The 110,616-nt window shown below is 52.0% G+C and overlaps 3 protein-coding genes, 1 long non-coding RNA gene and 1 pseudogene across 5 annotated transcripts; 1 reads left to right on the top strand and 4 right to left on the bottom strand.

The window, feature by feature from the left end:
* Positions 1 to 6,545: 6,545 nt before the first annotated feature.
* On the bottom strand, positions 6,546 to 60,382 carry LOC308640730 (NF-kappa-B inhibitor-interacting Ras-like protein 2; annotated as a pseudogene). The gene is made up of 3 exons: positions 60,275 to 60,382; positions 54,966 to 55,039; positions 6,546 to 7,067 (listed from the first exon to the last, which is right to left on the bottom strand). The product of its transcript is annotated as an NF-kappa-B inhibitor-interacting Ras-like protein 2 (transcript).
* A 3,703-nt stretch (positions 60,383 to 64,085) lies between these two features.
* LOC308653367 lies at positions 64,086 to 65,939 on the bottom strand. Its single transcript, XR_014023039.1, has 3 exons — positions 65,817 to 65,939; positions 65,037 to 65,072; positions 64,086 to 64,198 (listed from the first exon to the last, which is right to left on the bottom strand). It is a non-coding gene; the product is annotated as an uncharacterized lncRNA (long non-coding RNA).
* Positions 65,940 to 66,066: 127 nt separating this feature from the next.
* On the bottom strand, positions 66,067 to 71,217 carry LOC308653357 (ICOS ligand-like). Its single transcript, XM_081301953.1, is given in 6 exon segments — positions 66,067 to 66,685; positions 67,955 to 68,168; positions 68,172 to 68,239; positions 69,070 to 69,420; positions 70,163 to 70,203; positions 71,082 to 71,217. Coding segments are annotated over 6 exon segments (729 nt in total). The 5' UTR covers positions 71,093 to 71,217; the 3' UTR covers positions 66,067 to 66,641.
* Positions 71,159 to 90,601, bottom strand: LOC308640794 (DNA (cytosine-5)-methyltransferase 3-like; the record flags this gene model as incomplete). The annotated part of the gene is made up of 14 exons (XM_081278664.1): positions 71,159 to 71,455; positions 75,170 to 75,302; positions 75,666 to 75,860; positions 77,593 to 77,678; positions 82,716 to 82,855; positions 83,365 to 83,440; positions 84,689 to 84,777; positions 85,805 to 85,892; positions 88,183 to 88,354; positions 88,899 to 89,011; positions 89,084 to 89,163; positions 89,714 to 89,758; positions 90,028 to 90,111; positions 90,505 to 90,601. 14 exons carry the CDS (start codon positions 90,599 to 90,601, stop codon positions 71,159 to 71,161), a joined length of 1,695 nt encoding a protein of 564 aa, XP_081134790.1.
* Positions 90,602 to 97,405: 6,804 nt separating this feature from the next.
* Positions 97,406 to 107,513, top strand: LOC308653509 (autoimmune regulator-like; the record flags this gene model as incomplete). Its single annotated transcript, XM_081302072.1, has 14 exons — positions 97,406 to 97,555; positions 97,876 to 98,050; positions 98,293 to 98,448; positions 98,809 to 98,880; positions 99,597 to 99,710; positions 100,824 to 100,972; positions 101,183 to 101,263; positions 102,214 to 102,329; positions 103,305 to 103,404; positions 103,993 to 104,178; positions 104,809 to 104,930; positions 105,047 to 105,158; positions 106,336 to 106,404; positions 107,375 to 107,513. 14 exons carry the CDS (start codon positions 97,406 to 97,408, stop codon positions 107,450 to 107,452), a joined length of 1,680 nt encoding a protein of 559 aa, XP_081158198.1. The 3' UTR covers positions 107,453 to 107,513.
* Positions 107,514 to 110,616: the final 3,103 nt, after the last annotated feature.

Raw genomic sequence — 110,616 nt, forward strand, 5'->3', positions numbered from 1 at the left:
ACTCCTTCTCTGACATTTCACCTACTGTGCTATCTATGGATTCTATTGTTGTAGTATCTTGGTTTGTTTGGGGCACTTTCCTCCCTTGATTTTTCATGATATGTATGAGTTTTCTTCTCGTGCAGTGTAGATCTGAGGTATTACAGCTTCTGCTCTATTGTCTTATAGTGTCCCTAGAGGTTACCAATACCTCACTTTTAATGGAGAGATCAATATTACAGCATTCAATGTACCCAATGTGAAGTCATATATCCATTAGCTTCTATTTTTACATTTACAGTTTTGTCACTATAATAAGAAATGATGAGTTGGGTTATCTTCTACCTTATAGTCAATAGGTTTGCATAATGGTTTACAGTTTCTAATGGTATAAGGGGGGTTGGGGGTTGGCTGAGATGTTTATGGGGTAGGATGTGAGAATATGGATGTATTAGATTATATGACAAGTGAGAGGGTAATCATAAGAAGTTGGCTATTAGTAGGAGAAACAAGAGATAGGCAGCCTCATGCAAGATTCCCTGTTACCTCAGCAACAGGATAACTGTTAGCACCCCAAACAGAGAAACCTCTGGTGGAGCCAGGCCCACAGGGACCTTGGTGATGTCTTACCAGATCCTTATTGTTGTCCCTTGGTAGAAGCGGCAATATCCCAGTTTCATGGTGGTGGCAGCCTCAAGCCTATATGTACCTTGATGTTGGGCTGTGGAGCCACGCTTTGGTGAATAAGGAACCCCAGCACAGGGTGGCTCACCATGTATCTCTGGGCATCAGGCAGGCCTCTCCTCCAGATGTCCAGGCCACAGTGTCATGGGTGGACCTCTCCTCTGGGACTCCAGGCCACGGTTCCTTTTTGACTCTGTTCTGCTATTTTGCAGTTTTATCTAGTTCTTAGTCTTGACTTTCTCTTTTGTGTCAAGCCTCCTATTGCCTTCTGAATGATGTTTGCTCCTTTTGGGTCACTTAGCTCCCCCTTGACAAAATTACACACTTTGGGCTTTCCACTGTTGAGCCTAGGTGGAGAAGAATACCTTGTTCTCATCTATTAATAACCCAGCCTCTGCTTTAGTTCACTGGCCCAGTAAGTCTCACAGAGAATAGGAGATCTACCAGGCAGGGTAGATCTCTGAGTGCAGAGAGAGGAAGGGGAAGGACAAGTAGGGCTTTAGGTACAGGAAATGCTCTGAAAATTTTACTGAAGGGAATTGGCTTTATTTCTCCTGTGTGCCAGACTCCTAATATGCCTAGTAACTGATTAAAGACAGAGCCAGGTTCTGAATTTGCTCATTAGTACTCTTTGCACTCTACAACATAGAATCTTAACTTCAATCTCCATGGATGTGGTTGAGTGGTAGAGCACTTGCCTACATGCTTGAGACCCTGAGGAATCTCAACTTCAAGCACTGTTGCTCTCAATCACACTTGTACTTGAACAAGAAAATGGTCTTCCTTCAGAGACTGGTGGGTAAATAATGAGGACCTGCAGCTGACTTCCTTGTGCCCTTAAAAGCCCAATAAGCAGAACAATTATATAGGGGGAGGGATCAGTGAACTAGGTCAGGGAGGCTGAAAGACAAGGTATATTTATTGTAGGAATTTTTGGATACTCCTGTTTTAAATGGCTCGAGTTTGTGATGGGCAACCAAGTGACAGACTATCAAAGAAGCCTTAGTGAGAGATCAAGTTTAGACATGTAGTAGTTACCTACACAGAGGGTACAGTTAAAACTATGAGAATGATAAACTGGCAGAATGGAGTATGGGTGTAGGGAATGGAAGGGTAAAGAGATGGAGGAAAGAGACCTACCAGAAGTCCTCTTAATTAATTAAATCATAGAATTTTAGATCAGGACAGGACATTAGAGATCATATAGTCTAACCACTTTAATTTTATAGATGAATAAACTTCAGCCCAAAGGAGTTAGAAGATTTTTCTAGAGTCTTACTGGTTAATAACTGACTTTATATGGGAATTCTAGTCTCCTTCCTGCAAGTCAAGGACTAGTGTTAGTCAGCTATTCATCACTGTAGCAAAATACCTGAGATAACTTGAAAAGAGGAAAGGTTTTGGCTCACAGTTTCATAGATTATGGTAAGTTGGCTATGTTTTTGGAACTGGAGCAAGTCAGAACATTATATTGGGCAGCAGGTGATAGAATGAGACAGCTTACCTCAGGGCATCTAAGAAGAGAGAGAAAGAGAAAGAGGAAGGGTCCAGAATCCAATACCTTCTCCATGAGCATGTGCTCAATGATCTAACTTCTTCCCACTGGGCTCCTCCCCCTAAAGATTCCACTACTTCCCAATAGAGTCACAGGCTGGAGACCAAGTCATTAACACATGGGTCTTGGGGGACATTCCAGATCCAAGCTATAGAGGGACTCAAAGACCTGAGTGTAAGCTAATCTCTTTGATCTCCTTTCAGCTAAATTGTCAAGGCACATCTATTGTAGGAGTTTTTAGATACTTCTGTTTTAAATGGCTTGAGTTTGTGATGGGCAACCAAGTAACATGGACTATCACAGAGCCTTAGTGAGAGATCAAGTTTAGACATGTAGTAGTTACCTATACAGAGTATATTTTACAAATATACTTTTGTAAAATGCTTTTATTTTATCCAAATTCCACTTTTGTGGGGGGAGGGGTACTGGGGATTGAACTCAGGAATGTTCTATTACTTAGTTACTCCCCCAGGTCTCTTTTATTTTTTAAAATTTGAGACAGGGTTTTACTAAGTTATGAAGCTGAACTCAAACATGGAATCCTCTTGTCTCAGCCTCTTGAGCTGCTGTACTTATAGCCGTGTGCCATTATACTCATCTCAAATTCGACTTCTCAAATTATATTTAACTAATAAAAGAAATTGAAAATAAATGTAGTAAGCCAAATAAAACCAGAAACCCCGGGGGGAAATAATTTCCCACCATTGAATCATAATATAAAACAATTCAGTCTTTGAAACTATAAAGACATCAATGTACCATTTTCTCAAGAAAAGATGCATTTGTGGGCTGGGGATGTGGCTCAAGCAGTAGCGCGCTCGCCTGGCATGCATGCGGCCCAGGTTCGATCCTCAGCACCACATACAAATAAAGATGTTGTGTCCACCGAAAACTAAAAACTAAATATTAAAATTCTCTCTCTCTCTCTCTCTCTCTCTCTCTCTTAAAAAAAAAGAAAACAAAGAAAAGATGCATTTGTGTAATTTCAGCTTATTTTATTTTTCCAATCCATTAAGAACCTTTTTTTATATTCACTCATTATGGTTTGAATGTGAGGTGTCCCCCAAAAGCTCACGTGTGACACAATGCAAGAAGGTTCAGAGGAGAAATTATTGGTTTTGAGAGTCTTGACCCAATCAGTGGATTAATCTCCTGAGAGGGATTTATTGTGGTTATTAAAGTGTTTGGGGCTGGCTTTGGGGTATATATTTGTATCCAGTGAGTGGAGTCTTTCTCTCTCTGCTTCCTGATCACCGTGGGAACTGCTTCCCTCTGCCACACTTTGCCATGATGTTTCGCCTCATGTCAAGCCCCAAGGAATGGAGGCAGCCTTCTACCTTCTAAGACCTCTGAAACTGTGAGTCCTAAATAAACCTTGTCTCCTGTACAATTGTGCGGGTTTAGTTCTTTAGTCATAGGAGTGAAAAAATCTGACTAAAACAACCTCTGAGTTTTACAGGTGTCAGTCTAAAACACCCAAAACTGTTATTTGTATCTATATTAAAACTTGCTAGACTATATTTGATGGTCTCCAAGCCATCCTGCATCTCTTTCCACTGGATTATATGTGCACACATCTGAGTGACACTAAATGAGAACAACTTTAAAATTTAAAGTGAAAGTCTTGAAAAACTAACCAAAAATACTATATTTTTATTATAACTCCCAAAACAGTAAATTTGACCCATATTTATGGTTTTAGATTTCTATGCATATTTGATTATTTTAAAACAATATAAAATTGAGATTTCATTAAATACAAGAGAGAGACAAATCATAAACAACGAGTAAAACCATTCTAAATCTCAAATTGTTTCACTGAGTGAAGAATTAAAGGGTACTTTACGATGATGACTACACTGTATTGGTTATCTTCAAATTTAAAACAACTCTGGGTATATGGAATCAGGACGTGAAACAGTAGGTGAACTGATAATAGTTCACATGATATTAATTGCCCCACAAGGTATCAAGAATTAATAATTAGGTATTGGGAACTTTTTTTTAAAATTGTGGTTTAAAAAAAAAACCACACAGGAGCCAGGCACAGTGGCACACATCTGTAGTACCAATGGCTCTGGAGGCTGAGGCAGGAGGATCACAAGTTCAAAGCCAGCCTCAGCAAAAGTGAGGCACTGAGCAACTCAGTGAGACTCTGTCTCTAAATATAATACAAAAAGGACTGGGATGTGGCTCAGCGGTTAAGTGCCCCTGAGTTCATTATTTTTATTATAACTTCCAATCCCCAGTACCAAAACCAAAAATAACAACAAAAAAAAAAAAAAAAAAAGAAAGAAAGAAAACATAGGGCTGGGACTGTAGCTCAGAGGTAGAGTACTTGCCTCACATGTGTGAGGAACTGGGTTTTATTCTCAGCACCACATGTAAATAAATAAATGAAGGTCCTTTGACAACTAAAAAATATTTTAGAAAAACACATAACTTAGAAATTTTGTTTGTTTGTTTAAATACTGGGAAATGAACTCCGGGGCACTCTACCACTAAGCTACATCCCCAGTCTTTTTTATTTTTTATTTTGTCTCAGTCTTATGAGTAGCTGGGGATTATAGGTGTGTGCCACTGTGCCCAACTATAGAATAAAATTTATAATCTCAGCCATTTTAAAACACACGGTTTGGTATTGTCAAGTATATTCTTACGGTTTCTAAGCAGACTCCAGAACTTATTCATATTATAAAACTGAAACTCTGTAATCAATAAATAACAACTCCCTTCAGCCTCTGGCAACTCCCATCCTTTTTTTTTTTTTTTAATACCAGGGATTGAAATCGGGGGCTCTCGACACTGAGCCACATCTCCAGCCCTATTTTGTCTTTTTTTATAATAGAAATTATGGTTTTATTGTGTCCAACATATCAATAAATGAACTTTGAGCCTGACCCTGTAGATGCCCTCTCCTTGCCCAACCCTAGACACCTGCCCCTACTTACCTCTCCCATTCTGGAGAGAAGGGGCGTGTACTGGATGTCACCTGGCTAGCGTCTCACCTGTTAGGTGTGCATACCAGAAGCATGAAGAGGGCACTGGAAGGTTGGAGGTTTTAAGCTCACTTGATAGCACATCTGCGTGAGTAGCTACCCTACCCAGCCCCAGCAGAAGGCCTGGGGGCTCCTAGGAAGCTGCTAGTGATTTGCCTGGTTCTGTTCAGACATCTGAGGTAAGAAGGGCTAGAGAAGCACCTTGTTCGGCCTTCACCATGGCAGCAAGCATATAAATATAGGTGATATAAATAGTCCAGCTACTAGCAGAAAATATCTAGAGGAAGGGATGAAGACCAGCCCTAAAAGGGCAGGTGGGTAGATTGGGCACTGAGTGGCCACTCTGGCAACTGAGAGTGGAGAGTGTACTCCTGCCCCCTGGTGGTTAGAGGAAGAGATGTGTCCAGCCTCCAGGGCTGGCAGGCATAGCACCTTGAAGAGGGAGAAGCAAGGGGGCCAGTCACAGGTGGCTCAAGCCTCTGGCCTTAGAAAGTCATCCAACTGGAAAGGATGTAGATTATCTAAGCAACTCCTGTCAACTTCCAGATGAGAAAACCAACACCTAGAGGGGAATGACGTTGCTGGGTCATAGCTTGCTGCTTAGCCCAGTCATCTCTCCATTCATCCTCAACCAAAGTGGCCCATCTGCTCTCCAAACAGGAAGAGGAAGTGAAACAATTGGGAGCAGGGGAAGAATTCATACAGAAAATGATACTCCTAGGTGACTAGCCTCTTCCAGCCAAGGATAGGCCGGGAAAAAGGTTAGGTGAGGGATGGAGCTTCTCCTAATGCTAACACATGTAAGCACATGTACACCATGCATATAATACCTGGATACCCATTCTCAAAGTCCAGAATAGTGCCTTGAGAGAGAGAGAGAGAGAGAGAGAGAGAGAGAGAAAGTGTGTGTATGTGTGTGTGTGTGTGTGTGTGTGTTACCTGCAGGAAACTCAGGAATTTGGGACCCTATAATAGGACCCAAATCCTAAACTGGACACTTTTAGTATGATAGCTCTATTTCCTGTCTAGGGCAAATAGAAGGGATGCTGATCCACACTCAAGGCAACAAACAGCAGAGAAAAATCTGACATAAATTGGAAGGTAAGGAGGGGAGAGTATGGGAAGAGGGCACTAATCAAAATTATCTGCATTTTTTCAGAGTTCAGAGAGAGAAGTGGCATGGGCCTGAGATAGCCTAGATGCCTAGGCTATTGGGGTGCTCCCCCTGCTAACTGGGAAGAACAGATGGCCTACATACTGGCCTTGCACTTAGCTTATCCACTAGAGTTCCAGAAGGGTTGGGAGGGTGAAGAAGGAATGGTAACTCTTCAGCCATCCAAGGAGCCACTGCCCTTGTTCTTGCGGCTGAGAGGGAAGGCAGACTTGCTCTGGGGCTGGGTCATTTTGCTGGCCAGGTAGACAAAGGGCTTCAGGAGGGAGCCGCGGTCAGCCACTGATACCTCCCACAGCTTCACCTTCTCTGACTTGGCCCAATGCTGAGCCACATCTGGGTCTACACGCCACTGTTCCTGTAGGTCACACTTATTGCCCAGGACCACCATGGTGACCACCTTCTTATCCTTAGATTTGTCAATCTCCTTCTTGAGTAGCTCCACACATTGAAAGGACCCTCGGCTATCTGTGCTGTAGACCAGGAGGTAGCCATCCGTGCAGGAGAAGCAGTGCCGGGGCAGCTCAGCCCCATCTCGAAGCCTCCGGGTGTCCTAGAAACACACCTGTTCCCGCACTCCCTGATCTGTCTCAATAGAGCCTACTAGATATCTTCCTGGGTTTCAATCATCTCAGAACCTCCTAGGGCTCCCACAGAACCCCTACCCAACCCCTCCCAGCTGGCAGAAAACAGGGCAGCCGCAGCACCGCCCCCTATTTTGTCTTTTATTTAGAGACAGGGTGTCACCAGTTGCTTAGTGCCTCACTAAATTGCTGAGGCTCACTTTGAACTCACTATCCTATGTTTCAGCCTCTGAGACAGTGGGATTACAGGTGTGTGCCACTATGCTCAGCTTCGCAGCCCTCGTTGCACTTTGTATCTCTATGAATTTGACTATTTGGGATACCTCATACAAATGGGATTATAGATTGTATTTGTTTTTCTGTGACTGGCTTAATTCATATAAGAATGAGTGAATAAGAATACATGAATCAGAATACATATTATGCAATGTGAATATATATTATATAGAATGAAGAATATATACTATATAACATATATGTATGTATGTGTGTGTGTGTGTGTATATAGGCTCAGGCTGCTACAGAAAGCTTAGTGTAGTGGTGCTTGTCTATAGTCCTAGTTTCTTAGGAGGCCTCTCTGCAGGCTGAGTGGGAGGATCACTTGACCCAGAAATTTAAGACCAATATAGGCAACATAGAGAGACCCTGTCTCAAAACACCACCAACAAAAATTATCATAGACTGGTATGTTAAACAAGAGATTTATTTCTCAGTTTGGGAGGCTGAAATTTAGAGATCCGATTAGCTGTGATTGGGTTCTTCAGTAAGTCCTCTACCTGGTTAGCAGAAGATTGATTCTTAGGCCTGGCACAGTGATGCACACCTGTAATCCCATGGGCTCAGGAGGCTGAGGCAGAAGGATCATGAGTTCAAAGCCAGCCTCAGCAACTTAGTGAGTCTGTAAGCAACTCAGCAAGGCCCTGTCTCTAAATAAAATACAAAAAAGGGCTGGAGATGTGCCTCAGTGAGTAAGCCCCTCTGGGTTCAATCCCCAGTAACAAAGCAAAACAAAAGGTTAATTCTTTGTTATATCAACAAATGGCAGAGAGAGAGAGAGAGAGAGAGAGAGAGAGAGAGAGAGAGAGAGAGAGAAAACAGGCTCTCATACCTCTCTTCTTATAAGAGTTCCAATCCTATTCATAACCTAATTACCTCCAAAGGCACAATACAATACAATTACCAATACAACGGTATTGGAGTATTTCAACCATATAGGATTTCAACATATGAATTTGAGGGAGGGACACACAAATATTCAGTCCATAGCACATGTATGTATTTTACACATATACATTCAGGACTCCTCCTTTTATTTTTTTCCTCTTTATTTTCATAGTCATCTATTACAAGCCAAAGGGGAGGGATGCTCTTTTAATGCATTTTACATATTTTTCTTGATTGCTGGGGAATATGCTGGGATGAAAGCCGAGCATTTGTAATGTAGCCTACTCCTGATGTGACCCACAGAGATTGCACCTTTAAAATCCTAGCCTTGTGAATTGGCAGGCTACCATCAGAAAATGCAAGAAATGAACCTTGAGTAAAAATGGACTGAAAGGCTGAAATAAAGATGTTCCATTAAGTATAAAAATGTGCTGTTGTAAGTTCTGTGACAATCAAGTAAAACCATGAGATCAACCCATTGGACGGTACATGCAAGACACTGAATTTGAGGGTTGATGCTTTGTCAATGGAAAGGCGGTGAAAGATGATAGGAGTAGACTGGTTTATCCTAGGTGCCTGAAGTCAGAGTCAACACAGCCAATGTTTCTCTGAGTTGTGCGGTAGGAGTGGAGGGGAGTGCACTATCTCTAATAGTGGAATTTATTTACAGAGTGGAGCAGCAATCTTATCCTTGAGTCTTTTTTTTTTTTTTATTGGTTGTTCACAACATTACAAAGCTCTTGACATAACATACTTCATACATTGGACTGAAGTGGGTTATGAACCCCCAATTTTACCCCAAATGCAGATTGCAGAGTCACATCGGTATCCTTGAGTCTTATATGGGCTAGCAGACGTCACTGTGGGTGAGGGTGGGATTCCCAGGATGTTTTCCATCAATCAGGAGGACTGAAAGAGCTGGCCACAGATAGTTATTCATCTTCCCATTTCCTCGTTGCACTGTGTGCTACCTGATGGTCAGGGCACTGTCTTATTCAGCTTTGCACTTCCTCATGCCAGCTCCACTGCCTAGCACACAGTCAGTACTCAGTGAATACTACATGCGGAGTACTACTTGGTGGAGTACTACACAGTAATCAGTGAATAAAACACTCATTCCCTGAGGAGCCTCTTGATTCCCATAGGTCATGAAGTCTTCATCACAAAAAAGGACTGTTCTTTGAAGATCTGCAAGGTGGGTAGGGGCATCTGCGCTACCCCCCAAGATCTTTGCAGCCCATCCATCATTCATCACTTTATTTTACTTGCCCTTTTAATTTCACAAGGATGACCAAACTTGACCGACTTTCCACCATGGCTTATACCATGTGGCTCAGCACATTCACAGACACCTAATGAGGAAACCTGGCTCAACCACAGCTTTGTAGCTGCCCTCAGCCAGCCCCCACAAGTGGTTCCTACCTCTAGCTAATCTCAGCATTTAAGTCCTGCTATGATTTGAATTGGTATCCCCCAGAGGTGTTTATGTACAAGCTTGGTCCCCAGGGTTAGTGGTATTAGGTACTGTGGACCTTTAAGAGGTAGGGACTAGTAGGGGTTTCTTAGGCTGCTGGGAGAATGCTCTCAAAAGGGATTGTGGGGCCATGGTCTCTCTGTCTCCTCTCTCTCTCTCTCTCTCTCTCTCTCTCTCTCTCTCTCTCCATATAACTGCTTTCCCTAACACTCATTCCCACAGTGATTGCTGCCCTTAATACAGGCCCAAACCATGGAGCTGCCTTGTCTTTGTCTTGAACTTTCAGAACCAAGAGCCACAATAAATCCTCTTTACTTCACGAGTAGCTTGTATCGGGTATTTCATTATAGTGTTGCAAATCTGACTGATACAGGCTCCCGTCTTTGTTTCCTGAGGACATAATGACTTTTAACAAATGATTTATAGGACATACAAATGTCCTATAGATCATTTGGTAAAAGTTCAAGACAAAAGAGCTAGGGCTGTAGCTCTGTTGCAGAGAGCTTGACTATCACGTGTGAGCACTGGGTCCGATCCCTAGCACCACATAAAAATAAACAAATAAAATAAAGGCATGCTGTCCATCTACAACTACAAAAATAAATTTTTTAAAAGTCCTATAGTTGGTCCAGGACTTGAGAAATCTAAGAGATTAAACTTATTTAAGGATAACATGTCAGTGATGAGCAGGTACTTATAAGTAAAACCTATACACAGTTTATTAAACACCTCTTTCATTTGCACACACAGATTACTTGCTGTAACAAAAAGATTTTAAAACAAGACCAGCCTGTAATCTCAGCAATTCAAAAGGCAGAAGCAGAGGCAGAGGCAGGAGGATTGCTAGTTCAAATCCAGCCTTAGCAATTTGGTGAGGCCCTAAATAACTCAGCAAGACCCTGTCTCAAAATAAAATCTAACAAGGGGTAGAGATGTTGCTCAGTGGTTAAACAACCCTGGGTTCAACCCCTTGTACCAACAACAAAAATTAAAACAACAACGGGGTTAGGGATGTGACTCAAGCAGTAGCACGCCTGCCTGGCATGTGCGCGCGCGGCGCTGGGTTTGATCCTCAGCACCACATAAAATAAAATAAAGATGTTGAAAAAAAAATCAAAAACAACAACAACAATAATAACAATAAATACCCAGAGACCAAAATAACTTAGAAGTTCTTTTTTATTGTAATTGTTCAGATAAGGTGCTTCAGGCTTGTGGGACACCTCTGCCATCCTTTGCTTGGTGAAACGTTGGGTGCTAAAGTTTCTCACTAAAGACCTGGAGGAAGGAGAGATAGGGGAAGAACTCACACAGTCATTTTCAAGGATGTTATATGCATCACTTCCAATCACAATGCAATGCAAGACTTAATCACAGAGTCACAGGGAACTGAAGGCAAGTCTCAGGCTACACAGCCATGCTAAATTGTGCTCCTGGCCCTAATCATGCCTTGCCTCCTCCTCCTTCATCAAAACAGCCCTGGACCCAGTGTAACATATTACATAATATCTATTTGGACTTTTCCCCCAAAATAACATTCTCTTTGCCTTTGCACCTGCTATTCTCTCTTCTGGAAAACTCTTCCTCCCCTTCCTGCTCATCCCTGAAGGTGGGGAATCTCCTAAAGTAGTAAACCTAAAAGATTTGGAGCCAGCAAGGTGCAGGGTGCTGCTTGGACCCTAGACAGCAGTGCAGCCCTTTATCAGCTGCCCATGCCACTGCCTTGGGAGCCAACCTGCCCTTCGACATCTACCCGTCACCAAGCCTGAAGGGGTCCAGGGCTCTTGTACCAAAGACCTCTCAAATCCAGCCTGGCTTCTCTCAGTCTCCCTGTCACTGTTGGAGTTTTCAAAAGGGATGTGTTTTTGACTGAAAGGGGCTCCAGGACAACAGGTGTGAGCTGGGCCAGTTCTAGGCAAACCAGATGACCCAGGATCTGTGGCTACCTCATCTCTTTATATTAATTGTGGATGGACACAATACCTTTATCTTATTTATTTATTTTTACACAGTGCTGAAGATCAAACTCAGTGCCTCACATGCGCTAGGCAAGTGCTCTACCACTGAGCCACCATGCTAGCCCCTATCCTCATCCCTTGCCTACCTCAAGTCTCCTCACTTCTCGCCTAGTGAATAACAAGTACTTCCTGTCTGGTCTTCCTGATTCCAGCCTTGACCTTTCCATCCCATTTTCCATATGACAGCTCAAGGGATCTGTTTAACACATATTCATAGCACTCCCTGTTCATACTTTTCAGGGTCTTATAATCATCTTAAACTTTCAATGACATTATTGTTATGATGTCTTAAATAGTTGGTTACTTCTGCTGTGTGTCCATTCCTGCTGTTTGCTATGTTTGGATAAATCTTCTCCAAAGTTCCATGGGCTAAAAACCTGGTTGCAAGGCTGTGACTCCAATGGGAGATGGGGGAACCTTAAAGAGGTGGGGCCTACAGGAGGAAGTTAGGTCCCTGGTGTATGTCCCTGAAGGGGAGATTGGGACACCAATCCCTTTCCCTCTTTCTCTTTGCCTCCCAACCACCGTGAGGTAAGTAGTTTTTTCTACCTTGTGCTTCCACCAAAAACAGTGGACAAGTCTATCAAGGTTTAAATGTTAAAAAAAAAACAACAACAACAAAATTGTTCCCTCTTTTTAAGTTGGTTTACCTCAGGAATTTGTTATAGTAATGGAAAGCTCCTAATACACTGCTTATAACAATATTCCTGAGACTGGGTGATGTATAAAGAATAGAAATTTATTCCTCACAGCTTTAGAATCTGTCCAATATCTAAGTGCCTGCGGGTTCCATGTCTGGTGAGGGCTGCTCTCAGCTTCTAAAATGATGCCTTGTTGTTGTCTCCTTTGGAGGGAAAGAAGGCTGCATCCTCATATGGTGGAAGGTGGAAGGGCAAGTGTACTGAATGCTGTGTGAAGCCTCTTTTAAAAGGGCTTTCATAGGGAGGCCCCCTGAAAGAAAACTCACTTCTTTTTTTGGTACCAGATTGAACTCAGAGGCACTTAACCACTGAGCCACACTCCCAACCTTTTTTTTTTTTTTTTTATTTTGAGAAAGGGTCTTGCTAAGTTGATGAGGCTGGCTTTGAACTTGCAATCCTTCTGCCTCAGTCTCCCGAGCTGCTGAGATTACAGGTGTGCACTGCACCCAGCCTGGAAAAAGTCACCTCTTAAAGGCAACATCTTTTAATACCATCACACTGGCTGTTAATTTTCAGTACCTGACTTATAGGAAACACATTTAAACCAGAACAACATTTTAGCTTAGATTATGTAATGTTCTTGCTGAATCAATAATTCTTGGGTTTTGATATAGCAGGGTTTTATAATTGCTTCATATGTTACAAATTTCATTGTAACCTACATATTTAGATGTAGGTTTATCTAATTAATAAACCAGGGATCCAGGTGTGGTGGCACAGACCTGCAAACCCAACTACTCCTTTAGGAGGCTGAGGCAGGAGGATCACAAGTTTGAGATTAGCCTCAGCAATTTAGCAAGACCCCACCTCAAAATGAAAAATAGAAAGGGCTGGAGATGTAGTGCAGTGGTAGAGCACCCCTGGCTTTAATCCCAGAACCACTTAAAAAAGGTAGGGGATGTTTTAGCCAGCCTACATCATGGCAGAAGAGCATGGCAGAGGGAAATGGCTCATGATGATCAGAAAGCAGAGACTCCACTCTCCAGGTATAAAATATATACCCCATAGCCACGGCTCCAATGAACCACTTCTTCCAGCCACATCCCACCTGCCTCCAGTTTCCACTCAGTTAATCCCACCACTCAGTTATTCCCACCAGGGATTAATTCTCTGATTAGGGTAAGGTTATTATCCAATTATTTCTCCTCCAAAACTTCTTGCATTGTCTCACATGTGAGTTTTGGGGGACACCACATCTAAACCATAATAGGGGGTTTGGGGATGTAGCTCAGTGGTAGAATGCTTGCCTAGCATGCTCAAGGCCCTGGGTTTTATCCTTCACACCAAAATAAATAAATAAATAAATAAAATGAATAAATAAACTAGGGAAGTTTTTTTAAATAGAAATTCATAACCTGAATATACAAAGAATTTGAAAAACTCAACACCAAAAAAACCTGTTTAATAAATGAGCAATTAAACTAAATAGACACTTTTCAAAAGAACAAATATCCAAAAATTATGTGAAAAAATGTTTAACATCTTTAACCATCAGGGTTTTATAGTCAGCTATTTTGCTGCTGTGACCAAAAGTCTTGACAAAAACAATTTTAAGGAGTAAAAGTTTATGTGGAGGCTCACAGTTTCAGAGGTCTCAGTCTATAGATGGCCAACTTCATTCCAGGTCAGAGGGGCAAAATATATATCCCAATGGCACACTTCCAGGGACCTATGTCCTTCAGCCATACCCTACTTACCTACAGTTACCACCAAGTTAATCCCTATCAGAGAGTTAAAAACTGATCAGGTTAAACCTTTTATAACAAACACAATCATTTCTTCTTTAAACTTTATTGCATTGTCTCACACACAAGTCTTAGGTTCTTGCTAAATTGCTGAGGCTGGCTTTGAACTTGCAATCTTCCTGCCTCAGCCTCCCAAGTTGCTGAATTACAGATGTGTGCCACCACACCCAGCACACATGAGCTTCTGGGGGACACCTAATATCTAAACTATGGTACAAGGAAATGCAGATTAAAAACTACACTGAGATTCTACCTCACTCCCATCAGAATGGCAATCATCAAGAATACAAATAACAATAATGTTGATGAGGATGTGGAAGGGGAAGGAACCCTTATACACTGTTGGTGGCCTTGTAAATTAGTACAATCATATGGAATTTTGTATACAAATTTCTCAAAAAATTAAAAATGGAATTATCATATGATCCTGTTACACAACTTCTGAGTTTTAATCCAAAAAATTAAAGACAACATACTGTAGAGATACATGCATCCCCATGTTTCAGCACAATTCAGGATGCAACCAGCCAAGGTATCTGTCAACAGATAAGTGGATAAAGAATATGTGATATGTCTGCCCAATGGAGTTTCATTCAGTTATAAAGAAGATGAAATTATGTCATTTGTAGGAAAATGGATGCAACTAAAGGGGATCATGTTAATCGAAATAAGCCAAACTTAGAAGGTTAGGGGTTGTATGTTTTCTCTCATATGCAGAAGCTAGAGAGAACAAAGGAGAGAAATGAATCTCAAGAAAGTAGAAGAGACTGTTTGTTAGGGTGGAGGAAGGGAATTGGGAGAGGGAAGAGGAGAAGGCAAGGGGAGAAACTGGGGAGTGAAACGGACCAGATTATGTTATGTGCATGTATGAACATGCCACAGTGAAGCCCACTATTCTGTATAATTAATATGTACCAATAAAATAGATGATATAAATATAATATTTGCAAATAAATATAAATATAATCCTCTAAGGGGCCCCAAAGACCTTTAAACTGAGATAAAAATTGGTTAATACTGCTTTTTAGATTTTTTAAAAAAATATTTATTTTTTAGTTATAGGTGGACACAATATCTTCATTTTATATTTATGTGGTGCTGAGGATTGAACCCAGTGCCTCACCCATGCTAGGCAAGCACTCTACCTCTGAGCTACAACCCTAGCCCCTGCTTTTTAGATTCTTGTAATGGCTCCTGCTCATTTATTCTACCCCAACTCTCCTTTCCAGACAGTCCCCCAAATATTCCATCCTTGGTTCTTTGCACATATATTTACTCTGCCTGAAAACTAGCCTCACACTCTTCACCCCCCACTCTTCATCTTCCACATTTCAATGTATCACACCACAGGAAACTGCTCCTGGAACTCCCTTCCCCTACTGTGTTCCTCAGCTTTTCTTCTCTGTGACCGAAACACCTAACAACAACTGAGAGAAGGAATCGTTTATTTTGGCTCATGGTTTCAGAGGCCAACTCCATTGCTCTGGGCTTAAGGTGAGGCAGAACATCACAGCAGAAGGGAATGGCTGAGAAAAGCTGCTCAGCTCATGGCGGACAGGAAGCTGGAAAGAGAGAAGGAGCCAGAGATACAAAATATAATCCCCAAAGTTACCCCCAGTGACCCATCTCCTCCAGCTACATCCTGTCTGCCTACCACCACTCCTGCTCAGTACAGTAATCCTTTCAAAGGGATCAATGGATTAATCCAATGATTAGGTTACAGCTCTTATAACCTAATCATCTCACCTCTGCATATTCCTGGATTAACACAAGAACTTTTGGGGATGCCTCATATCCAAACCCTAACACCCACCCAACACCTTGAACTTCCCCTGTCATGGCACTTTTCAGCAGATAGTAATGTCTTGAAAGTCTGAAAGCTCTGTGAAGGGAAAGCCTAAGGCCCATATATATCTTACTGATTGTTCTATTCCTAGCCCTTAGAAGACTAAGCTCAGTTCATAGGGACTTTGATCAACTGTCCATGTTTTCTGAGTCCTTCTCGTCCCTGTTGTGAGGCTTCTCTCTCAGCCATATCCACACACATTTTCTTGAACCTGGGCCCTTTCACCAGTTCTCCCTATGATTTGCTAGGTTGCAGGACTGCACCAAGTTGTCTTCAGGGCTTACACTCAGGAGTCTTACTTCAAGCCATGGCTACTGTACAACTCTGGTGTCCTACAGAGCTCAGGGATCCTCAGAGGGGCTCTTGATTTCCTTGAGCTATGGAACACTGATAACACCAACTGCTGGTGAGGACCTGGAGCAACAGGAACTCTTGTTCATTGTTGGTGGCAATGCAAAATGGCACAGCCATTTTGGAAGACAGTTTGGTGTTTTCTTATAAATTTAAACACTCTTACTAGATGACCCAGCAATCATGCTCCTTGGTATTTACCCAAAGGAATTGAGAACATGTCCACATAAAAACCTACAAAAGTATATTTATAACAGCTTTATTCAAAACTTGGAAGCAACGTAGATGTTCTTCAAATATTCTTTATTTATGGATAAAAATTGGATCCCTTACAATGAAATTTTTAAAAAAAATTTGTAGTTATAGATGGACAGCATGCCTTTATTTTGTTTATTTTTATGTGGCACTCTGATGGGGGAGGTTGACAGTCCGGGAGGTTGTGGCTGTGTGGGCCAGGGAGTATGTGAGAACTCGGTGTATCTTCTGTACAATGTTGCTATGAGCCTAAAAATGCTCCAAAAAATATAGTCTGTTATTTTTAAAAAAGCCTAGCTCTATGGTTCCTGAATCTGACTCCTTGAAGTTCTTTATCCTGTCCCCAGTGACCTCAAACATTTTAGGTAGAACAGTGTGTTCTTATATCATCAAAAAAAAAAAAAAAAAACCACAAATCCTGAGTCAATTGTTTATGGAATAAACGTTGGGAGTTAGGAAGTCAGACTTGGTTTTTGTCACTCAAAAAGTGCTTTCTCCCAAAGCTTCCCTTTGCCTTGAGACTGAAAATCTAGCTAATTCAGTTTTAACTCAAGCTGTGTCCCCTCTGTGAGGGCATGTCTCATGGGCCAGATTTTATGGTGGAAGGGACGTAGGATAAAAAGGAACTAATGAGAATGTGTTTTATATCAGAATATCATCCTTGCAGGGTGTGGTGGCACATGCTTGTAATCTCAGCTGCCTGGGAGGCTGAGGCAGGAGGATGTTGACTTCAAAGCCAGCCTTAGCAAAGTCAGTGAGACCCTGTCTCTAAATAAAATACAATTAGGGCTGTGGCTGTGGCTCAGTGGTCACATGCCCCTGAGTTCAATCCCAGTACCAAAAAAAAAAAAAAAAGAAAAGGAAAAAAAATCATTCTTATACATGTACAATCACAGAACAAACGTACAGACACTCTTTAAAATAACATGGGGTTGTATGCACAGTGATTCCATCTCTAAGAATTATTCCTACAGATACATTTACAAAGCAAGGTAAAAATAAATGTACACAGATCTTTTACAACACTTTTTAATAATAGGGAAAACCTAAATATCCATCAATAGAAACTGGTTAAAAAATGTTGCATCTGTAAAATGAAATTTTGTACTGTTGTTAAAAAGAACAAAGCAGTTTATGAAAGCTGACATGCAAAATTGTCCCTGATGTAGCATTAAAATTAACAGGTAAACATTTGCATATGACCAGAAAATGTCTATAAGAATGCATGAGAAAGAGGTAGCTGAGCAGTATCAATAGGAATGGAGAGAGAAGAGGGCATAAATTTTATTTTATTCTCTTCTATATTATTTGACTTGGGGTCAGGTACTGGGGATTGAACTCAGGGGCACTCAACCCCTGAGCCACATCCCCAGCTATTTTGTATTTTATTTAGAGACAGGGTCTCACTGAGTTGCTTGAGCCTTGCTATTGCTGAGGCAGCCTTTGAACTTGAGATCTTCCCTCCTCAGACTCCCAAGCCACTGGGATTATAGGTGTGCACCACCACACCTAAACTTATTTTTGTTGTTGTTGTTTTGTCTTTTTTTTTTTTTTTGAAATTTTTATTGATACTTTTTAGTTTTCTATAACATTAGGATACATTTTGACATAATCACCAAAGCATGGAATATAATTTGTTCTAATTCAGTCCCTAGCACTTCCCCACTCTTACTCTAGTGATCTTTCTGCAATTTATTTATACTGTTTTAAATAAATTTAGAATTGCATTTATAGCCAAGCATAGTGGCATGTGCCTCTGGACCCAGCACTGGGGCGGTTAACCTAGGAAGATCACTTGAGCCCAGGAGTTGGAGGCCAGCCTGAGCAACATAGTAAGATCCCATTAAAAAAAAAATTAAGTTGCTTTTACCACTTGCAACACATTGAGGACATCTCTATATATGAGAGTATGATATTTTAATGGTATTTTATCCCAGGGACATACCAAAACTATTAACCTAACCTCCATGCCCTGATTTGAATGTCCTCTCCATAACTCAGTTTGAAATTTAATTGCTTTTGCAAGTGTTGAGAGGTAAGACCTTTAAGAGCCGGTTAGGTCATGAAGGTTCTGCCCTCATGAATGGACTAATACCATTATCAGGGGAATGAGTTAGCTATGGTGGGAGTGGCTTCCTGATTAAAAAGGATGAATTGGGCCTGATTTTTCTTCCTTGATCTTGCACACTCAGGCTTGCCCTCAGCCATATTATGATGCAGCATCTTCATCTTTGCACCTTAGCAGATGCTTGGTGCAAAGCACTTGGAGTTAGCCTCCACAACTGTGAAACAAATCTCTTCTCTTTATAATTTATCCAACCTGTGGTATTCCATTATAACAGCAGAAAATAAACTTATGATGTTTCCTTTTAAGCTGAAAATAGACTGTCTCTGAGTTTTTAAAATTTTAGACAAACTGGGTAAGTGTTCTTTCACATAATCTTCGCATACTGAAATCCTGGTTTTTAAAAAGTTTTTGCCATAGAAATTTTAAAATATTTGCAAAAGTAGAGAGACTAGTATAGTGACCCTCCAGGCATCTCATCCAGTTTCAACAATGACCACATGGGGGCATATCTGGGTTCTCTTCTACCTCACCTATGTTCCCCATTCCAGATCTGGAAGCTGCAAGTCCAAGATCCAAGTGTCAAAGTATTTGTTGCTTCTGAAGCTGGGAGGGGAATCTGTCCCAGTCTCCCCAGCTTTTGGAGATTTGCTGGAACTCTTTGGTCTTCCTTGGCAGTGCAGACATGTTGCTCAGATCTCTGCTTTTATCTTCAAGTGTCATTCTCCTTGTGAATCCACGTGTCCAAATCCCCTTTTTATGAAGACACCATTTAAATCGGATTAGGGCCCACAACAATGATTTCATTTTCTCTTGATTGCCTCTGTAAAAACCCTATTTCCAAATGAGGCCACGATCTGAGGATATTGTAGGTTAGACTTCCAAACCTACCTGTTTTGGGAGAACATGGCTGAAATGATGGGTTTCTAAAATTTAAATGTCAGAAGTATGAGAAATTTTAAGCCATGCATAAGGGAAAGACACATTTCATAAAAGCATAAGCTCTTCAATAAACTACATTTTCTCTGTGTGTGTGTGTGTATGTGGTGCTGGTACTGAACTCAGAGCCTCATGCATACTAGAAAAGTGCTCTATTATAAGCCCATAAGTTTCCTTAAGATTATTGCTTTCCCTCATCTTTTTTTTTCTTCTTTTTTTTTTAAATACCAGGGATTGAACTCAGGGGCACTTGATCACTGACCCACATCCCCAGCCCTATTTTGTATTTTATTTAGAGACAGGGTCTCACTGAGTTGCTTAGTGCCTCACTTTTGCTGAGGCTGGCTTTGAACTCAAGCTCTTCCTGCCTCCGCCTCCTGAGCCACTGGAATTACAGACATGTGCCACTGTGCCTGGCTGCTTTCATTAATCTTAAGGTTATCTGAGAAGATTTGGTTCACAAATTCAGGACACCATGCCAGTAGAATTTATCCTTCTGGGTGTGATGGTTTAGATGTGTGGTATGGAACAATGTAAGAACATTTGGAGATGAAATGATTGGTTTAAGACAGTCTTAACCCAATCAGTGAATTAATCTCCTGATGGGGATTTTCTTGAGAGGTTACTGAAGGCAGGTAGGGTATGCCTGGAGGAGGTGGGTCACTGGGGGATGTGGTAAGGGGTATCTGGCAAGTGAGGTCTCTCTCTCTCTCTGCTTCCTGATCATAATGTGAGCGCTTCCTTCTGCCACAGTCTTCTGCCATGATGTTCAAACTCAGGAATGGAGCTGGCCTTCTATGGACTGAGACCTCTGAAACCATGAGCCTCCATATAAACATTTCCTTCTCTAAAATTGTTCTTATCAAGTCTTTTAGTTATAGCAGTGAAAAAGCTGACTAAAATATCCGGAGGTGTTTTCTATTCTCTTTCATTATCCTCCACTAAGTTTCCTGGCCCAAGTGGAGCCCCAGCATGTCACCTCCCAGAAGGGGTGACACTTCTGCCATAGGCACATCTAGATGTCCAAGAAATCTTCCACAGCCACCACCTCATCCTTGCACTGCAGCACAGAAAGACTTCCTATGTAAGATCTCCTTGACCTCAATGCCTTTGAAGTGTTTTTGTTTTTGTTGTTAAAGCTTATTTTTGCATCCTGTTGTAAACAAAATGCAGCTTCCCTCTGCCCCTCTGTGCAGAATGGAAGGAATGATTACTTGTTTTGTTTTGTCAGAAAGCCTAAAAGATTTCTGGAGACTAAGCAGTCATTGACTTGGCCTAGTGACTTCCACACCATTCTTTCCCCATCTTTTCACCCTTGTTTTATCCTGAGGTAATTCCAGTACTTAGGTTTCCCCACTGTGAGAGAAAAGTGGAGTTCCTGTTCTCCTCCTCTCCAGCCTCATTGGCCATTCACACCCCAGGATGGTTCCACATTGCTTGCCAAATGGGGCACAATGCCATCTGGAATGTCAAACTCTCTCCCCAGAATCTTTGATCCTAATCTGTAGGCAAATCCTGTCCAGGAGGTGGGATGCGACACAAAATATGTAGAAGAGGGAGAAAAGCTAAAATTACGTGCTGGTAAGCTGTGCAAAATAAGCAAGCTAGGTTTTGATGAGAGAGGATGGGGAGGAGTTGTAAGTGGGGAAATATGTGGTGCCTGCATTCACCAGAAGGTTTGGGCTGTGGTGGTACCTGAACTTGACCTTCCCTACTCTCTTGGTTGTAGTGGTTTTGCAACCAGAGATCCTTGACTTTTTAGAAAAGTCCTTTGTCAAATGTTTTCCTTGTTTTCTCACTAATAAAACTCAGTTTTTTTTACAGCAGTCTCTTTAGCCCCCTGAATTATTGCATGTAATGTTCAAAAAACCTGATGTAGTAAATATTGCTATTTTCACCATGTTTTTCAGGTGCAGTGACAGTGACTCACTGAGGTCCTCAAGGAGAGCAGGATGCAGCCCGCAGAGCCTTTTTCAAGGTGCTTGGTGCTGAGGACCCTTCCATGGATTTTCTCTTTGTATCCTCACACTTCACAAGATGCCTTGGAATCTTTTCAAGAGACAAGAAAAGAGGCTCATTAACATGCCCAAGATCACACAACTCTGATTCAAATACAGTCCTAAGGAAGACTCTTTCTAATACACTAGGTGGCCCTGTCTAGCAGGTGGTCAAGGAGATCCTGCCAAGGTAGAGTTGCCCAACTGAAGGTGGCATTAGGTACTTGTTAGAATCCAAGGTTGTTTCTAAGATTCTTTTTTTCCCTTTAAAAGATGATTACATTTTCAAAAAATATACAGTAGTCCCCATTACTCATGGGAAATTCATTCCAAGACCCCCGGTGAATGTCTGAAAATATGGACAATAATACACTCTCTATATATTATGTTTTCTCCTATATATACATACCTATGATGAAGTTTAATTTATAAATTAGGCAGTAAGAGATTAACAACAACAATAATAAAATAGGACATTTATAAAAATATTATTAAATAGAACAATACTACTATAGTTGATCTGATAACTGAGATTGATAGTGACTATCAGGAGGGTAGTGTATACAGTACAGTGTGAATACCCTAAACCAAGGGATAATTTATGCTGCAACAAAAGTTATGTGAAAACTAGAATGGCAATATGTAAATCAATGGAAGTGTAACAGATGTGATACAGCAATCTGTATACGGGGTAAAAATGGGAGTTCATAACCCACTTGAATCAAACTGTGAAATATGATATATTAAGAACTATGTAATGTTTTGAACGACCAACAATAAAAATAAAAAAAAAGTTATGTGAAAGTGGTTTCTCTGTTTATTTTTTAAAAAATTATGGAACAAGGGATTTAATCCACTAAGCCACAACCCCACCCACCCATCCCCCCTCCCTTTATTTTATTTTATTTTATTTTTTGGAGAGAGGTTCTCATAAAGTTGTTTAGACTCTCTCTAAGTTGTTGAGGCTGGTCTTGAATTTTTGGTCCTCCTGTTTCAGCCTCCTTAGTTGCTGGGATTACAAGCATGTACCACCAAACGTGGCTGTTTATTTTTGAAATTTTTCATTTAATATTTTTGGACAATGGTTGACTGTAGATATCTGAAACTTTGGAAAAAGAAACGGATTGATAGCAGGAGAACTACTATACTTAATATTATATACATAAAAACTATATACACACTCTCAGATATCTACACTAAAATTGTCAATACATGCACATTAACATTATCCATTTATTAACACATCCATCCTACAAAGATATTTAGTTATGAGTGCAGATATGCCTTTGAATGAAATCAACTAATCCAAATACCAGTACTTGAATTAGTTATTTTCTTAAAATTTTTTTAATTAAAATTGCACACATTAGTTGTACAAAATTCAGGGGAAAAGTTTAAATTATCCATAATCCTATCTGACAGTGATAACCTGGTTGTCACATAAAGTGGTTTTCTTTCATTTCACATCTATATCTATCTATCTATATCTATATAGATATAGATAGATAGATATGAAATTTGTTCTGCAAATGTGAAATGACATGATGTTTGATAATTTTTCAAAAAAAAATTTCAGTACACAAAAAAATGTACAATCTGGTAATTTCCTATTTATGTAATATATTGCAAACATCTTAACATGTCTTTAACTCTTCTTTCAGAGCATGATGTTTCATAAGTCTGTAGTATTCTACTTTGTAAGTGTAACACCTCTCTGAGATTCTTGAATTGCCTATGGTCAAACAATTTTCTGATGTGAATTTCAATTCATAAGTAGGCCCCTTATTTGAAAGTCATACACATTCTTCCACACCAATATATCAAAACCTTGTAAGCCACAGGACTACCTGTATCAGGATCACCTAGGGCTCTTAATATAACTTGCAGATTCTTGGATTTCCACTTCAGTCTTACTGAATATAAATATCAGGGTCTGGGGTCCAGAAATCTTCATTTTAAATAAGCCCCTATGGAAAATTCCTGTGAGAATTAAAGTTTGAGAATCACCAGACTTTTATCACTTTAATGTATGCATTCCTCTTTAGGGTGTCATTATCTGAAATGATGGAGGTGGTAACTCTGCTTGCTTTCATGTTCCTTAGTGACACCTAGATTGTACTGTCTCTGTCTAATGGGAGGGTGTGGAGAGAGATGCCAAGCTGTATCATCCACTCATGAGTACCCTTGGGCAAGCCACTCTTAGACTGAAGAGCCTTAATTTTCTCATTGCAAAACCATGATAATTAAAATAATTGTTTCAAAAGGTTGCTAGAAAGACTGCCCAAGATAATGTCTATGAAAATCTCTGCAAACCAAAGCCCACTCTAAAATATTATTATTATATCCACAGTCAGCTCTTTTCCCTCTCAATCACAAGGTCCATTACTTCTAGGTTAATGATGTCCAATATGTTAGTCACTAGCCAAACAAACATATGATATTTGAACACTTAAAATGTGACTAGTCTGGATTTTATGGCAAATATACTATATGTTAAAATATATAACAAATTTTGAAAACTTGGTACAAAAATCAGAGAGTAAAGCATCTCATTAATAAATTTTGTAATATTGATTACACATTGAAATAATAATTTGGGCTAATAAAATATATTATTAAAATTATTTTCACCTTTTTTCCCTTTTTAAAAGAGGCTGACTGGAAATTTTTAAATTGAGTATGTGATATGCATTATATTTCTGCTGGATAGTGCTATTCTAAAAATCTTTCTGAAAAAAGACTTTGCATCAACATTTACAAGTTAAAAAGATGAATATATTCACTTTCTGGGGAAATTGATCCAAGCATGAGACATGTTGTAATTATATGGGAAGTTTATCTAAATTTATGACACCCATGACTATTGGACATCCATAGAATTATGGACAACACTCTTCCTAAGAACAAGTAGGAGATGCCAAAGGACATCAGACTCCATTAAGCTATTTTAAAAAGATCATTGTTATGGCTTGGATGTCAGGTGTCTGTCAAAAGCTCATGTGTGAGACAATGTGAGATTTAGAGGTGAAATGATTGGGTTATGAGAACCTTAACCAAGTCAGCAAATTAATCCCCTGATGGGATTAATTGAGTGCTAACTGAAGGCAGGTAAAGTGTGGCTGGAGGAGGTGGGTCATTGGGGGTATGCTTTGGAGGTATGTATTTTGTATCTGGCGAACGGAGTCTAGAGAAATATTTATGGCAGAAATGGATTCCCATTGGTGAAATTAAAGATATTCAAGTATGGACTGGTAAAAACAATCAGACATTTTCCCCACTTGCAAGAGCAAGGTGAGGAATTCAGAAGCCTGCTGCCTATACTCTAGGTTCTGTCTTGAGGTTTGAGGGCTATTTATCCAGGTACCAGTCTTTGCTGAAATGTTGTGTTTGCCACAGAAGATTATTCTGAGACAGGTCCACATGCTTCCTCAGAGAGATGGAACTTCTTTGAGTCTACAGAATAGGTTGAATCAACCATGCTTGCTTTGCTAATAAATGTCCGTCTAAGGGGTAGAGATGTACCGTAGTGGTAGAAAGAATGCTTAGCATGTGCTAAGGTCATGGGTTCAATCACCAGCACCACAAAAAAAAAAAAAAAAAAAAAAAAAAAAACGAAAACTCTAATAGATCTCTCTGTGTGTCTGAATTTGGTTGAAGATTCACTTTCATTATAAACTGGTAATGAGATATGGGAAAGCAGCCAACCCTAATCACTTAAAAAAATTGGGAGAGCTAACTTTACTTACCAAAATGAACCCAGCAGTTGTGTGTGATCAAGCTGGTGGAAGTCAGTTATAATGGCAGGAAGACAGATTATTTCACATCCACACATTTTTGGAAAATTAGTGTGGTTATTGTACCAGAAATTCTTTGTTCATTGTTACTACTTAAAAATTCCTTCTCAAGCATTCATTGAAAAAATGCACAGCATTTGGACTTTCTTTGATTTCTAGTTAAAATTCATAATAGCCTACTAAGGATATACTGAAAAAGTTAGCTAGATGACTCTTTTCCCCTCAATTTTTGAAAAATATTTACTGATTAATTCAGACAGATCATTTCATGTGGAAGGAAATCTAGTGATTTGACATAGTCACTCTTAACATTTAATTCTACATTAAATCTTTTATCAGGCTGCCTCTTCAGGTACGTGATACTAGTCTAGGGATTCTCAACCTTAAGTGGGTAGCATTCAAGTAAGTTTGTGAACTTAGATGGCAAAAAAAAAAAAAAATGTTTTTATGCTTTCTAGCTTCTAACTGAAATCAAGCATTTCCTATCCTTTCATTATGAATGCAGGCAGCACATCCCAGTGATATTGCAGTATCTGTGACTTTATCTCCCATGGAAATCAGATATTCTCATTCTGCGTCACAATTGCTGCAGTTATTCCGGAAAGACTACCATGGTCATCTCTACTGCAACACTAAGGAAGTGTTACCATCTTTTTTTTTTTTAATATTTTCAGTTGTAGATGGACACAATACCTTTACCATTATTTATTTGTATGTGGTGCTGAGGATCAAAACCAGTGCTTCACACATCCTAGGCAAGTGCTCTACCAATGAGCTACAACCCCAGTCCTGCCATCCAATCTTAATACATGAATAAAAAAAAAATACATGTTACTATATAACCAGATTTTTAGAATATTTGATTATGATATTTCAGCAAAATTGATTTCCTTTTTAATTCCATGTGTTTCATATCATGAATTAGAAAATATTCTGAGACAGGTCCACATGCTTCTTCAGACTGTCAGCAGGGTTCATGGCTCAGAAAAGATTTCAAATCCCTCCTTGGCCTGTCTAAGAGATGCTCCATTGAGATTTATTTCAGGAGCACAGAAGGATTGGAAATACCTCTTGGGCTTTGCCAGCCAGACTTTGACGATTATTCTAAATTCGAAGGAGCTAGAGGGAGGAGGTTGGCAAAGTGCAGGATGATGGAAAACCACACTTGCTCAAGAAGTCAGACCAGAAGAGGAGGCATCTGCCACTGTCCTTTTCTGTCAATTCCTTTGATGTTCCACTGAGCCTCCCATCTGGGCCTGGTGACTTACTAATATTTCATTGTTATGGTGATACCCTTTGCTATTAAAATAATAATCTCCAAATTCCTTGCTTTTGGTGTTAGTCTCAGTATTTTCCATGGCATCCAAACAAAAGCAGATTTATTGCAAATATATTGCATAGTTTTCAGTGAAGCTCAACCTTGGCCCATTGTACAGAAATTCATGATAAATTGTTCTTGGTTTACCGGCTGTAAAACCCAACTGGGGCCATTCTAAGTTCAAGATAAACACAGTCTGTTTAATTTAAAAATAATATTAAAAGTAAAAAAGAAAAGGAGGGAGGGAAGGAGGGAGGGAGGGAGGAAGGAAGGAAGGAAGGAAGGAAGGAAGGAAGGAAGAAAAAGATAAAAATCCATTAACTTTATTAAAGGCATTTTAAAGGTGCTTGCTGACTGCTACCCTCTGGTTATTTTTTTTTCTTTTAAATTGTGGTAAGAATGTTTAACATGAGCTAGTATCTTCTTAACAGATTTTTAATTTTTGATGCTGGGGATTGAACCTAGGTACTGCAAATGTTAGGCAAGGGAGTGCTTTACCACTGAGCTAGACCCCCAGCCCTTAACAAAATTTTAAGTGTATGATACAGTATTGTTAACTACAGGCACAATGTTGCATAACAGATTTCTAGAATTGATTCATATTGTCAAACTAAAACTTTACACTTTTTGAACAGCAGTCCCTCCCTTCATTTTCCCTTTCCCCTCAGGTCTTGGTAACCACCACTCTACACTGCTTCTTTTCATTTAACTGTCCTAGATACTCATATAAGTGGAATTATGCAATAGTTGACCTTTTGTGACTGGCTTGACTCACTTGGTATAAGGTTCTCCGGTTTTATTTGTAAATAACAGGATTTCCTTCTTTTTTTGGGGGGGTGGGTGGGGGGAGGTGGGGGGGTGGGTTGAACTCAGGAATGCTTTGCTACTGAGCTACATCCCAGCTCTTTTTATTTATTTGTTCTAATTAGTTATACTTTTTTTTTTTTTTTTGAGTCAAGGTCTTGCTAAGCAATTGAGGCTGGCCTCAAACTTTATAATCTTCCTGCGTCAGCTCCCAAGTCACTGGGATTAGAGGTGTGCAACACCACACCTGGCAGGACTTTTTTTTTTTAAAGACTGATTATTGCATTGTATGAATAATCCACACTTTTCCTATTGGTTCTTCGAGGGACATTTAAGTTGTTTCCTCATATTGCCCATTGTAATAGTGCAGTGATAAAATAAGAGTCCAAATATTTTTTCAGCATCCTGATTTTAGTTCTTTAGGATAAATACCCAGAGTGGGGTTGCTGGATCATATAGTATTCCCATTTTTAATCTTTTGAGCTACCTCCATACTGTTTTCCCATAGTCACTACTTCATTTTATATTCCCATCAACAGTGTAGAAGTGTTTTAATTTCTCAACATACTTGTCAATACTTACTTTTTTTTTTTAAGTAGCCATACTAACAGATGTGAGGTGGTCTTATTGTGGTTTTGATTTGAATTTCTCTGATGACTTGTGGAGCAGAGCACATCTTCATATATCTTTTGGCCATTTGTATTTCATCTTTGGAGAAATGTCCATTCAGAATATTTGCTCATTTAGAAATTGGATTTTTTAAAACTATTGAGTTATATATTTTTCTTAAATATTTTAGGTATTATTAGATATATAGTTTGCAAAATTTTTCTCTTTTTCTCTGTTAACTCTTCATTCTGTTTATTATCTCCTTTGCTGCCAGAAATTTCATTTTGATGTAGATTCTCTTGGTTATTTTTGCTCTTATTGCCTGTGCTTTTGGAATTATATTCAAGAAATCAATGTCAAGATCAATGTCATGAAGATTTCTCCCCTATGTTTTCTTCCAGACGTTTTATAGTTTTGGGTATTACATTTAAGTATTGAATCCATTTTGAGTTGAATTTTTGTGTATGTAATAAGGGTCCAATTTCATTGTCCTGCAAGTTTTCCCAGAACCATTTCTTAAAAAGATGAATCTTTTTCCATTGTGCATTCTTGGTACCCTTCTCAAAGTGCAATTGATCATACATGGGTACATGTGTTGATAGACTTTGTATTCTGTTCTATTGGTCTATGTCTCTCATTATGGAAGCACTATAATGGTCATATGCTTTGATATATTTTGAAATTGGGTACTGTGATGCCTCCAGATTTATTCTTTCCTAAGATTGTTTTACCTATTTAGAATCCTTTGTGATAACAAATAAATCTTAGGATTGCTTTTTTTTTCAAAATTTTGTGAAAAATGTTATTGGGATTTTGATAGGGATTGCGTTGAATCTGTAGATTGTTTGGGTAACATGAACATTTTAGAGGTACAGACACTTTAACAGTATTAAATCTACTAAATCTGGAACATGAGATGTCTTTCCATCCATTTGTGTCTTATTTAATTTCCTTCATTAATGTTTCATAGTTTCCAATAAACAAGTCTTTCACCTCCTTAGTTTATTCCTAAGTATTTTACTCTTTAATGCTATTGTAAATGGAATTGTTTTCTTAATTTCTCATTATTAGTGAATAGAAACCCAACTGAATTTTGTATGTCAATTTTGTATTTTGCAACTTTACAGAATTTATTTGTTCTAACTGATTTTTTTAGGTGGGTGTGGAAAGTCTGGAGTTTTGGACATCATGTCATGTGCAAACAGAGATAATTTTACTTCTTCTCTTCCAATGTGGATGCCTTTTATTCCTTCTTGTCTGATTGCTCTGGCTAGAACTTCCAGTACTATATGGGATAGAAGTGTCAAGAATGAGCATCTTGTCTTGTTCCTGAACTTGAAGGCAAAGATTGCAATTTTCACCACTGAGTATGATGTTCACTGTGTGTTTTTCATATATGACATTTATTATGTTGAATTAATTGACTTTCTTCCCAGTTGGTGACATTTTTTGTAGTGAAAGGATATAAATTTTGTCAAATGCTTTTTCTTCGTCTATGGAAATGATATATGATTTTTACTCTTTATTCTCTTATTGTGGCATATCACATTGATTTTTTTTTTTGTGGTGCTAATGATTAATTATTTTTATGTGCTAAAACACCCTTGTATCCCTGAGATAAATCCTACCTGATCACAGTGAATGATCCTTTTAATGTGTTGATGAGTTCAGTTTGCTTGTATTTTGTTGAGAATTTTTGCATATGTATTTATTGAAGATATTGGCTTCCAGTTTTCTTTGTTCCTTTTTTTTTTTTTTTTTTGCAGTGTTGTTGTCTGACTTTGTAGCAGTTGTCTGACTTTGTAGCAGGGTAATAATGCTGGCCTTCCTCTTCAATTTTTTAGAAGAGTTTGAGTATTGTTCTTAGTTCTCCTTTAAATGTTTGATAGAATTCACCAGTGAGGCCATCTGGTCCTGAACTTTCTTTTTTTTTTAATATCTTTATTATATTTACTTATTTTATGTGCTGAGGATCGAACCCAGTACCTCACGTGTGTGAGGCAAGTGCTCTGCCACTGAGCCACAACCCCAGCCCCCTGAACTTTCTCTTTTAGGGGATTTTGGTTACTGATTTGACCTCCTTACTAGTTGAAGGTTTATTTGGATATTTTATTTCTTTCTCATTTTATCTCAGTAGATTGTATGTTTTTAGGAGTTTCTGTTTTTTTCTTTTAAGTTATCCAATTTGTTGCATAAAATGTCTACAATTAGTCACTTAATAATCTTTTAAATTTCACTGGTATCAGTTGTAACACCTCTTTTTCCATTATTGATTTTATTTGAGTCTTTTTTAGTCTAGCTAAAGATTTGTTAATTTTGTTTCAAAAAGCCAACTCTTAGCCCTGTTAATTTTTTTTCTATTGTTTCTGTATTTTTCTATTTCCTTTATTTCTGCTCTAATCTTTATTTCCTTCTAATTTTGCATTTAGTTTGTTCTCTTTCTACAGTTCTTCTTTTTTAATGTAGGCATTTATCACTATAAACTTTCTTTTTAATATTGCTGTTGGTATAACCCATAAGTTTTGTTTTGCTTTTTGGAGGGACTGGTTCTTTCTTTCTTTCTTTTTTTAAGCATATTTTAAAAGGCTTCTCCAAGGAGGGAGAAGGGGGCCATAGCTGGTATCCCAAGGAGTGAGGGTGTTTTGGCTTTTTATTTGTCCTAGGCTTCCTTTGTTCTCAGCTCTCTTCCCCTAATCTCTCTCCTTCCTGGGTACTGACTAGACCCAGGAGATGCTCAGTGGGATGGCAAAAAAAGTGAGAAGCAGATGGATGGGGGAGGGGCTGGATGGAGCAGCCCAGGACACTTTAATTAACACCTTTTACAACTCCCTGTAGGGAAGAACAATTCCTGGAACAGGTTACCTTAGCAACTGGTTGGAGCAGGGACTGGTTCTCCACCAGACACTTGTCAATATCAGTATCAAAACAGTTGCACTATTGGTTTCTCTTTCTCTCAACTGGCCCCAAAGAGACCTCAACAAAGGAGAGTACATTTTAAGCCAATAAGCTGTAGGATGTATACCTAACAGACCTCACCTAGAATTTCTCTGTTTGGGATTGGATTGGGAAAGAAACTTTGAAAGATTTGCACACTGCCAGTCCAGACTGGAGGACTCTCAAAGCCAGATGAGGTACTCCAACCTCAAAGATGCAAAGTTTCAATAATATGACATTTTAAAAGTTTTATACATAAGCTGTTCAAGATTCTCCAGCACTGACTGATACAAAGCAAAATGAGATGGCTCAGAAAAGGGTGATGAGTTTCATTTAGCTAAATCAGTGGCAAAAACATAATTTTCTTTCTTTCTTTTTTTTTTCTTCAAGGAGGCAGGAAAGCAATTAAGATGTCATCTCAAGATTAAGGGGTCCCAGGGGGGGTTGGGGTTGTGGCTCAGCGGTCGAGTGCTCACCTAGCACGTGCAGGGCATTGGGTTTGATGCTCAGTATCACATAAAAATAAAATAAAGGTATTGTGTCCAACTACAACTAAAAACCAAAATTAAAAAAAAAAAAGATTAAGTGGCCTGTGATCCATTCTATGAACACTTGGGAAGCTGATAGAGATGGGAGAAAAATTTGGCCTCAGGGCTAAGGATATGGCTCAATGGTAGGCCATTTGGTGAACTTGCTGGAGGCCCTGGGTTCAATCCCCAGTACCACAAAAACAAAAAGTTTCAGAAGTCTCACCATGTTAATTTGGTCATTTCTAATGGGGGAAAAAAAAAAGGATAAAGTTGTCTAAAAATACCTTAAAGTTAAAAACAAAACAAAACCTGAATAGCAAGGTTTTTGTTTTTTCGGTAACTCCTCTTGGAATCACCTTCCTGGTTTGGCTGGTACTTTGCACAGAGCGTGAGGTTTGCCATAGTAGAGTCTTTTCCTGCGCTTTGGCTCTCATTAAGCCAGGCCCATTCCTCTTTTCCTCCTCTACTTAGAGGGCAAAGGATTCAGCTGGAAAGTTACCTTCCAAAAGTGAGAAAGGAATTAGATTTCTGCTTCAGAGCTATGAAATTATTTGGAGTGTTTTACAAATGGTTACTGTAACAATAACAACAACAACAAAAAAAGTAATTACAAACCTGTCCATCACAACATGCTTTTAGACACTTTGCCTTGTGCTCACATTCCCTTAAATGCTGTTCCCAAAGGTGCTCAGCCTCTAGCTCAGCTGGAATCTCTGGGAAGAAGCACAGATAGTTTGGTAAAAAAGACAAGGGAGTTGGGTAGAGAGGTTTTGAAAGGAGAAAGCAGCCTTCCGGTTAAAGATCAGCCCTCTGTTTCAAGTTCAGCTTCGGGCTGGCTGGCCTCATGGGGAGTCAGGGCAGAGGGAGGAGCAGCAGCTGCGCTGGACTGGGGAGCTCTACATCTCTTTTAGGTCAAGTAGACTCTGGTCCAGCATCCTTTGTGTACAGAGGTGCTCCTCTTTGGTGCATTTCAGCTTATAGAAGTCATGTGATGCTGCAGTCTGGCTGGGCACAAATCATGAGCCATTTGAAGATTCAAGCAGGAACGAACTTTATTTTTAGAACCCACATTGCACGTCGCCCATGCGAACTCTCCAGGAACTCCAGGAGAGCTCAAAAATAGTGGGCACCCAAGGCAGCAGGAACTGCTCCTTCTGGCAAAATGCCAGGTACCATCTTGACCTGACCATGGCTCTCAACATCTCCCCCCCTTTTGTTTAATTAAATAACAAGTATGTGGCTTAGGGACTGTGCCTGTCTTAGGTTGTCCAATACTACATATGGTCCTTACCAGTCATCGGATGAGCTGACCTCAAGGTGTCAGCCTCCTGTCTTAGGTTGGTACCATTGCAATTGGATCTTACCCATCACTGACTACCGGCCCAGCATTTAGCCACACTTGTGGATAGTGGTTTTTACACAAACACCATGAACAACCTGCTACAAGCAGAAAGGGGATGATACAAAATGCCAGGACACCAAGCCAATTGACGGCCCCTTTTGGAAAAACTGTACCACCGATGACATCATCAGCAAAGATACCCTGGCACTACTACTATTCACTGCACCAACAGATAGTTCACAATGCATACAAGTAACACAGAGTCCAGGCAAGTTCTGCAAGCAGTTCAAAGCAGAGGAATCCATTAATATGTCCTTTTCCTCCCAAAGTAAATCGACTCCTTGATTGAGCATCACTTGTTGAGTTACATTATTCATTGATGCATCAGTTTATACAGTTTGTTGTGATAGCTATCGCAGAAGCTGTAGTTTGGTTTTATCTTTGTCTTCACCGGCACTGGGATGAAGATAGGAATTCTGGCAGTGATGGCTAAAAAAAAATTATGTAACATTCCAGAAGGCACAAAAAAAAGCAATTTTCTAAACAATTTAGTATCCTGAATAGAATTAGATATAATGAAAAGGAAAGGTGAAAGTAAACAAACAGATCTGTTGACCTCCTTTTTTGTTCACATTTTAAAACAATCCTCAACAGCTGTTTACCCAATTTAAATTAAACCATTTAAATCACATGAATAATAAAAAAAATTTGGATCCATTTTTTCATGAGCACTCCTCATATATGATATATGGACATACGCACATACAGACATACAACACAAAACACAAGTGTGCACACATAACACAATACATACAACACATAACATAATAGTAAAGGCCTTGTAGCTTTTTACAGGTGAAATCCCCATTCCAATGCTCAAGAACTCCACAGTCAAAAAATAAAACTGATCAGAAAAACATTAACTTAGGTCTGTATGAGCTCAAAAAACAAAATAAAACTTCATGATGTGGGAAAGGGCAATAGTAAAATAGATATTGAAAAAAGCATCCTGGTTACCACCTGGGTTTGACTCTTCTTTGGATATCCCATCCTTTTTTTCTGTAACTTGCATATGGGTTTGAAGGTATTCCCACAAACAAGCCTCAAGATTTCTTACATTTGAAATAGGCCTTAATGGTGTTCATTATTCATTAGCCCCCAGGTGTGGGAGAATCACTGTTGCAGATGTAAAAATAGCCAAACTGGAATTCTGGATATCAGCTGTTATGGATTTGAGCCAAATCATCTTCTTTTTGGTCTGTAGAAATCACTTTAGTTAGTCTCTCTGGAATCCAAATCGGCTGCTGTTCTCCCTGTGGAAACACACAAAGAGACCCCCGACTCCAGACAATCACTGGGTCAGGACCTTTCCATTGTCCAGTTAGAATATCCTTCCAAAGTACCTTGGGCTTATGCACATTTTTGGGACACATATGCCTTTCCGCAGCACTAAGTCCTGATGAATCCAAATTTTAAAAGTTTAGAGTAAAAAGGGTTATTTTAAGTTTATCTTTGGGGGATATATACCCCTTCCCAATTCCTTCTTTTTGCTTTAATAAGTACATTTTAATAGTTTGATGAGCTCTTTCAACTATGCCTTGTCCCTGTAGATTGTATGGGATTCCTGTTATATGAGTAATGCCAAATGATGAGCAGAATTGTTTAAAAGAGGTAGAAGTATAACCAGGACCATTATCTGTTTTTAACTGTTTTGGAATGCCCACAGTGGCAAAATTTTGTGAACAATGAGCTATAACATCTTTAGTTTTTTCTCCGGCATGAAGGGAGCCCATCAAAAATCCAGAAGAAGTATCAACTGTAACATGCAAATATTTTAATTTTCCAAATTCTGGAAAGTGTGTGACGTCCATCTGCCAAATATGGTTAGGTATCAATCCTCCAGGATTGACTCCAAGATTAACTTGTGGAAAAAAGGTCACACAATTTTGACATTGTTTTATTATTTGTTTTTATTATTTGTCCTTAGTTATTTTAAAATGCTTTTTTAAAGTATTTGCATTGACATGGAAGGATTTATGAAAATTTGTAGTTCCTTCTTGCATAGAAAAAAATATGTATGTCATGTGTACTTTTATCTGCTACATCATTGCCCAAACTAAGGGCTTCAGGCAATCCTGTATGTGCCCTGATATGTCCTATAAAGAATGGATCTTTTCTGTCCCAGATTAGAGTTTGTATAGTAGAAAACAAAGAGAAAACAGTAGAGGAAGGGGAAATCCTACCAGCATCTTCAAGGGATACTATAGAATTAACTATATGCTGACTATTGGAAAATAAATAAAATACAGAATCTTTAAACATCACAAAAGCTTGTAATACTGCATTAAGCTCTACCTTTTGAGCTGATTGTTTGGGTACTAAAAATGTAAAAGTTTGATCAGGGGTAACTACTGCTGCTGTACCATTATTTGACCCATCAGAGAATATATTTGGAGCATTCATGATAGGTGTTTTTCTTGTCATTTTTGGAAAAACTACAGGATGCGAAGACCAAAAAGACAAGAAAGGATTAGATGGTAAGTGGTTATCAATTGAAACATTAGATTTGCGCATGATTATTGCCCAAGTATTTAACTCATTAGCTAACTCGTTAATTTGATCCATAGTATATGGAGTAATAATTTTATTGGGAGAAATTCCAAACACTCCCTTTGCTGCTTTTATTCCTTTGAGTATTAATTGTCCCACAGCCTCAGGATACCTAATAAGAATAGTGTTAGGAGAATAAGATAAATGTATCCATAATAATGGACCTTCTTGCCAAAATACTCCTGTAGGAATATTTTTTGTTGGTAGTACAATAAATAATAAAGGCAAACTAATATCAATTCTATCGAAATGCATATTTTCCATGTATGTTTCAATGATTTTTAATGTCTTTCTTGCTTCAGGCATTAACATGCTGGGTGAATTTGGATCTCATGGACCTTTTAGGATATCAAATAAAGGTCCTAACTCTCCTGTTGGTATGCCTAGATAAGGCCTTATCCAATTTATGTCTCCTAAGAACTTTTGAAAGTCGTTAAGTGATTTGAGTTGATCTACTCGTATTTGAATTTTTGGTGGATGGACCATGGTCAAGGATAATAGAACTCCTAAATAATTAATTGGAAAATTTTTTTTTTTTATTTTTTTTTTTACTTTATTTAGAGACAGGATATCACTGAGTTTCTTAGCACCTCGCTTAATTGGAAAATTTAATTGTACTTTATCTATTGCTATCTCTAGATTATAATTTTTTAATAAATTTGTAATTGTGGCATGACATTCTAGCAATGTGTTTTTATCTTTGTGTGCCAATAATACATCGTCCATATAGTGAAATATTTGTAGTTCAGGATTTTTATTTCTTTTTTTTTTTTTAAAGAGAGAGTGAGAGAGAGGGGGACAGAGAGAGAGAGAATTTTAATATTTATTTATTTTTTCTTAGTTCTCGGCGGACACAACATCTTTGTTTTTGTATGTGGTGCTGAGGATCGAACCCGGGCCGCACACACGCTAGGCGAGTGCGCTACCGCTTGAGCCACATCCCCAGCCCAGGATTTTTATTTCTAAGGGTTGGATTGCTTTGTTAACATAAATTTGACACATAGTTGGGCTGTTAGCCATTCCATGAGGAAGTACTTTCCATTCATATCTCTGATTGGGACCTTCATGATTCAGCGCAGGTATAGTAAATGCAAAACGTGGACTATCCTCAGGAATTGGAATTGAAAAAAAAACAATCTTTAATATCTATAACTAAAACATGCCAGGTTTTTGGCAAAGCATACAATTGGGGAATCCCTGATTGAGCAGGTCTCATAATAACCATCTCATTATTAATGGCTCTTAAATCTTGCAATAATCTCCATTTACCAGATTTCTTTTTGATGACAAAAATGGGAGTATTATGGGGAGATACTGAAGGTTGTATATGTCCCTCTGCTAATTATTGTTTGACCAGGTCATGGGCTGCTTGTATCTTTTCTTTAGTCAGGTGCCACTGAGGAACCCATATTGGCCTTTCTGATTTCCAAGTAATTTTTATTGTCTCAGTGATCCCTCCTGAAAACCCAATCCATGTATATCTGTTTTTTGATCTATTTATATTGGTGCCACTATACCTTGTCCTTGTTCTCCTAATCCTTTTTCTTTCTTAAAACCTTGTCTAGCCATAATAGTGGGTGCATTTGAATTGATGTTATTTGTTAATGTTAATCCTAATTGATCTAGAACATCTCGTCCCCATAAATTTATAGGAAGATGATCCAATACATATGGTTGTATAGTTCCTTCACATCCTTCAGGATCCTTCCAATCTAATACCATTGCACTTCTATGGGGATTAGTCGCCACTCCTAGGCCTCGAAGCGTTTGAGTGGCTTGTTGTAACGGCCAATGTTTTGGCCATTCTTGACGAGAGATGATGCTAAGGTCTGCACCTGTATCAAGTAGCCCATTAAATTCATGTCCTTGAATATTTAGTATTAGCATTGGGCGAGAATCTAAATTTAAAGAAAGCACAGCCCAATCTACACCTGTGGAGCCGAATCCCCTGGAACCTCTTTCTATAATATGACTGGAAAATTTATCATGTAGGCTGGGTATTATTAGTAACTGTGCTATTCTATCTCCTGGTGAAATTACTGATATACCCCCTGGAGAACTGGCTATAATTTTTATTTCACCTTCATAATCAGGATCAATTACCCCAGGACTTATCATAAGTTCTTTTAGAGTAGAAGAGCTGCGTCCCAATAATAAGCCTACTGTTCCTTGGGGAAGAGGCCCTTTTACCCCTGTGGGAATGATTTGAACTCCCATCTCTGGGGTTAGTACTGCTCTGGCGGAGGCACAGATATCCAACCCTGCGCTCCCTCTGGTTTGTCTAGTGAGGGATCTAATGGATAATGTGTCCTGGGCACCACCCTGATGGTGTTGCTGGGTTCCTCCATGGTGTTGCTGGGTTCCTCCAGTGCCCCGTATATTTGTGGTTGTGGACCCCAGAGCATGGGGCCCCCCTGTCCGTTTTTTGGCAATGGAGCCTGATACCTTTCTCCACGATATCATGGAAAAACACCTGGTCCTTGTCCATTTTTTGATAACGGAGTACCCTCTATAGTGGTTTGAGAACGGCATTCATTAGCCCAATGTCTCCCTCTATGGCATCGTGGGCAAATACCCCTTTGATACCTAGTTTTGTTAAACCCTCCTCCTATGGGGCAACTCTTTTTAAAATGTCCTGTTTGTTCACAATTGTAGCATGTTTTTGGCCTGGCACCTAAAGCCTGTTGTACTGCAGCTGCCAAGACTTGACCTTGTTCATTAATGTCTCTACATAATTTAATATATGTGTTTAAATCTCCATGTTTCCATGGTCTAATGGCCTCCCTACACCATCTATTGGCTTGTTCGTAGGCTAGTTGCTTTATTAATGGCATCGTTTGTTCTATATCCCCAAAGATTCTGTTAGCTGTTTGTATAAGCCTGTCTACAAATTCAGCATAAGGTTCATTAGCTCCTTGTATTACCTTAGATAATTGACCTTGTAAATCTTCATGTCCTTGAAAAGTCTTCCATGCCCTAACCGCATCTGGAGCAATTTGTGAATATATGGCAGGATCATATCCAATTTGTTGCTGCTGACCCTCATAAGGTCCCTTTCCTAACAACATATCTAGATTTCTCTGAGGTTATCCGGCCGCTGCTTTTCACCTAGCTGTCTCCATGCAAAATCCCTCAGTGGCAACCTTCCATAACAAATATTGCCCTCCATTCAGCACATCTTTGCACATACTAGCCCAATCTGCTGGCGTCATGTTCAAGTTGGTAATGGATTCGACCATACTTACAGTGAAGGGTGCTTGAGGACAATAGGTTGTTACAGCCTCTTTCAGCTGCTTCACAGTTTTGAAATCCAAAGCATGGTGAATTCGCTGCCCTCCTGCCGCCTCAAATACAGGGCATGATAATCTTTGAGGTCCTGCCTCAGGATCCCATCTATCAACTAGGGGGGTTGAGGGTCACTCAGCATATGTTGTCTCCGTAGGCGGAGCTGTTGGTTGGACACCCACGCCCCCCGGTGATAGAAAGGGGTTAGTAGCAACCTCCCGCTGTAATTTCTCCCCTGATAGCCCTTCCTCCTCTAAACTTTTTTCCTTTGTCTAACTCGAGAGACTTCCTCTTTTACTTGATGTAAGATGTCCTCTCCCTGACTAATCAAACAAGATTGTACCAATGTCCATAATGGTAATGTGCCAACTGGCAGAGTTCCTGGGCTTCCTTTCTATCTTTTTTAAATCTTCACCATGATGTTTCCATTGTGATATATTTAACAACTCCTCTTTAATGAACCATGGGCTACACCTTTGTATCGTCTTAACGTATGCCCTAACTGTTCTTGATATTACTGAGATGCCTCCTTTCTCTAGCAATTTACTTAATGCCCTTTTGGTTTGGTTCTTATTAATTTTTAATTCCATATTTCTGTGACGATGATACCCCTCACTAAGATAATGCAAAAGAAAACCGAGACAAAATGGAACAAAAATTTCATTCTATCAGCCTTTCTATCCTCCTGAAATGTCCATCCGTCCTTTCTCCCTATCTGTTCCCCAGACACAAATAGTTTTTCCTCACCTGTGAGTGGTTTTTCTTCCATCCCACCCATCTCCAGGGACAGGCTTCTTAAACAAAAGCGAAACAAAACGAAAGAAGAATCTTTATTTTTTATTTTTTATTTTTAAAGAGAGAGAAAGAGAGAGAGAGAGAGAGAGAGAGAGAGAGAGAGAGAGAGAGAATTTTTTTTTAATATTTACTTTTTAGTTTTCGGCAGACACAACATCTTTGTTTGTATGTGGTGCTGAGGATCGAACCCGGGCCGCATGCATGCCAGGCAAGCGCACCACCGCTTGAGCCACATCCCCAGCCCTCAATTATTGCATTCTTGAGCTCTGAGATTTTTTGTTTATTCTGTTTTATTAGTATCTGTGTTTAAATTCTCACTTTGTCCATACACTGTTTCCACAACCTCATTCAAACTACTTTATGATGACTATTTTGAATTTTATGTCAGGTAAATGATATAATTCCATTTCATTAGGATTGGCTTCTGGAATTTTATCTTGTTCTTTTGTTTGGGACATATTCTCTGTTTCTTCATTTTACTTGACTTTTTCTGTTGCTCTGTGTATCCCAGCCACTTCTCCCAGTCTTTGGAAAGTAGCCCAATACAGAAGAAGACCCTCATCAATTAGAGCAGTCAAATATTCTGAGGGCCTCTCAAACTTTTGTGCTGAATCCGAACTACAAACTACCTCCTCCTCCTCCTCCTCCTTCTTCTTTTTCTTCTTCTTTTTGATGGGGGGTGGGGTGCTGGGAATTGAACTCAGGGCCTTATGCAGGTGGAGCAAACACCCTACCAACTGAGCTATATCCCCAGCCCCACCATCTTCTTCATGTAGAGTATCCTGGATCCCATTAATGTTTTTAGACAGGTGAAACAGAAAAGCCAGTGCCTCAGCCTACACAAATGTTAGGAAGTTGAACATGCAGTTCAATTCCTTCCTTTCCCTGGGAGAATCCTTGAGTTGGGCTTTCCTTCAGATTACATGAGACTGTGCTGAGACCAGGGCTTATAACAAGAGAGTATGTTGAATTTTCCTACCAAATTGGTTGGCTGGTTTGGGCCTTGCCTTGGGTGTAGAAGCCTCTAGTGGTTTCTGGATTTCCAAAGAAGGCAATCTGCCTATTTATTACTCTTGAATTGCTGTGTCCATTGGGGTGGGGAGTATTCAGGTCTGTCTATTCCATTATCTTGCTGATATCACCTGATTAATTTTAATGTAGTGTTTTGTAAAAAACAGAGTTAGATTTGGACTTGAAACCTGGTTTTACCACTCCCCCCGCCCCCCAGACCCACGGAACCTTCTCGGCTTCTGGGAGGAGGCCCTAGCACTGGCATTTTTAAAAACTCAAAATCAGAGGTAATAGCCTCTGGTAATAAAGAAGTAATAGCCATTTGCTATTAACGATTAGATATAAAAGATCCCTCTCAAGTGGCTTTCCATTCATTAACATTTTTTTTTTTTTTGGAGGGGTGGGTACTGGGGATTGAACTCAGGGACACAGCCACTGAGCCACATCCCCAGCCCTATTTTGTATTTTATTTAGAGACAGGGTCTCACTGAGTTGCTCAGAGCCTGCTTTTGCTGAGGCTGGCTTTGAACCAATGGGATCACAGGAGTGTGCCACCGCGCGTGGCTCATTAACCATTTCTGCCACCTCATTTCCCTGAATGAAACAAGGGAGAAGGTGAGGAGAATTGTGTCGTAGGTGTGTTACTTTTCATCTATCTAATAAAATATCTGATATAATTAACTTATAAAGAGAAAAGGTATATTGTGAATCACAGTGGTGGAGTTTCCCATCCAGAGCTGGGTGAACCCATTTCTTTGGGCTGCTGGTGGGCGTGCTGGCTGGCAGTAATGGGGAGCATATGACAGAGCAAAACCTCTCACCTCATGAATCAGGAAGAAGAAAGAGGAAGAAGTGGCATCCCACAGTCCCCTTCAGGGGCATCCTCCCAATGACCTGAGGACCTCCCACTAGACCCCACCTCCTAAAGGTTCAGCTACCTTCAAGGATGCTACCTGGAGGACTAAACCTTCAGCTTATGAACCTTTGGGGGACATTCAACCTCAACCTATAGCACCAGGCTTCAGGACACAGAGATAGCTGCAGGTGTTTCCAGGATCCCCCAGTTCCTGCAGCCTAAACTCCCAGGGTCCACCTCCATCCCATTTCCCTTCTCATGCCCTTTTCCAATTTTTCAAAATGAGAATTTATTGTTTTTTGCCTGATCACAAAGGTGAAATTTGCTCATGAAAGTTATAAAGATAAGCCAAAAAAAAAAAAAAAAAGCAGTTACCATTTTTAAAACATTCCTTTTGTATTTAAGAACTCAAGCCCTCTGAGCTCTTTCTGTTGTCTGACTGCCATCTGCCTATACGTCTAGACTGGATGGTTCTAGTTCAGACCACCCTGGGTAACCTTTAGCCTTATGTTCACCGATATTTATAGAGGTGGGAAGTTTTGTTTTGTTTTGGTTTGGGCCAAATTCATTTCTCACACTGCACCTTGCTTTGCTCTTATTCATATTTCATTTTGGTAGGAACCAAATTTACTTCAGCAACATGAATGAAGGGCCTCCATACATACAAGGTGAGTGGCACTGTTGACTCGAATACCTTCAGCTGTTGTCAGGAAAGAATCCAATCGGCTAAGATGCTTTTTATAATATGCTTCCTTACAAAAGGAAGAGTAAAAAAATGGCAATGATCATGAATACTAGAGGAATTTTAAAACACTGTCCATGAGCTGGGGATGTAGCTCAGTGGTAGAGCGCTTGCCTAGCACAGGGGAGTCACTGGGTCCGATCCTCCGTACTACATAAAAATCAATAAGTAAAACAAAGGAAATGTGTTCATCTACAACTAAAAAAAAATAAAACAAAACAAACAAGCAAACAAACTGTCCAGATACCCCTACTCAGGAGTGATCTGACTTCCCTTCTTGTGATATGGGCTGTGCTTGGGCTCCAAAATTTCAACTCCCCACATTCTCCATAAGTAAAAGTTATTTGAACCAATAAAATTTAGCCTTAAAATATTTGACCACTCTAGATATTTGATATTTGCTTAAATGACCCCAAAGGGATCCTCACTTCAAACTCTTTTGATATTGAGCATCTTCTTCCTAACACCTATGTCAGCCAAACTGTGAAAACTGGAGTTCTCATGGCAAATGGAGCAAGTTACTCTGGGTGCCAGGAGCACTGCAGGGTGCTTTTCCTTATAAAACATTTCTTCCCTCTGTTGTCCCCACCCCTCTCCCACTCTTGACCTTGAAGAGGATGAAAGATGCTTGGAGACGGTCCCTGCTCCGTCTCAGTTTCCTCCTCTTCAGAAGGAACATTGTCAGAGGGCCGACATGCCTATTAAAAGGAAATGTTCGTAAAGTCTTTAACACCACAATGGGAATGTAGCAGACAGAATAATAGGTAATTGTTATCATCATTATTTATTCCTCCTCCCCCTCCTACTCATCATCACCACCATCATCCTCACCTCACCCCTGCCGACTACTTCTGCCTAGGTGTGGTGGTTTGCTGATGCCCATTTTAGATTTATTTCTCCCTAGAGAAAGATAAGTGTGAGACTTTTCATCCCTATAATTTTACTGTGTCCTCTGGTATCACTAAGTAACATCAACTACTAATAGGATCTCCTTTAATCAACCCAGACATGTCATTAGTGAAGACTTAAATGAGCTTGTGAAGGACAGGCACCATGGGCTGAAGCTGAAGAAATTCCTTTAAACTGGGGTCTTTAGATGTCTCTTAAGAGAGCCACCAGAAGACTTGTTTAAAATGAACTGTCTTTAAGGAGCAACAGAGAACCTGGAACATCTTCTCATTTTCGAAAGGAAAAAAGGTTAAAAGGATTTGGGAGCCAACACAAAGATGCATGCACTCATCAAAGGGGCAATAGGAGGTGAGAAATGACACTGGATTGAAGCACACCAGGATAGGTTTAAATCCATGTCCTTAAGTGATACCAAACCAAACAAACAAAAAAAAAAATCATGGGTTACTTTTATAAAATTTATATAGAAAATAGTTATTATTTTGAAAACTAGTAAAATAAAGGGAATTGATAGATTATTTTCCCTCTCCTATTAGAATGGAACCTCAAGGTGACCTGATAGTTGTCACCAGGAGGGTTCTTTGTGTAAGAATTCTAGCTGATAAGTGAAGATGGAGTGCTAGAGTACAACCACCTTCCACCTATAACAAGGTAAAGGGTTAGGTATGGAGCATCAACATTTTCTGACATATCCCAAGGAGTGTGTTAATCAGCTTTCTGTCACTCTAACAAATAACTGAGATAATCAACTTAGAGAGGAAAAAGGGCTTGTTTTAGTGCACAGTTTTAGAGGTTCCAGTCCACAATCAGTTGGCCCTGATGTTTTTAGATCTGCGGAGAGTCAGAACATCATGGTGGAGATTGCATGATGGCCCCAAAGCACTTACCTTATGGCTGGGAAGTGGACAGGAGAGGGGAAGAAATGGGATGCCATAGTCCCCATGGAGGGCATGCCACCAATGACCAACACACTTCCCACTAGACCCCACCTCTGAAAGGTTCCACCACAACCAGTGCCAGGTGTCTCCCAATGGAAGCACACCTCTTCCATCTAGCCAACCAATCTAGGGGCTGGGGATGTAGCTCGGTGATAGAGGACATGCTCAGCATGCATGAGGCCCTGGGTTTGATCCCCAGAACCACATACAGACACACAAATGAAATCTGAATCTGATAAACAGGTCAGCCCAACCACCAACAAACAGAATATAAAGGAGATACGGAAAATGCTAAACAGCACTTTAGGAATGCAAGCCACAAAATCTAGACTGGAAAGCTCTAGAGGACACACAGTCTGGTTTCTTAGGAAATTGTAAGGAGAGAAAAAAGGAAAGCAAAAGGCAAAACTATAGCTTACAAGGGACTGAGGCATATTTATGAATTGCAATGTATGGACTTCATTATGACCCTTACAGCTTGTGTGCAAAAACAATTCAAAGAGCCTTCAAAACAATACTTTTAAAAAGGCAATTAGAAATTTGAACCATGATGCTATTTGGTGATATTAAAGAATTACCATTCATTTCTTTAGGTGTGATAATCATGATGAGTTACCCTTTTCACTTAATTGACAGAATTCACATATAATAGAATTTTAAAATGTATAGTTTCATAGTTTGGGGTATATTCAAAAGTGTGCAACAATCACCAAAGTATTTTAAACACCTTAAACAAACACCCCCTATGCCCATCAGTTATTATTACCCAAACTCTCATTCCCTTCATCCTCTGACAACCACCAATCTATTTTAAGTCTCTATGGATTGCCTATTCTGGAAATTTCATAGGAATAGAATCATATAATATGTGGTCTTTAGTGTCTCAATTCTTTTACTTCACATGCTTTCAAGGTTCATCCACACTGTAGCTTATATCAGTACTCCACTCCTTGTTTCCAGCTGAATAATATTCCATTAAGTGGATATACCACTTTTGGTTTATCCATTCATTACTTGATGGGCATTTGAGTTGTTTCTATTTTTTAGCTAATATGAATATTTGTATACAAATTTTGGTACAAACACCTTCACTTTTCTTGGGTTTAATTGCTGGGAGTATAATTGCTGGGTCAGGGTGACTTTTATGTTTTACTTTTTGAGGAACTGTTTAACTATTTTCACAATGAATGTACCATTTTACATTCTCAACAACAACATATGAGGGTTCCAGTTTCTCCACACCTGAGTCAACAATTGTTATTGTGCTTTTTGTTTTATTTATATATTTTTATAGTCATCTCAGCGAGTGGAAGGGGCATCTCATTATGGTTTTAATTTGCATTTCTCTAAGGACCATGATGCTGAAACTTTTCGCATGTGCTTGTTGGCTATCAATATATTCATGTTTTTGGAGACACATTTATTCAAATCCTGTAATTGTTGAGTTGTAAGATTTCTCATGTATTCTGGATATTAACCCTTATTAGATATATAATTTACATGTTTTCCATTATGTGAAGTGTCTTTTCACTTTTTTGATACTGTCCTTTGAGGTATAAAAGTTTTAAATTTTATGAAGACCAATATTTTTATTGTCCCTTGTGCTTTTTTCAACATATCAAAAAAACATTACCTAGTCTAAAGTGGCAAAGATTTGTCCCTTGTTTTCTCCTAAAAGTTTTACATTTTTAGCTCTTACATTTAGGTCTTTGATCTATTTTGAGTTAATTTTCAAATATGATATGAGATAGGAGTCTAACGTCATTCTTTTTCTTATGACTATATAGTTGTGCCAGTACCATTTGTTCAAAGGACTAGTTTTTCTCCATCAAATGATCTGGGCACCCTCATAGAAAATCAATTGACTATAGATATATGAGTTTATTTATTGACTCTTAATTCAATTATATTTATTATAATCTTGTGCCTATATCTTACGCCAGTAATTTTGATAACTGTAGTTTTATAGTAGGTTTTGAAATTGAGAATTCAATTTTTTTCCTTCAAGATGTTTTTAACTATTCTATCCATATAAATTTTATGGTCAGTTCATTCATCTCTTAAAAGAAAAAGATATTTGGAATTTTAATTCAATTGTATTGAATCTGTAAGTCAACTTTAAGTTTATTTTCATTGTAACACTATTAAATTGTCCAATTCATGAACACAGATATAGTCCCAGTAATTTAGGTCTACTTTAGTTTTTTTCAATGTTTTGTAGTTTTCAGTGTACAAGTCTTGTACTGTTTGCTTAAATTTATTCTTAAGTATTTTTTCCTTTTAAATATTATTATAAGTAGATTTTTACTAATTTGAAAGATCAGGTCTAATATTTTTGTATGTGTTAGTTTGTGTGTATATGTTTTAGATGCAAGATCATGTCATCTGCAAATAAATTTAATTTTACTTCTTCCATTCACATCTGAATGACTTCTATTGTTTTTTTAAGTGTCCTTATTTCTCAGAGAGAAATGCTGAAAGATTTACAGAAAAAAAAAAATGATGTCTAGGATTTGCTTCGGAACAATGGGGTGAGGGAGTCAGGAAAGAGGCGTACGTGAAACAAGATATGCCATGAGTTAATTGTTAAGGCTAGAGATGAGTATGTGGGGGCTCATTATACCAATCTATTTTTATGAACGTTTACATTTTTTCCATTAAAGGATGGAGCTGGAGGAACTTAACTTTTAGCAAAATAAGTCACACTCAAAAACATATCGTGGTTTCTCTATGTGGAAGCAAGAGGGGGGAAAACGGGGGTGGGGAGTAAGAAGGCAATGAAAGCAGAAAGGAGACCATTAGAGAAGAGAGAGGGGATGGACTGAGGAAGGGAGGAGGGAAGGGTGGAGGAGATATTGAGGAGAGAAATTGATCCAATAATGTTTTTTTGGGTTTTGTTTTGGGTGTTTTGTTTGGTACTGGAGATTTTAACCCAGGGGTGCTTTACCACTGGACTACATCTCCAGCACTTTTTATTTTTTATTTTGAGACAGGGTCTCACTAAGTTGCTTAGAGTCTTGCTAAATACCTGGGGCTGTCCTTCAATTTGTGATCCTCCTATCTCAGCCTCTTGAGCCGCTGGAATTACAGGCATGTGCCACTGTACCCAGTGATCAAATTATGTTTTGGGTTTTTTTGGTACCAAGGATTAAACTCAGAAGCACTCCATCACTGAGCCACATCCCCAGCCCTATTTTGCATTTTTATGGTCTCATTGAGTTGCTTTGAGCCACAATTTTGCAGAGGCTGGCTTTGAACTCTCCACCTTCCTGCTCTGGAGCCTCTGGGATTACAGGTGTGTGCCACCGAGCCTGGCCCAAATTATGTTTTTATGTATGTATGAATAATCCATAATGAAATTCATCATTCTGTATGATTAATATGAACCAATTAAGAAAAGAAGAAGTAAAAAAAAATCATTAAAAATAAAATGAGGGGCTGGGATTGTGGCTCAGTGGTGGAGCGCTCGCCTAGCACAGGCGGGACCAGGTTCCATCCTCAGCACCACATAAAAATAAAGGCATTGTGTTGTGTCCATCTACACCTAAAAAAAAAAAAAGAAACTTAAAAAATAAAATAAAATGAACATGTCTGAAGCCATCACAGATTTGGGACTCAGAATCTCTGGGACAAATGATTAAGGTGTCTTTTTTTTTTTTTGACTATGAGTTAATTGTTTGCCATGAGTTAATTGTTAAGGCTGGAGATTATTCCTGCAGATATTAATGTTGGAGGACTTCTTTCCCCACCTGTGGATTAAAAAAGAACAGAGCTTTTCTGAGCTTCTCTGATCCCAGCCGGGACCCATTCCAGGTTTTTTCTTGGTGCTTTGGCAAACCCAGGCCTGTATTCAGGATGCAGTGATGAAGGATGCCCCTTCACCTTCACAAAAACCTGTGATTTAGCAGGGTGTTATTGTATATTTTGGTTGCTTGGAAATGTTAAATTTCTTGAATTTACCACTCAAATAGACTGCACTCAAATAGACAGGAAAAAAAAAAAAAAAAAGGCAGTGGAGCCAAGCAAAAATGGTTGAATCCAAGTTGAAGGGTTCGCTGTCTTCAAATTAAATATCAGTTAACTATGCAGTCACACTAACCAATTATTTTGTTTCTGCCAAATAGCAGTTCAACAGAAGCAGGTAGTAGTTTTTAGAATATAAGAAAAAAATGGTTTTTTTTTTTTGTTTTGTTTTTTTACTTTCTAGATTTTGGGGGTGAAATTGTAGGTCTGTGAGCCAAATCCGGGGATGCCATTTTAAAATCACGATTCCGGCAGTGAACCTGTGTTTAAACCACGCAGGATCCACCACCCCGCATCCTCCAGCCCACCCCCAGTGCTGCCCCCTGGCGGGATGCCCGTGTTCCTCGTTTGTGTTTTCTTGGCTGCAGCCCCCATTTGAACCTCAGGTTCCAGCTGAGCCCTGAATTTCTGTGTGATACCCTCTGAGCACTTAAGCCTTTGTTGGTGTGCCACTTTGAGCTTCTTGTTGTTAGGTTGCTCTATAAAAAGCATCTGTCATTATTTCTCTTTTATGTGGGGCTCCCCCATCAATCCATTCTGTTCATTCTCTTCACAATCCCTCAACACAGAAGAATTCAATAGATGCTATTGGCTGGCATCCAGTCCTATCCAATCTTATTAAAGAGAACACTTACAGAAACAAAGTATTATACTATTATGGGATTCTGGGCACTGCAAAGAAGATAGTAACTTTGCATCCAACAGGCAAATAGAACTTCCACCCAAATGGCTGTTTTGGGCAATCCATGCATTGCCCAAATTTATGTTTAGCACTTATCAGTGGAGCAATGAACACAAATTTAAGTATGAAATTCATTTTCAACTGAGCAGACAAATGCTTGTTTTTCAGACAAATAAAAGCCTGCACATCCATGTTTTTTCAGTTGTGCCTTTCTGTAGAACTCGCCTACTACATGACTTCATTGGGCGAGTGCTGGCCAGGTGGACATCCCGTGCCGAGGGGAGGGATTGCTTCTGTTTGCTTCGCTGGGAGCCATGGACACAGGGCTTGACCCCTCAGCCACGGTCAAGAGTGCAGACTTGGAATGTGCTTCTCTGGAAAATAAGCCCCAGCGTTCCCAGCGTCTGGGGCTCCTGCCTGCCTTGCAGATGTTGGGGAAGAAGGAACATACATGGGTGTCCTGAAAATCCCTGGGTTAGAGGTCCCAGTCCACTACAGCCCAGGCCCGAGAGAATGCCCAGCCCCTGGGGCCATGGCCGACCCCAGCCAGACTCTGCTGAGCCCTGAGACCACCTGAGACCACATGAGTGCCCAGCAGAGGGCAGGGGCTCCAGCCTGGGCCACGGGGTTTGGGCCAGTGTCAAGACACTGCCCACTGCCCATTGAGGAGGTGCTGCAGGCCCCAGGGCTGCACCGAAGGAGGATGGACTTAAGGACGGGTGGAGAGGAGGCTTGTGGGGCCACCAAGAGGGGCCACACTCCAACCCAGACCTCCAGGCACGTGCACACGCTTGGTCACACACAGCAACTGAGTCAACCACGAGGCCTCACGCCCAGGAGCACAGAGCGACTGTGTGCGCAGAGCAGGACACATCAGCAATGAGGAAATCAGCCCTGTGGTCAGCCTGCCCAGTCGCAGCCCAGGGGCGGGCTGGAAACACCCCTCCGCCCTCTGTCTGCCAGGCTGATCTGACAGCGCCACGTGCCTGGCCCGCACAGCTCCGCTGCCCGACGCCCACACTGCACCCTCTCAGAGCGGGCTTCCTCTCTCAGGGAGGTCAGCCTGGCCTCGCTTTCACCTGTCCTGAGATTCCTTTCCGAGATGACGTCAAGGACCCTTATGGCCTGAGCTGACCCTTGCCCCTGGGACACAGCTGCTCCTCAACAGCACAGCAGAGGGCTGGGCCCTGCTGCAGAGTGGCCAGGAGGTGGGCACCGGCTGCCCAGCACCACAGGACAGAGGGTACCCAGTGGGGGAGGGCCAGCCCAGTGTACCTGCCCACATCTGCGGGATCCAGCTGCTGCCCTTCCTCTGATGCCATCCTTCTCCATAGGTGACTCCCCCACCACATCACGCCTCCCCGGCCTCCCTCCTGCCCCACCAGGCTGCCCCCACCCCTGCCCTCTACAAACCTGGGGTTGCCCCGGAGCCCGCACCCTGTGGACCTCTGTAAAGTGGGCGGCTCGATGCCATCCATCAGATCCGGGAGGCCTGCCCTGTGCCGGGCTCTGCACCCCCCACACCCTTGACCCACTGTCCCCAAGGACAGAGTCGTGGGTCTTCGATGAAGGTGCACGGTGGGGTGGGGGAGGGGCCCCCATCATGGGCACGTCGTGGACAGTGGCGGCTGCAGAGGATACAGGTGCACAGGACAGGTCCTGGCAGTGCAGCACACCACGCCACGGCGGCCACCGAGCAGGAGGGCGTGGTGGGCAGCGGGGACCCCAACGTGAGCAGGCACCCCATCCCTGAGGGGCCATTGCTCCAGGTACGCTCGTGCCTTTTCCTTCTCCCTCGACCTCGCCAACCTCTGACGGATTTCCCCCCAAACACGTGCCATCCTTTTCTCTGTGTGCGACAGTCATGACTTGATCCCTTCACAGGTCACCTTTGAGCATGAGTGACTTGGGACTGCAAAAGCCCCTGGGTATGAGGCGGCCCCTTGGAGCAGATCTGCGCCCTACCCAGTCCTACTTACTCATGATTTCAGAAAGTAGCAAGTCAGAGTGCTCACAGAGGAACAGGCTCAGGTCCCACAAGGCGCGTCAGCGTTAAGCCAAAAGGGAACTGGCCCTGTGAGCAGGCTGGTTCTGGTCTGGGGGCCCCGGATGTGCGGCCTGTGGAGGAGACACACACGGGTGAGCTCAGGAAACAGCCGGCACCGGAAGGCCACTGCAGATGGGGGTCAGTCCGAGTCCCTCCAGGATGTGGCTGTGGGTTTACCCTGCGCCATGGCTGCCCCCCGTTTCCCCCACTGGCTGTAGTCCTGGGCAGTGGCCAGCCGAGGCTCTGCCCCCTGTAGCGGTCATCCCCAGCCCCCCGCCTTGTGCCAGCTGGCACATCCTCACGCCCACAGCCAGCCCCCACCCCTTCCCACCAGCAACAGCAACAACAGCAGTCACCATTCTAGGTTCCAAGTGACAGGCGGGGCTTGGGGGGCCCTGCAGGCCTGCAGAAGCCTCAGCCTCAGCGCCCGGGGTTGTGCCCTTTCCTCTCGAGGTCGCCTGTCCCAGGCTGTCCAACTGACTGCCTCGGTCATCCTTACAGCTGCAGGCCTGGTGTCCTGAAGCCGATGAGCAGTTGCTCACCCTGACCCCTGCCTCCTGAAGCCCCACCGAGCATCCTGGTCAGAAAGGGACTGGCCACCCAAATATCTAGCAGTTGCTGCTCTGAGCCCAGCACCCCTGAGCCTGCAGGGGGTGGCCTAAAACAGTGTGCGGGTGGCTGGCCAAGCACCTGTGCTGTGGCTGCTGTTTCCCCCTGAGCCGGCCACACACCTGCCCGCTCCGCTCTTCTGGGGGCATCTCCACAGTGGGGCTCCTTCACCCCCAGGAAAGGATGAGGCAGATGGGGCTCTCTGAGCAGGGAGCTGTGGCTGGGGAGGTGTCACTCCTCCTGTCCTGGGTCAGGCTTAGGCTTGGGAGGCAACGGTAGCCAGGCCACAGGTAGAACAGCCACCACCTGCAGCCCGGGGACAGAGGGCTCAGGCACAGAGTGCATCCAGGGACACAGAGGCATGGCTCAGACCAGGGCTTCTCACTGCGGTGACTGAATTCCAGAGGATACTTGGCAAACTCCAGAGAACTTCACGTTGTCACTCTAGTCCGGCGGCAGTGGGGACGCTGTTCACACCTGCGTGCACTTGTCCTCTGTGCCCCTCTTCCATCCCTGCTCCGTCTCCTGCCCTCCTGTCCTGGCAGGCACAGGTTTGCTCCTGGAGTTTAAGGACGGACCCCAGAGGACACAGTGCTAGTGACCACATCAAGGGTGCACGCCCAGCTCAGCGCCACACCTGCTAGCCCTGAGGACCTGAAGGGTGTCAGGCTGGTGACTCATGGGGCTCCCTGCTGACTGGACCTCCTGCAGAGGCCCGGAGTCCTGACACCAAGCCTCAGGCCTGGAAGGGCTGGGGCCTCAGGTCAGGTTTGCTGGAGACAAGGGCTTCAAGGGGCCTGAAGCCCTGGGAGCTGGGTGGGTGCCTGAGAGGAGGGGCCACCAAGGCTGGTGAATGGACACTGAGAAGGGCCAGAACAGGGCCTCTCAGAGAGCCAGAGAGGGAGAAGGGAGGGGCCAGGGGGGAGCAGTGGGCATGGACCAGTTGCATGACCTTGACAGACTGGCCTTGTCCTGCCGAGAATGATCCTGGTGGGTTTGGGATGGGCCCACCAGCTGGACTGAGGAAGGGAGGGATGAGGGCCCACCTGGGGCAGCTGACCTGAGGCTGGAGCAGGCAGGTGACGAGGACCTCATCTTGATGAGGTGGCAGCAGAGGACTAGGAATGAGGAAGGCAGCCGGGATCCTCAAGATGGGGTGGCTAGTGGAGGCCGGCTGTGGAGGAGGCCCAGCCGTGGGAGGCCGGGGCGTACGGAAGCCCTCCTGCACACCCGGGCTTCCCAGGACGGACAGGCTCTGGCAGGTCGTCTGGAGTTGTGTCCGACCACTCAGGAGTCAGGAGATCGGGGAAGAAGGTTCCCCATCCTGTTCCACCTGCAGGGTCAGCCACCCACTCACCTCCAGGGGAAATGGGCATGACTCAGAGCCCAGGCCTCTGCCCACAGCCTGCAGCTGACAGCTCTCAGACGGCTAAGAATGGAGCCCTTGGCTTGCCCACTGGCTGGGAGTAGTGGTCACTTCAGGAGAGGGTCCTGCCCCCAGGCTGCTCCTCAGGACAGCAGGGCTCCGCTTGCCTGGCACCCTGTCCCTTGGCCAACACCCTTCCAGGATACACCCTTGGTGCCCGTGTGGCCTGGGAAGTGGGACCTGTGCAGACAAGTCCGCGGGTGGGGCGAGGCCTGCAGGAGCCAGGGCCTGGCAGCCCACGGCAGCCTCCTCACCCGGAGAAAGAGTGTCTCCAGGTGCACCCCCCACCCACAGGAAGTAGAGGACAGGAAGGAGCATTCCTTGGTAATGGGCACCTCCATCAATTCAGGGAGGTTGAGATTTCTTCCTTCCGCTCGTTTACTTATTTGCTTTGGTCGGTGCTTTGCAGATGTGCATGAGGGTGGGCGTCTACACATGCACAGCCAGGTCTTGTCACGGTCCTCTGCATCTCCTCCCCTCCCCTGCCCTCCACCTCCCTCTGTCCCCATGATCTCCCCTCTACAGTGCCACTCTGCCCACTCTCCCCTTCCCTGGTCAGCCTTCTGCCTGGCCTTGACTCTCCGGGTCTGGCTTATCTCACTCAGCATGACCTTCTCCAGCTCTGTCCATCACCGGCCACAGACCTTAGGAGGAGCCCCTGTCCCCATCTGGGGCATGGTGGATGGGCCCATGTTCCTGCCTGCCATGGGAGACTTCGCCCTGGCTGCCCTCCCACCCTCCTCCACGGGCCTGCCCTGCTCTGGGGAGGAACATTCTGGTGTCTCATCAGCCCCGGGGCCACCTCTTCTGGTGACGACGTCTGACATGCCATGTCCATCTCTCTTGCAGGCGAGGAGTGTGGATGCTGCCTTCACTGTGTTCCCGACCCCAGACGGGGCGTGTGAGTGAACGAGTAGTGAATGAAGGAGGGATGCGGGGGACCAGCGCGCAGCCCACCAGCTGTCTGTCCTCTTCCAGAGCCTGGTCCCCAACAGCACCTGGTGTGACTGACTGCTGCCTGGCTCGACCCGCCCCCGCCGCCTGCTCGGCATTCTGAGTGAGGGGTGAGCGCTGCATGATGAATGGCTGCAGAGCAAGGGGCACTGGCCAACGAGGGGCAGCCAGGTGCCAAGGCAAGATAATCAGAGAAGGGAGCTGTGCCTGGTCCTGGGCCCATGTGACCAATGTGGGGGCCCCGGATGACAGTGTTGACAATAGACACCATTAACAAAGTGTTTTAATCAACCAGACGAAATTCTCTTTGTTAAAAGGAGCCATGTGATCCAAGCCACAAGATTTACATGTCCAGAGCTGAGGGCTGCTAGGCTCTGGCAGTTCCCCCAGGGGACTGCACAAGGCCAGGGAGCTCTTGGAGGCTGGCTGATGCGGCACAGCTTTGGGGAGCATTTGGAAAACAGTCACTCAACAGCCACTAACACAGAGACTGCCAGGCGCAGTGGTGCACGCCTGTTACCCAGTGGCCTGGGAGTTGGGCCAGCTTCAGCAACTCAGTGAGCCCCTGATCAAATTAGTGAGACCCTGTCTCCAAATTAAAAACAAATAAGGGCTGGGGATGTGGCTTAGTAGTAAAGCACCCTGGGTTCAATCCCCAGTACCAAAAAAAAAAAAATAATAATAATCCCACAGATGTGGACACCTCCCTCGCAGACCTTGCCCATAAGCCACGGCCCTGTGGAAAGTTTGCTGTTCACGGAAAATGCCCTCAGCCGCCTTGTGCTGGGGACTCTGGACAGACAGTGTTCCATGAGGCAGGACTTACTGCAGGTGACCTGGAGAGGTCCAGGGCTCAGAGTGGGGCCTCAAGGCCAGGGTGCAGCCTGCGCTGGACCCTGCTCTCCAAAACCCAACCTAACACTGCACCCTGCTTGCAGGGTCTGCGGGTCTGCCAGCTGCTGTGGGCCCCTCCCCAGGGTCCTGTACTGCATTTGTGAGCTGCCAGCTGTTTCAGGAACACACGGTGTGACTGCTTGGGCTCTGGGCAGGGCAGGACAAGGTGACACGGGGAGAGCACACCTGGTTTGTAGCAGGCACAGGTGCAGGCGCAGGCTGAGCATGGCAGGACTCCGGCCTCGCTGGTCTCACACTCTCACCGAGCTCTGGTCTGACCAGATTCGGTTCCTGCTTTGGGTCACAAACGGGTCAGGTGAACTCACTTCTGGTCAGTAAATTCCGGGGTGGGCCTACGCTCGTCGTGGGAAGTGGCCCACATGGTCATGTTGTTCTGGGTCTGCCAGGAGTGGGCACAGCGTACAATTCCAATGCCCGGCTCGCACTCGGGACCTTCAGTATTGTGCAGGGGTGAAACTTTGCTAAGCCCCCAGGTTGTCCTGAAATGACCCCAGTGTGTCCTGGCAATTTCTCCTGCTCAGAGCAGGCGGCACCTGGAGCCAGGCCGAGCAGCAGGTGGACCTAGCAGGGAGAGGCCAGGTGTGGATCCCTCAGAAAGGACTGATCCCACTGTGCCCTGGTGCCACACCTCTGTGCCTCCCAGCCTGCAGAACAGGACCCGCCACCATGCCATGCAAACCAAATGCCCACGTTGGCGTGTGGCTGAAGATCTGGAGGCTCGGTGGAGGAGGCTGGGGCATCCACAGGGACACAGCGGTCAGACTGCGTGGGGAGGAGGGGCCGCCTGCCGCACGGCTGCCCTGGCAGGCCTGGGCACAGTTCTCGAAGGTCCTTCTTACCTGAATAGCTCCGTCTCTTGTGAGAAGGGAGATCATGGTGGGTCTGTGGACATCAGGGGGCCGTCGTGGGGCTGCAGGCTTTTCTGAATTTGATACAAACAATTAAAAAGCCAGTCTGACTGACTCAGCCACATCCTGTGACGGGCCGTGGTCTCCTCTAAACATTAACCCACTGGGCAGCTCTGCCTGGGCCCTGGCTGGCGGCCTGCTTGCTAATGCACACGGTCTGTAGGTGACCCTACGGACAGGCTGACCCACCGACCCGCCCTGGGAAGTGGTGTCTCCCCCACACCCCAGAATGTGGCTGGACATCCTGGACAGGCCATCCCTTGGGCCTGTGTGGGCAGCCCCAGGGCATCTGTCCTCTGCAGGCCTCAGTAAGGGATGCAGAGACAGCCGGTGGCTGGGAATGTGGCCACTGCTCGGCCGTCAACCCTCCATAGCCACGGTCACTTTGTAGCACCCCCTCTGGAACCCTCCCTGAGCTGGTCAGTGTGGCCCTGCCTGGTCTGCACAGAGGGGCTCTTCCTCTTGGGGTCGTGGGGTCCCTGTCCCTGCGTGTGGGAACTGGGGCTTGCCTGTCTCCCCCTCTGCTGGCTTTGGGGCCCTCCCTGGGAACCTTCTCCACGGGGTCCTGGGGTGAGACTGCTTGGGCCCGACAGTGTTGGTTCCTCTTTTAGGCTCCTAAGGCAGACAGGAAGTCAGGACGTCATTTTAACTAAATGTCTGCTGCTTTTTCCTCTTAGAGGTCGGGTTCTGTCGCGGTTCTCCACGGGGCGGCTGGTGGGTGCTTGTCAAGGACCACTCTGGTCCACACGAATGTCCACCAAGGGTAAGGCCCACCGCAGAGCAGCCTCTGCCTCCCGGAGGCCCAGGACCACATTCCCCCAGCCCAGGACCCTGCCCCACAGGCAGACGGGTTGGTGCTCGTTCCTGAGTGGACAGCCCAGCTGTGCCGGGGACGAGGCAGCAGCCTGCCTGGAGCAGACCCACGTGAAAGCTGGCAGGTGCCACGCTCATGGTGCTGAACTTCAGTCCTGACTCTTCATCATGAGAACCCAAGCCAACTCCCTACACAGGGCGTGGTGGCCTCCCTGTGACCCAAGCCTTGGCCCTGCCCCAGCCTGGCCTCCGTGACTGAGGCTCTTCAGTGTGCCTTCGGGGGCTCCTGCTGCCCCAGGGAGGCTCAGCAGGCCGTGACTCCGTCAGGAGTGGCGCCTGCCAGCCGTCCCCCGGCCGTGTGCTCCGACTGCCCACAGGAAGCTCCAGGCCTGGTGTTCCAGGGCCCAGCTGCACTCCACACACCCACTCTGTCCCCTTCCCTCCTGGTCCCCGCAGAGGACAAATTAAGGTAAAGACTTGGACTCGGTTCCCCTCTTCCTAAACAGGCGCCATGATGCAGGGGAAGCCTTTCTTTTCCTTTCAAATGAGGTAGTTTTACCAGAAAGCGAACAGAGAGGCTAAGCATTCATGAAAGCAAAAGCCCAGCCTTCGGGGACTTGATGAACCCGCAGGTGGAGACCGCGGCGTCACTGGAAGTCTGAGGTGCTGCATCCTGTGCCGATGGCCTGGCGGGACCTTGGCGAGGCAGCAGTGGGGGAGGGCACCATGGGAAAGTCCCCAGTCTCACACAGCAACACAGTAGCATCCAGTGACCCTCTCTCCCATAGCAGGTGGTCACAGCAGCCAGACCTGGACCTCCAGAGCTATGGCCCAGTCCACCAGAGCCACCAACCTGGTAGTCCTGGTTTCGGTGGTTGCCGTAGCATCCCAGGGTCACAGACCCGACACAGCACACCCCTGCCTTGTGGCCCCTAGGAGTGCAGCTCAGAGCCCCAAACAACCCTCCAGGGCCCCGCAGCACACCTGCCCTCTTCCCAGGGGCTCCTCCCCGCACACCTGCCCTCATCCAGGGGCTCCTCCCCGCACACCCACCCTCCTCCAGGGCCCTGCAGCACACCCACCCTCCTCCAGGGGCTCCTCCTTGCACACCCGCCCTCCTCCAGGGGCTCCTCCCCGCACACCTGCCCTCATCCAGGGGCTCCTCCCCACACACCCACCCTCCTCCAGGGCCCTGCAGCACACCCACCCTCCTCCAGGGGCTCCTCCTTGCACACCCGCCCTCCTCCAGGGGCTCTTCCCTGCACACCTGCCCTCATCCAGGGGCTCCTCCCCACACACCCACCCTCCTCCAGGGCCCTGCAACACACCCAGCCTCCTCCAGGGGCTCCTCCCTGCACACCCACCCTCCTCCAGGGGCTCCTCCTTGCACACCCGCACTCCCCCAGGGGCTCCTCCCCACACACCTGCCCTCCTCCAGGGGCTCCTCCCCACACACCCGCACTCCTCCAGGGGCTCCTCCCTGCACACCTGCCCTCCTCCAGGGACTCCCCACCCCGCACACCCGCCCTCCTCCAGGGGCTCCTCCTTGCACACCCAAACTCCTCCAGGGGCTCCTCTTTGCACACCTGCCCTCCTCCAGGGGCTCCTCCCCACACACCCGCCCTCCTCCAGGGACTCCTCCCTGCACACCCACCCTCCTCCAGGGGCTCCTCCCTGCACACCCACCCTCCTCCAGGGGCTCCTCCCCGCACACCTGCCCTCCTCCAGGGGCTCCTCCCTGCACACCCGCCCTCCTCCAGGGGCTCCTCCTTGCACACCCACACTCCTCCAGGGGCTCCTCTTTGCACACCTGCAGTCCTCCAGCGGCTCCTCCCCACACACCCACCCTCCTCCAGGGACTCCTCCTTGCACACCCACCCTCCTCCAGGGGCTCCTCCCCGCACACCCGCCCTCCTCCAGGGGCTCCTCCCCGCACACCCTCCCTCCTCCAGGGGCTCCTCCCCGCACACCCGCCCTCCTCCAGGGACTCCTCCCCGCACACCCACACTCCCCCAGGGGCTCCTCCCTGCACACCCGCACTCCTCCAGGGGCTCCTCCTTGCACACCCAAACTCCTCCAGGGGCTCCTCTTTGCACACCTGCCCTCCTCCAGGGGCTCCTCCCCACACACCCGCCCTCCTCCAGGGACTCCTCCTTGCACACCCACCCTCCTCCAGGGGCTCCTCCCTGCACACCCACCCTCCTCCAGGGGCTCCTCCCCGCACACCTGCCCTCCTCCAGGGGCTCCTCCCTGCACACCCGCCCTCCTCCAGGGGCTCCTCCTTGCACACCCACACTCCTCCAGGGGCTCCTCTTTGCACACCTGCAGTCCTCCAGCGGCTCCTCCCCACACACCCGCCCTCCTCCAGGGACTCCTCCTTGCACACCCACCCTCCTCCAGGGGCTCCTCCCCGCACACCCGCCCTCCTCCAGGGGCTCCTCCCCGCACACCCTCCCTCCTCCAGGGGCTCCTCCCTGCACACCCGCCCTCCTCCAGGGACTCCTCCCTGCACACCCGCCCTCCTCCAGGGACTCCTCCCCGCACACCCACACTCCCCCAGGGGCTCCTCCCCGCACACCCGCCCTCCTCCAGGGGCTCCTCCCCGCACACCCGCCCTCCTCCAGGGGCTCCTCCCTGCACACCCACACTCCTCCAGGGGCTCCTCCCTGCACACCCACACTCCTCCAGGGGCTCCTCCCTGCACACCCACACTCCTCCAGGGGCTCCTCCCTGCACACCCACACTCCCCCAGGGGCTCCTCCCCGCACACCCGCCCTCCTCCAGGGACTCCTTCCCGCACACCCGCCCTCCTCCAGGGACTCCTCCCGGAGCCTGATTCCTAGGGTGCCTGGTACCGGTGTCTGTCCTGAGGGTCCTACTTCACTGACAAGAGTGGAGGGATGGTCAAATCAAGGCCCTGTCCTCCTTCAGTCCATGTTGCTCTGACAGTTGGTCTAATTTCCAAAGTGACCTTTTCTCTGAGGTCTACCAGGGGCTCTACGCCTAGGCTCTGCGGTCTGCAATCAAGTCTGCATCAGACTCTCCCTCGGGGCCAGGGCTGCTGACCCCTGTGGCCGGGGTGCAGGTGGCCTAAGGCTCCTTGCTGTTGCTGGTGTGGGGCTGTGGGGGTGGGTGGCCGTGGGTGGGAGGTGGTGGCATCGGGCAGAGCAGGGCTGGACGGGGCTGGGTGGGCCCTCTGGATCTGAGGCCGGAACCCAGCCGGGGGGCAGAGCTGGGAGCCTGCTGCACGCGGTATTCCCCAGCTGTTTCCTATGGATCGTGCCTGGTCAGTGTTTTTGCTGCTGTGACCAAGAGACCTGACAAGAACAGCTGTGGAGGAGGAAAGGCCCATTTAGGGGCTCAGGGTTTCAGAAGTCTCCGTCCACAGACAGCAGGCTCCATTCCATGGGGCTCAAGATGAGGGGGACATCGTGGCCGCAGAGTGAGGTGGAGGGAAGGGGCTCACATGATGATCAGGAGCAGAGAGAGGCTCCGCTCGCCAGATACAAATCTATACCCGTGGCCCCCCGGGCCCTCCTCCTGCAGCCACACCCCTGCTCCAGTGACCACTCAGCGAGTCCCATCAGGGACCAATCACTGGTGGGGTCAGGCCCACAGCCCAGTCATCTCCCCCAGACCCTCCCACGTGTTTCACACACAAGCTTTTGAGGGACCCTCACATCAAACCATAACAGATTGATTGATTGATCATTGATACTGGGAAGTAAACCTCGGGGTACTTTACCCTGAGCCATGTCCCTCCCCCTGGCCCTTCTCAGTTCTGAGTCAGGGCCTCACTAATTTGCCTCACTCAGTTGCTGAGGCTGGCTTTGCACTCGCGATCCTGCCTCAGCCTCCAGAGCGGCTGGGGTCACAGGTGTGGGCCACAGCACCCGGACGCCATCTGTTTTAGTCGGCTTCTTCATCACGGTGACCCAAAGGCCCAGGAGGGCCCTGAAGGAGGGAGACGCGTCTCGGTTCACAGCGTCAGAGGTCTCCATGGTCGGCTGACTCCACGGCTTCGGGCCTGACCTCGTGGCAGAGGGTGTGGTGGGGACAGCAGCTCAGGACATGGCCACAGGGGACAGAGCGCTCTGCCCACCAGGGACAAAATACAAACCCCAGAGCACACCCCAGGGACTCTCCAGGACCCCACCTGCCTGCAGCGCCCACCCAGCAAGTCCTCTGGGGTAACCCGGGCGTCCCGCCCTGACGTCCTGCCCGGTCTCGCATGGGCTTCCGGGCAGCTCACAGCAGCACCACACCCCTCACGTTGCGTGGCCTTCGTGGCCAGCACTGGTGTAGCAGGCCTCGCTGCCTGTACTTCTCCCGCAGGGACTTTCCTCTGAACCTCAGCTGGCCACGTCCATCCTCCCTGGGATCAAAGAAATCTCCTCACAACTCTGCACTGTGGTTCATGTCCTCAGGGGGAGGCTGGCCCTGCAGGAGGCCTCCCCAGGGTGAGCACTTCCCCTCCCAAGGGGGGTGGTGGCAGGAGAACCCCCTCCCAGGCCTTGGCCCGCCCGTGGCACTGAAGACAAGCGGACCTGGAGAAGCAGCTGCTGGATTCTCGTACCACAGACCCGCCTCCACCACAGCTTCTCACCAGAGCCCAGTCGTCACTCCCCCGATGAAGACCACTGGGAGACTGTCCAGGAGGCGGCCAGCAGGGCACCTCCACAGCCACCCCAGGGATCCCAGGATTTGAGAGCTCGCTGTGGATGTCTACCCCAGGGGCAGGGCAGCAGGGATTTCTGACCCTTGGAGTTGGCACAGTGCTGACCAGAGTTCCACAAAAGGCCACAACCCTCGGCTCCTGGCATCGCTGGCTGATGGAGGTGGCCGGGGCGGGTACCAGGACAAGATCACTCCCTCATCCAGCAGCGCGGCCGCCTCCTCTTTAGCAGCCCTCTTGTTGAAGGACGGCCGGAGGGAGGTAAGGCAGGCCCAGAGTGATCCCCAGGGAGCCAACTGCGGGAGTCCCAGCCCACCTATGGGCAGAGTCAGGAGGGGCAGAGCCCTCTCTTGAGATGCCAGGCCTGGCCAGTGTATAGAACCACGGCTGCCCTCCCGGGGTGCAGCCTCTGTGCCCACACCCAGCTCCAGGACCCTGCTCCATGACACTGGTGGGTGGCACACTCAGGGCCATCAGGGCTGGCTCTGTCTTGCCCTGGGCTGGACCACCCTGGCCCGCCGTGGCGCCACCTTCCTACTGTGTGCTTCTGCACCCCTACTGTGGGCAGGGCAGTGCGGCTGGCGCAGGAACCATGGACGTCCTCCAGGGGTGGGGCTTTCCAAGGTAGAGGGCAGTGGAGGGCCCCGGGGCCAGCTTCTTTCTGAGCTCTACACGATGATGCCAGGGGCCCAGGCTCCAGGTTCCAGGCAGGTCCCAGGACGTTGCCTGTGCTCGGCTGTTAACCATGCCCCCTCCCCAGCCCCAGCGCTGGCTGTGGCAGGTCCTCTCCGCCAGGCCCCTGAGGCCGCAGGGCCTGCCTGCCCTGCCCACCCCGGCAAGGAGACCCGGGGAGCAGGGACTGTGCTGTCAGAAACAGTTGGGCTGCACCCCAGCTGCTGCCTCAGAGGCCAGCGACGTCCCGTGTGTGACCACCCACTGTCCCCTGGAGCAGAGCCTCAGTGCAGGGGCCAGGCCCTTGGAGCAGTCACAGGGACACAAGGCCGGCCCTGCCCAGATTCAAGACAGCTGGGCTGACAAACGCTGTGGCAGAGGGCACAGTTGGCACCTCGCATCCCTGGTGTGGGGTTTCTGGAGGTCAGGGCGCCGGGACCAGCCTGGCGACCCCAGAGGAGGCGCTAACAGCCATGTTGAGGCCCGGAGGGGCAAGGGTGGCCAGTGGCCTCTCACAGAGTGCTGGGCCATCCCCAGGCACCCTGGGGCAGCCCTCGGAAGATGAGAGGAGAGGGAGGGCTCAGGTGGCAGGGCCTGCGGGCAGCAGGGAGACGATGACCACTCTGCCCAGAGCCCAGGGTCCAGGCAGAATTCAGAGGCTCGGGCGAGAGCAGCCATCGGGGCCCAGCTTGCCATGGTGAGGAGGCAGGAACACCCGAAGCCAGACTCAGGCTCCCTGCTGACTGTCACCATCCTGTCCTTGGCCCTCAAGCCTCTCTAGGGACGCCCGGGTCTCCTTCGGGACAGGCCAGCGGGGCTCAAGGCTGAAGGGAGGCCCAGCTTCCCAGAGCCCTCGGTCACGCCCAGCTCCCCACAGCCCTTCCACCCCCAGCAGCTCCTGTGCTTCAGCCCGGAGTCGACCTGCCATGATGAAGACATCGTCACCTCTTTTTGCAATACTGGGCAGGTGCTCTGCCCCGAGCTGCACCCCAGCCCGTTTTTATTTCATTTTGAGAGAGGGTCTCACTAAGTTTCTGGCCTGGAACTTGGGATCCTCCTGCTTCAGCCTCTGAGTCATGGAACTCAAGGCGTCCCACCGCACCCGGCTACCTTATTCTTTCACAGTGGACACACACTCCCTAATGCTTCTGGTGAAGTGTGGGTGGCTCTGTCACCATGCTCTGTGACAGGCTGCGAGCACAAGTGTGAGGTCTTGTTCTGCCTGGGTGAGAAGTGCACCCCTCACACACCTGTTAGCACCCGGCGACCGTGGACGTGACACACAGGCCCTGACCATGGGGACTGTTGGGGGGCTCTGGGCAGGAGAAGGGCGGGCATTTGCCCACAGCCAGGGGTCAGACCTGTGTCTCAGGGGAAGCCACGCCTGGCTCACCTGGAAGGGCACACGCACACACAGGTGTGCCCCCAGCAACAGCGGCCTGCTGTATCCATTCTTGACAGCCACACGGAGGCCGCCCTGGGAGGCTTGGCCAGGGCTGATGCCTGTCATGGAGTGGCCTGTCGGGCTGCAGAAACTGGCACTGGACAGGAGGCCTCACACTGTGGAGTCCTCGGGGGGGCGGGGGGACTCTGAGGGGATTGCTGCTGGAATGTGACAGACCTCGTGGCTGGCAGGGGACCTCGGCCTCCACTGGGCAGCCCCTCCTACAGGACTCTGATGGTCACTGGGGTGCAGCCCACATCTGCTGCTCGTGTGTTTTTAGTGCTGAGTGGGGAGAGGAGAGGGTCAGGTCCCTGTACCCAGCGTAGCAGCAGGTCCAGGAGGCTCCTCGTCCGGGCAGGTGGGCCCTGGAGCACACCACCTTTGTGTCTCTTGAGGAGAATGATGGCGCCTTTGACAAAACAGGCCAGATCCAGTGTGCTTTCTGCAGGGATCCCAGAGGAGAGCAAAGTCCAGTGGGTCTCCCGGGGCTTCCAGCATGGCCACTTCCCGCCCGCACGCACGCACACAGGTGTGCACACACAACGCACACTACACAGGAGATCCTGGCAGGGCGGCAGCTGGCAGGCCCTGGGTCAGGTCTCCTGCAAACAGCCTCAATGCTCCGGTGGCCACAGAGGTCATCCTGGAAGGGCAGGTGCACGTTCCTCCTTCCAAACCAAACGCCCTTCCTTGGCTCTCAGGAACCCCTGTGCCCCGCGAGGCCTGTGCCTGGTTCCTGGTTTGGGAGGAGCCTGGTGCTGAAGCGCAGAGGCTCAGTGGGCTCCTGGGCACCTGTGCTGCTGCCCTGTTGGGAAGGACCTCGCTCTGGGTGGGGCAGTGTCTGAGGCGTCTCCCCAGGGTCAGCCTCCTGGGCCCCTCCTGGCCAGGTGGATCCTGTCCTGGCAGACAACACGGGCAGGTGGCTCACTGTCCCCTTTGTCACCAAGCTGTGTATGATGTCCACCCAGTGGCACCTGATAGAAGCCCTGTCCCCGTCCTGGGCAGTGAGTTCCTGTCAAACAGGGTCTTGGAGGGAAAGAGAAGAGAGGGACGTGAGGCGCTGGCACCTCCTTTGGTTTCTCGCAGTGCTGGGGACAGAACCCAGGGCTTCTACGAGCCAGGCAGGCACCCTGCCACCGACCCGGGCCCAGCCTTCCTTCTCCTCCTGGAGGCAAAGAGTCCCCAGGACCCAGGAAGACCCTGGAAACTGAGGACGGCTGCTTCAGGAGGCAGCTAACACCACGGGTGGCCCTAGAGTTCTAGCAAGTTCTGTTCCAAGATGACCTGGAGTTGCTTGGCACAGCCTGGGGTTCCCTGCAGAGCCAGCCATCACACAGCTCAGGTCCCTGGGCCCCGGGTAAGAGACCCAGGTCAGGAGACCTGCAGCCACCGCCTCAGGTAGAGCCCCTGGCCCCTGGTCCAAGCTCCTGCCTGGGGCTGTAGCCCACGGCACCGAGCTCTTTCTAAGCCCGGAATCCACCTCTACTGCTGCTCCTGAGACCAGGGTCACCAGGTCCACAGGGCCACAGCGCTGCCTGCAGGCCACGGTCCCAGCTAGGGAGGGGCCAGGGACACGCATACTCCAGGCAGTGCAGGGGGTAGGGAAGGACCCAGGGTCATTGGCTGGGCCCTGCCGTGTGTAGTTTGGAAGTTTCTGTCACGTGTGGTATCAGGAAGCGCACACAGGGACAGGTCCTGGCGCTGAGGGAGCCAACAGGAAATGCCAGGTGCACCTTTGGGATCTCCCCGCATTTCCAGGACCATCAGGCGCTAGGGCAAACAACTGAGGTTCTGAGTGCGTGAAGGTGCCCCAGCCGTGCCCGCCTGGCGGCCCCTCGAACTGTATTCTCTGGGGGCAACTCACCTGTGGGCTCTTCCTCCTACTGCACGAACCTTGCACCTGTGGGAGGAGTCAGAGAGACCCAGGTGGCGTGGAGGCCGGGCAGGCACTCTAAAGACCCCCGGGGCCCGAGCACAGCAGCCCCACCCTCTGCCCAGACATTGCCCCAGGTCTTGCCCTGGGCAGGGAGTGGACTCCCAGGTGAGGGGCTCCTAGGCCTCCTGCTTTTGAGGGAAGATGCTCTTTCAGGGCACGTGTGTGTCCTGGCTCAGGGGCCCTGTGACAGCCTGCCTGGGACAGCAGGGGGACTGTGGGCATGGAAAGTGTTTCGGGTGGCCACACACTGGGAACCCCTGGAAGCAGCTGCCAGGAGGCTCTTCCCTGGGGCTAATACTGGGCTCCACTAACCATCTCCCCTTCCTCTGCCCTCCTGGGCGAGCAGGCAGGGCCTCTACGTGGCCATCGGGGCAGTACTGTGGCCTGCAGCTTCTGCGACTCCATCTCACCCTCGGGATCTCTCCTCCTGCAGCACAGGACCCAGCCAGCCAGCCTGGCCAGTGACTTGGTAGCCGCGGTCAGCCTTCCCAGAAATCAACCCCATCGCAGTCTCTAACTTGGAATCCGTCATTCCCCATGCAGCTGGGAGGGGGCGGCTTCCAGGCTGCCCCTGGGGTTGGCCCTATCAGGAACACAGCCCCTGAGAGATGACCGGCCTCTCACCCACCTCCTGGGGGCTGGGTAATGCTTTTAAATGAAACCCACATTTCCGCATTCTGGAAGTGGACAGCTGGGCCTGGTGCGCACCTGTGTAGCTGCGACGGGGACACCTGGTTCTGCACAGGCAGCCTGTGGCCACAGCCACGATCACCATCACCAGCAGGATGGCAAGGGCGCTGAGGACGGCCGCACTCCCCGCCTGGTGGGGACGCACTGGGCTGTCTGTCACCATGGCTGGGGGGTCCCAGAGGAGACACTAAGAGTGAGCCCTGCAGGGGAGTGCTCCCAGGGACCGGCACCAGGCGGTCAGCTGTTCCTTACAGTGGGGCTCCCCGGCAGGCCCAGCCCTGACACAGGGCCCTAGAGGGGCTTCTTAAATGGAGGTGAAATTCACGTTTCACGGACCCTTCCACAGTGGGCGGGTCAGTGCTGTCCAGTGCTCATGGCAGGGGGCAGCAGCCTTCCAAGGAAACCTGGTACCCACAGGCAGCCCCTCCTGCTTTCCCCTGTGCCCCACCCCTGGCCCCTCCACTCCCCTGACGGAGCACCACCTGCTCTGGGTCCTTTCTGTGAACGGACCATACCACGTGTGGCCTCTGCGGACCAGCTTTGGCCACTCGGGCACGATGTCCTCGGGGTTCACCACATGCAGCCTGTGTCAGCACCTCATCCTTTTGACAGCTAAGTGACACTCCGTCATGTGATGGCCACAGTGTCCAGCCAGCCATCTGTGGTGGGTGCTTGGGGCCCTGTGGCTGTTGTGAACATGCTGGGCATCCACAGGCACTCGCCTGAGTCCCTGTCCTGGGCAGATAGGAAATGGAACCGCTGGCCACCAGTCTGCCTTCGTCAGCAGTGCATGAGGCCCTGCCCGCCGTCCTGGCCCATCAGAGGGTGGTCCTCACAGGGAAGTCAGCCATGCCATCCAGGGGCGCTGGATACAGATGCCAGTGTGTCTCCAACACCAGAGATCAATGCCCTCAACCACAGGTTGCCCTGAATGTGACTCAGGGTCACCTAGAAGCTTTGTAACACTGTCTTAGTGGGGTGGCACACTCCTATAATCCTAAAGACGAGAGAGGCTGAGCAGGAGGGTGGCAAGTTTGAAGCCAGCCTGGGCAGCACCCTGTCTCACATTAAAAAATATAGTCTATAGTCCCAGCAGCTCAGGAGGCTGAGGCAGGAAGATCACGAGTTCAAAGCCAGTCTTAGCAACTTACCAAGTCCCTAAGCAACACAGTGAGATCCTGTCTCTAAATAAAATACAAAATCGGGCTGGGGATGGGGCTGGGTGGCAAAGCACCCCTGGGTTCAATGCTCAGGACTATAAACAAAACAAAACAAAAAAACATTGTCCTGCTGCCAGATGCCAGGGTCCGGGCTGGGCTCCAGGTGACCCACTGTGCAGCTGAAACTGAGCTTGCGAGAACCCTGGGCTCCACCTGCCCGGGCTGCCTGGCAGGAGGCAGCAGCCAGAAGCTCTTGGTGCTGCCCTCATCCTGCTCCAGGGGGGCCCAGACCGTGCGCATGAGGCCAGGGGCTGCAGCCGGATTCTGAGGGAGGAAGGAGGAGCCTGCTGGGTGCTGGTGGTCAGGGCCGCTCCACCAGCTTGGGCCTGGGCAGCCCAGGCCCCACTCAGCGGCCTGCACTGCTCTGACATTCACCTGCATTTCCACTTTCACTGATCCTGCAGGTTACGTAGCAGATCCTGTGGGTGGCACCCCTTTCCTGCAGCTGGCAGGGCCCACAGAGTCTAGGCTGCAGCATCTCCCACCTCCACCTTCTGTGTCCCATCTGACAGTGGTGACAGGGACACAGACTGGGAGAGCCTGCACTCCAAGCACAGGAGGACCTGGCCAGCAGCGAGGCCCAGCCCAATTCCCCGTGTGGGGGCTCATTCTTCTCAGGGGCCTCAGGGGCATGTGCCCGGGGCAGAGCGCTTGGGGCTGCACAGGGGTGGCTCCACCCTGGCCAGCTGCTGCCTAGTTTTGTGGCTTCTGAATTGTCACACAGTCCTTTCGGAGCCTCAGTCCCGCTGGCCACGCAGCTCTGCAGGTGAAGCTGAAGCTGGGGAGGACGGGGCAGCGTCCTCTGCTCTGAAACTGTGGGTTTCCCAGTCACCACCACCTGCCCTCACCTTCCTTCCTCTCAGCCACCTTTCTGACGCCACTGCACGGTCCCTGTAGGGCCTCTCCAGTCCCCACAACCCCCTGCCTGGGCCTCACCTGTCCCCGTGAGGTTCTGGTGCAGAAGCGCATTCTCTATGCAGCAGCCGACGTTCACGCTGGGCGCCCAAGGGATCCTCAGGACGCTGACCACATCGTACAAGCCCCGCTGGTTCAGGGAGACCGTGTCGTTATGCAGGGCCTTGTCCAGCTGGCTGTCGTCCGTCTTGTTGATCCAGTACACGCTGGGCCTCGGGTAGCCGTCTGTAGACACTCAGGTGAAGGTGAGCTCCTGCTCTGCAGAGGGGCGGCTAGGCGTGCTGACCACCGGCATGCTGTAGTTGGCTGCAGGGGAGGGAAGGGGGGTGAGGGAGGCCAGCTTCTGCACCTCAAGATGCGGAGGGTGCAGGTGCCAAGGGCCAGGGCCGGGGAAGGTGGCCCCTGTGGCCCACCCTGGTAGAGCGGCCAGATCAGGGCTGTGGTCTGAGCTGCCAGCACAGGCCTGCATGGACACCCAACTGGGGAGCCACTGAGCCTAGCAAGCAGTATCCTGTACCTAGGGCCAGTTCATACCCCTCATTGGATCTAGTATTTCTCACAAGTGACACTGCCGTCTCCTTGCTGAGCTGTGCCCTGACCGTGGTTATCTTTAAAATTTCCTTGAATTCTGCTGGACATAGTGGCACATGTCTATAAGACCAGCAGTTTGGGAGGCTGAGACAGGAGGGTCACGAGTTCAAAACCAGCCTCAGCAACTTAGTGAGGCCCAAAGCAACTCAGTGAGACTGTCTCTAAATTTTATATACATATATAGAGAGTTCAGGGTTGTGACCAGGAGTTAAGCACCCCTGCGTTCAACCCCCCAAATCCTTAAATTCTCATCTCATTTTGTGTTTTATAGCACTGTCTTCTAATTCATTTTGAAAAATCTAGCTCGAGCTGAAGAGTTCAAGGCAGCTGGCAAGGCTGGGGGTTCTGTGAAACCAGGAGGTCTCAGGTTGAAGTCCTAAAACTGACCAAGTTTTCACCCACTGCCTCACAGGTGGGAGAAACCCAGTAACCAAGACAGGACTTTCTTCCCTGAAGGGAGCAGGCTGCTGGGCCAGGGCTGGGTTCTGGGAGCACCTTCTCCAGGACGAGGTGGGTGAGACCTGCGCTCTGCTTTGCAGCCTCACCTGCCACGTGCAGTGTGACCACGGCTTCCAAGATCCTTCCCAGCTCTAAGGACTTCCTAAACACCAGGCACTTGAACTTCTGCTCGTCCTGGGGGGTGACATTGCGCAGGTGCAGGGAGAAGTCCCCCTGCTGCATGCTGTCCAGTGACAGGTGTGCCCTGTTTTTGTAGTGGCTGTCCTCGAGGCCTGTGGAGCTGTTCTCGGGGAGGTAGTAGGTCACCACTGCGTTTGACTCGCTGACTTGCCAGTAGACAAACAGGTCGTCTAGGTTGAAACGATCTGTTCCCGGGTAGACGCAGCTGAGTTTGACGTCACTGCCCACCAGGGCCCTGACTTCCTCTGCTTCAATAACTGCAAGAGTCCAAAGATGAGATGGATATTCTGAGGGTGACTCCCAGCCCATGGAGTCACCCAGACTTCTGGGTTACAAGGCTCAGACACTGATCCTGACACATTCAAGCAGAAAAGGAATGTGTTGATAAGCTCCACCCAGGAGGGCCAGGGGCCCAGGTGGCAGCTCAGATGCTGGCTCCGACAGGGCACAGCTGGCATGCAAAGCCACCACTGGGGGAAGCCAGGAGGGTGCCTGGGCTGCTCTGCACTATTTCTAAAATCTGGCATGCAAAACAGAACGATTTCTCGACATTATAAAGTCATTGTGCTCATGACAAAAGTTCACACAACATACAGAGGTGCTACCATTTGCACAATCACTTAACTGCCTGGCTTAGACTGGAAGGCTTGGTGGGCCTCGGCTCTCTGCTGCAGGGCCACATCATTGCTTCTGGCTCTTTTCAAACCTCAGAAAGGCTGACTGGGACAGAGAGGCTGGGGGACAAGAAGCCCCTGAGTCAAAGGAACTGCATCTACCTACCCTGAGCATGAAATCAAAGAACTATGGCCTTTGGAAAGGCAGTGTCCTCTGTGGCCTTCTGTCCTGCACCAGCCTAGGTGTGAGGCCCAGAGGACCCTGGCAGGAGGTGGTGAGGACCTCCCGAGGCCCTGGGTGTGAGGCTCTCACAGCTCTACATGAGGTCTGGAGGCTGGGTAAGGCTTGGCTGGGTAGAGCACCCTGCATTAAGCACTGACTCACCAGCTTGCAGGCCACTGAGGAGGAGCAACAGCAGGCCAGGACTGGAACAGAAACGAGGGAAGGCAGGTGAGCTGCAGGTCTCCGCTTCTCCTTCCCAGGAGCAGGGGTCCGCCCCCGGGAGGCCCTGGCTCCGTCACAGAAATGTGAATTCGCTGTCTGGAGAGGTCCTGGGCTTCCCTGCACGGGGAGCTCAGGGAGAGGGGCCTGGACCACACCTCCCTGCCCCGCAGAGCAAGACCTCAGGGCTTCCAGCCCAGATCCCCCAGACCACCATGACAGTGAGTAAAGAAGGCTTGGGAGCCGCGGCCAGGTCCAGGCTTCTGCCTCCGGAGCCGCCTTGCTGGGGAACCACAAGAAACCGCGGAAGGCCGAGCGAAGCTGCTGCCGTCCCGGCTCCCACCGCCCCCTGCTGCGCGGCCCGCAGCACCCCCTTCCCTGGTTTGGAACTGTTAACGCGGAGGGGGGGTCCCAGGTGTGTGGGGAGAGGCCGTGTCACTAAACAGTGGGCACTTGCTGGCCTCCGAGGTGTCACAGGGTGTCACATCCTCCCTCCTTCTGGGAAATCAGCGGAGCAGCGGAGAAGGGCGGCTCGCGGTGCCCGCGCCGGGGTGCGCCTCCCGCTCTGCGCGCAGCCTACTCGGTCCCTGCCTCCGCACAGCCGCCTGGCACGCCCACGCCCCGCCCGCGCGCCGGTGCCCGCCGCCGGCCCAAGCCGCCCCCTGCCGTCTACACCGCAGGTGCCCGCACTTCCCTCCTGGGCCTGCAGGTGAGCCCGCGAGCCCCGTGGGAGCCGCCCGGAGCTGGGGACGCGCGGGACCGCTGCCTTCGGGGCGCTGTCGGCCCCACTTCGGGCGGGGACACCGCGCCCTGCCCGCGCTCCCTTCCCCGCACCGCAGGGCGCGGCCGTAGGGGGGCTCACCTCAGCAGCATGGTGGGCACCGAGACCTGGGGCGCCGAGACCTCGGGCGCCGAGACCTGGGGCCGCGGAGACCGGCTCTAACTGCGTTCCCAGTTCCCAGGGCGCTGCGGAGGCTCTGAGCGCCAGCGCGCGGCCGCCTGGGTGCAGCCCTGGTCCCCGCCCCCGGCCCGGCCCTCCCGGACCGTGACCGCCCCGGGAGGAGGCGGGGCGCGGCGGAGAGGAAGGTCGCCCTCTGGCTCCACAAAGTTAATCTCTACCCAGGCCCGCGTTCCAGTCGGCCCAGTGCTGGACAGGGCCAGGTCCTCCAGGTCACGGGGACACGGGCCAGGGCTGTAGGTGCCCGGGGAAGTCCCGGGAGAGTCCCGGGAGGGTAGCTGGGAAAGAGCGGCCAGAGATGTGGCGGTTGGGCCCTAGGACACTGAGCTTTCCCCACCGCTGCGCTGCCCAGACTGGTTCACACCCTGGCCCCCACCCTGGCCCAATGTTCTAGCCCTGCCTTCCCTGAGGGTGAGTTATGAGAAGCCCCAGATCTGAGCCAGGGGCCCAAAGTAGACTTCTCCAGGTGGACAGTAGGTGAACCACACCCAATGACTGTTTAGGACTGGACCAAAGGTAGGGAGGGCAGGCCTGAACTGACACCCCCTGCACACCCAGTTTGTTCCCCGAACCTTTGTGGGGTCTGATGGGGCCCCTGGTACAGCATCTTTGCATACGAGAGGCTCTGAGAAGCCCACTGCTTGGACCTGGGTAAACCTTGAACTCCTGTGTTGGCCAGTGTTGTCTGGCACCTGGTCTGCGGGAGACTGCTGAGCTCTGGGCTGTGGTGGAGCCCACTTGCTCCCCGCCCCCCGCCCCCAACACACAGTACTGGGCCCTCCTCTCTGCTGACTCAGTGCTCCCTCCTCCTTCCCAGGCCAGGTACAGAGGTACTGCCAGACTGGTGAGGAGGTGGGCCAGGAGGGGACAGGGTTCCCTCCCTGTAGGTGGCAGGTCTGGAGGTCCTGATCTCCTGCGAGCAGCCGAGGGCTGTAGCCTCTCTATTCAGTTCTGCCCCACCCCAGGCCTGCTGCCCAGGCTGATGGTGGAGCAGGGGCAGCCTTTGTGAAGGCAGAAAGCTGGGAGCCTGTCCCTGTGCCATTGTGCAAGGGGAGCTCCCGGAGCCCAGTCCCCATGCAGATTTCATTCATTCAACGAAGACCCGATGAGCACCCAGCACTGGCTAGTTCTCAGCACGCGGTAAAGAAGGCTCTAGTCTCTGCCAGCTGGACGCGGACAACCCATGCAGCTGTGGGACAACCAAGTGAAGACAGCCAAAAGGTGAGTGCCAGGTGGTGACGGAAGTTCCCGAGGAAAAGAGCAGGGACAGTGAGCATGTGGTCCCGAAGTCCCCAAGTCGGGAGTGGAGTGGGCATTTAGAGGCACTTCTTCAGGGAGGGGCCATCTTCCCTTTTGGTCAGGAAGCTCAGGGACTAGAGGACCCCTGCCCATGTTCAAGGGTCCAATGAAGGGGTCTGCTCTTGGGGTGGGGATGGGGAGCCAGAGAAGTGTCCTGAAGGAAAGGTGAATGTTGTCCCTGGACAGCAGGGTGCCCGCATAAACCAGATCGTGTGCCTTGGGATGGGTCCAGCTCCAGGAGCCAGGAACCAGTGTGGGCTGGAACACACGTGGCCAGGGCCTCTTCAGGGGCACACGGTCCACACACCCAGCATAGAGAGGTACATGATGTTGGTGGCCTCAGTCCCCTCCCCCGCCCCAGCTCGGCTCCAGCTAGCAGAAGACTGAGTTTGGGGAGAACCAGCCCAGCATCACTGGCCGGATGAGCAGAGCGGTCAGCCGGGCTGGGCAGCTGGCACCACCCATGCCTTCTCCTCCCAGGCCAGACTGCTGCCACTCCCCTCCCCTTGGTTAGGTGAGTCCCTGAGGCCCACACAGGGCTGTCTCTGATTGGGCAGGCCTGGGCTGGGTGCCCACCTCTGGGCCTATCACTGAGGCCCAGGGGCCTGCACTGTACTGATTGGCTGATGCCTGGGTTGGGGCAACGCCCCTTTTAGCACTACCCAGATCCCCCTCCACCCTGCAGCTCTCCAAGCCAGGCCTGGGCGCTGTGCTGCCTCACGGCAGTGGGGCAGTGGTAGAAGATGCTCGGGTGGCACAAGCATGGCTGGCAAAGGGGTAGGGGCTAGAGCTCACAGAGGTCTCAGAAACCACTTACTGCTGCTGGACCCACTAAACAGCAGAGACTCTGGATGGAGGGGCCTATTGTTCCTTGGGCACAGTAGGGAAGTGACACGGAATGCAGCTGGACTACAGGGGGCACCGTTGGGCAGCACCCGGGCGCTGTGGGGGAGGGGAACCAAGACCAGAGATGGTAAGCTCACGATGGGTTGAAATCCCAGCCTTGGAACTGTGCATCACCAGGCAAGTTAGTCAGCCCCTCTGTGCCTGTGTTTCCCATCTGTGAAGTGCAGATAATCACACCCTTGTGGCTCAGTGACCAGGTAATGCCTGCGAGTACAGTTGTGCGACTGTCCTAAATTAATGCACACCCTACAGGCAAAGGGTTCCAAACAGGACTCTGAGATGAAGGAGACATAGGAAACCCTTTGGGAGGCTTCCTTCCTGTGGCTGTGGCTCCCTTGACCAGGACTGCAGGCGGGCAGGGAAGCTCGGTGCTGGGGTGGGACAGGCCCAGGCCATCAGGACTGGGAACCAGAGGAACTGCAGTCCTGCAGCCTGGATCCGAGGTTCCCGGGCAAGGTTTGGAATCGCCTGGATGCCCCAACCTGCCCCCTGAACCCCAGCTGCACCCAGGAGCAGCAGGGCTCTGGGCCCCAAGTCCCACTGATGGGGGGGCCTGCCGCCACCTAATTTCAGGTCTTTCCCCCACACAGGAAGCACAGTCCCCTGAGAGTCACAGCACAGTGTGCCTCTGACATCCCAGATGACACTCGGAACCTGACTCCGGGCTGGGGAAGCCGATCTTTTCTCTTGGGGGTCTGCTCATTTCCTGAGTCTGCTGCAAGGAGTCAACGCAGACTTGGGGGCTTAAAAACAGCAGGGGCATCGTTTTTCCACAGTCCTGGAGGCCAAAGTCGGAGGTCACTGCTTCACCTGGAGGCTGAAGGGAGACGCCTCCCTGCCTCCACCCCCTGGGGTGCCCCTTAGCTGAGCTGCAGTTCTGGAGCCTCTCTGCCTCTCTGGTCAATGGCCGTCCCCTCTGCATGTGGCCAAGACTGCCTCTGCCCCACTCTGATTGCAAATGGGCCCACCTGGGTAACCCAGGAGGCATGTCGACTCAGGCAGTGGGGTCCTTCTCTGCCGTGTGAGGTAACACCCACAGCTCTGGGAGTCGGTCATGGGCATCTTTTGGGGGGTGATTTACAGCCGACTCCAGGGATCATGAATGGGGCCTTTGGGGAGGGTTAGAGTACACAGGAGGAGCTCCAGGTGGGGAGGATTCTGTGTGCACGTTTGAGAGTGCGGAGAGGACGCGGAGCGTGTCTGGAGACCTGAAGCCTGGCTCTCCTCCTTGCTCTAAAGCAGGTGGAGAGCAGGCCCTGGTTTTCTCTCTGTCCGTGCCACCAGTTATCTGGGTGGACGCAGCCTGGCCGCTACCAGCCCTGCACAGTGCTGTCATCCCCCACTGGGCAGCTGTGGTCACAGGTTCATGTGCACGGCTCAGCCAGCTTTCGGGATCAGTGTGGGCTGCAGAGCCTAGGCTACCAGGAGGGGTCTGTCTGCCCCTGGCTGAGCCCAGCTCTGCTCTCCTGCGGTGTCTCTGGCCCTCTAGCCTGGTTCTATCACAGCCCTCCTGAGTCAGCCCTGGACACGATACCAGTGCTGTCCATGTGCAGGGCTGTCCTCCTGGACGGAGAAAGTGCCCTGTTACACTGATCCAAGGGTGACCTCACTCTACTTCAAGGTGTTTCCAAGGATCTTCAACAGATCCAGTTTGAACCCCCCTTTCTTCCTCAAAGCATTGTACAGACCACGGAAAGCGTCCCCAAGTCCCAGTTGTGGAGTCCAGGACAATCTGACTCTGTTTAGTTGCTGTGTCTGGACTCAGGGGATGGGATGGTTCTAGCTACCTGAGAAACAGTCCTGTGAGATTCCTCACTCATGTGAGGCTGGGTCCAGTCGATGCCCTCCGTTGGGTTAAACTCCTCTGGGATGGGCACTGCCCAGGGCCCTGGGGAATCCTGCTTCAGCAAGCCATGCCATCTGGGTTAGGAGCCCAAAGGTCACAGACTTTGCAGGTAGATCTGGGTGGGCCCGAGCACCCTTGGCTCCGCTGGCTCTGGCTTTTCTACCAAGTGGGAATGTTCTATACTGGGGCGCTCGGGGCAGCCTGATAGGTGAGTGATTTCAACCATCAAACCAACGAAAATCCCATCTACAGGGGTGCACAGGGTGGGCACCTGGTACCTGGGGGGCTTTGCTTACACACAGAACACCAAAATATGACCAGCAGTCCTCCAGTGACACATCTATTGAACTTCTCAGTGGGAACACAGGTGTGCTCTCGGTGCCCTGTCACATCAGGATCCCATCACCACACAGGGCACCTGGCTCCTCTCCCCAAACCCAGAATGGAGCCCAGGAGAGCCTGCGACTCGAACCAAACAGGAGGTGTTCTGAGAGAAATACTTGAAATATTCTCGTAGGGGAAGAAAGCAGTTCTTCACGAGCGCAGATGGGCCCTGGGCAGCCAGTGTCCCTCGCTGTCCATCTTGAGCCAGCAGCAGGAGCTCCTCTTCTGAAGCCAGGGCCGAGTGCCTGCTGCCAGGGAGAGGGGCACAGTGAAGGCCAGACCCAGAGGGGCCCGTGGTGCCTGGCTCAGGAAGGGGCCAGGCTGGGCCCAGGAGGGAGGGAGCTGTGTGTCCATGGCAAAGCCTGGCAGGCGCCTCTGGACAGCTTGGGAAGGGGGCCAAATGCCGCAGGTTGTGGGCCAGGGTCAGGAGCACCTGCCATAGGTTACTTCTGTTTTGTGGCGGGCTGGTTTTCCGTTTGGGTCGTCCTGTGTTCAGTTGGTAGTGGGAGGGACTGAACCAGGCCTCACGCCTGCTGGGAAAGAGCTCCACCCCTGAGCCACATCCCCAGACCTTTCTACTTTTAATATTGAGACAGTGTCTTGCTAAGTTGCCCAGGCTGACCTGGAACTCGCAATCCTCCTGTCTCAGCCTGACTTCCGAGTCACTGGGGCTACGGGCGTGTGCCACCATGCCTGGCCACATGTGACTTCTAAGGTGTCATTCCTACCCCACTGCTGCTCCCTGGGTGAGCGGCTGGCGAGGAGTGCAGCCTGGCTCCCCCTGCAGGCCATTCTGGGCCCGAGCGATGCCCGTGCCCTGCTGCTGGACTTGGACCCACAAAGTCACACAGATACCAGGGAGGGACCTTCTCAGCCACCACCAGATATTGATGTGGTGTGGTGGACGGCATGCAGGCGGGGCTGTCGTCAGCAGGCTCCCGAAGAAAAATTAGTTTAAAAAAGTGGCTCACCTCACTTTGGCACCAAGCCAGGGAGGGCCAGGAGGGCGTGGGGTGGGGAGGGGCCACAAGCACCTCCCTTGACAGGCACGGGCCCTGGGGCTGTGCAGGGGCTGGGAGCCAGGAGAATGCTGAGGCTGGAGGGGAGTGGGGAGAAGTTCCCAGAAACTCACTCCTGGGCAGAGGAGAATGACTTAGCAGTCCTAGGAGGTGTGGTCCCATTGGCTGAGCACGTTTGAGCCTGCGTGAGTGTGCAGGTGTGCAGGCTGGTCCACCAGGAGCACGTGTGAGCCTGAGTGTGCAGGTGTGCAGGCCAGTCCACCAGGAGCGTGTGTCTGTGAGCCTGCGTGAGTGTACAGGTGTGCAGGCCAGTCCACCAGGAACATGTGTCTGTGAGCCTGTGTGAGTGTGCAGGTGTGCAGGCCGGTCCACCAGGAGCGTGTGTCTCTGAGCCTGTGTGAGTGTGCAGGTGTGCAGGCCGGTCCACCAGGAACATGTGTCTGTGAGCCTGCGTGAGTGTGCAGGTGTGCAGGCCAGTCCACCAGGAGCGTGTGTCTCTGAGCCTGTGTGAGTGTGCAGGTATGCAGGCTGGTCCACCAGGAGTGCGTGTGAGCCTGTGAGTGTGCAGGTGTGTGTGTCTGAGCATGCACAGGTGTCCTGGGGGTGGTGCAGGGTGCGGGGCTTCAGAATGCGGGGCCACATGGGGCACATTCTCGAGGATGAAGCAAGTGCTCTGCCCAGTATCAGGCTTTGCTCTGGGGCCCGGGCACCACCTTGAGGTCCTGAGGCAAGACCCTGGGAAGTGCTGGGGTAGAGAGAGACTTCAGCCTGCGGAGACCACCCAGCGGCTTGGGCGTGTGAGGTTTGCAGGTGGCCCCAGGCCTGGCTAGACTCAGCCTGACGCCCCAGGGCTGCTCAGCTTGGCTCTGCTGGTAACCCACTGACTCCAAGCCCGTGTCCCCCGTGAGCCCTGTGCCGGCTGTGTCCCTCCAGCCTGGAAGCCTCACGGCCCAGGAAGTACCTCTTCACAGCGGGGATGTTGGTCCACACACGCACGGCATTCTGCAGGGTGCTCCCGCGGACGTCCTGGAGGATCACGGGCTCTGTCTAAGGGACGGAGGGCGACACCAGTCAGCCTGACAGCCAGTAACCTCCTCCCCGTGGGTCCCCACGGTCTGCAGGTCTAGGCTAGCAGTCTGCCCAGTGCGTCCTCTACCTGACAGACCTTTGTCCTTACAAACTGCCCTCTGAGAAGAGAAGCAGGGTCATCGTGTTCTTAACCGGCAGATGTTTGGTCCCACGGGCCAGTGGCCTGCAGTCCCTCAGGGATCAGGAGGCTTTGCTGGCCAACAAGGGCTCCCCAAAGCGTGTCCACCCTCCTATTCTTGGCAGCAGTCCCACAGGCTGTCTCTAAGGCTGGTCACGGTCTCTGCAGAAGCCCAGAGAGGGGGAGGCAGAGCCGGCGTGTGCCACAGTGCGGGGGAGCCAAAGAAGGGAGAATCGGAGGCGGGAGGCCCTTCTGGGTGACCTGACTCCACCCCCCTGATCCGACAGCTCCCCCGGGGAGCAAGCAGCCCACCAGGGTCATAAGGGTGCACAAGCTGGCCAGAGCCACACTTAGGTTTCTTGCCCTCAGCAGAATAAGGCCCACGGCCGGATGGGGATGGCAGACGACCCAGGACTTTCCTTCCGTGCTACTTTGGAGTTGGGACCAATTAACTCTGAACTCCCAACCTGTGTGCCAAACAAGGGAAAGCGGTATTGTTGCAGCCCTCTGTCTGTCCTGACGGGTGCCTGGCTTAGCAACGTGGTGTTTCAGTTGGGCCCACAATTACTGACGGCAGGAATAGGGATTTTTTTTTTTTTTTGGTAAAACAATGCAATGAACCAATCTGATCCCAACTGCTGATATGTGACATTATGTTGTTGTTTTTTTAAATGCTCAGATTTCCTAATAAAGAAGAAAGCAAGCAACAGGGTCGTGAGGCCACTTTGCTTAACTCTGTAGAAATAACCTAAAAGTTTAAATGGATCATATTCTAGGAAACGTGACCTCCCGACACTGACTGCTGAGACAGGAGATCTCCACGGACCGTTTGCACAGCAGCTGTAGCTGTGGCACAGAACGCCGTCTGCCTCAGTTATTTTAGGGAGCAGGTCCCACATAGACACCACAGCCCGCCAGGGGCCAGGGGACAAGGGAACCGCCACGACCCCTTTCCCGCTGTGGGTGGAACCCTGACGGCGTGCCCTCCCACAGTGCAGGCGCTCACCACTAGGAGTCTGCTCTACACTGTGTCCTCTCAGTCACTCTCGTGGATAAGACTCCCCAGGTAACCCACAGACACCCGAGACCACCGTTGATAAAAACGCCTCAACCAGCGAGAATCAGCAGAAACTCCCCTCAGCCTCCAGCACGCTGCGCCTCGGCCTCAGAGCCAGGGTCCCTGCCCTGTGGAGGGCAGGGGGACACGGGGTATCCCCATCACGGCCAAGGTCCCCGAGACTGGCAGCTCCATGAGAGAAGAGAAAGAGATCGCAGGTTTAGGACCAGGAGGAACACTGTCACCGTCACTGTCTGAACACACACAGCAAGTCTCACTGAATCGAATGAAAACCCTCAGCCCACGCGGCCATCCAGCCACCGGGCAGCGGGGGCCATCAGCACAGAGGCCAGTTCCACGTGTATAGACCAAGCCAGTTGGAGGGCCAAGAGGGAGGTGGCCGCCAGGAGCAGCAGGCAGGAGACCCCGGGGTACGCTAAGGACTGAGGGAGCGCTCCCACACCGTGCCCACTGCTGAGGGACCGCTCCACGAGGGTGGTCGGTGACACATGTGGCAGCCACCTTCACCCTCTGACCAGAGAGCCCCTCTGGAGTTGGCCACGGACGGCACCTCTGTCAGAGCCAGAGGCAGGAAGTGCCTGGTCACCCACCCACAGGGAGCGGCCACATGCGCCCACCACCCCAGGAACCCACGCAGCACAGGGACAAGACGGAGGGGTGCTGCTGCCAGGGAAGGCCACTGCAGCTGGAGGCCAGGTGCCAGCAGCAGGGCGCTACAGGGGGCTTTTCCTATCGTGTTGGACCTTGGACGAGGGCAGGCGCCCTGTGAGAGGAGCACCAGGCTGGCCAGGCTGACCCGTGAGGAGGGGTCCACGGGAGGGTCCGGGTGTTAAAATCCCCACTAAAGCCACACCTTCAACTTGAGTCTGTGCTTCTGCACATCCTCCCCCTGCCCCAGCCGAAGCCCCAACACTGGGCGCCCCTCCCTGCCTGCCTGGCTCACCCTCAAGTCACCCGCGAAACCCCCAGCAGTGGGGGCTGCCCTCGCTGCACCCGTGGCTGGCCACACTGTCCCCACCCCGTCGCGTCCCTTCTGGGATCGGGAGCATGAACTCCTTCCTGGGGGAGGTCAGGTGGCCGCGACTCCACTGCACTTCCCCTGCCAGAGCCATTCCCAGAGCTCCGCCACGTCTGGCCGCGTGGGCTCCGCCACAGCCCACGGGGCTGCTCTGGTGGTGCCAATTCAGACGCGTGGACAGAGGAGCAAGGCCGTGGTGCCCCTGCCTGTGTGGGTGTGTGGGGTGAGCACGTGTGTGAGGCACAGAGGGAGCATGCGTGTGGCATGTAGTATGTGGCACGTGTGAGTCCTGGTGTGTGTGTATGTGTGCAATTGTGTGTGTGAGTCCTGGTGTGTGTGTGTGTGTTTTGTGCAGTGTGTGTGTGAGTCCTGCTGTGTGTGCGCTGTGTGTGTGATTCCTGGTGTGTGTGTGCAGTGTGTGTGAATCCTGCTGTGTGTGTTGTTTTAGTGTGAGTGTGTGAGAGTCCTGGTGTGTGTGTGTATGTGCAGTGTGTGTGTGTGAGTCTTGCTGTGTGTGTTGTTTTAGTGTGAGTGTGTGAGCGTCCTGGTGTGTGTGTGTGTGTGTCCTGCTGTGTGTGTTGTTTTAGTGTGTGAGAGAGTCCTGGTGTGTGTGTGTGTGCAGTGTGTGTGTGAGAGTCCTGGGGTGTGTGTGTGTGTGCAGTGTGTGTGTGTGAGTCCTGGTGTGTGTGTGTGTAATGTGTGTGAGTCCTGGTGTGTGTGTTATGTGGGTGTGTGTGAGTCCTGTTGTGTGTGTTGTTTTAGTGTGAGTGTGTGAGAGTCCTGGTGTGTGTGTGCAGTGTGTGTGTGTGTGAGTCCTGGTGTGTGTGTATGTGCAGTGTGTGTGTGTGAGTCTTGCTGTGTGTGTTGTTTTAGTGTGAGTGTGTGAGCGTCCTGGTGTGTGTGTGTGTGTGTCCTGCTGTGTGTGTTGTTTTAGTGTGTGAGAGAGTCCTGGTGTGTGTGTGTGTGCAGTGTGTGTGTGAGAGTCCTGGGGTGTGTGTGTGTGTGCAGTGTGTGTGTGTGAGTCCTGGTGTGTGTGTGTGTAATGTGTGTGAGTCCTGGTGTGTGTGTAATGTGGGTGTGTGTGAGTCCTGTTGTGTGTGTTGTTTTAGTGTGAGTGTGTGAGAGTCCTGGTGTGTGTGTGCAGTGTGTGTGTGTGTGAGTCCTGGTGTGTGTGTAATGTGTGTGAGTGTGTGAGAGTCCTGGTGTGTGTGTGTGTAATGTGTGTGAGTCCTGGTGTGTGTGTAATGTGTGTGTGTGTGAGTCCTGTTGTGTGTGTTGTTTTAGTGTGAGTGTGTGAGAGTCCTGGTGTGTGTGTGTGTAATGTGTGAGAGTCCTGGGGTGTGTGTGTGTGTGCAGTGTGAGTGTGTGTGAGTCCTGGTGTGTGTGTAATGTGTGTGAGTCCTGCTGTGTTATTTTAGTGTGAGTGAGAGTCCTGGTGTGTGTGTGTGTGTGCGGTGTGTATGTGTGAGTCCTGGTGTGTGTGTGTGTAATGTGTGTGAGTCCTGGTGTGTGTGTAATGTGTGTGTGTGTGAGTCCTGCTGTGTGTGTTGTTTTAGTGTGAGTGTGTGAGAGTTCTGGTGTGTGTGTGTGTGTGCAGTGTGTGTGTGTGTGAGTCCTGCTGTGTGTGTTGTTTTAGTGTGAGAGTCCTGGTGTGTGTGTGTGTGTGCGGTGTGTATGTGTGAGTCCTGGTGTGTGTGTGTGTAATGTGTGTGAGTCCTGGTGTGTGTGTAATGTGTGTGTGTGTGAGTCCTGCTGTGTGTGTTGTTTTAGTGTGAGTGTGTGAGAGTCCTGGTGTGTGTGTGTGTGTGTGCAGTGTGTGTGTGTGTGAGTCCTGCTGTGTGTGTTGTTTTAGTGTGTGTGAGAGTCCTGGTGTGTGTGTGTGTGTGTGGTGTGTATGTGTGAGTCCTGGTGTGTGTGTGTGTAATGTGTGTGAGTCCTGGTGTGTGTGTAATGTGTGTGTGTGTGAGTCCTGCTGTGTGTGTTGTTTTAGTGTGTGTGAGAGTCCTGGTGTGTGTGTGTGCAGTGTGTGTGTGTGTGAGTCCTGCTGTGTGTGTTGTTTTAGTGTGTGTGAGAGTCCTGGTGTGTGTGTGTGCAGTGTGTGTGTGAGAGTCCTGGGGTGTGTGTGTGTAATGTGTGAGAGTCCTGGTGTGTGTGTGTGTATGTGCAGTGTGTGTGTGTGTGTGAGTCCTGCTGTGTGTGTTGTTTTAGTGTGTGTGAGAGTCCTGGTGTGTGTGTGTGCAGTGTGTGTGTGTGTGTGAGTCCTGCTGTGTGTGTTGTTTTAGTGTGTGTGAGAGTCCTGGTGTGTGTGTGTGCAGTGTGTGTGTGAGAGTCCTGGGGTGTGTGTGTGTGTGTGTGCAGTGTGTGTGTGTATGAGTCCTGCTGTGTGTGTGCAGTGTGTGTGTGTGAGTCCTGGTGTGTGTGTGTGTAATGTGTGTGAGTCCTGGTGTGTGTGTAATGTGGGTGTGTGTGAGTCCTGTTGTGTGTGTTGTTTTAGTGTGAGTGTGTGAGAGTCCTGCTGTGTGTGTTGTTTTAGTGTGTGTGAGAGTCCTGGTGTGTGTGTGTGTAATGTGTGTGAGTCCTGGTGTGTGTGTGTGTAGGTACCAGTGTGTCCCATGTGCCCGCTGGGAGGCAGGGCAGGAGGTGGCACCCCGGGGGCACGTGCAGAGAGCGCGGTGGTGGCGTGGGGTGGGGTCCAGCTCCTGTCTGCGCCTCTGTGCGTGGCCCCCCGGGAGGCCGGGCCGGGAGCTGGGTGGACGTGAGCCCCTGGAAGCCGGCACGTACCTCCAGGAAGCGAGCGGCTATGGCCTGCTCGTCCCCAGTCAGCAGCAGGTTGTCCACAAACATCCAGAAGAAGGTCTGCGCGCTGCCCGGCCGCGGCCGCGCGTACAGCAGGAGGCGGTGGAACTGGAACAGGTACCACCCTGCGGGGGGCGGTTTGGCTGTGAGGTGGGCGAGGGCTGAGGGCCTGGGTGTCCCCACCCCTTACACTTCTGTCCCCCTCCCAGGAGCAGCACCTGGCCAGGGCCGCAGAGGCTCACAGGTCCCGACCTTATCCAGAGAGGCCAAGGTTCAGCAAGGACAGGGACAGGGGCCCACACTGACCACTGACCCTGCCTTCCGCCTCGGACTCCAGAGCCTGCATGACCTGGAGGCCACCTGGTGGGCTGGAGGGCCTAGAGCGGGGCACGAAGCGGCCTTCGGGGTGACGGTAACCACTCTCTTGTCATGGCAAGGCAGGTGACCCACTGTACGTGCTAAGGGACGTGCTATGGGACCTGCCATGCGTCAGTGACAGCCCTCCACTGTTTAAACACACCACCGTTCCCGCCCTCCCTAAGGCGCTGCAGTGGGTGGGAGAGAGGAGAGGTGACAGGGCTGGGGACAGACGCCCTGGTGAGTGGAGCAGACCCAGCCCTTGAGGGCATCTTACCAGGAGAGTGGTCACAGGCGTGGCCCAGGGCGGGCGTCGAGCCGTACACGAGGTCGAAGGGGCCCCATTCCTCCACCTACAGGACACGGCAGGACACGGCTCGCTGGAGAATGTCCTTATTTAGTGGGACGCTGGTCACTGTGAGCCCCAGCGCTCAGCCCTGGGGCCGAGATGCCCTGTCCAATAGGATGTGGTGACTCCTCCCAGGATCCCTGGGGGCAGAGGAGCCCACAGAGCTGAGTCATCAGCAGCCACCATGCCCTCTGGGGCACACCCGGCACAGGGGCCATCTGAGAATGGCCACTGCTCCTGGGTGGAACCTTGGGCCCCTGGGACCATGGACTCCCCGCCACGGGTTGGTGTGCTGCCTGGGAAGCGGCCAGTCCACACAACCCCAGCACCCCGACAGTCAAGCCAGCCACATTCCTGCCCCCTCGGGGACGAAGGAGCTCTTCAACACCCACAGCCCCAGGCGCCTCGGCACCCAGAGGGCCACCCACGGTCAGCGACAACCCAGCCCCGGGTCATTCTCCTAGAAGTTCAAGAGACACCGGATACTGGACCCCACTTTCGATAGCCCAATCCAGAGTGGACCCTGAGCTGGGGCTCAGCTCAGCAGTGAAGCGTTTGGGGCAACAGGTGGGGTTCAATCCCGGCACCCCCAAGCAAACAGGAAGACGCTCCGGCAGCTCTGGGCAGCAGGGAGACCTGAGCCCGCCCTCCTGCTCCTCTTGCCTCTGTCCTGGGCCCCGCCTGGTGGCTGGGGTGTGAACAGAGGAGGGCAGGGAGGCGGGACAGCTGGGTCTGCTGTGGCACCCGGCTCTGTGGCAGGAGGCTGTGCCCTCCTTTAACGACCGCCCAGCAGGATGGGGTGGAAGGGGACTCAGCTCTGGGGAGCAGCCGCCAGCACAGAGTGGGACTCACCCGGAGAGAAGCCCCTGCGTGGACGCCCAGGTCCCACCGCCCATGGGAGGTTTTCAAATGATGGGCGGCCGTCGGGTCCCAGACCCTGCCTCTTTTAGAGGGTGGAGGGGGGGTCAGGCCCCCTGGCTGGGCAGCACCCCATCATGGGGCAGAAATGAGCCACTGGATTTTAGGATGTCTGGCCGGCTGCCCGGCTCTGTGCTGAGGGCAGTGCAGGCCCACGGAGCCAGGGAGCACCGTTCACTGGGCCCCAAGCCCTCGCTGGCCTGGAGGCCCCAGAGTGGCATCCAGGAGGCTCCCCTGACCCTGGCCTTCCCCACCCCCTACCTGGCCCTGTTGTCCCTGGCCTCAGTCCCCTGTCCTCCCTGAGCCGGGGTCTGGGAGCGCAGAGCCTACTCACATCTCTGCGCACAATGTTGGTGACGTCCTCCAGGTGCCTCAGTCTTCCCGCCTCGCAGCCGGGTTCCAGAAACCCCAGACTGGTTAGCTCTGGAGTGGGACAGACAAGGGCACAGAGGAGCTGCAAGGAGCCAAGTGGGCCAAGGTCCCACCAGGATGTTCCCCTCAGCCCAGCCACGTTGTTTCCATCGGCGGGCACCAGGAGAGGAGGGATCTCTCCTGTCTGGTGACCGCGGAAAACAAGCAGGCCTCAGAGTACCGAGTTCAAGGCCAGTCTGCCGCAGAACCAGGCACTTCTGCCACGCTGTCACTTCCTGGGCAGCGTGTCCACACGGCACCACTAGGCCAGCCAGTAACCCTGGGAGCAGGCCCAGCCCCTGTGGCCCCACCAGCAGCGAGAGCCTGGGCCAGCCAAGCCACTGCTGGTCTGTCTCAGGTGCCTGTCCCCAAGGTCAGTGACAGGATCACCGCCAGGGCACAGGCCTCCGCGGCATCTGTGCTGCTCCTGTCCTAGGGGCACCCACCCACCACGACCCTCTCTGGGGCTCTCCCGCACCTGCCAGGTGGGACTTCCAAGGGCACCCGCTGGGGGGTTGGCAGAGCTGCAGCCAGAGGGGCACACCCTGACGAGGGCGGGCGGGAGGGCTCGGAGGAGAGTGCAGCGAGGGTCCCACGAGGCTGGCTGATGGGGCCTCTGGGTGGCAGGCTGGCCGTCTGCCGCTGGGCGCACTGCTCATCACAGCACTGGGCATCCGTCATGCTCTGCCAGCCGCCTCTGTCCCCGCACCCTCCCTCCCCACCTGCCTCCACCTCCTCCTGGGTGGGCGCCCTACCTGGCCCTGCTGTCCCTGGCCTCCTGACCCCTGTCTGGCCTCCCTCCTGGCCTCCTGACCCCTGTCTGGCCTCCCTCCTGGCCTCCTGACCCCTGTCTGGCCTCCCTCCTGGCCTCCTGACCCCTGTCTGGCCTCCCACCTGGCTTCTTGACCGCTGCCCCCACTGGAGGCCTCCCCTTCCTTTGCTCAGGGCGTCCAGGAATGCGGCAGGCTGGGCGCTGCTGGTCACGCCACCTCCCCCACCCCCCCCACCTCCCCCCACTTCTGCAGGTCAGGGCACTCACCTTTCCCGATGTCCCCAAAGAGGGAGAGCACCCGCACGGGCTCCCTTTTCCAGGCTGGCACGGTTTTATAGATCTCCTGGGGACTCGCCTGGTAGAAAGGCCGTCATTCAGCCCCTGGTCCCAGAGCCTCGAGCCACAGGCTCCGGGTGGAGGAGCCCCCTGAGACGCACCTGCCAGGTGGAGGCCGGCCCCAGGAAGGCCTCCCCTGCCGCAGGCCTGGTCCTGCCCCCTCGGTGGGGGAAGCAGGCCTGCGGGGCTGTCCCTACCTCAGAGGAGGGGGCTGGGATCCCAGCAGAGATGGCTCTGACTCTGAGGCTCCAAGACCCGGGAGAGTGCACAGCAGTGGGGACTCCGGGCCAGAAAGCCCTCGGAGGGCTGGGCAGTGTGACAGCTGCCCGAGGTGAGGGGTTCCCCAGGCCCAGACCTGCTGCCTGTGATCTGTGGAGCTGAGAACTGGCACCCTGAGTCCAGACGCAGAAGAGCCATGCTGGGGACCCAGGACACAGACGTCTCTAAACTCTGTGTGTGGTATGTGGGGCACAAGGCCTGCCCACCCCTTCCAGGATGCCAGCCAGAGACGGACAGGGCCAGTGGAGACACCTGGCCAAGGTCAAGTGCACGACTCTCAGGGACAGGATGGAGCAGGGACCAGGGGCTCGTGTTGGGACATCCAGGAATGCGGACATCCGATCAGGCAGGAAGTAGGCAGTGGGGGTCTGGCTGCCCTTGGAGGAGGAGGGGCGGCCGGGGCCAGGGTCCCGGCTCAGCTCTGTGTCTGCACACACAGCTGTGGCAGCGGCTGGGACCCTGGAGGAAGGGAAGGCCTGGGGGCCTGCCCCCTCTGCCCAGGGTTGACCCCAGGAGCCACCTCCGCCTTTCCCTGGCTCCACGCCCTAGGTGGCATTTCATCACACTTCTGAAGGTCACTTCGTCTGTGTGTGTGTGTGTGTGTGTGTGTGTAATCCCTCCTGCAGCCTTGGAGCCCAGGGGTCTCCATCGTAGGGACAGGAAAGCTTTCTACTCTCAAGGTACCAAAGGGGGGCTCCATAAGGCACACGCTGGCCTTGCTTTCTGAAAAGCACCTAAGACACCTGCTCACCACTACGAGCAAGGCACACCTGCATCCACATGGCGTCTGTGAGACTGGAACATGTGTGCCACTGGTGTGCACGCACGTGGGCACGGCACAGGGCAGCTGGCACCTGCAGAGCCTGGTCTCAGCTGGACAGCTTCAAGACCCTCGCAGAAAAGAGCCCCAAGGCCAGAGTGGCCCCTGAGAGGAGGACCCCAGGGGAGGCAAGGCCACCCCGAATCAGGGTACATCCCTCCTGGCCTATGGCACCCCAGCCCACCAGCGAGCCTGAGGCTGGGCAGGGAGATGGCGACGCCAGCCTGGGGCTGCTCCCAGGAGCCCCTGCTCCCTGTCTCTTCCATAGGATGCGCCTGGCGGGCAAGCAAAGGCGGCCTCAACCCCGAGGAGCAGGAATGAGGACCCGAGGTCGGTCGAGCAGCTGGACGGCACCCCGCTCTCTGCTGGCTCCCCGCGAGACTTTCGCCCCTTCCAGGGAAGCTTCTGAGGGCCAGCAACAAACCAGGACAGACTGCAGGAACACAGCTCAGCAGGACAGACTGCAGGAACACAGCTCAGCAGGACAGACTGCAGGAACACAGCTCAGCAGGGAGTCCTGCTCAAGGTCCCAGTGGGGCTGGCTCCCCCTGGAGGCTGGAGGGAGGGGCACCGTAGCCCCCACCTCTGCTTCAGGAGGCTGCAGTGGCCCTGGGCACACCTGGGCCACGGACACGGGCACCCGCCTCTGCCTCAACCTCACGGGGCCTCTTCCTGTCTCTTCATCTCTGGAATCTCCCTCCCCTTTAAGACATCATCAGTCTATGCGTTTGGGGCCTCCTTGAATCCACAAGGGTCTCATCCTCAGATCCTTCCCCAGACGTCATGTGCAGAGACCCTATTTCTGAATAAGGCTGCGTTCAAGGCACCCAGTTTAGGACTTTGAGGACATAAGTCTGCACCTTCCATGAGCCCATGGTCCTGTCTGCTTGGTGTCTCTGGCCTCAGCTGTGGGAAGTGCTGTGTCTGACTCGCTGTCCTGGTTGGACCAGGAGCCCACGTTGGCCCAGAGCTGGCAGCCACTGTGGGGCTCAGAGACTGCAGAGGGCTGCCAGTTGGCTCTCTGGGTCCCTCCTTCGTGACTGTTGATGAGCAAGGCTCATCCTTGCTTGTAAGAAACAAAATCACCATGCTTCACTGATTCTGAAGAAATGGCCCGTCTGGTGGCACAAAGCCTGAGCCCTGTCCCTGTCCCTGTCCCAACCGATGGGCAGCGTGGAGCCAGTGGAAGCCACAGCGGCCTGCTCCTTACCACCTCGCGATCCTGGAAGGCCTTCAGCCGCTCACGCCACTTCCTCCTGCGCTGCAGCAGGCCACTGCGCGAGAAGGGCAGGCACAGGAAGCACACCCAGCTGCTCATGGCGTGGATTCTGCCCGCAGTCCCGGGGCCCACCAGGGTGTCCACACACTCCAGACAGTAGCACCTACAGAAAGCAGAAAACCAAGGTGACCCGGTGACCCTGCCCCCGAGGGCCTTGGAGGGACCTCCCTCCACTCATCTGAGAAAACAAACGGCCCTGCCCTTGTGTGCTGCGTGGGGGAGGTGAGGCCACAGGCTAGAAGGGACCCTGGTAAAGGTCCAGAGACGACGACAGTTATCTGAGGATCCCCTAAGCCGCCTGGCCTCCCCAAACTCTGCAGGAGCAGCCGCCGGAGCAGAACTCAGGGCCAGGCTCTGAAGAGCACCCCGCGGACCCGAGTGGGGAGCAGTGGATGCAGCCCAGGCTGGAAGGGCAGGGGTGAGCATGCCCCTGTGCGGCCCTGGTCATGACCCTCTAGACGGTCAGTGGAGGAACAGCAGTGTCTTGTCTGGGACAGAGGCCTCCGGACACCAGTCCACGTGCCACGGCTGCTCGCCATGGAGGTGTCTGAGAGGGACATGGAGGGGGGGAAGCATTGTTTTGGGAGGCCCCATCCCCCCACGGGAATAGTGGAGAAGAACAGGTGCCACCCCCGGGCCAGCCTCACCGCGGGCAGTCCGGGTTCTCGCAGATGAGCAGCGTCTCCCCGGAGCCGCAGATGGAGCAGGAGGACTGGTAGCCGTCCTGGTCGTACTGGAACAGGGCCTCCAGGAACCTGTCCTGGGCAGGCAGAGGTGGCTGTTGGCATCCCCCTCCTCCCAGAGGTGGGGCCCCTGCTGGACCCCCGCTTACCTTGCACGGGGCACAGATTCCCCCCTCAAACAGGGGGTGCTGCGTGTGCACCTGGAAGCTTCCACAGCAGAGGCAGATGTCTAAAGAGAAACAGAGCGAGGGGCTCGGCCCTCGGCAGAGTGAGGACTCGACAGGGTAGAGAAAGAGCTGTGGCGCCCGGTCAGGGGGAGGGACGGCAGGCCCGGGGGAGGGCAACCGTGTTCATGGATCGGACACCTTAATGTCACAAAGAGGCCAGGTGGGAGCCCGTCTCAAAACCCCAGCTGGCTGCGCCGCAGAGTTTGACACCTGATCCTGAAATGTGTACGGAAATGCAGGAAATCTGCAATCGGCCAATCCACAAGGCCAGAGGTGCCGGGGACAGGGAGGGGACAGGGAGCGGGGACAGGTTTTCTTTGGGGATGATGAAGATGCTCTAAGATTAGGCAGTGGGGAGGCTGCAGGACCCTGCTCTGTCAGCACCCTCAGAACCACTCCACTGTGCGCCTTCACGAGGCGCGGGAGTTGGGGGGCAGGTGGGGGAAGCACGCAGCACCCGCAGAGCGCCCAGCCTTCTTCCGGAGGCCCCAGAGGCCGAAGCCGCCTTTCTCCATCCTCCCTGCGGCCCGCGGCAGGCGGTGGGGAGCTCACCTTCTATGTTCCGCTGGTTCACAGTGATTTCATAGGCAATGAGATCTGCAAAGAAGGCAAGAGTGGCCCTCCCTCCTCCTACCTCCTATGGGGTACCGCCACAAAGGAATGCCACTAATGTGTCCTGAAGTCACAGGGGCTGGGGACCTCACCCCCTCCCCTGCCTGACTGTGGCCACCTCGCCCCCTCCCCTGCCTGACTGTGGCCTGGCCCGCCCAGCTGGGTGGAGGAACCACAAGTGGATATTCCAGATGGTCCAGGCCTGAGGGCAGCACCCTATGGGGAGGGTCCAGTAGGTGGACGAGAGCTCTCACCTCTGCCCAGCTGGACTGAAGAGGGGGATGACCGCCCGCCGGAGCCCACCAGGATGACATCCATGCTGTGCTCAGCCTCCAGGACTGGGGCCACCGTGGGGAGGGACACAGGACGCCAGGCAGAAGGAGAAAGCCATCAGCTGTGAGCCTCTGACGGGAGCCCAGTGGGCCTGGCCCAGCAGTAGGGAGACAGAGCACCAGCCATGCCAGCCACCCCCACTCCGTGACCCCTACCCACCCAGCCAGCCAGCTGGGTGGCCCCTGGGTGCCCCTCACTGGCCCAGTTGGGCCAATTCCTCACAAGGGACCAAGGCACCAACGTCCCCTGCAGCCCCGGGCTGCCTCTGACCCCTCAGGGACCCCACGCTCCTGCCTCCCAGTGTCCCCACGCCCCAGCCAGGGGCCCCTGGGACAGTCCTCCCAGCCTGCACCCAGGCCTGATGGCCGCCGGGAGGAAGAAGGGCCCGCTGGTCTCACAGGGCTGCTGCCACTGCGCCCCGTCCAGGAGTCTGTCTGGGTCCAGGTCAGAGCCCAGGCTGTCTGCAGTCAGGGTCCCAGAGGGGGAGAGGGCCATGAGGTCGGGCCACAGCGCCTCCCAGTAAGTGGGGGACTGTCCAGGACCCAGGTCCAGGGGCGGTGGGCAGCTGAGAAGAGGTGTGAGGAGTAGGCTCTGGCCTGATGCGGCTGGGGTATGGGGAGGGGTGAGGGGCTTCTGCAGGGCACAGAGGACCCCGTGGGGAATTAGGGGGCAGGAGAGATTCCTGGGGGGAGGGGTCTCCAGAGTGGGTGGGATTAAGAGCTCAAGAAGAGCGGCTGGAGAATGGGGGTCCCGGGCAGGATGGGGGTGATGGTGGGGGCGGGGTGCTCAGGGGCTGGGCGCTGGGGGCGGGGCTTGGGCAGCTCAGTGCGTGGGAGTGCTCCAGGGCAGGGTGGGCTGGGGTGGCGGCAGCATGGGGGTGGAGCTCCGGGAGCAGGGCTCAGAGCTGGGTGGAGGTGGGGGGCTAGGGGAGGGGCGGGAGGGGGTCCGCAGTGGGGGCTGTGGAGTGGGGGTTGGAGCTGGGGTGGTGCTGGGGGTGGGTTAAGTTGGACTGGGGCCAGGACAGGGGAGCAAGGGGCGGGGGCTGGGCGAGTGGAGGGAGGCCTTGGGAGGGGCCTCGATGGGTCCGGGATGGGGGTCAGCCCGGCCAGAGCACCACTTGGTGGTAGCCGCAGGTAACTGAAGTGGCCCTGCAGTGGGGGAAGGTCCCGGCAGCCTAGCGCCCACCTGAGGAGGGCTGAGCCGTGACTCCCACCCGGTACCCATGGGCGTCAGGGTACAGTGAGGCCCTGGCAGCTCCTGGTGAGAAGGCCTGTGTGGGGTGTGAGAGGGGGACCCTCCCTGGTGGGCCTCCCCACAGCCCTGTCCCCCGCCAGTCCTGAGAAAAGCTCGAAAATCCCAGTGAGGGTCCTTTGAAGCCAAGGTCCCTGACACAAACGCGTCTGAGCAGCAGCCCCAGCCAGGAGCAGCCACACGGAGACCTGGCAGGTCGGGTGGGTCCGGGAGGGGACGTTAGGGGGAACCAGGAAGTCCACGTGAAATCGTGACCGTGACAAAGCGAGTGAAGAGATACTGCTTCCAGAGGGCGTCTCCGACGAGAACCCAGTGCCACCCTCAACGACGTCCCCCTCTCCTGGCTGGGATGGGACTGCTGCCCTGGGCGGGACCCGGGATGCAGCTGTACAAAGGCCCTTCCCACCGCTGGCCACCTGCAGCTGCCCCAGGCTGGGGCGCCATCAGACCGACTGGAGGCGCCTTGCTGAAGCCCCGAGAATCCTGCCACCACCCCTCATGAGGGAACCCAACCAGAGCCTACCGGGGCGACCTTCCTGGTACATTTCACCAGCACCAGGTGGGGCTGTTCTGTGAAAGGCCAGTTTCATTATTTGAGTTACACCATTCCATAGTCCAATAATCAAAACTGGGAAAGTAGAGCCCTAGAGATGGTGTTGGATTCCAGCCCCCGAGCCTCTGCGCTGTGGCATACAGTCAAGTCTCCAACTAGGTGGTGCCCACCTGCGATCCCAGCTACTGGGAGGCCAAGGGCGGAGGACGCAAGTTCGAGGCAAGCCTGGGCCACGTAGAAAGACCTGTCTCAGGCCAGGCACAGGGGCGCAGGCCTGTAATCCCAGCAGCTCTGGAGCCTGAGGCAGGGGGATGGCGAGTTCAAAGCCAACCTCAGCAAAAGCGAGGCCCTAAGCAACTCAGTGAGACCCTGTCTCTAAATACAGAATAGGGCTGGGGATGTGGCTCCGTGGTTGAGTGCCCCTGAGTTCAATCCCCAGTGCCCCCCAAAAAATAAAAAATTAAAAGGACTGGGGATCAGTAGAATAAACCGGACAAAACTTTCCTATGTTCATATATGAATACACATTGTGTACAGCGAGAATGGGAAGTTATACTCCAGTACGTATAATAAGTCAAAATATGGGCTGGGCTGGGGCTCAGCGGTAGAGCGCTTGCCTAACATGTGCGAGGCCTTGGGTTTGATCCTCAGCACCACATGAAAGTAAAATAAAGATATTGTGTCCATCTGCAACTAGAAAATAAAATATTTATAAATAATAAGTCAAAATACACTCTACTGTCATGCATATCTGGAAAGAACAAGTAAAAAATAATTTTACTCAGTGGTACAGCACCCCTGGTTCAATACCCAGCAAAAACCAAACACACATAAACTAAGTCTCTCTTGTCTATTTCTTTTTCTTTTTAAGCCCTGAGTATTTGTCTTTTTTTTAATTGATTTGAAAGTGCTCTTTATGTAGTAAAGACACTAAGACATGTAGTCCTGACATCCGTGTCACCAATACTTCCTTCAGCTTGTCAGCCCTTTAATGTCTTGTTTAAATGGACGTATGCCTCGTGTTGCTCTTCGCTCCCATGGTTTCCACCCTTCCTGTCAGATGGAAGAAGCTTCTCTCCACCCCGAGGTAATGGGCGCACTCACCTTGGGTCAGCTTGGGTCAGAGACCCGTCTCAGCGCCCTTCCCGCTGCGCTTGCCTGCTCTGTGCTGCATCGGGCTATCTGGTGCAGTTTTCCCCAAGAATGAGAGAATCACATGCTAAGATAAAAGTGTCCTTGTTGATTTGATTGGAATTGCATTTGCTGTCTAGTTAGTTAAGAAATAACCTGTGTTTTGAGAAGCTAAGTCCAGGACTGTGGTATTTCCTTCTTCTTTTATAAAAACGTGAGTGCTTGGCCTGGTGAGGCTTGGGGCTGAGGGCAGGATGGCTTGAGTCCAGGAGTTTAAGACCAGTCTGAGCAACATAGTGCCTTAGACACATCCCAGGGATTCAGGAGGCTGAGAGAGGAGGATGCCAAGTTTGAGGCCAGCCTCACCAACTTAGTGAGACTCTGATTCAAGATAAAATAAAAGCCAAGCACAGTGGCACAAACCTGTAATCCCAGTGGCTTGGGAGGCTGAGGCAGGAGGATCACAAGTTCAAAGCCAGTCTCAACAGTGGCGAGACACTAAGCAACTCAGTGAGACCCTGTCTCTAAATACAATTCCAAATAGGGCTGGGGTGTGGCTCAGTGGTGAGTGCCCCTGAGTTCAATCCCCAGTACCAGGAAGAGAGAGAGGGAGAGGGAGAGGGAGGGAGAGAGAGAGAGGGAGAGGGAGAGATAGAAGGGTTGGGTTGTAGTTTGGTGCCAAAGTCTGCCTGGGTTCAATCCCAGTACTTCAGGAAAAAGAAAAAGAGCCCTGCAGATTTCTTTTTATCTTTATTCCTAGTTATTCTGTTTTGATTGGCATTATAATATTTTCCTATTTTTTTTTCCTTTTTTTAGTACTTATTTTTCGTTTTAGGTGGACACAATATCTTTATTTTACGTTTATGTGGTACTGAGTTTCGAATCCAGTGCCTCATGCATGGTAGGCGAGCGCTCTACCACTGAGCCACAACCCAACCCTTATTTCCTATTTTTAACCTGAAGTTAGTATACATGTTGTTGACGTTCACACCCTACTTTGTGTACAGATTAAGGTGCCCGTCGCGAGAGAAGAGGCCAACCTGGCCTCCTCCCTGCCTCCTCCCTGGCCTCCACCCTGGCCTCCACCCTGCCTCCTCTCTGCCTGCTCCCTGCCTGCTCCCTGCCTGCTCCCTGCCTGCTCCCTGCCTGCTCCCTGCCTGTTCCCTGCTTCCTCTCTGCCTGTTCCCTGCCTCCTCTCTGCCTGCTCCCTGCCTGCTCCCTGCCTGTTCCCTGCTTCCTCTCTGCCTGCTCCCTGCCTCCTCTCTGCCTGTTCCCTGCCTCCTCTCTGCCTGCTCCCTGCCTCCTCTCTGCCTGTTCCCTGCCTCCTCTCTGCCTGCTCCCTGCCTCCTCTCTGCCTGTTCCCTGCCTCCTCTCTGCCTGTTCCCTGCCTCCTCTCTGCCTGCTCCCTGCCTGCTCCCTGCCTGTTCCCTGCCTCCTCTCTGCCTGCTCCCTGCCTGCTCCCTGCCTGCTCCCTGCCTGTTCCCTGCTTCCTCTCTGCCTGTTCCCTGCCTCCTCTCTGCCTGCTCCCTGCCTGTTCCCTGCCTCCTCTCTGCCTGCTCCCTGCCTGCTCCCTGCCTGTTCCCTGCTTCCTCTCTGCCTGTTCCCTGCCTCCTCTCTGCCTGCTCCCTGCCTGTTCCCTGCCTCCTCTCTGCCTGCTCCCTGCCTGCTCCCTGCCTGTTCCCTGCTTCCTCTCTGCCTGTTCCCTGCCTCCTCTCTGCCTGCTCCCTGCCTGTTCCCTGCCTCCTCTCTGCCTGCTCCCTGCCTGCTCCCTGCCTGTTCCCTGCTTCCTCTCTGCCTGTTCCCTGCCTCCTCTCTGCCTGCTCCCTGCCTGCTCCCTGCCTGCTCCCTGCCTGCTCCCAGGGGTGTTTTGGTGCTTTCCACCCCAACCCTCAGGACCTCAGGGCCTTCCCTTCCAGCCTTGAAGCCCTTCTTTGTTTTCCTGTCTTCATGGGACAAGAGCAGGTGGGACCTCCCGTCCCTTCATGCTGTCCCCTCTCCCCCAGGTGAGGAAATGGAGGCTCTCATTGTAGCCCACCTGCTCTGGGGCCTCTCAGAAGACCTGAGGCCCCATCCCACGGAGGCCTCGTCCCATGGAGGCCCCGTCCCATGGAGGCCCCGGGCGTGTGCCGGCTGTGGTCTGGGTCACGAGGCCTCCTCCCCACGGCCTTGGAGGCTTCCAGTCCTGCCGTTAGGGCTGGCGGAAACCCCCACAGGGGAGTGGAAAGTCCAGAATTCTACAGGGGCCGCTTGCTGACCCCCACCGGAGGCCAGGTGGCACCTGCCCACTAAAATAGGCTCCAGGCCCGGCCGCCGCACCTGCAGGGGCCAGGGCTTCCCAGAGAGCCAAGGCAGACTGGACTTGCGGCAGTTTCCAGTTCTCCTGTCTGCTCCTCTGGCTGGGGCGTCCTCACCTGGGAGGGAAACTCCACCAGGCTGAAGGGTGGCCTTGGGGGTGCTGGTGCTCGCCGGGGGCCGGGCTGAGCCCGCCGAGTCCCGTGGTGCCTTCCTGTGTGAGGTCTGGGGCCCATGGGCCCAGGGATCCCATTAGTGAGCTTCGCTGTGGCCAGACCTGGGCACACACTCCAGGAAGTGAGCAGAAAGTCCCAGATGGGCAGGAGTCACAGGCCACGGGGGTCTGAGTGGCCTCAGCGCATGCTGGAACCCTTTAACCCAGTGTGCCCAGAGGAGAGGGCAGGAAAGGCCAGCAGGCAGCAGCCTCCGCCCCGGCTGGGGAGGAGAACCTGGCTCTCGGAGGGGCAGCCCAGGTGGGCCACGGCCAAGCGTCCCCGGGTGTCTGCGGCAGGCACAGTGCAGGGTGTCACCCAGCTCCACACCACAACCCAGAGCACTGGCCTTGGGCTCAGAGCCCTGAGGTGGGCGGCAAAGGGCCTGTTCCCAGCCCAGACTCCGGAAGGTTCTCTGGCTCCAGCCCTCCCTCCCTCCTTCCTTCCTCCTCCTTCCTCCTTCCACCTTCTTCCTCCCTCCCTCCCTCCTTCCTCCCTCCCTCCCTCCTTCCTCCATCCTCCCTCCCTCTTTCCTCCCTCCTCCCTCCCTCCCTTTCTCCCTCCTTCCTTCCTCCTCCTTCCTCCTCCTCCCTTCCTTCCTCCCTCCCCCTCCCTCCCTCCTCCCTCCCTCCTCCCTCCCTCCTCCCTCCCTCCCTCCTCCCTCCCTCCCCCTCCCTCCTCCCTCCCTCCTCCCTTCCTCCCTCCCTCACTCCTCCTCCCTCTCTCCCTCCTTCCTCCTCCTCCCTCCCTCCTTCCTCCTCCTCCCTCCTCCTCCCTCCCTCCTCCCTCCCTCCCTCACTCCTCCTCCCTCCCTCCCTCCCTCACTCCTCCTCCCTCTCTCCCTCCTTCCTCCTCCTCCCTCCCTCCTTCCTTCCTCATCCCTCCTCCCTCCCTCACTCACTCCTCCTCCCTCTCTCCCTCCCTCCCTCCTTCCTCCCTCCTCCCTTCCTCCTTTGTTCTCTCCCTTCACTGAGGACAGGAAACATCTTCTAACTTGCTGAGGTTCACTGACGTCAAACCTGTGATCCTCTGGACCCAGCCTCCCAGTCGCTGGGATTGCAGGAGGGTGGCCTGTGTCCACCCTCTTGTTTCTTCAGGATTGCTGCTCAGAGAAGGAGTGGACTATGCCCAGAGTCACCCCAGGGAGGGTGAAGCTCAAAAGCCCATCCCACTCCTCCATCAAACTGGGGCCCTCCACCTGATCCCCACAGCCCCAGATCTGGAACACTGAGGAGGAACCCTCCATCAAGTGTGCAGGTCCCCCAGGGGCCAGTGCCCCCATCTAGCACCAACCCCTGTGGACGTTTCTCATTAGTGCCACTTGGAGGTGCCACCATGTCTGGCCAGCTCAGAAGAGGCTAGGGGCACTGTCCTGACTTCTCACCCAGGACAGAAGGGGGAAGCCGGAGCCCTCCCCTGAGCTCCTCTGCTGCACCGGGCCCCAAGGCAGTAGCCCTGGGGGTCAGTAGGTCCAGGGCTTGGCCTGCAGCTCTCCAGGGAGAGGAGGAGGCGGGGCAGGCTGGCTGCCTAGGGCACCTTCCCTTATCACAGGCCAATTTGCAATCCTTGCAGCAAAAGCCCCTGCCCTGATTGGCTCCTGGGCAGTGGCCTTTGCCCTTCCCAGGGTGGGCCAGTATAACAGAGCCCCTGGGCCGGGCCTGCCAGGCTCTCTGGAGCTGGCAGCTCTCCCTGCCTGACCACAGGGGCTTCTCGGCAGGGAGCGCAGGCGGGGCACGCAGACGCCTCTGACAGCCCAGGAGCTCAGAGGGACTCCAAGGCAGAGGGACCCTGAAGTGGAGGGACACTGTGGTGGGGAGCGGGGCTGCCAGCCTCCCAGCCCTGGGACCCCCACCCAGCCCTATGGCCTGCGAGACTCGGGCTGCTGGGGACTCGGCGCTGCGCCGCCTCCTGAGACTGTACCGCACCGAGATTGCCGTCGCTGTGGACAGCGCCTTTCCGCTGCTGCATGCGCTGGCCGACCATGACGTGGTCCCTGAGGACAAGTTCCAGGTGGGCCCCGCCCACAGGCCAGCGGATGACCCCAGGACTAGTGCCCAGGATCGCTGTCCTAGCCCTCCCAGCCTCCCCTTCCCCTGCCCACAAGCCAGGTGTGGACCCGGCCACAGCCCTCCTGCCACCTCCCCCAGGAGCCGGGAGCTCTCCAGGACTAGGTGCAGGTGGCCCTGCCTCTCACCCTGCATGCCCCCGTACCACCATCCCCGGGAACCGGGGGAGGGGCCCAGGGGACCAGGCCTCCTGCAGTCCGTGGCTGCCTCCCAGCTTGGTGGGAGAAGCCACCACTCAGAGGCCCCACCTGGCTGTTGCTGCAGGAGACCCTTTGTCTGAAGGAGAAGGAGGGCTGCTCCCAGGCCTTCCACGCCCTCCTGTCCTGGCTCCTGACCCAGGACGCTGCGGCCATCCTGGACTTCTGGAGGGTTCTCTTCAAGGACTACAACCTAGAGCGCTATGGTCGACTGCGGCCCATTCTGGACAGCTTCCCCAAAGGTGTGCCCGGCCCTGGGCTGGGCTCCTGGTTGGGTTCAGCCTTGTTGGGGGATTGGGGCAGCTGGTGTGAGGTGGAAGGTGTGTGTCGGGGCATCTGGGGAGGCCCCTGGTGACCCCCCAGGACTCTTGGATTCTAAGAGGCAAAGGGCAGAGGACTTGTCCACCTTGCTCTGAGGATGTCCAGTCCTATCCTCCATACCAAGGAAAGGCTCTAAGGCCCTGCTCCTGCCCATGAGCTGCAGATGTGGACCTCAGCCAGCCCCGGAAGGGGAGGAAGCCTCCTGCGAGCCCCAAAGTCTCAGTACTGCCACCCAGACCCCCCGCCAAGAGGAAGGCCCCGGAGGAGCCTCGAGCCGCCCCATCAGCAGCCCTGACCCCAAGGGGCACCTCCAGCCCAGGTATCCAGTGGGAGATGGCCATGGTCACAGTCTCCCCTAGGAGTCCCACCCCCCTCCCTTTCTGGCTCCAGGGTGTCTGTCCCACCTGCCTGGGCACAGAAGCAGCCTGTCCAGGCTGCAGAGGCCTCTGGGTACTGAGAGCGATACCCTGGACAGGTCTGTCTGAGTTTTTAAGTGGTAAAGGGGCAGGAGGGTCCCATTTTCCTTTCTACTGCTGAGGAAACCAGAGCCCAGTACCACGAAGGAGCCCACAGGGAGTCAGGGCCAGCACCTGACTCCACCTGCTGCCCTCCCACCTGGCCACCAGCATTGTCCCCCCCGCCCCTGTGGAAGCCCCCTGTCCCCAGCTCTCCCTTCCAGGTTCCCACGTGAAAGCCAAGCCAAAGAAGGCAGAGGGCCACGTGGAGCCACAGCGCCTCCCGCTGGGGAACGGTGAGAAGGCCAGGCCCAGGGAGCTGGGGACACAGGGAGCTGGGAACACAGGAGCTGGGGACACAGGGAGCCGGGGACACAGGGAGCCGGGGACACAGGAGCTGGGGACACAGGGAGCCGGGGACACAGGGAGCCGGGGACACAGGGAGCTGGGGACACAGGGGGCAGGGGACACAGGGAGCCGGGGACACAGGGAGCTGGGGACACAGGAGCTGGGGACACAGGAGCTGGGGACACAGGGGGCAGGGGACACAGGGAGCTGGGGACACAGGAGCTGGGGACACAGGAGCTGGGGACACAGGGAGCTGGGGATACAGGGGGCCGGGGGCCGGGGCTGGATGGAAGGGCTCACACCCGTGGAGGGCTGACTTGGGAGCAGGGCCAGGCTGGCCTGACTTCTCGCCCCACGGGCCAACCTGTGCAGGCACATGTCGAGAGAGGGGATGCCTGGGGTTTTAGTGTGACCTCCAGGGACTCCACACTGTCCTGCACTGGGACCTCTTCAGCCCCCTCTGCCCTCCTGTGATCCCGGCCCCAAGGCCCAGGCCATGTGTGAGGGAAGCATCCTGCTCCTCACTGGCGCAGCCTACACTGCTCTCCCACTGCCCAGGACACCGGCCCACAGACGCCCTGTGCTCAGAGCTGCCCAGGACGGAGTGGGGCTCAGGAGCCATCTTCCCAGGCGACAACCCCCATTTGGGTGGTCCCTTCCCCAGGAATTCAGACCCTGTCTGCTTCAGTCCAGAGAACTGTGGCTGTGTCCTCTGGGGACGCCCCAGGAGCCCACGGGGCCGTGGAGGGGATCCTCATCCAGCAGGTGTTTGGGTCAGGTAGACGCACGGGGTGGGGAGAGGGTGGCAATGGGGACCCTCCCCTCTGCTCCCTGGTGGTCCCAGAGTGGAGGCAGCCAGCTTCCTGCACTGGCTCCGTGGGCTTTGGAGGGGCTGAGACACTGAACTTCCCTGAGTGGGAGGGACTTCTGCCCAGCCAGCGGTCCAGGCCACCCCAGCACAGGATGCCCGTCGCCCCAGGTCACCTGCTCTCCACAGATGGGACGGCTGGGACACAGGTCACACCCTCTGTTTACCCCACTCTCCACTGGGGATGGCCTGCAGCCTCTTGTCCTGCTGCCCCCGGTTCCATCCCTGCTCTGGTGCCCCCGGTGACGAGGTGTCCAGTCCCCCCCCCCACCCTGGCCAGGCCCTTCTCCTGAGCCCCAGGAAGCTAGCCAGTGACCTACCTACCAGGCAGCCAGTCTCTGACTATCGGGAGCCAGTGTGTCTTCTGACCAGGACCCAGCAGGGCCTACTGGTGGCAGACCACCAGCCATTGCATCATCCACTCCACTGTCCCTGCCACAGAGTTCTCTCTGAGCTGGACACGGACTACACCAAGGATGGCCAGAGTGGGCCTGGGAGCAGATGCCAGCCCTGGTCTCCCCATCAGGGGTGGTCCCCAGGGCCCTGTACGAGTGAGCTAGGGCTGCTACCATGACCGCCAGACTGGTGGCCTCAACAGACCCCCAGGGGAGGTGTGGGAAGGGCCATACCCTCTGCAGGCTCTGGGAGGTCCCTCCTGTCTGGGGCTGCCCGTACTCCTGGGCTGTGGTGGCCTCACCCCAGGTTTTGCCTGTCTCACATGGCCTCTCCACACCAGTCATTGGGTTTAGGGTCCAGGGTGACCTCATGTTATCAATTACATCTACAAAGACCCTATTTCCAGATGGGGTTCTATTGTGAGGTTCTGGGGGCGAGTGGATTTGGGGTCCTGTCCAGTGTGGCACAGTGCCTGGCACCTGGACCTGCCTTGGCTGGGATGGGAGGGGGGTGACAGAGGGGCAGCAAGTCACAGCTCTGCAGCCCGTCTCTGCCACACACCCCACCCCAGTAGTGGCTGGGGCTGTGGGAGGCTGTGAGCCCAGGACAGCTGGCATCTCCTCCCAGGGGGCTCCAAGAAGTGCATCCAGGTTGGGGGGGAGTTTTACACTCCCAGCAAGTTTGAAGACCCTGGCGGAGGTGGCAAGAGCAAGACGCGCAGCGGTGGGGGTCTGAAGCCTCTGGTCCGAGCCAAGGGAGCCCAGGGCGCTGTCCCAGTAAGCACTGCCTTGACCCCCTGAGGAAGGCTGGGCCCTGGGGAGGCTGGGGTGGAACCCCTCCCCCTCCCCACCTGGCAACTGTGCTGCCCTGGGGCCTGGGCTCTGCTAGGAAGCTGGGGGCTGCTGTCAAGACGCACCTGGTGCCAGTGGCCACAGGTGCCCCTTAGTGCCCAGGGTCCCTCCACTTGGCCCTCTTCTCCCTTGCAGGGTGGAGGTGAGCAGAGGATTATCCAGCAAGACAGGATCCCAGTCCTTCCAGCCCTCCCGGGTGAGCCCCAACTGCACCAGGTAACGCCCTAGGCCGTGAGAGGAGACCACCTCCCCTGGCCCCAGGCAGGTCTTTCTGAGGCCTCTGCGCTTGTCCTGGGCACTTAGGTGCCTGAAGCACAGAGGCCAGAGCTCCTGCCCAGGCCAAGCCTCTCCTCCCCCTGCCCCTCCCCTTCCCGGCTGCATGTTTTTCTGATAAAACACAAGTTTCAAATGAGTCTGAAAAGTGAGATCCTCTTGGACTTTTTAAATCAGTGTTGGTCCAGGCTGAGTGAGCGTCTCTCGGCTAGGGGGTGGCGGGGACTGCTGCCAGGCAGAGCTGGAGGATCCTCAGGGATGTCCAGCTGTCCTTGGCTCCCAGCACTACCTCTTGGTGAGGTGGACAGTGTCTGCCATCCTTGGTTACAAATCCCAGCACTTGGTTCCAGGCGCTCTGCTGGCCTTGGGCACCCAGGGTGGATAGTCCTGTCCTGCTCTGTAGCAGTGTCCTGGCTGTCCCATGCCATGAATATTGCCTTGAGTGTGAAGGTCACTGCAGGACCCGCTTGGTGGCCTGGTGCTCCTGGAGGATGTGCTGTCCCGACTCCTGGCTACAGGATGCTCACTACCCAGGCAGAGGCCCGGGAGGGTGGAGGCCCAGGGGAGGGAGCAGCAGGTGCCTGGGGCTGATAGGAGACTCCTGGGGGCCCCTCCTCAGGGGCTGCCTGAGGGTGGAGTACAGGCCAGGGGGCCACCAGGAACCCAGGGGCCACGAGTGAAAGGGCTTCTTCTATGAGGGATGGCCTGGCAGGTCTGTGTCAGAGCTAGAACCCTAGAGGTGGACAGGCTGTGGGCTAGCAAGAAGGCTGGGAGGGCCCTGGGAGTCCAGGTCCCCGGAGATGAGGCGCTGCAGGAGGGGCCATTGCAGGGGAGGGGCTCTCGGGGAGGGTGCCCCCTCCAGGGTCTGCATGGTTCACTCTTGCCTGCGCCAGAAGAACGAGGACGAGTGTGCCGTGTGCCGGGACGGCGGGGAGCTGATCTGCTGTGACGGCTGCCCCCGGGCCTTCCACCTGGCCTGCCTGTCCCCTCCACTGCGGGAAATTCCCAGGTGAGCGCGTTGCCTGGCATCATGGAGGCTGCCATCCACTGACCCTGAATGAGAAGACACCCAGAAGACTCTGGATCCAAGGGGGGAGTTGAGGCCCTTCTGGGGGGCTTTGGTTCAGGGGCTGGCTGTGAGCGGGGCCTGGGTTCTCACCCCAGGTCACCTGCCTCCTTGCTTGTCCACATAGTTTACCCAGGTCCACAGGACCCCTGAGGGCAGCAATGCCCCAAGCACAGAGGCCCAAGGCAAAGGTGGCCATCCCATGCCCTCTGGCCTTAGGGACATCCACCCCCTTCCTAGGCACCCCAGAGTCCTGCTCCCAGGTGGGCTGGGGGACACAGAGGCCACAGAGCCCCAGTCCCCAAGGGCTGACACCACCTCCAAGGGCTGGGGTCACTGACCATGCCGTGAGACCCTGACCTCGGTGGGGTGTGAAGCCTTCTCAGTCCACGTCTGAGCAGGGCAGTCTGTGGGAGGGGTGGCCGAGGGGACCCAGACCCGTTCTGCCCTGTGCTCCCGCTGGGTCTCATCTCTCTGAGCCCCTCTGACTCTGGAAGGAAGGTCCAGCCAGGCCCTCCCTCCACCCCTCTGGTGCTCACATTCTTCCTCTCCCCTTTGCCCTGACCGTCACCTAGTCCTGGGCATCATTCCCTTGTGGAAACGTGGGTGGACCAGCTGAGGGGGGCCCACCAGCTGAGCACCCTGTGACAGACAGGCACAGACCACTGCAGGGTACTGGGCACTGGAAAGTATGGGGGTTCATCTGAGAAGCACTCGTAGGGCACCCTGACCACGCTGGCCAAGGCTGTCCCACTAGGGGTCAATATCCCACGTCTGGGCTCTCCTGCTCTACTTCCCCACCTAGAAAAGGACATGGTGGCTTGCAGAGGGCCAGGCCTCCCTTGCCTGTGGATCTGGGAGTCCATCTATAGTCTCTGCTTTGTCTTGCATGCTTCTGACTGGTGGCCACATGAGCAGCGGCACCTGGAGATGCGCATGCTGCCTCCAGGGGAGAGTCCAGCAGGGCCTGCCCCAGGCTGAGGAGCCCCGGCCCCCAGAGCCACCTGCAGAGCCCACGGTATGCCCAGGCCTGCCCCCAGGCTGGGTGACCTTCCTGTGTCCTGCCCCTCTGGAGTCCTACCTCCTGGCCACCCCTGCGTTGGGCCTGCCCCAGGGTAGAACTGTGCCCATCCCCTGCCTGATCAACTTGACCCTGTAGTCGGAACTCTCCATGAACATCCTGCAGGGTCCAGGGCATGGGAAACTACCCTTACCCTGCTCTGACGGGGGGCCTCAGCTCTGTCCCCCAGCACCCTTGGGGCTTCACTGTGACCACTGATAACACTCTCCAAAGGTGCTCGGAGCCTTCTGTTGCAGCAAAGTCCTAAGGCTATGACCGTGCCCTGTGCATGCCCAGTGTTTTCTCTGGGGCCCTAAGGCTACGGGGCACCCTGTTCTCAGGTGGGGAAAGGGCCAAAGACCTTGTGGAGGGCCCCGGAACCGGGACTTGCATCCAGGTCTCTACATCCCAGAACCCATTATGGGGTTCTTCCCACCACGTCACCCCTTCCCCAGGCCCAAGTTCCAAGGTCCCTCTGGTCACTGACTCCAGGAGGGGCTGAGCAATGTCTTGCAGCCCCTTGGAGTGCTGACTCTGGGGTTCCAGGCCCCCCTGGGACTGCGGCCAGCAGGAGAGGAGGTGAGAGGCCTGCCCAGGGAGCCACTCCCTGCTGTGGACACCACTTTCGCCCACACACACCTGCTTGCCCCGACTCCCATAGTCACCCTGCCAGTGCTGGACCCTCCTGCCCTGTGCCCCTCCCTGATGAGTGCCAACCCAGAGGGGCAGCAGGTGAGTGAGGGGGCAGCACTGGGGGCAGGGCACTGTCTTGGGGGGGGGGGCTAGGAACCTTCAGGGCCCTCGGGTGAACCTGAAATAGGAGAGCCGATTATGCCAACAGTGAAGCCAACCCTCCACACCTGAGAGAACTGGAGTAGGAATCAGAGGGGTTCAGGGTTTGGGGAGGAAGGAGGAAGCAGAGCGGCTAGGGGAGGACGATGGAGGAGGCTGCTGGGATGTGGAAGAGGGGGTACAGCAGGGGCGACACATTCCCTGCTTCCAAACACCCAACCGGGGAGCCGGGGCATCACCACCTTGAGCCCTCTGAAGGCAAGACAGTAAGGACCCCATGGCTTCTCCCCGCCGCAGCCCCTCTGGCACCCCCCCCCCCAGGGGCTCTGGGCCAGCTCAGGGGCTCTGTGTCTGCAGGGCACAGCCTGAAGGTGCTGAGGTGTTCCTGCGCTCTGGGGACTTGGGAGCCATCGAACTCACTATCTTCCAGCTGCCTCTCGCAGCCTTGCAGTTTCCCTTGGGTGCCCCGGTCCCCTGGGGACTGACCTGCCATCTAACCCTGAGGTGGTCCCGAGGCAGGGTGCGGAGGGCCCGGGTTCCCAGCCACCCCGCTCTATCGCTCTTGTGCAGGGTCCCGCGCTCGGCGCGCGGTGCGGAGTATGCGGGGACGGGACCGACGCGCTTCGGTGCGCGCACTGCGCCGCCGCCTTCCACTGGCGCTGCCACTTTCCGGCTGGGGCCGCCGGGCCGGGGTGAGTTGGCGTGAGTGGCGCGGCCGGCCGGACGCGAGGGTTGGGGAGGGAGGGCCGGTGTCCCCACCGCAGAGGGCGCTCCGGATCCCACCCAGGCCTCTCCGCCCCTCCGCCAGCACCCGCCTGCACTGCAAATCCTGCTCCGGAGACCCAGGCCCCGCCGCCGCCGCCGCCGGGGAGGGAGCGCCAGCCCCCAGCCCCGCCTGCCCGCCCGCTGGGCGGGCCAAGGTCAGTGGGTACCGGGGCGGGTCTGGGGGGGCGGTACCTTGCGGGGAGCGCATCTCAGCGGAGACTGTACCCACTGACCGTGTGTTAAGTTATTTTCATAAAGTATTTTTCATATAAATCGACTCTTTTGATAATTTAAATCTACTTAAAAAGGAAACGTCCTAAAAAATAGCAATTTTGAAGTCCTTGGATGCAGAGCTCGCCCATGGGCCTGAGGAGCCCCCGGACAGAGGGAGGAGGTCGTGGGTTGGGGCTGAAACAGGCCGCGAATCCGGTGCTGACCCCGGTCCTCCACGGAATCAGAACGTGGGGCCTTTTGTAGCCAGGGCGCTCAGAGGGCACAGTACCCGAGGTCCCAGCCAGCAGCTCTTTCTTCCAGTCCCCATGCCCCGCGTGATGTCAGACGCGCAAGGAGGCCTACACAGGAGCCTGCAGTGCTTCTGCCTCTGACCAGACACCTGGGGCATCAGAGCAGGACTGCCCTGACCCCCAGGGGCTCCAGTGGAACCCCGGCCTGGGCCAGCTCCCTGCTGTTTTACAAGTCTCTCCTGTCCCACGGGTGGGTGCTGGTGTATTCAGGGACACCACAGAGCCTGCTGGGCCCTTGCTTCCTGGTCCTCTCCCACAGGGGAAAGCAGCAGCACCCACAGTCCCCAGGCAGACCCCTGGGTTGCTCCTGCTCCACCACCCAGGGCCAGCCCCACCTCTGGGGCCTGTATGCCCAGACCAGACCAGACAGTGTGGAAGACCTGAGATTCAGCGATTTTGAGCTACAAACCCAGCAATTTCATGTGATTCAGCATCATGTGGGGCCCTCTCCTGCCCCACCCATAAGCCTGGGGATGGCTGGGGCCTCATCCCCGCGGGCCTGGCATGCTCGTAGGCCACTGACCGGCTGGCGCCAGACCCCACCTTCTCTCTCTGGGCCTTGGGTCTCCTGGCCACTTCTCAAAGTCCCAGAGGCCTGTGGAACCCTTGGGGGCAGGCAGCCCTGAGCTCACTTCTGCCCACCCTGCCGCATGCTGCTGCCCCAAGGGTTCAGCATTAGAATATGCTCTTGTGCCCGCCGGCGGCAGCGCCCCAGGCCCCCAGGCCTGCCAACTCTCTGAGGAAGCCTGTTTCTGTGTTCCCAGCAAAGCTGCAGGGTGGGGTTGACTCTTCCCTCTCTCGGTTCCAGGCGGGAGATGACTCTGCAGGTCAGGAGCCAGTTCTACACAGGGATGACCTGGAGTCCCTCCTGAGTGAGGTAATGGTCACCTGGCCTGGGAGATGCCCACTCCTCCTCCACTGCCCCCACCTCAGCCAGGACCTCAGTCCCCACGTGGGCAGTAGGAGCACTGCAGGCAACAGGGCTCCTCAGAGGGGAGGTCAGGGCCGTCCCTGCCCCTGCAGCTGCTCCTCCAGGAGGGTGCTGGCCCTGCCATGCCCACACAAGAGCCCCAGGGCTGCCACCCCACACTGAGCCCCTCCCACTTCCAGCAGGCACACTAGGTCATCAGAGCCAGGACCCCAGAGGCCCAGGGCCCACGGGCTCTCAGCACCAGCTCACAGTGCTGCAGCCCACCCTGTTCCCCAGGGGCACTGGGGTAGGTTGGACCCAGCGCCTCTGTCCCTCTCTCTCCCCTCAGCCCACTGCTTCCTAGGAGGAGCAGGTAGGTTTCCTGGGAAGAGCATCTGTTTTTCAGGTGCCTCATTGTTTTACAGGAGGACAAAGTCCTCTAGTTGCTCCCACGCCACAAGTGGCCAACCTGGCCTCCTCAGTGTCAGCCTGCTCCTTCAGGTTTCCACCACCCACCTGCCCTGTGTGGTGGGTCAGATACAGGCAGACCCCCAACACTGCAGATGTCTGGAGACTCCAGGTCCTGAGAGGGACAGGTGACTCAGGCCCTGGATGAGGGAGTCATAGTTCTGAGGCGGGGCAGGTATTTGGGTCACTGGAGGCCTCCCCGGACTCCCCAGTCCTGTTGGAGCATCAGACCCCTGAGCGGAATGAGGAGGGACTGGCCCCGCCTCACCACAGGGAAGAAGCCACCCAAGAGGCAGAAGAGCCGTGGAGGCCCTGCTCTGAGCTCAGCGAGGAGCACTGGACAAGGAGTCTCCTGCTGCGGGCAGTGGTCCTCCTCCCTCCCCTTGACCCCAGGGTCAGAGGGTGTGACTCGGGTGGGGCGGGGCGGGCAGTCCTCTCTGAGGACCCACCAGGGCCTGTTGTCTTGCAGCACTCTTTCGAGGGCATCTTGCAGTGGGCCATACAGAGCATGTCCCGCCCGCTGGCCGAGGCGCCCCCGTTCTCCTGATCCAGGGAGGCCCAGGACCCCGACACCACGTGGCGGATGATCTGAGCCTGCACTCACACCGTGGGGCTCTTCTCAGAGGACAGAGGGGCACATGTGCAGGCCGGGCTGGGGCCAAGAAGAACTGGAGAGCTCCAAGTGCTGGCCGTGCTGGCCTATGGGGGACACAAGACCATCACGTGTCCTGAAATTAAAACCGCTTCTGTGGGGCTTGGAGGTGCTGCCCTGCCTTGGTTTGTGGGGTGGATTCCTGCTCCTGCAGTGCGGGCCCTGCGGCTGGAAAGTCCCAGCAGAAGCCCACAGGGAAGGGAACAGCTCCTGTGTCCCTGCAGCAACGTCAGGCCCTGTGTGGCCCCCAAGGCCCGTGGGGCCCGTCACACCTCTACCTCACCCCCAGCACCCTCCCGGTGCCCCAGGCCTCCCTCCTAAACTCGGATGGCCAAGCTCAGAGCAGCCGGGGAGGTGGTGTGTGTGTGTGTGTGTGTGTGTGGCGCTGCTCTCCGCAGGGTCTCCTCCCTTGGGGCTTGCTCGCTGGCTCACTCGTGCGAGAGGCCTGTGTGCACACCTTCTATGTGCAGAATGCTTCCCAGGCCTTGGGGTCCCAGAGGGGGTTCCGGTGGAGGGCAGTGACCTCACCCGGGGTGACTGCTGTGAAGCACAGACCAGGGCAGGGCCAGAGAGGACGGGGAGCACAGCCAGGAGGGGGCCTGCCCTGCTGGAGCCAGCATGGCCTGTCTGCAGGACAGACATGAGGTCATGGGTTGGGCCCAGCCCGCCACCATGGGGGCGGGGACAAGGGGCCCGTGCTGTGCCTTATTTTATCACAGTGCCTGCCCTGGCACTTGACTTCCGTCCTGGTTCTGACTGACTCCTGCTGGGAATGTGGCTTGGGACAGGACCTCGCCCAGTTCCTGGACACATCCCAGGTGGAGGTGATGACAGGACCTTGGTAACATCCCACCTGCAGACCCTGTGACAGAATGCCCAGATGGGGATCAAAGACCCTGGGAGGGACGGGAGAGCCTGCAGGCCTCGCTGTGCATGGCCTGCAGGGCTGGGACACGTGCCCTGACGTGGGCCACATGGCTTGTGTCCTCGTGCCTGCCCTGGAAGGGCTCAGGAAGGGAGCCCCAGCTAGAGGTGAGAGCAAGGACACTCAGTCCCTGAGTGAGCAAGGTCTCTCAGTCCGCCACCCCCAGGGGCCACCTCTCTTCACAAGCCTTGGGGGCGAGATGGAGAGGCCATGGAGAAGGTCGGAGCTATGTAGTCCTGTCCACCAGTGTCCGCACTACCCTCCCTGGCCCAGGAGACCCTCCAGCCCGTTCCCAGGAGTGCCTGGCCCTCCTCTCAGCTCAGGGAGTGCTGGCTCCACTGGGGCTCACTTGGGGGCCCTGGGGACACCAGAGAGCTGGCTCCCCGAGTTCCTCTGTAGGTGGGGGCTAGGTGGGCCTCCCCGGGCCCAGTGCTCCCCTTTCTTGGGGCTGCTGGTTCCGTGCGCCTGCGCTGTCTCCTCCATGCAGTCTGCTGCTCTAGGGGACCAGCAGAGTCCCAGCCTCTCTGAGTCCCACCGCAGTGGGCTCCGCGGGCCAGCTGGGGTTCCCCACCAGCACTGTTCAGTCCTGTGAGAAACCCCAAGAGTCCTGCTCAGGGTAGGCGTGGGGGGAGGTGCAGGATGACCCCCGCCCCTCTGGATCCTGGGCCAAGGAGGCTGCAGTGGGCCTCTCATGGACTTCGCTGCTCTTGGAAGTTCCCTACTGCTGGTGGCCAGTGTGCCTCATTTCATAATAGTGTCACCTTAGCACTTTAAGAAGAAACAAAAATTGCCAAGCGTCCTGAGGGAGCAGCTCAGCAGCAGAGCACTGGCTAACATCTGCAAGGGCCTGGGTTTTCATCCCCAGCACTGGAAAAAGGAAAAGAGAAATCAAAGCCCCCACCCCCAAGCCTCCTGACTCTGAGGCAGGACCGCGGCTGGGCAGCCCTGGCTCGCTCTCCACGCTGCAGCCCCTGGTGTCCGGAGTCTACTTGTCCTGCCTGTCCGTCCACCATCCAGAGCCCAGAAGGAGGTCTGCTCGTGACAGCCCCCGGTGTCTGCGACTGAGCCCTGGGCAGGTGCCGACGTGGTGGAACCAGCTGGACCTGCAGGCTGTCCATCTCAGAGCCACCCCCCACCTGTGGCTGGGCCCACTGTGTTGAGCTGCCCAGGGCCTCAGGGCCTCGGGTCCCAGGTGCCCATCTCTCTCCATTCTGGAGGCTGCACTCGGAAATCAAGGTGGGGGGGCGGCCTCTCTTCCTTGGCTTGGAGATGGCGTTGTCCCCCTGTGCCCCCACAGGATTGTCCTTTCTGTGTCCTGATCTGTTCTTAAAAGGCCTCCGATTGGATTAGGGCCCACCTGGTGACTTCATTTTATCTTACTCACATCTTCCATAGTTGCATTCTGAGGGGCTGCAGGACTCTCTTGGACCACACCTGAGTCAGGTGAGTTCTTGTGAGTTCTTGACTTGGCCTTGATCTTGGGCTCTGTCCTTGGCCCTGTAGTCCAGTTTTAGCGAGAGCTCTGCACAGTCAGTGTGGAGTCTGTCACCAGGAATTTGATCCCCCTCGTCCACAGCTGATCACCCAGCTGCCTTCTGCAGGGGCTGTCAAGTGAGCGTGGTCAGAACCCTGCCCTTGAGTCTCTGCTAAGCGAGCTCCCGCCACGCCCCCTGCTGCTGGGCGGAGAGTCCTTGCTGGTCCTTGGTGTTTGGAGCTGAGGGTCCTCCCCTGCCTCTGTGGCAGACACCACTGCAGTAGTCCCAGGGCTTGCAGCCCTCATCATAGGAGAAATGCCTGATCAGAGCAGCGTAGAAGAGGAAAGATCTGATTTGGGTCAAGGTTCAGTTCATGGTTGGCTGGTGCATTGCTTTGAGGGGAGGCAGAGCTTCAGGGTGGAAGGTGCAGAAGGAAGCAGCTCACTGTGGGCTGAAGGGGGTGGGGGGAGGAGGCAGAGGTGAGCTACCTCCAGGTCTCACCTCCACACAGTTTCCACTCCTCCCCAGATGCCATCAAATCATGATCCATCAATGGATCACTCCATCCATGAGGTCGGAGCCTCAAGACCCACACTTCCCAAGAGCCCCCTCTGCACGCTGCTGCCATGGGGACCAGCTTTCGACACACCGGCCTTTGG

Source organism: Spermophilus citellus, assembly GCF_964194105.1.
Source record: "Spermophilus citellus genome assembly, chromosome: 1".
NCBI lineage: Eukaryota > Metazoa > Chordata > Mammalia > Rodentia > Sciuridae > Spermophilus > Spermophilus citellus.